This window comes from Canis lupus, chromosome 6 (genome assembly GCF_011100685.1).
Source record: "Canis lupus familiaris isolate Mischka breed German Shepherd chromosome 6, alternate assembly UU_Cfam_GSD_1.0, whole genome shotgun sequence".
In the NCBI taxonomy this organism is placed as follows: Eukaryota; Metazoa; Chordata; class Mammalia; order Carnivora; family Canidae; genus Canis; species Canis lupus.
The window spans coordinates 51,768,299-51,912,477 of NC_049227.1; the positions used below are offsets into that span (position 1 = coordinate 51,768,299).

A 144,179-nucleotide genomic window follows, 5' to 3' on the forward strand; every position below is an offset into this window, starting at 1 on the left:
AGATAGGCCAGGAGGCTAGAACAAGACAAGTGATGACTTATATTTGTGGGAAACTAGAATCTAGGTACAAATGAACAAAATATATAATCAGGGGCTGGCTGGTTATTGTTTTGTTTTGTTTTTCTGCAAATTATGCTAGATGGTAAATATTTGGGGCTTTGAATGTTATATAGTCACTGTTTTAACTACTCCACTTTGCCAGCCAAATAAAGTGTATAAATGAATGGGCATAGCTGTATTCTAATTAAATTTTATTTATAAAAAGAGGTTCCATATACATTTGGCTAGAGGCTATAATTTGTCTATGCATGTTCTAGATGGAAAGGTAGCAATAGATAGATAAAGAGATGAATAGTTATTGATATAAATCTTTTTTCCTCAGATAAGCAACATACCAACCTATTTCTGAGGTTGTCTATAAATACACTCTGAGAATGATGGAGGAGTATAGACTCCTCTTAAAAATAAAGAACACATCTTTGCCCCAAATATACTCCACGCCACATCCAGCAAAACTTAAAAAAAGAAAAATCAGAATCTATGATTAAAACCCTTCTATGATTTCCCATTACAAGTAGAATAAAATTCAAAGTCTGGGACCTGTCTAACTCTGATTTCATACTTTACCATTCTCTCCTTTGTTCACTACCAAACTGGCCTTTTGATTTTTTTTTTTTGAACACTAAAGTTGACACCAAAGTCATTGAACTAGCTGTCCTCTCTGCTGAAACCCACCTTCTCACATACTGATATGATTAGCTTCATTTCAATATTCAGGTCATCAGAGATGCCTTCCATTTCCCCCCTTCTTCATAACATACTCATCAGTGTTAGAATTTACTCATGTACTCGTTTATTTTGTCTCTTAAATGAGAATAAGACTTCTATAAGGAAAAGAAGTATGTCTGTGACAGTCCTCACCATGTTCTAGGATTCACAGGAGTGATTGACACATGGTAGATGATCCTTAGATATTTTTAAATGAATAAATAAATGAATGAAGCCGGTGGAAGTTTTTCATACATTTTCTTTTGTGTTGCTCAGGACAGCCTTGCAATGTATTGTATTACTGCCAGATAATAAAAACAAGCTCTCGTGGAAGTTATAGGATTTGTCCACATTTACTGAGCTATAAAATGTCATAACTATAGCGTTAAGTTCAATGTTTGCCTCTAAACCCAGTTTATTTAACATTTGCTATCTTTTAAAAACTCTACTAAAATTTTACAAATATTCGTTCTTTGTGAAATCTCTGCACCATAAGGACTACTATCATCATCATTTTATAGGTGAGAAAGTGAGGTACAGAGAGGTCATACTGCACAAAGTCTCATGAATAGCAAGTGGCACAGCTTGGATCCAAACCCAGGTATTAGAGCTCTAGAGTCCCTGTTCTTAACCAATATATTATGTTGTATTTAGAAGACATAACCTGTCTGGGAGACTCTTGTATTTGAATAATCATAAATAGTGTACTTGTTTCCTATTGTTGTTATAACAAATTACCTCAAATTAGTGACTTAAAACAGCACCAAGTTATTCTTTTACAGTTCTGGGGACTCAACATTCTAGAATGAATTTTATGGGACTAAAATCAAGGGGTCAGCAAGACTAGTTCTCTTTGGAGTCTCCAGGAAAGAATTCATTCTGTTGTCTTTTCTAGCATATAGAGGCCCAGTGTATTCCTTGGCTTGTGGCTCCTTCATCTTCAAAATCAGTGGATAGTATCTTCTGTCTCTGACTCTGACCCTCCGACATCCCTCTTATAAGGAGCCTCCTGGTTATATTAGGCCCATCTTGATAATCCAGGATAAACTGCTCTTGCCAACATCCTCAACTTACTCAACTTAATAGCATCTGCCAAGTGTCACTTGCCTTCTGAAGTAATATTCATAGGTTCTGGAGATTAGATTGTGAAGATCTCTGGAAGTCTACCACAAATAGTATCTATCCAATTGTTCAATAGTGAATATTTTAACCACGTAATCAAGTGTAAATGTAATGAAGTCAATCAGTGATACTGTTACTGCTAAAGTATCAACTCAGTAAGGTCTACACCTACCCTTGATTCTAAATTGCCACTTCCACACCTATCCCTGCATCTCATTTTCAATCTGCTCTATTTTTCCCCACAGCACTGCCACCATTAACAACTATAAAATTTATTGTCTCTCTTCCACTAGAACATAAACTCTGTGAAGGAAGGGATTTTGATGGGTTTGTTCACAGATATACTCCATTACCCATGCTCTAAAAAAACATCTATTACATAACAGGCACTCAATAATTGTATATTAAATAACAAATCCATGAATAAACATCAGCACACAGATCATTCTCTGAGAAAGCAGGATAAGATGATTGATTAAATAACCACTTTGTTTCAATTAGCTCTTACTTTATTTAAAAAATATCTTATATTGATGATTCCACTACAATTGTATTATCTTATTATTGAATTCTTTGTGATGGCAAAAACATGAAATCTAATGTTATAATATCTCCAAAAGATAGAATAATATATGGCACATAATAGATACTTGATAAAATTTGCTAAAAAAGTGAATGGATCATAGATTCAGGTACACAGAGAGTTAACTCCTTTGCTATACTCATAGCTAAAAATGAATCTTTTAGTATGCTAAAAACAAAAAGATTATGCTTATTGATTATAGCAGAGTTCTAACAGTATATTCTAAATACTGTCTTTAAATACATACGTCCTCCCTGGTTTTCAATGCTAATTGTGTGTTATTGTGTGTAAAAGAGAGAAAACAGAAAAAGAAAGAGACAGAGTTGAAATATCACTGTAATGAAATGAAACTGTTTTTATTAAAAAAAAATTTCAATTAGATTTTAGTCTTTTTTTTTTTTTTTACCAGAACTTCTCAGAGTTATGTTGACAAAAGCATATGAGAGTCTGGAGCCCATCTACTTAATGATAGGACTTGAAACAACCAGTGACTTTGTTACAAGCAAGTATAAGAAAGCTACACTTATTGCTTTGACCACATCATGATCAAGATAAATCTTTAAACTGATGGATAACTGAGATGAGAATTAAGACTGGATTGTATTGTACACTCAAACTATCTAAAAGTCTTAAATGAAGCAGATTTTATTTACTCCAGATCATCTCAAGATTTTTTTTTGTTCCATAGTTTCTAATTCTGTCAGCCATTTTAATATGAACAGATAGCAGAATCAATTTTGACTTATGTCCCTATATCATCCTTATGACCTGAAGATGCACTATCGCTTCCTTTTCTAAGAGCATTCTAGACTATATAGGATGTAGTAGTTTGAGAGTTAACTGATCCATCCTCCTCTACACTAGTTCCCTTTTTGTTACTTGTGTTGTGTGGGTATCTCTGAGTAACTCATATGATGCACTTCTTGTATTTGAGAGTTCTCCTTAGTTCTAACTGAAATGCTTATTCAAATACATCTTGGTTTATTTTCTCTTGCTTTTAAAATGTTAGCTCTTTCTGTGGACAATAGTTCTTCTTCCATTTGAATTTACTAGATCACTTCATAGTTTAACTGTGGTACATAACTCTTTTGAAATTGTCCTTTAAAAAGCAAAGATCCTAACTTTCCAGAAAGCCTTTTACGATTAATGTGAAATGGCTATTTGCCGGTATAGGAGCTTCAAAAGGCTCCCTGTCAGAGTGCCAAACCATAGTTAGAAGTGCCCTGAATACCCCTGTGAATGCAGAATTGAAATTACCTTGCATTATCATTGCATTGATGTGTCTTCGTTTCAAATCAGATAAACTGTCAATTCTATTTAAATAAACCTCACCCTCACAGAGGCTAGAACCGTCCTTCACTCCCCCATTCCTCCTCTTTTTTTAATTGAAACCACCACAAAGCTAGAATTGTGAATGTTTTACTTGAATGTTTTAAAGTAAAAGTTGAGTTGGCAGTGATGTTAAAATTTATTGGCCCACTTCAGTAAAAAAACAAAATCTACAGATGGACTTATAATATTTCATTTTTATTCTTATTCTACATAGCTGGACTCCTGCTTAAGTAGGAGGTGTGGAAATTAATTATTTTCCTCCCATGTGTACCATCCTCTTGTGGCTTCTGTCACAAATCAGTACACTGTGGGGTTTTATAATCAGAATTCTGCCTCCAAGAATGCCTCGTTAAGTGAATAATACCACCAAACCTAACTTGGTAATTGGCTCGTTGAGTCATGTGACTTGCCATCCCTCTCTTCAGTATTGAGGTAGGGTAAGAGCAGTGTATCATTAATTATATTTATAAAGTAGTAGAGTTCAAAACGAAGAAAGTGAACGCAGAAATTTCAAACCTAAGAGACCTGAAAGATGAATTAGTTAATCTCTTAATTTGCAATGAAGAAAATTACTCTGGAGAGTTTGGGAGCATTATCCAGGGTCCCATGGGTACTTTGAGGCAAGACTTTCCCACTATACCATATCATCACCTTCTTTACCATATAAAACAAAAAATCCCATCAGCAACAGTAAAGTAGACCTACTACAAAGAGACTTATGTGTATGCACTAGATGTCAATTCTGAAATCTAACCATGTCATTCTGCATCATAAAATCCTTCTATGACCTCTTCTCATTCTCTCCAGCATAAAATTCAAAGCTGGACATTGATTTTTCTTTACAATCTACCTCTTAACTGACTGGTTTCCTGTGTTAGGACCAGCGCACAGGCACTCTTATTAGCATTTCACAAAATATGCCACATTCTAACATATCTTCTTTCTTGTAAACATTGCTTATTCCTTCCACCTGGAGTTCTCTTCAGTCAGAGGCAATCAGATAAGGACGCTGTCCTTCATGAGTAGAGCAAGCTTTATTTTCTTTGGAAGCATTTCCTAAGCCTCTCCAGGCGATTCAGGGCTGTTTCTCCATGCTTTTCCCATAATACCTATTTTATATCTCTCATAACACTCTACCATTACCATATATTTTCTGGAATCTACAATTAATATGAGCACCATGATCAGAGAGACTTTAACTTTTTCATTTCTGTATTCTCAGTGATTAGCATGGTGTCTGACCCTCGTAGGCATGCAACACGTTTGTTGAATGAACAAATGAAAATAAACACATGTTTAAATGATGATCACACACTTCTCCCCATTTTATCTTCCTTTCCACCTCTATGTTTATGGGCATCAAAATTTAGACCTCTACCATGATTTCTCTTTTAGGCAGATGAGTATGCCATTCCTAATAATAAAATAATTCCCAGCAACTCTTTAATTACTTTCATCTTCAATTGGCCATTAATTGAGTTTGTGTAGATAACCAACTCAATTTAATTCCATAGTAGAGGAGGTATGTGACTTTATCTGGCATTATACTTCATATTTATGTGTCTTTAAGAAACATGAAACATGGGATGCCCAGGTGGCTCAGCAGTTGAGCGTCTGCCTTCAGCTCAGGGCATGATCCTGGAGTCCCGGGATCGTGTCTTACATCGGGCTCCCTGCATGGAGCCTGCTTCTCCCTCTGCCTATGTCTCTGCCTCTCTCTTTCTGTGTCCCTCATGAATAAATAAATAAAATCTTTTTTTTTTTTTAAAAAAGGAAGTGTGGAACATATGGAAATCATGTGGATACTTCAGATTGAGTTCTTTTTCTATGATGTTTGCATAGATCAAATTAATGAGATGTATGTTGAACTTCCATTTTGCTTTTTGTATACTCATTGTCTGAATGGGGAGAGTCTTTTTCCTTAGGTATCATCCCTGGGAAGATGATATAAAATATACCTCAGAGGAAAGGAGTCTTACTGAAAAAAAAAAATGATAAAAAAGCAATTGGATTTTGTACAGACTAATTCTATCCCAAATTATCATGTTACAAGTCATGAAACCACAGATATTAAAACATTCTGCTTAGCTAACTAGATGAATTATGATAAAAGTTTTATATATGTAATATCATGATTTTAAAAAGGGAACAAAATTTTAGGCCATTTTTGAAGTCAATTAATTTCCAGAATTAGAAAACTTGGCTAATGGGAATATAACAGACCTAAATAGAGTGCCTCGTGTGAGTAGCTTTAAATGCATAGTTCTTTTTTAAATGGTCACATAAAAATTAAGTTTAGAATAATATTTTGAGGTAACTGGTTAATGTTGCTAAACTATTCAAAGGTAGTGCTTTGTAAGGATTCATTCCCAGAATGCCATACTCAAAATGACAAATGCTTAGAAAAATAAATACAAAGAAAATTAAAATGTAAACAGATTGATAAAGAAAACTAGAAATTCCTTTCTGCTCAGATGAATCGGATTAAAAAAATGCTTCTGGACAATGAGAACAGACACAGGGATGTATGTGTTTTGTGACTCTGCAGAACCAAGAAAAACTAAAACAAATATATCATGCAAAGTACTTGCATTATTAAGATATACACTCTGTGTGGCTTCTAAGATATACATTTCTTTTTTCTTGATAGCTATTGTGACATATCTTGCAAACTGAAAAGATGGTAGTTTGAGAATACATGATGATGACTTCCTTCCATGTAGGAAATACGGAGACCAACTTACAAAGGGTCTTCTGTGGATTGGGGCATCTAGACAGGAACGCTCCTCTTCATCCTTGAAGTAGTCCTAATGAACCACAAAACTCAAGAACTTGGGTGTCTTAATGCTCTTTTCAGGAGACCCTGGATGATAATCTTGAACTCTCCAGACTAATTTTCTTTATAAGTTTTAGTAGAATGTTTCCCACCTAAAGGTCAATAATTGTTGAAGAATGAATGATATCTGATATTCAAGGTCAAAGGTGTTTACAAACTGTCACCAAATTCAAGCACATTCTTCTACAGCACTTTTTAAATTTGCTCTGCAGCTCACCAACAGAAAACTATGAAAAGAAGAGTACCCCAAGGGGGGCGGGAGTGGAAGGATTTGTGGGGGGAAGTGGAAGGAGTCGGGGTAGGAGAAGACATCACAGTCCAGCATCACAGTTCACTATAAGAATGACATATTATTTTGACTATCAAATGAGATGAAATATAATATTCTTTGTAAATAAAATTTTTTAAAGATTTTACTAATTTATGTGACACAGAGAGAGTGTACAAGAAGGCAGAGAGGCAGGCAGAGGGAGAGGGAGAAGCAGGCTGCTCTGTGAGTGGGACTTCATGAGGAGCTCCATCCCGGGACCCTGGGATCTTGACCTGTGGCAAAGGCAGATGCTTAACTGACTGAGCCACCCAGGTGCCTCTATTCTCTGTAGGCTATTAAGGTGCTAGCTTCGTGTATTAAAATTATTAGTATTTGGGATTGCTCCCATAATTTTATTTCTTGCATATTTCCTGCCACTAATCTTAAAATATATTTAGTTTCTCCAAGAATATCTTGTGAGTATAAAAACTTTACTTTTTCCTTCCTTTAACTTTCTCCATAGTGCCTAGAGAGAATTTTTGTTCACTCAGCATTTCTTGGCAAATGAAAAGCAGTTCTGGGGATCCCTGGGTGGCTCAGTGGTTTAGCACCTGCCTTCAGCCCAGGGTGTGATCCTGGGGCCCCAGGATCGAGTCCCACATCAGGCTCCCTGCATGGAGCCTGCTTCTCCCTCCGTCTGTGTCTCTGCCTCTCTCTCTCTTTCTCTCTCTCTTCTGTGTCTCATGAATAAATAAATAAAATCTTTAAAAAAAGAAAAGCAGTTCAACAAGTATTATGAAAATTCACTGACATTTGGAAGCTATCAGACGCATGCTAATTACATGCTTCCTAGCCTTTTATCAGATGCTGATAGCAAACCTGGCCTGACTGCTCAATGACAATATTTCATTCGATGGATCAATCAGTGACACAATTTTCTCTATGAAAAGAACACATATTTACCGTTATAACAAATATTACAGCTATGAAGTCTTTTAACATCACAGAAATTTCCACAAAATTTATTATTTTTGTATTGTCATTGTTATTTCCAGTATCATCCCAAGACATCAGACTATAATGAGCTATGGGGTTTGTGCTGGATGAAATCATTGCTTTATATTCTGATGGCTGAAGTAGCCCAAGTGTTCCCAATTCTGTGTCTGTACTCGTTCAGCTTTTAGAGAGGTGTCTTTTTCAGCTAGCGATAGCATAAGGCTTTGCCTCTAGAGTAACGACAATAGCATGTCAAGGAGGGAAATAGGCTTCGTTGTACCTGTGGTTTGATGTAATGGTTGTTAGGCACGGATCCATAGAGAGAAATTTCACATAGCTCAGAGATATTCAACATCTGCCATAAGCCTTGACCCTATTCTACAACAGTGTCTATAAGCTATGGGGGGACATGTTATTGAAGGATGTCTGATTCCAAGAACCATCACAGCTGTCACTGGGGTTTATTCTATCCACTGGCTGATATGCTTATCATAAAACCACAAACCTTGTATTGACTCGTGTTCAGATCTTGACTGTTCCCATTATACAAGAAAGAGTTAGAAAATAAACACTTGTAGCAGTTTCAGCTTAATGCTTTTTAGAATTGTGTTGGCTAGACAGCAAATCAAATATTCCCCCTCCCTTCTTCCCTCCTTTTCTACTCTTCCATTAAAACAAACACATAAAAATCAAATAAAGGATCAGATCAGGGATCTTTGTGGTCACACTGCTAATGCCTGGAACTTGAAAATTGGACCTAAGAAACAGATGTGATTCAGCTAGTAGAGATATGTAAATCAGGACAAGTTCTAGGCTAAGAACTAAAGAAAAAAAAAAAGAAAAAGAAAAAGAAAAAAAATCAGGTCAGGTCTGGAAGAAATTATGCTCTTTGAAAGTAAGAGTTTAAGCAACACTGTGCCTCAAAGCATCAGTGCTGTACTACTGGTATTTATGGCTGGCTGGCTATTAGATAAGTTATCATAGAGATGCAGAATGAGAAAGTCTAGAGAGAGAATGGAAGTATTTTTCAACTTATCTACTAGCTAATACCTGAGAAATGGTTTTTGGTAGCTGGTACCTCCATGTCTGAATGGTCATTAGTAGTTCTCATATAATCACTATGATCATTTCACTGCCACAAAGGGCAAAATTGTGATTTTTATGAACACCACCTCTATTTATGTTTAACTAGTAAGAGCAATACCCAGAACCATGTAGAGGTCTTTTTTCACCCTTTTTGAAGTACACTTAGCATGGTGTTATGTAATGGAATTAAATGCAGAGAAAATCTATTTCATAACAGTAAGTTAGGTGAAAGTTGTTAAGCAAGGCAGTCTCTTGTCCTATTGCCTGCACCTGACTGCCAGTAGTTAGGATGTCCCTCACCTCACTCACCATATCTATGCATGAGAGAAATGATCTGTCTTTGAGACGTTTCCCCGAGATTCTTCAACATAGTGCTCTTTGATATTCATACTCCTTATTGTAGGAGTGCTCTAAGTCATCCTAGGCATATATTCCAGTTTTCTCGGCTTTCTGGGGACTTGAAGCTGCCTTAGAATAGCCTTAGCTGTGTCTGCTCTCTTTACTACATGGATCCTGCACATAGTATAGACTTCACAGAGCAAAAGAATGCCTGAACTCCTGCAGTTCATTCTCTTCTTTATGCCAACAGCTTACCTTCTATTGTTTTTTGTTTGTTTGTTTGTTTTGTTTTTTTAGTTGGTTGTTTTTTGCTCTTGGCCAAGCAAGAGATCATTTTTGGCCTCTAACTAGTCTCTCTCTCACACAAAACACCAAACTACACCCCAAAACAAAAAACTAAAACACACCAGATTCCCATTTCTCTGGTATTATTGTATCTTACTGTAGAATCTACACTAATTACTAGTCACCACTGAGCTATCACTTTCCTCTTTTATATCTATTGCTACATCTCAATTTTCTTTGGAAGTACTGTTTGTCATATCTCCTCTGCTTTGATACTGAAGGTTTTCTAACATGTTAACGTAATCAGGCTTAAAAACATTCACTGACATCCCCTGCCACTGGGCAGGTATTCCTGCTTCTCCTAACGCTCCTCTGTGACATCCCTCTGTGTCCTGGGCTGCTAAGTTGCTCCGCAACAGAAATATTGTGATGGTAAGGGCTCCCATATAAAAAGCTTTTTTCACAAACTCCAAGTTGGTCTATAAAAACAATTCTTTATTAATATGGCTATAATAGCCATAGTTTCTTCCCTCCAACCTTTATATACAACATACAAAAATAATGTCTCTTATGGGCCATATCCTAGCACATACCTAGCATTGTTGTTGCAATGGGAGGGGGAACAATTCTCAGACGAGAAAATTGTTAACAATTAAAACATGTTTTAGACAAATTTCCTCTCTACACAGCACAGCTCCTGTCTGCCAATTTGCATGTGAGAACTGCTGTTTAAACTACACTTATTCTGTTTGAAAGAAAAGGAAATTGTGCCGGACAAAATGTCAATCCTTTGGTAAAGTCAAGGTAGCTTATCGCTGAGTTTCCTGTTCATTTTGTAGGACTTCACTCTGTCATGAAAGGATATTTGATATGTTTGGTATGGGTATGGCAGATGGTAATTATACTCATAAATTCATTTTGTGATGATTTTCCTATTATTTTTCTGGTCACAGAAATTAGCAATCTATTTTGGTTTATAAGTATCAGAGGATCATTTATTCAGTATTAAGTGATTATTTGCCAGGAGCTTACTCTATACCAGGCACCCTAAAGGTGTTCTGCTTCTCTGGCTGAACACTGAATGACCCACTCATGTGGATCTTACATCTTACATCTCATGTAAGATTGAGAATTAGTGATACAAGTAAATCCCAAAGCAAAAATAACTGGAATATTTTAATGAAACACACAGAAGTTCTTGATATTATTATCAAACTAGCAAAGTACAAATTTTTAAAATAAAAGATAAAAATAACTTCATACAATAAATACTTCATTGTAACAGTCTATTGCAATTATATGACCCCAGATAAACAGGGTGTGGCCCCCTAGAAAATTCTATAAAGGTTAAGAGCTCACTTCAACAGGGAGAGACACTAATTTTACACAAAAGGAATCAATCACTGACTATACAGAAATTACCTCAGCAGGAAAAGAAAATGACTACTTTTATACAGATACTAAGAACTCACCTATCTATACTTAGGCTAGTGAGCAGAACAAACACTTGCCAGACTGAAGGAGAAATTCCTAAGCCTCCATGCAAAATACTACCTGGTGCCTTGGATGCGATACAACACCTAGGAGGAGTAATACAGCATGGAAGCCTCACTAAAGCTTGGAGGCGAAAGTATTAAAAATGTACTCAGTAAAAATATACTGGAGCATAAAATTATTCACCAGAAAAGAGCAAATGACACCCTCAGAGCCAGAGTTCTACTAGAAAGCATCTCAACAACAGGAGACGGGGTAGTGGACCTGCTGGAATGGCAACACCATCCAGGTAAGAAGGATTATATGGTCCATGCTTGTGCTTTCCAACCTTGCCCAAGTACTCTGTCTTTGAAGCATATTCATAAAATAGTCTGAGATGACTTTAAGCCATAGTTGTCACTTTTTATGTAATCTTTGCAGCTATTTCCCCCTATTCCTTTTCTAAATTTCAGCTTGATAGATTGTTTCTAATATGCTTAAGATTAATAATGGAAGTCAATCTCCTGACTGGTAGAAGGAATGCCTGAACAGGTTTGTATTTAGAGGAGAGATACTGCTAAAAGGTAGCCTCACCTTTAATTTCACCTCTCCAGTACAGTGACTAAAGAAGGCATGGGCTCTATCATGTCATTAGCGTGTCTCTTGGACTCTACAGTTCTATCCTTGATGGCATGCCTGTGTCTCCAGCTCCCATCGGGCCCCTAGAAGAATGCTGAGCACACAGGAGCATAGTATTTTATTCAAACATTCATTTGTAGAATGAACCAATGAAGAAGCTTGGCAGCCTAGAAAGAATACTGAAAATTTTAGATGCTTCAGCCAATGAGAACTATATGTAATTGTCTTAGCCAAATATATTTATCAAGCACTTGGAAGTCTGATTTAATACCTGAGATTCTATTGAGCTCCTGAGGTGCAACAAATTACAAATCAAGAGACTTGGCCTATTGTTTTGGCTGGGTGGTCAAATATTTACCCAAAAAAGCCAGGAAATCACCGTCTTAGTGTTTGGATCCATGAAATGGGAATAATGTTAGCCTCACGTGTTTGTTGTTATGCTTGGCCAAGACACTCTATGTGAAAATGCTATTAAAAGAACTAAGAACTGTATAAATATTAGGGTTGTTGTCTTATTTTACAAATGCCAGATACTGAATTGATTATTTGCTTGTCTGTGTCTCTTAACATTTTTACATGTGTAAATATATGGACAAATAAAAAATGAGGAGAAAAACTACTTAAACAGTAGCCAGACCAAATATTTTTAGTATTCTTTACTATGCTTCTAAATATTTAATAGATTATTAGTAGATGCAAACATAGAAGACACTATTTCACATTTGCATGTTAATGAAAAATCATGAATTATACATTATTTGCTGTGTAGAGTAGTGGAAACAGTATTCATTTTTTATGGCCATAAAAACTTAGATTGTCTCCTGAAACACACATCAAATCCCCTTCTGTAATAGTGCCAGAAAGATCTGCAAGCTTTATAAAACCATCTCCAGCGAAATTAGATAGATTTGTTTGTGCCGCTTTGCAACACGTTACTGTGAAAGTTCATTTTAAACAAAATAGTTTTAATAATGTCATTACTAATGTATATTTGGTCATCACTAAAAAATGGGGTTTTAATATGAATACTTCATTTTAATAAACGACAGAGGAAGCAAGTTGCCCTGAGTCAGCAGGAAGTGGTTATACACCAGAGAACAGCCTGATTGTGTTAGATTCATCCAGAACACTGAACAGCCCAGAGACGGTCCAAGAAAAAACAACTGGCTTTATTCAAATGATTAGGCTTACTGCAGCTCAATAGTGAGATTCACACATTCTCCTATTATTTCTTGACCTTATGCCAAAAACTCCTACTTACAGTAATAATTAGAATTAGTGTTTCCAGTGCATGCCTCCCTCCATCTTCTTAACAAACAGTAAAAAAAAAAAAAAAAAAAAAGATGCTTACGAACTATGCAGTTAATGAAATTTTTCTTTACTTTGTTTCGTTAATACAGCTTAATTTTCCTAACTCTTTACCTTTGTAACAAGTATATATATCTTATGTTGCTAAGTCACTACAAGTGCCATCACCAGTATTGCCAATCCTACAGTTTCGAAGGAACCAGTGTTTTCTTTCTGCTTCTCATTAAATTCTAAAGAAATTCCTTTTATTTTCCTGGTCAGAGCAAGCACATATGTAAAGCTATCTTTGACTGCTGTCATTCTGGGTTGTGTGCATTTTTTGTCAGTAATATGGAAAACTGTAAATACTTCAAATATTGAATCACAAATGCTGGAATTAGCATATAGTATAAATTATTGTGCCTACTATTTTAATGAAAGGCACAGTTTGTGAGAGCAGTTTGCGGTCTGAGCGGGCCAATGAAACCTTCATGGATGTCGATGAAATGGTTCTGTCTACAGACCCATCTGAACTCTTCACAAGGCTTCCTGTTATGCCCAGTCTGTGCTGCCACGAAGGAAATGGTGAAAAGAAAGTCATGTCATATTTATGCATTTAGTGATTCTTGCAGCACTGTGGTTATTACCACTCACAGAAGCCTAACACATACATCCAAGGAGTTTACCCTTAGTTGGCAGGACCTAATGGGAAATCAAATAGAAATCACAAGGTGTGAAAAACAAACAGGATGAAAATAATCAAAACCTAAAAAAAATATTTAATAGAATAAATCTGATTGCTAAGCCAAGCGGGATCTGAATTCCTTATAGGAGATTCAGCTCAAGATTGGAATCCCCAAACCTAAACTGGACCACACAGCTCTGCCAATGATTTTACTCTGCCTTGATGAGGCATCTAGCTGGAGGCAGTGGGGCATTTGGAACCTTCGTTTTCTTATTTCTAAACCGGGAGAATAAAATTTCTACTTCAGTCTCCTCAACTCATTTGTTGTCATGAACAAATGATCAGAGATGAGTCTTGTAAATTCTTTTTTTTTTTAATTTATTTATTTATTTATGATAGTCACAGAGAGAGAGAGAGAGGCAGAGACATAGGCAGAGGGAGAAGCAGGCTCCATGCACTGGGAGCCCGATGTGGGATTCGATCCCGGGTCTCCAGGATCGTGCCCTGGGCCAAAGGCAGGCGCCAAACCGCTGCGCCACCCAGGGATCCCGAGTCTTGTAAATTCTACATGGCTACATGCTGATGGCATCTTTGAGCTCGAGGCAAGAGCCTGTATGGTAAATCCATCATCTCGTTCCTCTGCTTCCCATAGGGGCCTCCCATGGCTTCACACAGACACTTGGTAAGCCAGGCTCTTTGCATGGCCAGCAAGTCTTTCCACAGCCTGGGCTCTGCTGCTCTCTCCAGTATGACTCAGTATGTGCAATAGGTATACTAGGGTGGGAATGGTCCAAGATCATTTCCACTTCAAGGCCTTTTATGTGCAAGACCCTTTGACTAGCATGCTTTTTGCCCAGGTCTTGACATGGCTGGCTCCTCTTCCTTCCAGCCCTGTTAAATTTTACTTCAGCTGGTCTTTTTTAGCCTCCAGCTACGGTGTCCTTGCCCATAGCATTCTCTGCCTATTGTCTTTTCATGATCTGAAATTATCTGCCTCAATTGTTTACCTGTTTGCTGTAAGTGTGCACAGAACAAGAGCTCCCTAAGAGCTTACTGCTTATTCAGTTGCCTGTCATGTTCACTACTTTAAAGTCAGCACCTAGAAAAATGCCCAGTGCACAGAGCTTTCACCAGTACTTGTTTGAATGATGGTGGGACAGTTCACTGGGAGGGACGTAGAATGAGGAGGTCAAAGATCTTGACTGCTTTCCTTTTTGTAAACTGTCCCAAATCTGTCCCCTGTCCTCATCCAATGGCTCCTACCCTCTCCCTATCCCAGCTGTCTTGGATCCCTACTCTATCTATCTTCTCTCCTAAATTAAAAATAATAACAGTAATGATAAGTGAGCACTAACATGTAGCTAAGTATTTCACATACATGATCACATTTAAATCTTTAGACCTTTTTTACTTTAAAGACTTAGAGATATTAAACAACTTTTGAAGATCACAGCCCAAGAATCAGAGCTTATTCTCAAATGCATGTTGGTGGAAAACCCATGCTCTCACCTGCACCATACTGCTTTCTATATAGCAAAGCCCTGCAGACAGTGACTCAAACTCTTGCTTCAACACATCTTGGCTCACTTTTTCTCTACCCTGATACCCCCTATCCTGGGTGATGAATTGATTGAATTATCAGAGAAATGAATCAGGTAGATCATGCTCATGTTTTCCCACGAAGGTATATATCTTATCAGAAGCCTTCTGAATACAAAATAACTGACAAAGGAACACACCAGATTGATGATCATAATAACAGCTTACATTTATGGAACACACACCTAGTGTTAGTCGCTTGAAGCCTCACGACAACTCTGTGAAATGGGGACTGTTTTTATTCTTATTTTTACAAATGAGGAAACTGAGGCATGATGGAGTTTGATTATTTGCCCCAGTCACACAGCTAGCAAGTGGTGGAGCTGCAATCTGTACTCGTGTGACTAGAAAGACAGGATGCTTAATCATTATGTTAAACTAAACCACTATGAGAGAGAGGCAAGGGCTGGTTTATTCAGCCTATATATAAAACTCACCTTTAACAGCAACTCATTTTTCCATGGAACATCTGGTATAAGATGAGCTCTTAAATAAATCACTTTCCATTTCTGGCAATGTTAGTTAGTGTTTTCATCTTGTGATTATATTTAATATTAGAATGATTTTTTTAAAAAAGGAGCAGAGTCTTAGATAAATAATCTATTTTTCATTTGATACAGATGAGCCATCAAGCTAACAATGTCATTAATCACCTTAATATATCTATCACCATCACGTTCTCTAGAATTGTTTCTTTCTCTGTCGAGAAGAAACATAGGAAATAAAACAATTGTGTCATAAGAAATCATGCAAAGAATCCACTATTTCCATTTCAAGGTTTTTTTTTTTTTTCTTGGTTGCTATTTTTAAGATCTCACTTAAACATACAATTTCATTAAGCCACACTAGCTTAAATAAGGAGGATTCTAATAGGAAGTGGAAGTAGTTGTATAAGAACCCCCAAATACTGGTAGTTTCAATGAGAAGTATTTCATTCAAAATGAGACATTCTTGGGGCACCTGGGTGGCTCAATGGTTAAGCGTCTGCCTTCAGCTCAGGTCGTCATGATCCCACAGTCCTGGGATCGAGTCCCACATCAGGCTCCTTGTGGGTAACCTGCTTCTCCCTCTGTCTATGTCTCTGCCCCTCTCTCTGCATCTCTCTTGAATAAATAAAATCTTTAAAAAATAAAAATAAAATGAGACATTCTTTTAAGAAAGTCAACCAAAAAGAAGAAAAAATATGACAGAGGTTTGTGGATCAGACATTTTAGTAATTAACCACCAAATTTCCAGATGCTAAAGCAGAAAGCAAGTTATGTCTTACAGAAACTGCCCTCTGGAGAAAAGGAAAAAAGAAAAGAAGGATTTTGAGTTTGACAGTACAACCTTGCACCGGCACCGGTTTCTTCTCCTGCTGGTTCAAGGAGTTCTAAGCACCCTTCTGTAAATCATCATCTCACATCTATTTATTATCTTCCAGCTCAGTGCACAATACTATCTGTTACACATGGATACCAGCAATAATACACAAGGGGCTCCGGCATAAGAGGCAGCAAGCTCTGTGCTCATCTGCGCTCTGAGTCTCATCCTGCAGTGGAGTTTCTGCTCTTCCTGTAGCCACCATCAGCAGCAATTAAAACAAAGGTATTATGCTTCCAGTGTTTATTCCTCTGTATTTTACCCATGCAATGTGATGTTTTTCATCCAGGGCCATATGAATTGAGAAAGTGTTTGACTGCCTTAAAGTAGCATAGGTTGAAGACTTTTTTTTTCTTTTTCTTTTTCTTTTTTTTTTTTTTTAATTCCATAGGACTTTGGTAACCTATGTTACAAGATGCTTGCACACACAGTAGCACTGTTTCTGTTCAGTGGAGAGCTAAAATACAATGAATCTCACATTCCCTCCAGAACAGTTACCAAAATGTTAGCTATTGCTGCAGAAGAGGAAATCAGGCTGTGTGGAACAAAAGATAACTTTAAATGTATATGTTGCAGTGATTCTCAACCTAGGCCTAAGAATCACCTGGAAAGCTTTAAAAAAAAATACAGACACCCAGGGCTCATCCACCAGGGATGCTGATTCAATTAGTCTGGGGCAGGGCCCAGACGCTTGTATTTTTTTTAAAGCTCTCTGGATAATTCCAATTTGCAGGCAGGAATGAGAACAACTGGTATATGGGAGAAAGAAACTTCAGAGCCCAATTGTTGCTTTGCTGCCAGCACACAGCTAACTAACTTATGAGACTGAACAAGTCTTTCAATTTCTTTGTGGTTTCATCCATCATACGGGGTTGTCATAATGACTAATTAGACTGTGTAAGTGAAACTATTTTGATGAGCATAAAATGTTATAAAAATATATATTTCTAAAATCTCTGAAATCAAAGAATCCTGAGGTCTGTTGAGTTCTAGACCCAGGAAATTTGTCTGCAATCAAGCATATCCTTTTATGTCTCTTAACCTTATTTCCTTACTTGCAAAATGGAAATAATGTTACTAATTTATAGCAGGAGGAAGAGGGAGATAAATGCTGCCATCTTATAAAAGTGAGAGGATTAAAAAATAATGTTTAAGGTGCAATTTCAATCCATTCTGTTTTGGTTTTGTTTTGTTCCCTTTCTTTCAAAGACTCTCTGAGGATCAAATGAGTTCATTTATGTGAGAGCACATTATAACTATAATTTATTATCGTTATGCTGTTATTATTATGTTTTTATTATGCCTCAATTTCTTCAACTGTAAAATGAGAGTATTGAACTAAATCATTCTAAAAATGTCCTCCAAGCACTAAAAATCTGTGATTCTTAAAAAGAGAGAATTGTACAACCTCTCTCTTCATTTGCTTCTTCGTGTGTGTGTGTGTGTGTGTGTGTGTTTCAGGTGGCATTCATGGAAAGAAGGTTCCTGAACTGTCCTAGCCTAGAATTCATCACACTTGGTGGCTGTGTTCCTCTCAGAATAACCTACAGGAGAATTCTGAAGGGTTTACAAATAAGAATTCCTTTCCATTCTAGAAGTATAGGTATACCCTGACTTCTGTGGGTTTCAAGTCATTACACTGGGTGCAGAGATTAAATTTTGTTTCAAGTCAGAAGGCTAAAGGAGCAAGTCCGCTGACTATACTGCTCTCCAGAACAGCCCACAGAGGCCCATGCTGGTCTCCTGTGACTCACTGAGAAACAGAACTTCCAGCCTCCTCAAACAAACACAGTGTCCAAATTTCTGATGCTAGTTTGGAGGAGGGAAACACATTCTGCATTTGGGTCAGAATTCGAGAGAAGTAACAGAAAAATGCTTCATTCTTTTAGTAGATGTAGATCTGTGTGGTTTCCCTGTTTATTGTGGGAATCTTTAAACAGTCCTCTCTGCTGGCTCATTTCCTTCAGGATATAAACATGTTCAGGTTTCTCCAATCTTAAAACAAAAACAAAAGGAAATAGAAATTTAAAATCTTTCCTTCCACCCAATATAATTTTCAAGCGATACCACTTCTTCTTTCTTTCATAACCATCATTCTTAAGAAACTGTCTACACCAGCTGCTTATATTTCATCTCTTCCAATTCCTTCCTCAATCCCCAGTAACCTGGCTTTGTCTCTACTTTTGGCCAAAGTCAGCAATGACCTCCCAGGGGTTAATTTTAAAATGTCATTTCTTTCCTTATTTGAGCACACTGGCAGCCACCATATCTCTAATTTCATTGATGGCTCCTCTTATCTCAGATTTTCTCTTCCCCTGGGTTTAAAACACTGATGGCTCCTACTTCTCTCTCTTTCTCTCTGCCCTGTCCGTAGCTTCCTTCAGGCTCCTTGCATCCTTCTTCTGATCACTCTGCACACACTTTCTAGCTGGCCTCACCTAAATGCCTGGGAGCAGTCACTAGAAAGCAGCCTGGGTTTGGCAAATCCTTACGTACTACTACTTTCTTAGGAAGTGCAACCTCAGAGAAGCATGAATGATCACAAAGGGAAGTGAGTGAGGAGTAAGAATATAAGAATATAGCTGCTTCAGTTTTGTGTAAAACACAGCTGACTTCCCCCTCTCACTGTGGGCTTCAAAAAAAAAAAAACATATAAAATCCTATATGTTTCAGAACAGACTGTGGAGAGCAGGAAAAAGAATGTGTCCACTAGTTCCTTTCCCAGTTGGCCAAAGTTCCTCATGGGCATCAACACCTGCATGTGGAGTTGTGCCATCCAGTCTTTTTGTGTGCTGTCAAACAGCAAAAAGCTACTATAGCTACTGTAGCTGTCTACAGCTACTGTAACAAATTACTATAAACAAGACTTAAAACATACAAATCAGAGGATGCAAAAGAAAACCACAATCCCCACAGGTACATAGAATATGACTGGCTTTCTACCCAAATCCCAAAAACTTCCAAATTTATGCTTACCATTCAGCCCTTCTTCTGGGTCCAAAGTATCTATAGGACATTTTAAACAGATGTCTCATAGGCTTTTTATACTAAACATATGCAACATTAAATTCAGTCTCTTTTCTATCCTTCTACTCCCAAGATCTGCTCCTCCTACAGGATTTCTTTCTTTCTTTTTTTTTAAGATTTATTTATTCATTATAGAGACAGAGAGTGAGAGTGAGAGAGCGAGAGAGAGAATGAGCAGGAAGCGCAGAGCGAGAGGAAGAGAGAATCTCAAGCAGAGTGCAGAGCCCAATGTTGGGGCTCAATCTCATAACCCTGAGATTAGGACCTGAGCTGAAAGCAAGAGTGAGACACCTAACCAACTGCCACACTCAGGTGCTTCTCCTACAGGATTTCTTTCTTTCTTTATGGGATCCCTGGGTGGCGCAGCGGTTTGGCGCCTGCCTTTGGCCCAGGGCGCGATCCTGGAGACCCGGGATCGAATCCCACATCGGGCTCCCGGTGCATGGAGCCTGCTTCTCCCTCTGCCTGTGTCTCTGTGCCTCTCTCTCTCTCTGTGACTATCATAAATAAATAAAAATTAAAAAAAAAAAAAGGATTTCTTTCTTTTTCTCTTTCTTTCTTTCTTTCTTTCTTTCTTTCTTTCTTTCGTGAGTGGCACCTTCATAAATCTAAGAACCCCAAATCAGAAAGCAGTCATTCTTGACTCCTCTCTACCTCACCAGTAACCTTTTCTTAACATGTTGGAGTCACTAGACTCCACCTTTTCTCTTCCATTCTCACCATTCCTTCCTCATATGGTTTTATTTTCTCTAACTTTTCTCCATTCTTCCAATTCATCACTTTTTCCAATTGATGCTTCATTTGACATCTAGAATTACCTTTCTTATGTAAATATCTGATCAAATAAGGTCCATGTCCTTTTGCATACAAATTCCTCAATGACTTATCAATGCCTTCAGGAAAAGATTGGTAGTCCCTAGTATAACATTCAAGACACTCTATGATCTGGACTTGACTTCCATTTGTCATACCTTATTCCATTTCTCCTTTTAAGCTTCAAATTTTAGCCATGTTGAAATACCTGTACTTCTCCCAACATGTGATGTTACGTTATACCATTCTTCCTCTGTACATGTTATCCTCACTACTCAGAATGCCCCCGTCCCCTCACTTCTTCTCCTTGGTTATGCCTACTCATGTTGCAAGGTCTGGATTGTCTTTCCCAAGAAACCTAATCTCACTTTGTCCCCTTCCTGCAATATGGACTCAGTACTTGTACTGCTTGCTCTCATTGTATCCTAACATAGCTCTTGCCACACATTCTGATTGTTTTTCCTTTGGGACTTTATTTCTCTGCAGAATTGTGAATAATTTTGAGAACAGAGATACCACGTTTTATGTACCTTTGATTCTTTGGTAGGTGTTTAATAAATGTTTGCTGAGTGAATAAATGCTCTGGGTGGTAACAATACACACTTCAACTTAATAAAATAAATTTTAATGTTAGAGAGATTAAGTGACTTAATATTTTGTTGTTGTTATTATTATGATCATATTATGACAGACTTCTAGGAAAAATTCTTGTATAGGTAGATGACTCTTGACTAGAGATTTCCTTTCCAGCATTCTCCGCTACTGGTCCAGGACTTCTTCTTCCTAAGAGCTAACAGTTATTGTGCTCCTATGTCAAGCCAGCCACTGAACTAAAACCGTTAATCCTCATATAACCTAATGTGATAGAACTATTTTATTTCTACAATACAATGAAGGCACTATAGCACAGAGAAAGTAAGTAACTTCACCAGGATACTACTTACAAGAATCAGAGCTGGGATTTCATCAGAGAATCCCAGATGCCAGAGCCTGAATACCATTCAACATACCATTCCTGTCACCAGATAATTGGTTTAAAGCACAGGGAAATATAGACACTGGGAAACCTGGATTCTCATTCCTGCTTATTTTAATCAAGCAAGAGAGCTTTGTCTTGGTCACTGCGACTATTTCCCCACCTACAAAATGAAGGATGGTGTTTAATTCTGATGTTCACTATGGTCTCTTCTGATTTTGGTCCTCTCTTCTGACTATGGTCTCTTCAAATTTTGTTGAAGAGACCATAGTCAGAAGGTGTCCAAACGAGCTTTATAAACTCAATGGGAAAAGGAATCATTGTATTTCTGATGCCTAAAAATCCATTTGCAAAAGGTGAACAACAACAACAACAACGAAAAGCCCCATACCACGGAAGTGACCAGGGAAGTGCAAGGCTGCCTTCCACCTACCAGAAATGCAAATGACCCTGTTTATCAGTGTATTTTAAATGAATCCACCATCACTTTCTAAATCAGTTCATTACGGGAGCAATTTATAAAATCACTTTTCATCCTTTGTTTGGCCCTCTTGGGTTTTTATCCTTTACTTCTTTTGCCAGTTAGATAAATAAAGTTACTTTCCAGAGCTGCTCAGCTACATCCTTCAGGTGTCCAAGCAGGCAGAGGGAAGCCACTTTGTAGCTCATTTCTCTGAAGGGGAGCCCCCCCTTCCACCTCAGCTAAGGAAGATACTAAACACATTGTGTCTCAAGGGATGCATTCAGGGACAAATATGACTCCAAGAGAAAGCAGCCTTTGTTACATGGAATGTTTCTTACCAGCCACCATAGGTATAAGATCCTGGTTGTAAATATTACCCAAGCAACCCCCAGAAGTAGGAATGAGGAAGTGTGTGTGCTTGTGTGTGTAAGGGACAGTTAAGTGTATGCAGAAAAGGGTAACTTTCCTCTCTTAAATTTGCAATTAATTAAAGGTCAGGAGCCCTGGCTTCAAACCATGTCTTTAAGTTCAGGTTCTGCTCTTTACTAGCTACACAGCTTCCCATAAGCTCATCTCTCTGAGTCTCTGTTTCATTATCTACAAAAGGAGTAGCTGGAAAAAATAATCTCTTAAATTCCTGTAGTTCTAATATCCTATAACTCTGATTTTTGCTAGAGTTCAGAATTTGCATTTATTCTGCTATCCCAGATATTGCCACAAAGTCTCTTTTGTTAAAGTCAATTTCATATAGCTCAGAATCTCATGCTCAATGAAAACATATGGAAAAAAACCCCAACGTTTATTCCTCTCAATCGAGTTTAAGGATAAGAAACTAGAGTGCAGATGGTTCTCCTGGGTAAACTGCACTGAGCCCACGTTGCCCTGGTTTGGAATCCTCTTCTCTTGGGTCAGAACCAGACCAGTTTTGAGAGGAAGTCAATTGCCTTCCTACATTTCATCTGAGTTATATTTGAATGGAAAAAAAAGTCACAAATAAAACCCAGGAAGAATTTTTTTGTTAGAAGTCAACACATTATTATAAATAAAAGATTGTTTGGGCTCTGAATCAACTTTATTTCTTGTCTTTTTGCTCTTTTGAAAATAAAAAATCTTATTTCCGGCTCATAAAGTAGCATTAGTTCTTATTATTCCATACATTAGAAGTCAACTGGTAATTCATACAAATTAAATTAGTGATTTTGCATTTAATTTACTGATGACAAACTATAGGATTCAGCAGTTTTGCTCTGATAACCTTTAAAATGTATTAATTCCATCAGTGATTTACATAAGGCTTTATTTCCCACTGCTACAGCTTCATTCTCCAAAGCAGAAATGCCCCATGGTTTTTCAATTTGTTACCTAATCAGCACAACATATTCCTCCTTTTCTTCCTTTTATATTGTCTCCTAAATTTGAGACTTCAATATTTGAAGAAATTGCACCAAGAAATCTCACATGGTTTTTCTATTTCTGTGAACCTTTAAGGGAATAAACAGAGAAAAATTATTCCATTGAACTAGGGGTGCTGCTTGCAAACAGAGTGGTCTTAAGATGATTGCATTCAAATGATTTTTTTTCAAATCATGGTACTTGGACATTACAAAAACATTTCCACAAATCCACCTAAAGCTCCTAATATCAATATATCAAAATCTTTGGGAACTATACTAATGGCAAATATTGGAGTTCTGAAAAGAAGTTGCCTAAGGTGATTCTAAGGTGGCATACTGTGTGACAAAAGCTGCTCTCTCTACTCTCTAAATGCCCCCATTCTGGCTCAGGAATGAGGACATATATTCTCATCAGGCTTATCTTTCTTTATTGTTATCTCCAGGCCAGAGGACCCCAGATATAATGGGGGTGATTCATGAGTTTGGAAAGCTGAGCTTTGATTGTTAGAACTCCAGTTTCTTTAAACTAATAAAACCATATATGCTTTTTAATCTAGTTAAAGCTATGGCAAACCAAACAAACAAACCCTCCTGCAAAATTTAAGATGGTTTTGGAAATTTTTGTCTTAACTTAAAGGCAGTGGAATCAAATCATAAATCAAAAGTGCAAACATGCCATTCTTCCACACTCAATTCAATAAAAGTGCTTATCTCACAGAAAGAAAAGATGGCAATGAGGATCTAAAGCACTACCAAAGTACCACCAGGGATTCCTGGTGTTCCCTGTAGGGGGTGTGGGATATTTGGCTGAACTAAGACTGGTGACATGGGACATGGGAGTTTGGTAAGAAATGATTGTGTACAGAAAGCTTTATACTGAGAAAGTAGAAAGAAGTTTGGCCATTTAAGTAGAAATATATATGTATTAATATTCCTTGAAAGTTCAACAAAAAGAATCTTGCAGGGAAACTCTTCTTTGAGGGCTGCACTGGGAAACTCTGTTTTAAATACAAAATGCAAAGATAAATACGGTAACTGTGTTAAGGAGATCTAGTGGTCTATGGGAATGGAACAATATTCATACAAAATCATGCCACTTGAAGTCACCTTATTCTTTTGATTGCATTGTATTCATTATGTCTATACTTTGCCATGTTTGATTTCTTCTGACACTGAATCTGAGTTAAAAATATATGATGTTCTACAGATTTTTCATAATGAAATAAGACATAAAATAATATAACCTATACAATATGACCTATATATTACTAAGTTTATTTTCCTTTAATATGTTTCTTATCAACTATACCTTCTTACGTAAATGTTTACATTTTCTTTGTAAACTGCTTTATAAATAACTCTCTATGAACTATATTTTATATAATTTATATATAATATATATTATATAAATATATATATTTATTTAAAATCTAAAATATATTTGTTTATATAAAATATATATATTTATAAACAATCCTCTGTAAACTGTTTTAGAAACAATTTCCTTAATGTTTATTTTATTTTGAAACAGGTTCAGGTTCTATTTATTTGCTGAAATTGTATGCTATTTAAGACAAACTTAGTTTACTAAACTTTCCCATTTATAGTTCATGTTTTCTGGTTTTGTTGCTATTCTGAATGTATTTAGAAATCATGCCTTTTTAATATCCACATTCCAAATAAACTGTGATTACTACCCTTTTCTCATTTCTTCACTTTGTATCTTGCACTCCCGCAGTTCCATTATGATCAAATGGACAAAGACTGCAGTTAAGAATTCAGTCAACTAGAATCTCTATTTCGTGAGGACAGTGACTTTGTCCCACAGTTCCTCAGTGTCCTCGTTTCTCCAGTTTCTAGGATAGTGCCAGTCACAGAGTAGGCAGTCAAAAAATATTTTTGAACGAATCAATTATTGAAAGCATTCCTAAGATCAGTTGACCACTAGTCTTCCCAAGGTGGACACAGCCCACATGGCCTGTACCAAGGTGAGTCTGTTGGGGTTTTGCCTAGTGGAGATGAAAGCAGTCTAATGAATCCTATCCCAAGTGGGAAGCTGAAGATCAGAGTCAGCATAAACTATAATTTTCCCCAGAGTGTGGATCAAGTGCCAGTTCTCAGCCTCCTCCTATATGTTCCATCCTGCTGTTATTAAATGGGCTTGCCCCATTAATTTGTAAGGAATGGCCATGTAAGAGCTGTATCATATGATTTCACTGATCATAATGTGGATAAAGAGAAAAATCTAAATTGCAAGATCACATCTTATTTTTAAACTGTACAAGTGATTTTTAAAGTATTACTGAGAAAGCAAAAATTACCAGTGCAGTATGGTATTTATTAAAGGAATTAGAGGTAAGCCACTAACACAGGTCATTATTTAAAGATTGCACAGTAAGTTCTCAGCCCAGGTGATCTGGATATTTCACTGAAAAAAAAAAACCATGTGTGTATGAATTGAACCATATAACATCATCTTAAAAATATATATAAGCCTCATGATGAACATTTGAAACATCTCCTTTTTAAAGACATATATTCTAATACAATATCCAGCTACTCAGTGCATGAGGATATACGACACTGAAGTATTTGTATTTTATTGAAACTCTTTTTTTAATGCAGTATGTGTATGTTTTTACTGGAGACTCTTTAGCCCCTGGGGTGTCTAACTTGGTACATTCTGGATATATTTCCATGCAGCTGTATTACTTTATTATGACAATTGAAGCCAAACTTTACATTTAAATTTAATATATGGTAAAGAAACCCACTTCTTCATTAGAGAGATTCAGATAATGGTCTCGTCCTTAAGGAAACTGATTCACAAATGAGAATCCTGTATATTGTTTCAGGCTCTATCTTTGCTATCATGTAGTCTTGGGCAACTATCTCTGCAGTTTGTCTCTAGTGCCTATATTTGGAGAATCTTTTTGCTAAGTAAATTCCACAGGTTGAATCAGGAGAGTTCTATGATAAGATCCTCACTGACACTAGCACAACTAATTCTTGTCAAAATGAAAAAGGTTTTCTAAGACTTAAAAGACTAAATATACTCTGCCAGCTGTTCTAGACATGTCAGGTTATTACTAGCATGTTTATGACTGGGAGCAATGGGAAAAAAAGACCTTCAATATTGGCAATGTGCAATACTCAAATCTCTAAATACTACTGGTTTTTCTTTGATTGTAGTATACAGCTCTGAGTTTAAATAATATATGTTGGAGAAAGACCATAGGCAAAAGAATAGTATAAGCCTACTCGGTACCATGTTTCAGGGTATCCAAAATAACACAAAATATATTTCAAAAGTGTGAGATTAAGTGTTAATGTAGAAAAAAATCAATGATGGAGTCATATTACAGAAATAGAGCAAGTGTAGTTTTTCTGTGTTAAGTACTCCTACTCATTCTTTAAGGCCCAATTGTTGCCCTGGTCCATTTTCTAAAGCAGAGAATTACTTCCTCTTTTGCGATGTCCCTATTCTTTGTATTTTTTCTTAATCATGGCCATTATGCAGCTATTTATCTAATGTCTTTTTCCCCTTTTACATTGGCAATACCTAAAGTTTGGGATTAAGTCATTCATTCATATTCATGGTGACAGTTGCCTAGCACATGGGAGACACACAGTGAATCTGACTGACTTATTGAACACACTAATTTATTATCAAAGCAATTTTTTAAAAAATAGGGGCTGATGCTGTATTGTAGGGGTTAGAAATTTTTTTTGATAAAAGGCTAGATAAGAAATATTTCAGCACTTGTGGACCATATGGTCTCTGTTGCAACCAGTCAGCCCTTCCTTTTTCATCACTAAATACTTTAATGACTCTTAAGACTCAGTTTGATTAGCCATTTCTTTATGAAATATTTCTTCACCCCCTCAAAATGCACTGCCTTTCTGTCCTTTGAGCTCCCACCCAGCTAATGGTTCTGTTATACGATGATGGATCACAATCAATGACACTCATGTAAATTTCTGCCCCTGGTTTTTTTTTTTTTTTTTTTTTTTTGCCCCTGGTTTTAAACTGAATGCCTAGTGATTAGAAACAAATCCTACTCATTTGTGTGTCTTCATTACATAGCACATCCCTGATATGTAGTAGAATTGTCAGAAATCATTGATTCTTACCTGGGATACAAAACACAGACTGTAGATACAGGTTATAAAACATGGATCTGTAACTTCAAATAATATAATTTCACTTTTTTTTTTTCACATTGCTATACCCTCAAAATCAACAACTGGCTCATAATCTAACCAGTTATGTCACGAAGCATCAGCATTTCAGTCTCTTCCATATAAATCTCATTCTTTCATTAAAAAACATGCAACTGGGATATAAGTGAATTCCAAGTATGAGGGGTGGCAATTAGTGAAATCAGCGTCTGGGGCACTGCCTGTATATAATTGGACTCATGGACTATTGCCTGTAACAACCACAATAACGATACCTAACATTTACTGGGTTCAAGCTGCTTTGTGCAAAGTAACCCATTAGAGCAGGCTTAGAGATCCAACAGCAACATACCACACCTCTAAGTCAACTGTGAGTTGTTGACCATGCTGAATTTTATTGCTCCCGATGGGCTGCACTATTCAATATCCTGCATCCCACATCTGTGGCTTCATCTCTAAGAACAGAAAGGATATGCAGTGCTTACTTTCTTATTCAGAAATGTTATTTTCAGTCTAGTCAGACCTAAAAATTTTAGAACCTTTGAGATTGTGAGAAAGTATTGAGCTTTTCTTTTCTATTAGTTTTTTTTTTCTTATGTACTGATGAGAAATTATGGTGTTATTCTGGCTGGGCCTCTGCTATGGAAATGAAATGGATTTTGAAAGCTCTGCTAAGTACTAGCAGCTTGGCACTGTTAAAAGACCTGGAAGAATCTTTCAAGTGTGATTTAAGCCAACACCCACCTCTGAACTCCTTACATAAGTCATTTATTTCTACTACCTCTTGCATTCAGGTGACTCAATCTATGTGTCTAGTCCTAATTACTCTCTAAGCACTAGACTAAATTTGGGCAATACCATAAAGAAACTAATGTAGAACTGATTTAATCTTTTCCCAAAGTCAAACTGCACATCTTTAAGATGTTCCTGGGAAGAAAACCAATTCTGCCTTTCAAATTACAGATTAACTCTGTCACTCACTAGCTAGAAAACACCTCCTATGTCCTTTGAGACTCCCCATTAATGTTAAAACAAGCCCACCATCTTTCTAAGAGGGAGACAGTATAATATTTGTTAAGGGTGGACTCTAGAGCCATTTGGATTGGGTTGGGGTTGCCAGATAAAACACAGGAAAAATGATAATTTTTAGTATAAGTATGTCCAAAATATTGCAAAGGACATATTTACACAAGGAAATTATTCATGTTTTATCTGACATTAAAATTAAAGTAGATGCCCTGTATTTTAATTTGCTAGATTTGGCAATCCTCATTCTACCACCAATATCTAACCGTGGCAAGTTACTCAGTTCTTCTGTTAAAGGGGTATAAAACAGTATTTTCCTAATAGGGCTGTTCACGGACTGAAACCATGTAACATTAGAACAGTGACTGGCATATGGTAATTGTTAGCGAATTATATTTTTTCTGATCATCTAGATCAGGGATCAGCAAACTTTTCTGTAATGGGCAAGATAGTAAATATCTTGGACCCTGCATGCCATATGGTCTCTGCTGCAACTGCTTGACTCTTCCATTGTAGTGCAAAAGCAGTCACAGACAATCCCTAAACAAATGGGTACGATCATGTTCCAGTAAATATTTAGGCAATGGGTAGATTTGACTCGTGGACCTGTGTTTGCTCTAATCTAGATTAAAACCATGTAGTAAATCTTCTACTCTCCCTTATTGCATCCACCACCTTTTATTAAAATATTTATTACTATACTCATCCCCTTTCATTATAACATTTACTTATTTTAAAGAAACTTCTGATGGACCACTATTGCTTACTTCTTAATAATTCTAATACTAGCTAATATTAATACAGCGTGACTCATTTTTAAAGCATTTCATATGAATATATATAGTGATTCTCTCTCTCTCTGTATATATATATATATATGTTATATGAATCTTCACAACAGCATCATAAAGCAGGTTAATAAAAATTTCCCCATGGTATTTTTTGATTCTTTCATAGATTCTACTTTTCTTCTTTGCATTACCTTTCACTTCTTTCAATGGTCCCCTGCAAGTATCCTAGGTTGCAGTTTTCCTGGACAATTTGCTATATCCTGAATATTCCCCCTGCCTTTCCTTTATGGATTTCTGCATGTTCTTTCCTTATCACAATATGCTTTCTATCCCCTATCTTCTTGTCAAGGGATTGTATATGCACAGAATTAGTAGAAACTAAAAGTTCAGGTTGTTAAAAATAAAACCCTCTGTTGTCTCTGCTCATTTTAGAATTGTGTGTGTGTGAATGTATGTGTGTATATGCGTACGTGCATGTGTGCGTGCATACTCCAACTGGTTTGTACCTTTCTCTTTATCTACTTTGAAGTCATATCACTTCTTTGTCCAATACTTGGGAAATAACCACCAATGTGACTAAGACCCAATTTGGCCTCGTGTTTCTTGATTCCACTCTGATTGCTGTTGTCAATGAACGACTTGTGGCTCAGCACACTAATAGCTCTTCAACAAAGCAGACTTAAAACCAAAAGAGAGGGAGGTTCTTTAATGAAAAAAAAATTATAACAGTTGAGAAATTAGAAGCCCTCTCTTATTATTGTATTGCTCTCCTTTCATCTTCGCCTTCTGATGTTTTCTTTTCATTTCTTCCTTGATGCCCTGAATGTATTACAAAACATTTTAATGAGATGTGGCTAGGTCCAGCCCTGGCCAATAATTAACTCCTTCCCCTGCGTCAGACTGCTAGAATTTTATGGTATTTCCAGCCTCTGGGAGTTTAAGCATAAGGTCCTAGTAGGAAAGTGTATATCACCCACACAATTTCTAGGATAAGCTGCTTCTAAATCATCAGTGAAGAATTCTACTTAAGAAGTCAACTTCAGATAGATTCTGGGGATGGGGAAACAAAAAGAGCAAGGAGATAGAGGCTCGAATACAAAGGCAATTTGTAGTCAGCTTGGAAGAAGTACGATGTGACTTAAAGAGAAGATGAGGCCGGGAGAAGATTGCCACAACAATCACCACAAAGAGCGAGAGACATATAGTTCCAAAGTCTCAAGTGAGACAAGGATTGAAAACATTATCTGTAATCCTCCTCATCAGAAAGTAAATTTCACAAAGTGGGATGTGGAGTAGATAAAGTTCAAACTTCCAATATAGAAATCTATTTTTCCTCCAGAAATATAGGTTACACTTTGACAAGTTTTGCCAAATGTGTGCATGTGTTCTGTCTGTATCTCTACACCACTCAGAAAGCATTGATTACATGACATTTTGAAATGGTTCAATTAGGTAGCTCAAAATGTCTGCCACATAAATTATACAACAAATATTGCTCAGAGAGTCTCCATTTTGGTTTTAAAACCTTGCCTGTTATATATTCCTTTCCTATCTTCAAATGGCTGCACTTTCGCATGAACAGCACATTACTCTTCATCCTAAACACACCTTAATGAACTCTTCACAGCATTTTGCCATTACCTACAATTTTTAATAATGGAGTCTGACTACTTTAGCAAAGAGGAGCCCAACTGTCTTCATCCACTCAAGATAAGGATTGGAAGGAGACAAGCCATCATATGATCAGGTATTACTCTTCGTCCACACCCTAGAGCCTTTCTCTGTAAGATGATAGCTGAGGAAGACACCATAGAACACACAGGCTGCTGAGCCAAAAGGCTCAGAGCAATGAGAGGAGAAGGAAGACCAACAGTTCCTAAAGTTCCCAAATCAAAACTGCTCCCACAGGTCACAAGCACTTCCCTGGGACAGCCACTCACCTCAGCAGCAAGAATGGCAGCATTGGAGCATGGTGTCCCTGACGGTTATACAGGCTGGTCTCCTCTCGCCTGCTCTCCCTCTTCAATCCAGTGTGTTAGAACTTTATCAATTGAGTCTCCTGGCTTCCCTCTTTCCTTTTTTATCAGCACTTTCACTGACTTGGTAGGGAGCAGCCTCTTTCCAAGGGATGTATTCCAGTGTGGATGAAATCAGTCACGTCCTAACCTGGAGGCAGCCACTTGACACAAGCTAGGTCTCTCAAATTGCTCTGGTTTAGAAGAAGAACAGGAGGGCAGCCCCGGTGGCACAGTGGTTTAGCGCTGCCTTCAGCCCAGGGTGTGATCCTGGAGACCCAGGATCGAGTCCCACATCGGGCTCCCTGCATGGAGCCTGCTTCTCCCTCTGCCTGTGTCTCTGCATCTGTCTCTCTCTCCTTCTCTCTCTCTCTCTGTGTGTTTCATGAATAAATAAATAAAAAATCTAAAAAAAAAAAATAGAAGGAGAACAGGAGTCCATGCCACATGAGAGAAATGATGGTAGAGTCATTTGTTATATGGTCCCAGCAGCAGGCCTTGGGCCGACAGTTTTGCTGTGAGACCTTTCCCATATTTGCAGCTTCATAGCCCCTGGAAACACTGCAGCACAGATCCATTCCCAAGCCTGGTATCTGGCCTTTTTAAAGATTCTGTGAGCTTCTACTATCCTTCAAGAATATCCCCTTTTCCTGGAAGTTGAACACTGCAGCACAGATCCACTCCCAAGCCTGGTATCTGGCCTTTCTAAAGATTCTGTGAGCTTCTACTATCCCTCAAGAATATCCCCTTTTCCTGGAAGTTGGCCAGAATCAGTTTTCCCTGCTACCAGACGAAAATTGACTGGCAGATGCAAGCTGGTGATTAAACTGCTGAGGAGAATTTACCATACTCAGGGAAATCATGTGTGTATGTATGTGTCTCTACGTGTATGTGTAGGTGATGAGGAAAAAACAGGTACAGTAACACTTTCATCTGATGACTGGGGAGACTATCATATGGAGGTGAGACCTTGTTTTCATGCTCTTTCTATTCAGGCTAGCAACCCTTATACATTTCTATGCTTCCTCATCAAGTTATAAGGAAAAATTCACAGGACTGTGCTCCAGTGTATAAATGTCTCTTCTCTCTTCAAATGCCACCAGGAACTGTTAACAGCATATTCTTGGTACTTAATATGGCATAGAGTAGTAGTAACTTGCAACCAAGTGCTAGCTTTTTGCCTGCCACTAAAGCCAGAGAAGGTGAAATCTTATTAGTGGTTATTGCTGGCCAATATATACCCTCCTTCCTTATGTCTGTCCTCCAAATATCTCCCCAGTGTTGGAGAGTCAGAGTTCCTTCCACTGAGAGTGTTCTCACCAAACCTCCACCTTAGCAGGCCAAACTTACTCTTCAAAGCCCAAGCCCAAAACACAAAAGAAAATGAAATTCCAAACTTAAGCACACTCTATCTCTTCCTGCCTAAGTTTGACTCAAGCAGTCATATTTTATTTTATTTTTTTAAGATTTTATTTATTTATTCATGAGAGACACAGAGAGAGAGAGGCAAAGATACAGGCAGAGGGAGAAGCAGGCTCTATGCAGGGAGCCCGACATGGGACTCGACCCCGGGTCTCCAGGATCAGGCCCTGGGCTGAAGGCCACGCTAAACTGCTGAGCCACCTGGGCTGCCCAAGCAGTCATATTTTAAATGATAAATCAGTATAAATAAATTATTTTTCTTAAAAAGGAATTTTGAGAAGTTTTTTTTCTATCATGTTTCTACTAATTTTTTAAAACATGTTTGGAGGTGTTGAGTACGTAGACTCCAGGGAGTCCTAAACTTTAATCTGCATGAGTTGTGGTAGAAGATGTAATGAATGAGGAAGAAAAAAAGTCACAGAAAATGAAAAGAGGTGACCACAGCCTAGGTCACCTTTCCCTGACCCCAGTTAGTAGCAGGAAACAGGTCCTTATGTTATTGTGAGACTTGTTGCCCCATAAGACAAAAGTACATTGTCTTAGAAGAGCCTCAGTTAGCAACAGTGATTACTATATCAAAGGGAAAAGAAGAAAAATTACACAAGCAAAACATTTTCTATGATGTTCTTATAACAGTGATCAGGGATGAATTTTGAGCATTATTTACTCTCCCACTCAACCATTTTCATTTGAAAGTTCTTAAAAATGAATCTTGCTCCATGTTTACAAATGGTAGAAGCAAATAAGGAACAGCACTTCAGTCTTATTTTGGAAATGTTAGCTTATACACACACACACATGCACACACACACGCACACTGCAGTGCACCAAGGTTCTGACAAATGATAAATGGCAATCAATAGTCCTCTCTCTTAGGGGACAGCCCCAGTGGCTCAGCAGTTTAGCGCCGCCTTCAGCCCAGGGCCTGGTCCTGGAGACCCAGGATCGAGTCCCACATCGGGCTCCCTGCATGGAGCCTGCTGCTTCTCCCTCTGCCTGTGTCTCTGCCTCTCTCTCTCTCTCTCTCTCTCTCTCTCTCTCCGTCTCTAATTAATAAATAGTCCTCTCTCTTGCAGTCCTCCTTCTCTCCACTTCCATCTTGTCCTCCCTCTATGCTAACTAGACTTTAGTTGAGCACTTTTCTCAAACTCCTTTTAAATTAGCATAGCCATGACCACTCCTTCTTCTCTTCCTTCTTTTATTTTCTCCTTCTTTCTCTTACTCTTTGATTCTGCCTCCACACATGAGTGGGGCATAATTAAGAAATAAGTATAGGGCAGCCCGGGTGGCTCAGCGGTTTAGCACTGACTTCAGCCCAGGGCCTGATCCTGGAGACCCTGGGATCTAGTCCCACATCGGGCTCCCTGCATGGAGCCTGCTTCTCCCTCTGCCTGTGTCTCTGCCTCCCTCTCTCTCTCTCTCTCTCTCTCTCTCTCTCTCTCTCTCTCTCTCTCTCTGTGTTTCTCATGAATAAATAAATAAAATCTTTAAAAAAATAAATAAGTATAAAATCAGGAGTATGAATAAAGAAGGAAGGCAACTAATAAAAAATAAAATTGGAGTTCTTGGGGAAAAACAGCAGCGTTCTCACTTATGCCTTGTGAGGAATATCCTGTATACAGTGAGTTCAACACCTTTCATACACAGCATGGTTCTTACATAATCTGTGCAGGGTAGTCTCGGTTGCCAAGTTAAACTGTAAATTAATTATACTAGTAAAACACTACAGAGGCATACTCCGTATTTTTTTAAACATCTAGGAAATTGATTCTAAAAAGCACATGCTGACCATATACTTGTTGGTTGATTGATTGTTGATTGGTCCTATCAATGAAATAGGAGAAAGGCTAATAGATTTATGGATGAACAAAGAAACTATATTATAGAAGGTCAGAGTTCTGGAAGATTGTATTTTAGAAGAATAAGCTTTTTATTCAATCATTCATTCATTTAACAAAGAGCTATTGAATTTATTATATTCCATTTAAAATATTTGATCCTAGAGTAAGATAAGGATGAAGAAGCATTCCTTATCTGTATTAAGGTAAACCCTGGAGATTGACCCTCAGTGGTTATATTAAAAGGGCGCTGGCTTTAGTCACTTCCAAAGACTCTAGGAGCAAGAAGCTGTCATTTTTATTATCAGAGGGTAATCACTAAAGGTGGACCAGGACAGTCAGCTATAGGAGAACCACTGGCCATCTTGAGAATCACAACTGGGGAGGGCACTAAAGATGCCTCCAGTGAAATCACAAAAGCTTCTATAAAAGAGTTAGTATTAAATGTCAGCCAAGTCCAGAGTGCATGAGGTCATCTTAGAATAGCACTTCTCAAAAATGAAGTGGTTTCCTGGTCAGCACGGCAGAACCATGTTGTAGGAGAGAGCAGCTAGTGTGAAGGGCTGAGGAGAGGGAAGAAGTGAGGAGGCCAACCACGCCCTCCTCCTAGAAGGCCTGCAGCTTGGCCAGTCCCCCGGGCAGGGTCAGGGAAAGAGCCTAGAGGTTAAATGTTGATTAATATACTGGAGTAGACATTTAAAATTACTGAATTGAGACTATACTTAAACAACAGGGCTTTTTGTTACCAGGATATTAATGGAAAACTTAAGAAATTGTCTGTGTTTCTTTTTTTTTTTTTAAGATTTTATCTATTTATTCATGAGAGACACACACACACACACACACAGAGAAAGGCAGAGACACAGGCAGAAAGAGAAGCAGGCTGCTCCACAGGGAGCCTGATGTGGGACTTGATCCAGGACCCCAGGATCACAACCTGAGCCAAAGGCAAATGCTCAACCACTGAGCCACCCAGGTGTCCCGAGACTGTCCATGTTTCTATGGCAAGGAGAGGACAGCTCACACTGAGGACGCTGAAAGGGTTACTGATAGAAAAATTAAAAGTGTTTTTCTAATAACTCCCTAGGAATTAGCTTTTCAATATTTAGTACACAAGCATACTGCTTCTTCCTAAGGCATGAGATTTTCTTCTTTCTTGATTTGCTCTGTATACCCTCTCAATTGTACCCATAGCATAGAAAACATGATCATATTTTTCTCCACAATGAAAATTTCATTTTCATGGTATTTTGACTTATTGCAGGTGTTAATTATGAATCTGCACAAAATTACAATCACAAGTTTATACAGTCTCAGAATTGCATAGGACATGGTCCATGTGCTCCATCCTCTACCTGCAGCATGTAAAACTGGCTTAGAACTGTTTCACGAACAAGAACTTTGAGCAATTTTTTGTATGTCTCCTGAGAAAGAACTTTGCTTGACCTTCTCCTAAATGCTCCCATTCAGCTCCATGGGTTAGAATTCTTAAAAGAAAAAGAAAGAGAGGGAAAGGGAAGGGGAAGAGGAGGAACAGCAGCAGAGTTTGTAACTCTAATTACTTTGCTTTAAAAAGCAATTAAAATATTTAACATATACATCTAGGATTGGCTACAGGTTAGGTTGCTCTACTGTGACCAAAATAACTGTGATTTAAGCAAAATGAGTTTGTTTTTCTCATTTAGCAGTCAGAGCTTTAATAGTCCAGGTCTGATTGATGGATGGCTCAATGGAGTTGGGACTAGATTCCTTTTACTCTGCCCTATGCCATCTTTAACACAGGGCTTCCCATCTTATGATATAAGAGAAGTGATCCAGTTCAGTCATCATATTCAAATTCCAGCTAATGAGAAGAGGAAAAAGGAATGAGAAGACAGATTCTTCTTTTTAAGGATGAGAATCAACAGTTATAAGTATCACTTCTGTTCACATTCCATTGGCCAGAACCTTGCCACAAGGCTACTGCCAATTTAAAAGGAGTTTGGGAAATCTGTTCAGCTCAGGTCCTATTAGGATAGAGTGAGTATGGGGAGAACAGACTGATAATGGAGGAACAACTAGCCATCTCCCATTTATATACAAGGACTTTTAAAAAGTCTATTGTAAAATTTCATTTTAAATAACATACCTGTTTTTAGAATACGTCATCCAGAAAGTAAAGCCCAGGGTAAGGATTAAAGTGCCAATGCTTGGATTGGAATGTCCTGACTGAGAGTGTTGAGGGCGAAACAAGAATGGGGAATGAGGCAAGGAAAACGTCAAAGCAATGTTGATTTTATGCATTACTATGGCTCAACATGTATTATTTTTTCATTATGCAGGACTGACAAGGAGAAATTGCATCTCAAAGCAGCGCACAATGGGGAAAGCAAAGAAATATTATCCACCTGTTTCCTGCCCTTTTCTCACTTTCCAATAGTCAAAGTTTAACCCACTGGGAGCTAATGCTCCTGAACTTGGAAATTTTGTCATCTGGCCTCTTGAAAGGGGAGATCCCACTTGGTATGGTTATAGCAATTTTTAAAAAGCTGGGGAAAGAGAGGCAATTGAGGGATTCTAAGAAGGTGCATCTATATAATACATTAAGGCAAGAAATCAAATTCTTAGTCTCCATATCCTGATTCTCCTTTCAGTAGAAGGATTTCCATTAGAATCACAGTTTTTGCCTTTCTCCCAATTTTCTCACTTACTGATACCCATGGAAAGAGGAGTGACTTATCTGATAGGTAAATGTGGATGAAGGGACTGGGCAATATGAGGCTCAGCTACATCTCCACATTTTTTGATGACCTGCCTGTTTGCAGAAAGTTCTCTGGGCAGCTTGGTGCTACACTGGAAAGTTGATGGTAGAGGTCCCACCCCTGAAGATGCTGGAAGGCCTGCGGTTGTCTGGTGTGGACTCTGACCAGGGAGAGTGTCAGCCTCATTCTGAAGTTGAGTGCTGCAAAGTCTATTATTGCCTTGAAATTAAACTACACTCTCCACTACCTGCTTTATCAGTAGGGAAGATGATAATTTTAGTTCCACCTGCCTTCCTCTCTGTTACCTCAGAACCTTTCCTGAATAAAAGAGAGTTGAGCCATTAGTTCACTAAAAATTCAAGAGAAAGAAGAAAGAAAGAAAGAAAGAAAGAAAGAAAGAAAGAAAGAAAGAGAGAGAGAGAAAGAAGAAAGAAAGAAAGAAAGAAAGAAAGAAAGAAAGAAAGAAAGAAAGAAAGAAGACAAAACAACAATCATTTTCTCTATAGGCTCTTTGCTGCTATTTAAAAGCGGAAAAATTATCTACAGTCGTTGTGCTTTTGTTATCACCATAGCTATAATTTATTGAGATCACAGGGTATTCCATGTGGTAAAGCACTTTATGAACCACATTTCATTTCATCTCTATAACAGACTTGAGGGGTTTACAAAGAAGTAAGCTGAGGCTTATTTCTAAGGACTCATCAACTTATTCAACATATATTTATTGCCTACCTACTATGTGCCAGTACTAAATGAAAAAGCAGGCAGGTTTTACCCTCATGTAGTATGGGCTTTCATTGGGAGACATATATTAATTATTCACACGAAGAAATGCAGAATGGCAATAGTGATTAATGGCATCCAAGAGAGGCAAGGTATGCACTACGTGCAATGAAAAAGCCGTAGCAAAACCAGGTTTTGAGGCAAAAGAGTGAGAGCGAATGAAAGGAAGTGTGTGCATGGTGTGGTGGGCTGGGAGATGAATGTGATAGACAGTACAGAACAGGGATAGTGTGTACAAAGGCCCTGTGGTGGAAGAAAGCATGCAGAACACAGAAGACTCTTGAGAATGGCCATTCTGGCTGGGGTAAAGAGAATGAGAGGAAGACTGAGTAGAGACAAGGTCAGAATGTGCAGGGGCCACCTTGTGTCTGTAAGTTCATTAAAGCACTTTTACTTTATTCTAAAAGAAATAAAAAGCCACCGGGTGGTTTACATCTGTGTTGTGACACAGTGATACTCCTCGTGACTCCAATTTGGAGAGTATTATCAGAGTGAAAGTCATAATGAATGCTTTTTATTAAAGAACTTTTGTCAGCATCCAGGTGAGACAAGCTCATGACTATAACAGGAAGACGTGTATAAATTAGAAAACTTATGTGGAGGATAGAAGAGATGACATATGAGGCATGAAGGAAACCAAGGTGTCAAGGATGACACTCAGATGTGAGGATAAGGTAACTAGCCAAGAGTCAAGGACTTGGTGCATCTATTTACAAATGCAAACTCTTTCCATTATAACATAACCATAAACGTTTCTGCTTCAAAATAGAGTTTCACTTAGAGCGAATCCAGCAACCTGCTCAACTAGGCTTACAAGGAGAGATTCTTTCTCTCCTTCTTGTTTGCAATATCTACCTTTTAAAATCAGAACCATTTCCCTTCAAGAATTTTCTAAAACATGGGTTACTGAGACAGAAATCAATACAAAATTGCCCTGAGATACAGTTAAAACCTTGTCAAAATCACGTAATTGTCCTGTATTTGAGATATACTCCTTCCTATGATAATTAAATATTTTTGATAACCAGATATACTTCATGGACTTGAGAGACAGCGCTACTTAATGTGACCACACTTTTCAGTATTTGGTGAGATTTTTCATATTAACCAAAGTTCTAGTAGCTTATTTGTGCCTGTGAAAGGTAAGAAAGAAAGGAAAGGTGTGGTTAGCCAAAGGTTGGTTTGTATTTAGTGGATCCTATTTTTGTATCTTCTTTTCTCACACTGCAGATTCCTAAGACAGATATAACTTTACCAAAATACCTATTGTGCTTTGCAGCTGTGTGATACATGCTTTCCTAGTTATGGATTCACAAATACCATGTCTTAGCTTAGCTAACAAGGTTTTTTTTTTTTCTTAAATGAGGCAGAATAGTTAAGTGAAAGCCCCTTAATTTGAGCAAGAGCGCTTCATTCCAATTAAGCTTGAAGAATCAAAGAAAAGAGAGTTGATTTCATTTTTTTCTGAAGTGAAAAAGTAGGCAGCACACTCAAAGATGAAAACGATACAGTAGCATCTGCAAATCACACATTTTTATTTAGAACTTAGGTCAAATGTGAAAAACTCTGTAAGTATGGTATGAAAAAATGAAACTAATACAAAATATAGTAGTGCATTAACAAGTAAATGGGAAAAAAACACCAGTCAATATATGTGTTATTGGCCTTAAAATTACAAGTGTTCAAAAGCCATCAATGGCACCATTTCACAATTGGCAATAATGTGCTATGCACTGCTATGTAATACTGGAAAGTTGCATACAATTATCATCACTTTTATTAATGTTTCTTCTGACTCTGTTGCTAAAGTCACCATTTCTAGAAACAATTTTACTGCTTGAGAAATGTAGGCCTATAGCCAGTTAATCCGTGCTACCACCTGTATTGTTGGCTTAGTCCTATTGAGTTAATTACTACTGTGTCTAATTAGCCAAGGACATTAGTTAGGGTAGGCTAGGACATGCTGGAGAAATATATTTACTCAGAGATCTTAATCCTTTACACAAAGAGCATATACTTCTCACTCATGCTCCATGTACAGGCCTGGTTGGGGATGGGTGGGCAGTGGACTGCTCAGGGACTCAGGCTGACACTCTTGCCAATATCTGGTGATGCTTCCATCACAACAAGTAGCTCCCAGGGCCTGCCACTAAGTACCTCAGACCCATGTCATTTCTACTGCCAGCCAGAACTCATCATCCAACGTCAAGCTAATTTCAAGGGGTGCTGGGAAAAGCAGGGAGCGCATGGAATATTTAGTAAGCAGTACTGTATTTGTTACACTACATTAGCCAGGTATGTACAATATAAGATTGACCAGATGGCAAACTTTGATTGAAATTTTTTTTAAAAGAATTTGAGCATGATTTCACATGAGGAATGTCATGAAGTTTCAGCATTAAAAAGAGACTCTGTCTAGGCTGACGAGGTAACACAATGGCCATGGTTATTACAGAAGATTGGTGTAAAGTACTGAAGTGGTAGAAGGATGAAAGAATAACAACAATCTGGGACACCTGCGTGGCTCAGCAGTGGAGTGTCTGCCTTTGGCTCAGGGCATGATCCCTGGGTTCTGGGATCGAGTTCCGCATCAGGCTCTCCACATGGAGCCTGCTTCTTCTCCCTCTTCCTATGTCTCTCTCTGTGTGTCTCTCATGAATAAATAAATAAAATCTTAAAGGAAAAAAATGAATAACAACAATCTAAGATTCCACACCCACAGAAGAAGCTAAGTAAACTAATTAACAAAGATGGTGTTGAAAAAAAGAAAAAGAAAAATTGAAAACTGAATAGAAATAACATCTTAGAGCCTTAGCTTCCTCATGAGAAGATCTGACATCACATGATGAATCACTGGGTAATTCTGAATAAAGGAATGATAGATCCGCAGGGAACTGAAGGCAATTCCAACTATGGCATTTTAAACCAAGTAAAATCCAGATAATATCAAGGGGATACAATAATCTGGGAATTTCTTAAGGATTTGAAAATAGAGAAGAAAGTGTATATTAAAAAGATAAAACATAATTTTGGCAATTTAGTGGATGTATACATAATTCAAAGAGCAGAAATGAACAGCGACAGACCTTAAAGCTGTGTTATCACGGCCTTTGGGGGCTTGAGGGAAAAAAGGAGGTAGAATGTTGAATGTAGAGAACATAGGAGAAAAAAGAGTATGAAGGAAAGTGCATTCGCTTCTTATATTTTTAAATTTGGCAGCATGCATCTATGTATGAATGGTGCAATACATTTTTCTCTATTCTACTTTTCATCACAGTAATAGCGAAATAGCAATAATTTAAATTGATTGTAAAACTATAGCAATTACTTAACATACGTTATATAATTTTACATTCACAGTGTATTATGATCCAACTTATTATGACAAATTCTGGCTTATAAATGACAAGTAACTTACCAAGAGCAAACAGCTCATAAACTGGGTTGAGCCTGGGTTTATTGAAACCAGAGATTGTCAATAAAACCTTTCCTCTAGACCTCTCTATTTTCTATTTTTTCTTTTACTCCCATTTCCTTTTTTTTCCCCCAACTTTTCTCCATCCACATATGCCACACTCTACAGGTCTGAAAGTACTTTCCCCCATAAAACATAAAAAATCAGGGTATATTGTACAAATTAAACTTGAGGGAGAAAACCTAGGGATTAAAAGTGCAAGTTCTAATTTTTTCCAACTCAAATCCTATTGCGAAGCTTATTGGGTTTACGAGGGAAATGAAACAAAGAACGATGGAGAACACAAAGACCTCCATATTCGAATAACAGACATCAGACTGTGACTTCACAATTAACTAAACAACTAGTTGGAAAGCAAAATGGCAGCTTATCAATTAAGTAGAAGTGGCTAGGGCTGCACAATCCCTATACTCATTATCAATTCCGGGAAATAGAAAGTAATAGATCATCTGGGGATTGTAATTGCAGAGAAATTACAAGGTACTTTTCTCTTTTCTTCCTAGTCTTGTCCAGGATTTCATATTTTCAGGCATTTGTCTTGTATTTTAAGTTTTCATCTCATAACTTAAGCTCTATGGAATAATATTTCATTTCATTCTGTTGTTTATTATTGCAAAATATAATATTACCCAGAGTATTTCAACTGCCTGATTAATTTCCGCCTCAAGTCTCCTGGATATTACTTTAAAATTACTAAAAATGACTTACAGACTTCAATGAAATCCTACCTCCCTCTCCCCAAACCAATCCCTGCTTTTCTCTTCCTTCATTTATTGAACCTCAAAGTCAATAATAACCTTGACAAATATTATGGCATATGCAGTGGACACAATCTGATAAAGATGGCAGAAACATTGTTGTCAGTGCACTTCATAATACCTGGAAGTACAGCAAATGTTTGGAAACCCCAAAGAGGAAAAGCGATTTTTACAAGTAGGTTACAATTTTTATTGACCTCCATCCTGAGTCCAATATCTTTGTTCTAAAGAGTGGAACTAGCCCTTATGAAAGAAAATCTCTTCATGTTAGAAATCCCAGCTGCCTTGTTTTCCCCAACTAAGTTATGTGTAAAACATAAAGAGAATTCTTAGATCTGCTGGGATATAGGGTTGCTAGGGTGACTGTTAAAGAAAGTGAGCCTGAGACTATCAGAGATCAATAAGAAAGGGAAGGCACTAGGGGCTAAAGTTAGAAATATTAAATCTTTGGACAAGACCTTTTCTCTAAAGCTTAGAGATCTAATTGGTTTTCTTGGTTTTATCTCTCAGCAATGGTTACCTAACACGTGGACACCTCTTTTCAGATCATACACTTGTTATCTCCTTTTTTTTTTTTTTTTGTATTTCTTCAAGACAGACACGAGATAAGTAAAAATTCATAACCAGAAAAGAGGTGCTGTTTTTGGCAGTCATATTCCAAACCTCTCATTACCTCCTCATTGGGTCCTAAAATTTATCTCCTTTGCTTATTTTTTCTCATTGTTCCTTCAAGAAAAGAAAAAGGTCCCTACGCCTCAAACTAAAACCTCCTTGCACTATATTTAGACACCCCCAAGTACATAGCTAATAATGAACTGAAAGTGAAAATATCCTGCTATTGTAAAACTGTATTTGTCACTCTATGCAAGTGGTTCCACGTGGGAAGGAAGAAAAAGAGAAAAAGGAATGAAGAAAAGGCATTGCCTGCCTCTTAAAATCCCTGACTAGAAGTGACACATATAAATTCCATTGATAAGAACTCATCACTTGGCCATACCTGGATACAAGAGGGGCTGGGACTTCTAGTCCCTGGTTGGGCAGCCGCACTGTAGTAACAACTTTATAGCATACAGTCTATAGTGTAGATTCTATAGCATGAACAGGAAACCACAGATTTGGCTATCTACAATATTTTTTAAACTTTAACATAAATAAGTAAATAAACAAATATAATAAATAAACATAAATATAAATAAGTAAATAAATATGTAATTAAATCTATGATGTTATGCTACAGTTTGATTTCTTTTTCTTGGCTGATTAAACCAAAGGTTAGTTATTGTATGCTTATAATGTGACTAGACACTCTTCTAGGTATTGGGGATATAGCAATGAATAAAAGAGACAAAAACTGCATCCTTGGGCAGCCGGGTAGCTCAGCGGTTTAGCGCCGCCTTCAGCCCAGGGCATGATCCTGGAGACCCGGGATCCAGTCCCATGTCAGGCTCCCTGCATGGAGCCTGCTTCTCCCTCTACCTGTGTCTCTGCCTCTCTCTCTCTCTCTCTCATGAATAAATAAATAAAATCTTTTTTAAAAAAAGAAAAGTAAATGCATTATTTTGGCAAACCTGTAAATGTTAGAATACATACAATTAATCATAGTTACATAATTTCTTGGACTTCATTTTACTTAAGGAATTCAGAGTTCTGACAAATTATGACTTTCAGTGAACTTACTATTGATCCTCTTTTTTTTTCTTTTTTTTTTTTTTTTTACTAACAGGGAGTTTGCCAGTACTAGCTTACCACCACAAAAATTGCAAATTTCCACAAAATGGATGCTCTACTACACTGATTTTCTATGATACCATAATCTGGATGAAGAGAGCAGAAAGAGAACAGATTTGCCAGGCAGAGATGCAAACATAACATCACTATCTATAAAATTTAGAGGATTCCAGTCTTAAAACTCCAATCTTGGAGTGCCTGGTTGGCTCAGTAGGATTAACGTCTGCCTTTGGCTTAGGTTGTGATCCTGGGGTCCTAGGATTGAGTCCCACATCAGGCTCCCCACAGGGAGGCTGCTTCTCCCTCTGCCTATGTCTCTGCATCTCTGTCTGTGTCTCTTATGAATAAATAAAATCTTTTTTAAAAAGCTTCCATCTTAAAGAATTCTATTAACTATTCATTTTATGAAATTCTATTTTCCCTTCCTAAATATTACATATTTTTCTATTTTCCTCTATATTTCCAATCCTCAATATCTTCCTTAATGGAATTTTAAGATAATAATACATGGAAAATGCTATAAGCATTAAATCACAAACAAGGATACTCATGATCACTAAATACAAATTTTAAAAGATACTAGGAAAAGTATGTAAATAATAATATCGTAGCTATTACTACTTACATAATGCTTTCTATGTGTTAGGTACTTTTGGGAAGAGTATTTATTATTATTATTATCATCATCATCATACCTAGTACTTACATAATGTTTTCCATATTTGGCCTCTTTCTTAATGTTTTATATATATTTAATACAATCTTATAATAATTCCACAGGCAGGTTTGATCTGTATTTTGCAGATGAAGAAACTGAGGCAAAGGGGTTTAGCAATCTGCCTAAGATTTCACTAACAGTGAGATTTGGACCCAGATAGTCTTGCCCCCAAATACCAGCTTTTATCTACCATGCTATGCTGTCTCGAGACACCATTATTCTCAGGTTTTTCATTATTTCATTTGCTTCCTATTTTTTATTATTATTCTTGACCTAATTCTTTCTACCTGCTAATTAAAACAAAGATTTCCTTGAAAGAGTTCTTGTATTTTTGTCACTGATTGTCATAACAGATGGGTCCCATTGACCATGATTCATTAACTCCATTCACTCATCCAATTTAACAAAAATACCGACTATCCAAAAAAACAAAACACAACACAACCAATTACTGACTATCCAATTTGTGACAGAAATTAAATTAGGTAATAGGCTTCATCAGTCAAAAAAGTGTAAAGGGGTGTTAGGTGTAAATGTGATTGAAATCTAGTTTGACAAGTGATAAACATCTATCTACACTGGATCCTTTGGGATCAAAAAGAGGAGGGACACGAATGAAATTTTCCAATCCTACTTCTAGAGGAGTCAGCCATTTGATGGATGGCGGAAGAGGAAACATAAAATACTGGCAAAGACAATGGAGTCAGCAAAGATAGGGAAGCATAAACAATTACAATGAATTAGAAAAATCCCAGGTAGTTCAGCTTTATTCATATTCATATTCACAATCGAAATTATCAAGTACCACCTAGGTGCCATACACTGTGCTATATATTGAGGATTCAAAGAAGAATAAGACAGAGTCCCTATCCTCAAATTTATAATCAAGTTCTGGGTAGGTAATTCTTTAGAAGGGCATGGTGTCTTTTAGCATAAATTGCTTAAGACCTTTTCAATTGTCCTTGTTTAACTCTAGTTTCTCATGAATAACAAAAGTCAGTATATTACAATGTTTGGGGATGCAGTCCTTGTTTGGAGAATATTCACATTTCCACTTAGAGGTCTTCCCAAGACAAAAAGGAGACAAGGACTTAACTTGAGGGATTCTGTGACCATGACTATGGGGCTTTGATCTCGTCCTAATGGGAAACTTTGAAGGACCTACATCTGGGACTCACATGAGCTAGAAATGCCCCATGCTTTGTGTGTTTTAATGTGCTGCTTCTTTAGCTCTAATGCCCCCTTAAAAAGAATTTAAATTCTGCAAAATGGATATCAGAATCATAAAACAGTAAACTTCATATAGCTATTTACTATAAAACTGAAGCTTAGATGTAAAATGATGAGAGAGAGATAAAGGAGGTAAGTAAGTTACCCTTAACATCTGTGCTGAGTAAAGTTAAAATACTGGAATTTCAGATGCTGAGAATAACGATTGTGTTTGCTAGTCAAGAGCCTGCTTTGGTCCGTTTGAGAAAAGTGTGTCAGTCATTCTTAACGGGCTCTGCAAAACCCTAACCCTGTCTTTGCCAAGACTCTCATATAATAGTTACATGGTAAGCCCCACTGTGCTTCACAGTAAATCAGGGAGTTCTACAGCTAAGTTACACGATAAGCCTTGCTATATTGAACAGTAAATCATGGAATTCCTCAATAAAGTTACACACTAAAACTCCCTAGCTTATTTATTTATTTTTTTCTTTATGGTATTATCTCCCAGTGGTGGATAAAGGTCAGTAATATGGCTTCTGCTCACCTCCTTCCCATTATCCCTTTGGTGTACACATTTCTGAAAAATGCTTCAAGTCCCTCCTATCGCATCTAGAGAAGAGTGAATATTAAAGTTGACAGAAACCCAAAAGATTTCAGAACAGGAGTCCACATTGATGGGGTTTGGTGAGGATAGGAATGGGGGGTGCAGAAAAAGTGTGTGAAGGGAGAACTTCACAGAAGAAGCAGAAACTAGGAGGCCTTAATATACGTTTTGCTCATGGGGAATCTGTGAAATATGAGGAAACAGTAACATCAGTAAACAATCTCTAATGATAATGTAATGTTTAGAAATTATTACATTACCAAGATGAAGTTGTGTTTCCCTAAAGATATCACAGATATCACTTAATGCACACCTGAAGACACCCAGCACTTTATCCACGTGTGACAGGTACTAATGGAGCCTGGGAAAAGGAGTAACGATAGTCTGTCCACTTCCCCCACTTCCTCCCCAAGATACAGAATGATCATAGAAATAACAAACTACACTACGAGGTAACAGGAAACATACAGACCAGTGTGAATTTGTGGGCCAGTAAGGCCTTTTATCACAAGAGTATCTACACTTTGAGGCAGATTTCATTCTGTTTAGTTATGCATAACTCACATCCACCAATATGATAGCATGAAATAAATACAGTATACTGAGATATGAGTATGGAAAACTAGTGTGCACTCAAACCTTACTAAGTCTCAAATATAATTATCAAATTAAAAAATTAGGTATTACATCTAGCTTCTCAGAAAAGATTTGCAAGCAGAGTAATGCATTGCCTGCTCATATTACTAAAACTTCATTACTCTACAAAATAGCCTACAGTACATTTGTAAGTATACTATTATCATAAATAATTAAACCCAAACAATGCTGGTCAAAATAAATAACCAAAGTACATTTTGTACTTTAATAATCTTGTTTTGACTGTGGGTTTTTTGGGAAATTTTTTTTTTTTGGTTTGTTTTGTTTGATTCTTATTTGCTTAAGTGTTAATTCCCTCAAATTGGTAACCCACATTTTTTTCTCAGTTGTCAATTAAATTTAATAAGGACATATTGTGTAGACAAATGATCTTATGTAAAATACTGTTAGTGCAGCAGTACAAGAAAGAAACTTAATAGGAATTTCAATTTTGACAAATTCAATGGTAAGCACATTTTTGCCTCGAATGTATGTGTGTTTTTTTTTTCTATTATTTATAAGCATGCCTCGAAAACAGTCCATTTAAGTGAAGGTCTTAAGGCTTATATGCAAGCTTTATAAAGCTTATGCTGTATTTTTATTCCAGAAGGAAAAAAATTATGTGCTTAATTTCACTGATCCATAAATAGGAAACATAGTAATTAGGAGACATGCAACAAGACAAAGATGCAGCTTTAGTATTACATGTCTTCTGATTTTCTGGATAGATGGAAGGATAGATGGGTGGATAAACAGATGTTCTTAGTCGACAAAAACAAAAATAATCCACAAAAAGAAATAAGTACCATTTGTTGGGCATCTAATAAGTCAAGATCTGACCTATGTGTAATATATATAATTTTTAACCTTCACAACTACACATTAGTCACATTTTGTAGATGGTCAAACAGATTCAGGGAAATTAATTTCTCTAGGCTCACATAGCTCATGACAATCAGAGCCAGGATTTAAATTTGTAAATATCTGGGTACAAAGCCTGTGTCTTTCTCCTATACTACACTTTCTATTAGGCGTGAGAAAGTGGTGCCATGGTCTTCCTCTGAGTAGATCGGATCTCTTAAAGATGGACCAGGGCCTCCCATTAATGGTCAGGCTCCAGAGGCCAGTGGGAAGCCAAGTTCATTCACTCTCCTTTATTTGATGGGCTGGCTGCTATAAATTATGTCAAAAAGGGAAGTTGAGTTGTTATTTGGTGCTCTTATTTAATAGTTTTCCTCTAGCCGGGGTGCTTATGGTACATGGTGAAAACAAACAAAAATAAACAGACAGAAAAGCAAAATAGGGGGAAAAAAGCAACATGTCTTACAAAATTTCCTAATTTGGAGACTTTCTAGCCAGAGAATCTTTTTCTTACATTTCTTCTTTCTTTTTGGTATGTGTTTAGAGCAGTTAGCTTATCTGTACTCAGATGCAGATTGTTTTCTTAACCATGTGGCTTCAGATGAGAATATGGGAGGAAAGGTGAAATATGTAGAAACTGTTTCTTTAGTAATTCAAATTTCTATGTACGGAGTTGTTTACTCATCTACATTCAAAGCAGATTTTTCCTTGCATGCACCACTAGTTCAAAAATAGCCATCATCAGGACACTCCTGGGACTGGCCTAGAATGCAATGGGGTGTTTTTGCAAGGCTCTTAGCCATCTCTGGAATTTGTAAAAGAAGGCTAGTAGATGTCTTTTTTATTTTAAATCTAATTATTTTCCTCATTGCAACCTCATAAGCTTAGTGAAAGTTTCACAGCCTCTGATGATGTCTGGCTACCAGGGAGTCATCACACTGCTTCCAACTCTCAGCAATGAAACAAAAGTCTCTTCTACCTGGAGAGGTAACATGAGGTGAAGAGAGGACTTGATTCTCGTCATCCTTACTTCAGGAATTAGATCCCAGGAGCAGTATTTGGAGGCGTGTGCTTCAAAATGAGCAGTATCTCAAAGAGTAGATTGTTTTATTAAGTTAACTGAAGACTTTTCTCTGACATTCCAAGTTGTATGTCCCTTGTCCCTTGTATTGAAGAATGTGCACCTGCTGCTATCAGAGGAATCTGGGAATGTCACCGCACTTACAGAAAGACCCTTAGCTTCGGTGCAAAAGGCAGAAAGGGAAACCAGTCGGTCCCCGCCCATGTGTCAGGAGAGGGGAGCTGACCTAGAAAAGACCCCCTGGGAATGACAAGAGTAGAGCAGACAAGCACCTTCCTGGCAGTGTGTGTGAATAGTGCAGAATGGCCAGGGATAGCAGGACTTCCCGGTGGAGATGCATTCCCCAGAAGGCTTCCGAAGGACGCTTGCCAGGAAGGACAGAGAGGAGAGACGGCAGGGCCAGATGACAGATCCCACATCTCTGCAAGCCAGTGGCTTCCATCAATTCCACCAGATGTAATTGGCCAAAGGAAGTCAGGTGGGCAAGCCTGATGTCAGTGGGTGGAGAATATAAAGCTCTTTCGAGAGGGATAGCAAATCACTGGAAGCCATAATACAATCCAGTACAATTTATTTATACAGGTTTTATAATGGGATGGATGGGTGCCCCCTTAGGTCCCCTCTCCTGATTCGGTAAGAACCTTTGGTCTCTGAATCCTGATTAGCCTCTTTCCAAGAGGCCCCTCGCTCTGGCTCATCTAACCCTGACCGCTTTAGAACAGCTTTTAGCTTCATAGGTAGAGAGCCTCAGCGCATTGATTTCTTTGTTCTTGCGGCTCGGTGTCCTGTGAGTAGGGGAGCTGCACTGGCTCTTAGCTCAGGCCACCTGGGAAACGTGACTGCCAACTTCTTCCAACAGATTGTCACTCCCAGGAGCCAAGCCCTTTCTTACCCTCTGGTTGCGGACTGCTGCTCGGCCCCAGCAGGCTCCCGGGACACATGCCGTGGTGTCAGCTGGGTTCCAAAAGATATTTTCTCCATCCTGGACTTACTGATTCGTGACTAAAACACCCAGTCATGCCATTTGCACGAACTCCCGGGTTCATTCCTCTCCGACTCTGTGTCCAGATCTACGGTGTTTAGCACACACCCTAACGCAGAGGTTCTGCTGCTGGCCTGTGCATAAGAATCACACTGGAGGCTTTTTTAAAAAGCAGACTCCCCAGATACTCTTATTTAGATGGTTTGGGACTGGGCCCAGGATTCTGCATTTAACAATCTCTGGAGGCATCTGCCACGCTGAGGGAGTTTGTGATGGTTTAAGGTGTAGATGGAGATCCACCACAAGGGCAGGGGCCCAGCGCAGAAGGTGCTTGGTGAGGCTGTGTCCCGACCCCAAACGAGCCGAGCTCAGGGGCTGGCTGTATGGTCAAGAGGCATGTTAGGCAACAGAGTCACTACACTCTCTCCTGATCCTACATGAAGTCTCTACTTCCTTTGCCACTTCCTTTTCTGCTTCCCACACTCCACACAGTCTAGAAATCCACAGGGTCTTTTCTAGGTCAGCTTTTATAAAATCATAATAGATTTTGTCCTTACTGTGAAAGTAATATGACTTACTGTGGAGAATTCAGAAAACGTAGATACGCAAAACTAAGAAATAAAGACCAACCATAACACTACCACCCAAAGTAAGCTATGTGGTATTACCTCTTTTTCTCTGATTATATCGTCATATATTATTAAAAATGAGATCACACTGTATATTGTGGTCTTGTAACTTGCTTTCAGTAGAGTGAACATTTTTCTCTTATATTCTTCTAAAACGTCATTTTTTTTTGTGGCTGTGCTATATTTCATTACATATTCCATTTATTCAACCAATTGTCCATCATGGGACATTGAGTTTCTACCCATTTATTTAACCAATTGCCCATTGTGGGACATTGAGTTTCTACTTGTTTTTAATTATAAACCACATTTCAATAGGCCAAAAAAAAAAAAAAAAAAAAAGAAAAGAAAAGAAAAAAGAAATAGTATATTAGCCAGAAAGTTTTAAATGTTAAAATTTCCCTTCCAATCCGAAATCCTTGCACACAACTGCCATATTACTTGACCAGAAAAATTAGCCTTGTTACGCCACTTTCCTGCCTTAGAAATCTCTAATTCCTCCATGCACATGCTTCAATCTGGTACTCAAAGCATTTCATTCTCAGGACAATCTACACACTCAGCTTTATACGCTACCTGTGCTGGCCAAATGCATCCACTTACTATCACATTCATCTATTCACTGTTCCTTGAAACCAGATTGTTCTCATCTCCATGGCTTTGTTTCTGCCATTTTCCTCTCCTAATTCATTCTTCACCCTCCTCTTTGCTTCCTTCAAGTGTGCAGAGACTCCATAAAGCCTTGTGTGAACTCACCTTCCTTATACTGGTTTCCCCCACTTCTGAGCCTCTGTAGTATTTAATGTAGGGCCCCTCATTTAGTCTTTGCCACTTGCTGCCTTTTATTGTTTATCTTTATGTTAATAGTTCTATTCTTTACTAAGATTTTTATAAGCATTTTTCTACTCAAGACAATAACTTTTCTTTTTTGTTGTTAATTCCCCTGATTCCAGCATCTAGAATAGTTTCCTGCATTCAACAGATACTCAATAATGCTCAGAAGAAATTAATTTTAACATTTTTAGTAATTATTAAGCTTGGTTTGACAACTGCCCTTTCATGTAATTTCCAAAACAGCTCTGAGAGGTATGTAATATTATTGCAATTTTACATGAGGAGTGAAGCTCAGAGATGAAAGGACATGCTAGTATTTACAATCCAAAGGACATTGTATCTGTCTTGTTCACCTTCAGATTTCAAATGCCCAACACATTCCCTTGCACATAAATAATTTCTTTGCAATAAGTTTGTGATAATGTTGGAGTTATGTTCACCTCTAAATCTCAGGATCTGTATTTACGGTATCAAAGAGTTTATGGATTTGGTAGATTCTAACATATTTGTCATGCAGAAGTAACTGAAAGCTGGTTTGCTTCTCATGAAATTTGAAAGAAATGTTAACTGTAAACAACAGGGACATACTAGAAGAATTTTCTGTCCTAACAGAGGATATAAGACAAATATATGTAGTTTCAATATTGAGTTAGGCACTATTTTCCAAAATTCCATCCAAGGAACTTTCCCATGATACCATTAAGTGTCTGTTTCTTCTCTTTCTTTCATTCTTTCCTTCTTGTGTTCGTGGTTGGGGTGTTCTGCAATCAAGTTTGGGAAATGCTGGTTTAAGCAAAGTCTCTTTACTATACCTTTAAATGTGCTAAGATAGATTAGGAGGTCTGTTCCTCCCCAGGGATGGACATAATAAGGATTATTTCTTAACAGAAATTAGCCATAGAACCTTTCTCTCACAACTCCAAGACTAGAAGTCCATTAAACAGGTGTTGGGAAACAGTCTTATGAATAAAATTATATACAAGGTATTTCTTATGGGACCCTGAAGGAAGTACAGGTATGTTGTGATCAATTCTTAAAATTAAGAATATGTCAAAAATAGATTATCTGTATGCTCTTTAGTTAATTGGAGGGATTGGGCAGTATGACCTGGGTTATAGTCCATGATCATGTTTATACTCTCATATCTAAAGGCTTAATATTTTCTGCTTCATTATCAAGTTCTCTTCCATTCATTTGGGAATCCGATTCAAGTGAGACAGCTCAGATGTGTGTTTACTGTGTGCAGTGAATATTGATTGTGCTTTTCTCACCATGGCCCCTCCCCCATTCCTCACGCATCAGCATCCGTTCCTTAATCCTGTGTGATTCTACAGGGTCTACTAAGTACAGCTATGGGCTGAACAAGTGACACAGTCCTGGCAAATCAGAATTTACATTCACCTTGCCAATAATTAGTCTAGTGGAGGGCAGGTGGTCCAAGCCAAGGCAATCAGTGTCCTTCCCAGAGCTCTTTGGATTTGGACCTGGAGAAGAGACCTTTCACCTTATGTTCTAGAAGCTAGAAAATTATGTCTCTGGAGCTAACATTAACCACATACCCCATATGTCAACAAATGAAAAAAAAAAAAAAGATAGCTAACCATAAGAAAAACTAAAGCTGTTCAGAGACAAATAGGGAAGAGAGGAAGGAGAGAACAGGAGGAAGTAAGCATGAGAGAAAGAGTGAGCACATGCGAGAGAGCAAGAGAATGAGGAACATTTTCTGGATTTCTGCTTTTGGTCATGTCTGAAGCTTGTGTTGCCTTGGATTCCCAGTTACATGACTCAATCGTTTTTGTTGTTGTCTTATTTTGTTTTGCTTACTTAGCTTAAGTTAAGCTACTGGTGCTAACAATAAAAACAAAGCTGATCACTACAATATCAGGGCAGTTTTACATAGTGCACCAGGAAAAAATGCATTCTCCTAATTAATTTGGTAGGTGTCTGAATCCTGAGGGTCAGTGTGAATGACAAGACGCCGTTAAGTTTTTAAATTTATAAAATAGTACTATTAAGACAAGACCTTGAGGAAAAAATATAATCCAACCCCCTGATTTTGCCAGTGAAAAAAACCTGAGACACAGAAAGCCAAAGTGACCCGTCTGAAAGTGTAACACAACTGAAGTACCACAACCAGGCCTACACTCAGGTCCATGTTCTTTTCCATTGTAACGTATTTTCCAATTTGGTCCTCATTTTGTTCCTTCCCACAAGAGTGAGTAGGACATGGCATTGTGCTTATGTTTGTAGAAAGAATATTGGACTTAGAGCAGAAAGACTGAGTTTGAATCCCAGGTCTGTCATTTCCTTAGGCAAGTTACTTAACCTCATGGAACCCGAGTTCTCTTACACAGAAAATGAGGTTAATAATATATACCCTGCATACCTCAAATGATGATTTTTGTAAAAGCACTTTTCAAACTCTACAACACTATTCAAGACATATTCTAAAAATTATTCTCTTTCATCATAAATATGCTTTATTTTCCTATTTTGTAAAATGAGGTTTTCATAACTCATTTCAGGGGCAGTTACCCCTTTATCTATATAGGGTAATGACCTTATATTTTGCAGTAACTATTTCATCTTACTCTCACACTGAGAAGTACAACCAACCTAGTAGCCATAGGGTATGCTTAATTCTAGATGTGCCATTTCAAGGTGGTAGTATAAACACATGCTACAATTGATAGGACCTATCCAATTTTTCTGATCCATATTCCCGAGGGCAGGGTCAATTGATAGAATTTTGTTTTCCCAACAACCCTAGCACACTGATTAAGGCTTGATTTTTCTAAATAAAAAATCATTTTTATTGAATTATTTTCTACTATAAAAATCAGCGTGATAATATTCCATTTAAGATTATCAGGGGAAGGATGAGGTGCAAAACCCTCAACCTAAATCGCCCCAAAAAAGTTTCATTCATACATCTCAAATTATATAACCATAGGCAAACTTCAGGATATGTGTAACGTGGAGAGTAGGCAAATTTCATTACTGTTTCTGAAAGTGATTGCCTTTCCTGCCTTCCCAATAACATCAGAATTGACTCTGTGGGGATCCCTGGGTGGCGCAGCGGTTTAGCGCCTGCCTTTGGCCCAGGGCGCGATCCTGGAGACCCGGGATCGAATCCCACATCAGGCTCCCGGTGCATGGAGCCTGCTTCTCCCTCTGCCTGTGTCTCTGTCTCTCTCTCTCTCTCTCTCTGTGACTATCATAAATAAATAAAAATTAAAAAAAAAAAAGAATTGACTCTGTGACTTCCTTTGACCAAAAAAAATTAAGCTTAAGTGATATATGGCAATTTTAAGCAGAAGCTTTAAGAACCATTAAACCTCTCAGTGATTCTGCCCTCTGTCTTTTTCCCAAAATCATGACACTTATAATATCTCAGATTGAAGATGGTCCTTAAGCCCGAGTCCCAGAGTGAAGAGCCAACTTTCAATGAAGATGTAACATGACTAAGAAATATACCTTCATTAATGTGAGCCTTTACATTTTGAGGTTTTTTGTTACTGAAGTATAACTTAGCCTAAGCTCACAGACACCGTGTGTGACGATATGTTAAATAGACTGAGAGCCACCACACATCAGAAATATTTCCCTCGCAGCCCAGATAGAATAACTATAGTATAAGAAAGAAATCCAAACAAGAGGAAAGTAAAGAAACATATTCTAAGGAAAGTACATGTTTGTCAGTAACTTCTTGTTGGTCCTTTTCATACTTCAGTTTATTTTCAAATAGATAAAATTCAAAGACTCTTAATGATGATCCTAAATATTTTACAACTTCCAGTCATGGAATAAAGGTATCCAAGCCCTGCTAAATTGAACACTCTAATACCCATCCGAAGACATTCTTTAAAGTGAAAAAGAAGTCATAATCACTCAGTGGCACTATTGACTTTTATTGTATTTTACCAAAAAGAGTAACTGAAATTGCCCTTGTGAATTCCCCCACCATAAATTCCTTCACTAGGCTGCTTTCCTCTCTCTTGCAAGTACATTTGTACACTGTCATTTAGCCACCAAGAACTTCCTCCAAAGTTTTACTCACCAAACAGCATGCATATTTTAATGGATGGTAGATTTAAAACCCAACTTGAATAGTTATCAATTTCACATAGAAACCCTGGCAATGCATATTTGATCACACTATTATCTGTTCTTTGTCTCTCATTAAAAAGCAAAGGATGAACATGCTTTCCCTGCCCCCAGAAGAAAATTGATTTAAGACATAAAGTACAAAGTTTGCCTCAAATGCCCTTTAAATTGTGTATCTCCAAGAAAATCCTCAAATAGAAATAACGAGAAATATGTGAAACAATTTCCAGTATAACCTAACTTGCTGCTTAATCTCTTTGTCCAGTGTCATAATATCAGCTCACCACAAATTTATGCCTGGTTTATACAGTTTAGGCATATTCCATCCTAATTTGTTTATAGATTAAATCAAGAAAAAAACATGGAATCATTACCGATAAAGAAGCACCAACCCTCTGAGCTCCTTTGTTGTATTTATATCTTAAGAAATTGTGTCTTTAGTTGCGAATTAAAAATGAGTTGTCAGGTTCCTTTAATAATTAATGTTGAAATGAACAACTGTTTCAAGTACAACACATTCTATTTAATGTTAAACAGCGTTATATTTACTGTAATTCCACCTTTCATCCTAATGTCAACTTCTAAATCTTTAATGCTTTAATCACACTTCTTTTTCTGATATCCCTTGTGAGTTCCTCAAACCAATGCCCACTCCTTCGTGATAAGGTGGGCATTTTATGCTGCAAGGGTTAGTCAGCAGCAATTGTTAATTATTAAGGAAAACAAAATGCAGCTGCTGGAAAATTGTGTTTGTTCCCAGCAGGGCATGTTACCTTTAATCTCTACTGACACCAAGGCAAGCAAAGTCATAAAAGGGAGATAATGCATTTCAAGAACATGGCCCCACAGAAAATTAAAGAATTTCCTATAAAATTAATGAGCCTAATTACCAGATAATGTCTGCAGATGCCTTTCAGTAAGTTATCCGCCTTTGTGATAGAGAGCTGGAAAGAAGGGAAGCCATGGGGGTGAGGCCCCAAGGACTGGCTCACGGTTGGGTGGGGTCAGGAGAAACAAAAAGAAAGTCACTCTTTGTACCACAAGGGTTCTATTTCTCCTGAACTGATGAGAGGATGAAGGCCAAGTATGTGGTAAGCATGTGCAGTCCGCGAGGTAACGCACTAGGCGATCCGACTACTGCTCTGTCACTGACCATATGGGGGCCTAGAGCCATTACATCACATACAGGAGCCTTAACTACCTCACCTTTAACATGGGTTATTCTGAGGATCAGCCTGAGATATTTTACATAAAGCACTTAGTACAATGCTTGCAACCAAACTATCATGCACTCAGTCTTATTTGTTTAACTGTCACTTTAATTCTGAGACTGAGCTACTATTCTCTCCACTATCATTACCTCTCAATTCAAACTAGTAGGTAAAGAACACAAAATGTGAACTTGGGTCTGTCAGGCTACAAACCCTAAAATTGTGTCTTAGATATGTAAATTGAAGCATTCCCCCCCCAAAACAGATGAATAATTGAAGAAAGATTTACTCCCCTCTTCAATAGGTAAATTTTGTTTCTAACTTAGTGTTTATAGAAATTCAAGTGGGAAAGATGGCTATATGGCAATTTCAAGAAGGAAGAGCCTCAATGAACAGACCCTCAAAGCAGCTTGAATTTCCATAAGCTTACATGTCTGCTTTGCACTGCCCAAAACCTGCAGCCTCATTCAGGAGTCAAAAGCCACAATTATCATGCAAAAATGAATCCAGAGTAGTAAAACTACAAAGCCTAAAAATGCTTTGTACAAAAATACTCGAAAAGGTTTTTAGACGTAAGTGTCCTTCGTAGTGCTTCTGGGGAGGAGGGAATCATTGGGTCAGACTCTTTAGGACCCAGGAAGTGGTAAGAATCCTCAGAAGAGTCCTAAAATAAAATATTCCTAAACTATTTTGGTTCATAAACCACTCTGAAAATGTATTGAATCCTATGGATATTCTACTGAGAAAAAAAATGTACCTATGTACTCAGGGTAAGAATCTGATACAGATTTTGCTTTTGACCCAGTGAATTTTAAGAGTTTAAAGTCTAAGTTAGATTCTTTGAGACCTGGCTTATAGTTAAGCCAGAGCTTATAGTCTTTTTATACTATCTTCATCTCATGAGACTTCCCAGGGGATTGGGGTTGACCCTGATGTGCTCAGTGGTCCACAGCTAGCTGCTAAGTGATCACTGGGTGGCTGGGGATGCCAAGAGCACAGTATCTGCTCAGAAGTGAATTGGCATTGCCTGCCCTGGGACATCTGGCCCAGCTTAATGGAGAGGACCCCTCAGAAGCTGTATCTCTTCAGCCCTCCAGATATGCTGGTCAGATGAATTACTACTAATAGTAGTTCTTACATGAAAGATGTCTTAATATGAATTTTTTATTCTAATGAGATTAAGGAGATATGTAGGCCTTTTTATAAATTATAAGGTACTATATGCAAGCCATAACTAAAATTCCTCAATCTTTTTATTTTAAGAGAAAGATGGAGAAAAGCAAGGAAATTAACATTTTCAATTATTTCATGTAATACTTATAGCAACCCTCAATAATAATTCTGTTTTACATTTAAGGAAATATGTATCATAAATGTTTAAAAATTCCTCCATGATATCCTAAAAGCGTTTACCTCACTTCTCCATGATGCAAAGATTAAATAAATTGTTGAGGTATGAAACTTGGGCAGAATATTCCTTAATGAAGATATTCCTTACCGACTTTAGATTGATGTTGTGCCAATAAGGGAAAGACTGCATTCAGTAGCTGCACTTTCTCAGTTGTAGAAGAATATTCCATAATGGTCAGAACCTGTGTAACACAATAGGACAACCAATCTTAGTTGTTAAAATCATAATCGTCAGATTCAAACACACCTGGGTTCAAATCCCATTTCCATTTACTAAGTGTGTGACCTTGGAAAATTTACTTAATGTCTCAGAGCCCTATTAGCTTCATTAATAAGAGGGAAACATATTTCTCATTAGGCTGTCATGTAGATTAAGTGAGAGATGCAGGCTAAGTGCTCAGCATAGGTCTGATACATAGTAAGCCATCTGTGCATGTTATCATTTGTTCTGCCATTTATCATGTATTTATTAAATACCCCTTGTGAAGCCCTTTACTGTTAGTGGAAAACTGACATTCCAGGAGGGTTGAAGTAACCCATTATGATAGCCTACTCTGTCTGTCTTTAGTTTTATCTCCTTTTTCTTGAGCTTTATCCCTTGGCTCTACTTCCACCCATATTGCGCCTTTCCTCCTTCCATTTCTCCAAACAGAGCAGTCATTCCCTGTTTTCTTAAGGGGAACAGAGATAAATAAGGCCAAGAACCTGCCCTGCTGACCTCAATATTTAGTGAGACAGAGGAGAATACGCCAGTGATTACCTTCTATGGGGTGCTATTGGGGCCCAGAGGAGGAGAGAGATCATGCCCTTAGCTGGCATGGGTGAGGAACTACAGGCAGTCTGACAAGAGAAGCAAAGTATCATGTCCAGATGTGGTTGCAGGTGAAGCCAGTGAGGTAGCCACAGGGCGAACCATGAAGGCATAATAAACCTCAAGCAACTGGATTTCACTCTAAAGGAGGTGAAGAATTAACAATGTGGAGAGGGAATGTGAGGGAGAGGGAAGTGTAGACTGGTGACTTTCAAAGGTGAGGCTGGATTCACAGAGATGGGGAGCTGCAGGCTCTGAGCTACAGATGCACACCGAAGAACAGAGTTAGGGAAAGAGAATGACTTCGGTTTGGAACACGGATGAAGAGGTTTGTAAGGATATTCAGAAGCTCTTGCTTCCTTTTCTCTATCTAAAACAGGAGTCTGAGGTAGGGAGTGCATTAGTTTCCCAGGCCTACCGGAACAAAGTATAACAAACTGGGGGCTTAAAAATAATAGAAATTTGTTCTCTCACAGTTTTTGAGACTAGAAGTATGAAATCAATGTGTGGGCAGGCCATGCTCCTCTCTGAAGGCTCTAGGGGAGAAATGTTCCTTGCCTTTTCCTAGCTTCTGGTTGTTGTTAGAAGTCCTCAGTGGTCTTAGCCTTGTAGATGCATCACTCCAATCTCTGCCTCCATCTTCAGATGGCTTCTCCCCTCCTATGTCTCTGTGTCCAAATTTCCCTTGTCTTAAAAGGTTACCAGTCATTGGGTAAGGATCCACCTTAATCCAGTATGACTTCATTTAACTTGGTTATATCTACAAAGACCCTATTTCCAAATAAGGTCACATTCATAGGTTCAAATCCACACAAATTTCAGGGGGACACTATTTCATGCAGTAAAACCCTTGCATCCCATTTATGAGGGTTTCATCAGTGGCTGATGAGCACTGAAGACCCAAGGACACCATGCACATCACCTATGCAAGACTAACAGTTGGTAGTAGAGGTCACCAGTAGATACACCAGAATGAGGAAGAGCCTGCCTAGTAGCTTAGGAAAATTTCGGCCTGTCCTATCCATCCTCCTGCCTAAACTGAGTAGACCTTAGGGACAGAGATGTCCCAGAGGTCTTACATAAACCCTTGGAGTAAGAGAGGGAAAGTAAGAGGGCTGACTAAAGCCATCCTCCTCACTTAGATGGTAGAGGAAAGTGCTTTGACTGAAATATGGGATTAAGGTTAGAAATAGATTAAATTTAATAACTGACAGTGACTGAAAAGTTGTGGAATCTTCTCAGATGCCACAAAGGGGCAAAAATTGAGACTTAACATAGTAAAGTGGAAGTTAATTACTGGAAAATAAAGTTCACATGTACACCCTAAGATACTGACAGAAGGCTCCTCTGATTACAGGCATTTGGGAAATATCTAATTAGGCTAAGATGTCACCGTGAAATCATGGTCAAAGACCTTCACTGAACTCATGGGAATAGAAGACACCTGTACAAGGCGATCTAGTGTACCATGTCTGCAAAGCAGGACCTAAACGTAGCCACAGAGAAAATTTCACTCAGAATGAAAATAAGAAAAGTTGTAGTGTTCGGGAAGCCAAAGCAAGCCCCAGAGGACTTGTATTACACTGACCTCCTTTTCTATGTGTGCCTTTTTCTTGTCCTTTTACCATCTGCAAAGGAATTTAAGTTTTACACAATAACATTCACTTTTCCTCCTCAAAGTGTTCTCTTTCTCCAATCTAGTCATGATAGTTCCAGGCAGACACCATTCGTCCTTTTTAAAATACTCAGTGTCATTTTTCAAATAGCTCCCTTATCGCTACCCTTCCTGCCCCCGCCAGTCAACCACATTCTCTGAAGACACTGTATGCAGAACAGGGTACTGAGCCAAACAGGCAAACTGAAAGTGAAAAAGAATACTGGAGTTGATCAAAATGAGGAAACTTTGCTTAGCCATGGTTTCAATCCCCTCTGGTCATCTGAGTAGGTATTTCAAGCATATTGTTTGAACTGGGGTTCACCATGAGCTACATTTTTAAAAGTCTGCTTTTCCAGTATAATCATGCCCAGCTAGAGTTACTTATTTCATTCCAGCTCAGTAGGAATCCACAGGCTGCATAAAAATACATTAAGGAATATTTATAAGATGGCAAACAGGACCAAATGTATGGGAAAGAATAATATTGTGCATTGCTCATTACAAACATGATTATTTTGTGTATGTAACGGATGTGTTGTTAAGGCACAGTGGGTTGTTTGAAGTTTACAAGTTTGTTATGGATTGATTTATTCATGAAATGCTTTGTTTCTATGACAACTTTATTGGTTTGCCTGTGGTCTAAATACATATAGGCATGGCAGGAATTCCACGGTACAAAACAAATTACACACTCCTCCCTGAATCACTTGCTGCCTTTAGGGAGTGTAGCAAAAGGATTTCCAACCAGGGCAGACATCACCATACACAAGGCCAGCATTAGAGAGATCACATAATAAAGGGGAAAAAGGCTTTTTAAAAAGAACAACTTAAAAGTCTCCAACGGCCTCCAACTCTGTAATATAAGGAAAGATGGAAATGAGCAACGAAATGCCCAACATAAGAGAAATACAATCTACCCACAATGCATGAGGTTTCTATTTAAGAAAAACCACTGATCAAAGACCCATATTTCCTGCTATAAATAATACCCCTTGAAGGATACCATTAATATTCACAACAGTTGTGTAACTACAAAAGAAACTGAGAATTGTTGTTTAGAGAAAATAATAATGGGTTTTTGGAAGATAAAAGGAAAAGGTAGAAGAGAAGAAAGGGAGACAAAAAGAAAGATATTTACTGTGGACCAAGGATAATCAAGGAAGGAATGATTCTTAGTTATCCAGTGAAACTTAAGTCAGGGAAATCATGCCTGAGGAGACACAGACATTCTGAAAACTGGAAAAGAGAGTAGAATTGAAATGACATTCCTCATATTACCCCAGACATGCATACCTCTGTATATATCAGAGGAAAAATTAAAACTAGGAAGATCATTTAGAATAAAACTGTTGCTCTTCATAAATTCAAAGAATGCGGTGTTACATAAGGAAATATACTTAGTCTTATATACAGTGAGATAGTGTGAATTTTGATAAAAAGTTACATGAAGCAAGATGCATTTTCCTAATGCATTATTTTATGTTTTTGTAAAAGATACTTCAAGTTTTCTGCTCCTATTTTCATTTCACAGATATTTTTGTGTGTGTGCTGGAGAAGACTGATTTTGAGGTATTTGACTGCCCACACAACCTTCTCTTGGAATCAGTTCCTCTCCCCATTTGCCTGCTAAGGGGCTGGATTAGACAACTTTACATTCATCACTTGACTCTGCCATCATGGCCAGTACAGTGAAGTCAGAGTTGATTATTAGTCAGTGGTAAAAATTCAACCAGTGTGAATGTCATTAATTTTTGTCACAGCAAAACAATACAGTACACATTTTATATATTACACAGGGCATAATAATTTTTATTTATTGCATCTGAGAATGTCTAGGTCAATGAAATTTGGTAGAGGAGACAGCCTAGAAACTATCTCGTTCTAAAAAATTAGAACATACAGGCATTTATATTGTCCTTTACACAAACTGTGTGATTGAATCAGCAATACATTCACATACAATAATTAAATGTTCCATATTTTGATCTTAGGCTTCAGGGTGTTTGCTGTGATACCACAAGGAGCTTGCACAACAGAGCCTTATGAGGCTACTACCCCCACAAAGTATTAAGAATTTGCTACTTACATGCCAACACATTTCTCTTAAATTCAAGCCTTTCTCAAATTTGAAAAGAAATCAGTAAACACACTGACTGCATCCCATCAAAACTGGTTTCACAATTTGATTCAAAACCACAGGAAAAAAAAATGAGTAGACTTCCAGGTGAACTGAATGCTGAATTTTTCTTGGGAAAATAAAATGATGTGATCAATCAGTTATTCATGTATTCTTTTAATAAAGATTGTCTGAGGTCCTACAATATTTACACACTTCCCCCACCTCGTAGATTACCCATCCTTGGATGAGCCAGACAATAAATAAGTAAATAAATCAATAAGATCCTGACAAGTGGTGATAAGTGCTATGTGGGAAACCAATGTGGGGCTGAGACAGGTACAAAGAGAGAGGAGAGAAATTACTTTAGGTAGAATAGTTAGGCGGTGATTTTTAAGGTGGGGTCTGGAGAGTAAAAAGAATTTAGCTACAGAGGGTAAGGGTGTGGAAAGGGGGAGAAACATGCTAAAACAGAGGGAAACTGTAGCTTTAAAAAAAAGTCTTGGAGTAAGAAGGAGCTTCATATGTTCTAGAATAATAATAGTAATATTCAGAGCTAACACTGTTCCAAGTGCTTTACTTCCATGATTTCATTTAACTTAAAGAAGGCCAGTGTGTCTGGCACATGAAAAGTTCTTACTATATATTAATTGAATAAATGGATTTTAAAAATAACTCTCTACATCCTATTGAAGTCTAATTACTTATCCATGTGATGCAAAAGATAGGATTGGAAAGGACCTGGCATGTGAATATTGAAAAAGATATTCAGGATGCTAACTAGACTTACTGCGGTGTTCCTTTTTCAACTTATACAAATAATGAATCATTATATCATACACTGGAAACTAATAGAATATCACATGTCAATCATACCTCAATAGAAAAAAAAAGAGGAAAAAAGGTACTCAGATGACACTGATGTGCACCCTTATTACTTGAACAAATACCACTACTCTAAGTAATGAGTGTATTTTCAAGGTGCTCCTTCTGGAATATGTATCTTTCACTGCGTTTTACAACAAGGAAATTTATCTGGATAAAAGGCCACAGCACCGCACAACTCCAGGGGGCACCATTCACGTCAGCTTCTTTGTGAATGGTGCCCCCTGGAATTTTGTAATGCAGTGGTCTTGCTGATGAAGCTGTATTTCCACAGAGGTCACTGGGATACAAAGTAGATGTGTCGGGCTTACATAATTGCACTTACCTCTGAAGATAAAAAAGAAAAGAGAAGAAAAGTTGAATCTCCTTAGAAGAGGCTCACAGAGAATCCTTCTGGGGAACACATACCATATGAACATTTTATCTCAACACTTTAGTGCCTGAACCATTTTGCTAATTTGACATGGGAAGCGCTAATAAGATAAAAAGCTCAGGCGTCCTTATCCCATTAGCACTTCCTCTATAGTTTTTCTGACCCACATTCTGACCTGATCTCTCCCATATTCCCCATGGCTTGTATTGTACTGATTAAAACCTTCATCCTTTTGAAAAGATGTTGGGGAATTGACTGGATTTAACTAAAATTTCCAGCTTAAATTACTGTGTGATTTTTAGCTGATCAGAATCCATTTAGCATAGGCGGCAGTGGCCAAGTCAGGGGATAGACGACAGAGTAGAGAAAGGATATAAACAGAAGGAGCCAGTTAATAGGCAATTAAAGCTTCACTGCCTTCCCACCACCACAAAGCTTCTTATCTAGACTCACAAACGCAAGGAAGAAAGCCAGCCAGTTGAAATCGCTGTTTATTTTGCTCAGCCCTTTCAGAGTTTTCTTTCTGTTTTGTTTTTGTTTTTGTTTTTCAGATTCATCTGCATTCACTCAGAACTCATTTCAACTCGCTAGCCTCATCTCTCACTAAACTATTTTAGAATTTCCCTTTATTAGAAACATTTAGATTTCTCTGTATTAGAAACATACCAGTGTATTTTACAGAAAAAAAAATAATTAAGGAATATGACTGTATTCATCCTTATCAACTCTAAGTGAGACATCATCTCTTTTTGCTCTTCTCCTGCCAGGATCCATATCCAGGCTTCAATTATTTCCGGTTTTAATTACCATAACCACCTACTTCTTGGCCTTTGTTTCCCATCTTTTCTCCTTCTCCTTCAGTTTAAATCATTCCTGCCAAGTCAATTTTCCTTTCATGCAAGGGACCACGTCCATGTATTCCTTGGATCTTGACCCAAGCTTCTTTGGTATTTATGCCTCAACTTTGGACTCTGCCAGCTTCAAGATGCCATTCTTCTACTAGCACCTTGTTTTCTGCCTCCCCATTCAACTTGGGCAGGATTAGCTCCTTAGCACCCAGTCTTGTCTTTCTTTCTGTTTCCCAATTTGATGGTATATTATGCAGGTAGGAGGCCGGCCCATCCTTATTCTGTTTGTCAAGTAGAGTCCAGTACTATCAAATAGGAGACCTAGAGACCATGTTGCCTGAGTGTTCATTTCACGGAGGACCAAACGCACACAGGAAGCTCAGATAGCTGGCTCACAGTCATCCTGTAGCAGATGTAGCACCCACGTAGCAAAAACCAAGGTAGATCCAGATTTCCTGATTCTTCCTTGTAGTTCTTCCTCTTCATCAGTGGTTCCTAATGTTTCCAAGCAAGAGAACCCTTTCTTGACGTTAAAAATTTTTTAAAGAGACCTCTGGTTAGATATGGTAGCTTGAGAACATTTGTTTATCTCCTTTTCCTGACAAAAGTCCATCTAAAACTATTATAAGACAGAGATGTAAATCCATAATACCTAGTGAAGAAAAAGAAGGTATCAATGAAAGACAGAATTTTACTAAATTCTAGAAAATGGAGAGTGGTTTGAGGAATAATTACTGATAAGGGGCAGAAACAGGACAGTTAGAACAGTTAGCTTTCTAAGCAACTACATAACATACATTGTTTTTTTTTTTTTAAAAACTATATTAAAAGAAAAAGGCACTATTTTTAAATTGAGCAATTCTGTATAATAAAAATCACATTTTAAATTTTGAGTGATTAAATGCTCAAAAGATTAGTTAAAATTCAGGAATATTTTAAAATAAATCTCTAATTTCTTGATCAGATAAGATCTGCATACATGGGAAGCACAGTATACATATACTGGGAAATGTCATTTTGTCAATATATAGATACTGTTTGATATCTGAATGGTTGAATGAACCGCTTGCAATAACTTGTTAGCTATTGCACTTTGTGAACCACAACTCCAACTCTGTGAATCTGTTAGAGAGCTTAATGGCTACTTGAATCCAGTCAGGATTAGAAAACACCAGAAGAGTCCAATTCTTCTTGGCAAACCGTGATACTTCAGTAGAAGAAGACAGTATTTCTTTGTAGGACCCAGTACCAGTAGAAGATTTGGATTATAGGAGATTTGAACATTTGAGGGAGAATATAGAAGCAAAGGATCCAGGGAGTAGAGAGGTATTTACCTATGCAAAGAGTAGAGTTCAATAACAAAACAATGTATTTGAACAATGCAGAAGGCTCATCAAGGTCATATTTAGGAGGTTGGGCTTAATTGGGACCAAGTCAGGCTCTACTTCCTGTTTTTAAATAATTCAAATAACTCAATTTTTGACTTCTATTCATGTATATAATAGTAATTTTATTTAGGTAATTTTAGAAAAAATTTTTTTCCTGAATTGATTAGATAATTGTCTTCATTCTATAATCAGTTATGAGATACAAGCCTATATCAACAGTGAATAGTGCTGTAGGCAGTATCTCCATCTTCTCCTACACTTTCAGCCCGGACCAGCCTTTTTCTATACCTAGTGTATAAAGGACATTTGTCCAGCCAACCAGCTCCGGTTCTATCTTCTTGAATGCATGCTTTAGGAATCTTTGTATATTCACAATCTTTGTCAAATTAGGTCTATCTTGATAGCTTCCAGATCTTGAAAGTTTCTTAGTTTTAAGAGTATTGACCAAAAAGACTTAATTCTGTATTTTTCAAAAAAAAATAAAACATTTTTGAAAAGAGAAAATCTCTCTAATATGGAAAATCTTTATATACCTGATGCAACTCTGAATTACTACTTTATAGTAGTATAGTAGTATAGTATAGTAGTAACTTTATATCTCTGATGCAACTCTGAATTACTACTGTTACTCTCAACTTCCTTGACAGCACATTATTCTCTTTTCCCCATTTTCCTCTCCCTGTCTCATCCTTATTTTTCAACTGTCTTAATTTTTTTGGCTCTCAAATTTCAACAAGAGGTACGAGGACTATGATAATGTTGGAATTTCGAATTTTTTTCCGTAGTGGTGACTATGTCCAACTTAGTCAGTAGCCTTCTAATGAGCAAACAGAGTTCTGTTAAGTATAAACTAACAAGTAAGAAAGTAAGTAACACCCAAACTCCACTTGTTAGATTTTACGAAATAAGTTTTTTGTTTTGTTTTTTTAAGTAGGCTCCATAGAGCACAATGTGGAGCTCAACATGGAGCTTGAACTCATGACCCTGAGGTCAAGATCTGAGCTAAGAATTGGTAAAATAGCCACCTGAGCTATCCAGGTGCACCCAAAATGAGTTGTTTACAGTCAGAGCAATAGATAAATAGAGACCACCTGAAGGACTAGCTCAGTGGGCTGAACTTAAAAAAATAGAACTTTTAGGAAAAGTTACTGTGTTAGCAAATACCTTCTCCTTATACATGACAATTGCCAATGAAAGAATGAAGGTGAGTAGTATGGAGCAGAAGCTCAATTATAGAAACAGCAGTAAGTATTACGCTATTGTAATGGTACAACTTTCTGCGGAAAAAATATTTTGGAAGTACTTTACTATTGTTTTTTTTTTATCAGTCAAGACCAGCTATGGGGTACACCTGGGTGGCTCAGCGGTTGAGCGTTCTGCCTTCAGCTCAGGGCGTGATCCCGCGGACCTGGGATCGAGTCCCACATCAGGCTTCCTGCATGGAGCCTGCATCTCCCTCTGCCTATGTCTCTGCCTCTCTTCTGTGTCTCTCATGAATAAATAAATAAAATCTTTTTTTTTAAAGGCCAGCTATGGTAACAAAAGGGAAAAAAAAAGAAATTAATTCTTTTTCATGCCATAAGTCCAGGGTGGGTCTGGGGATTGGGTTTGGACGGCACACGTTCTCCTCTTTATAGTGACTCGGTGATCCAGGCTGATGAAAGCTCTAACTCAACACATACTTCCATGTTCCCTCAGCAGGGAGGAGGATGCATACTGGCCAGGAAGGTTCTTCCTAGAAATGACACATTACACTCCCACTCAGGAGTATTCTAGAAAATGTTCATCAGCCAGATTTTGAGGAAAGGAAAAACACTAATATGCAGTGTTTGCAAATAACTGACTATAAATACTCCCACAGTGACTGATTTCAAGTTACCAACGTGATCACCATGGAGTAAGGAAGAAACAGACCATCATATAGCATTTTTGCCACATAGACAATAGACAGGAATACTCTCAAAAACATACATGACAGTAAAATGTAATGAAATAATTAGGAAGTGATGCTTTTGGATATTTATCTTTGTTATAAATTATTTCTTGGTTTATATAATTTAATTGTTAATAATATTTTCATCTATAGGTTCACCAAATTTGTGCTGGCAAGAGTCAGTATAAGCTCCAGGACACCACTGGGTCCACTTTATCAGGGAAAGCAAGTACGACCAATCCTATCTTTAAAGGGAGCAGGGAATGCAATCCTGCCTTGCACGTAGAATGAATACTTCAGTTTCCATGGAAGCCTTGACAAGCAATTTTAAATCATATTTATTTTTCAAAATTCTAGTGAGAAATTGAAGACAGGTTAATTAGACTTAGGCAGAAGAGCAGATATTTTAGGATTACTCAGTGAATGGCTCGGTTAGCTAACACTAATCTATCAGCTACTTGAGGACCAGGAGTAGATTTGTTCATCTTTGAACTCTTAGTCTCTAGTGCAATACCTGGCATACACAGGTTCTCAATAAGTATTTGTATGAATGAACTAAAGTTAGCAGGATGTATTATTTTCTGTTTCTGTTTAATCTATTCTATATGCAATAAAGGTGCTAAGATAGCATTATGCAAATGCATTATTAAGTTGCTGAAATATTAGATGCTATGAGTGCTTTACAATGAAGGAATAATTTCTTTGGCTCTTTAGACAATGAGAAGACTAATTTTTATTATTATCAATCTCAGATATTGCAATTAATACGGGCGGGAACGTGTTTTGTCCTCCTGTGACTGTAAATATGAAGGCTCTACCATCCAGTCTAAGCACAGATGTGGTGCGTGCATTTGCTAAAGTAACAATGGAAGTGAGTATAACTGGTTTGCTTCTAACTCATGCTGCATTCATTTTCCCAACATATTGTGTAAAGTTGTCATAGTTTGGTGACAGAAAGATCATTTGACTAAAATCTTGGGGCCTTTTTCATCAGTGATGCCTTTTAAAGCCTTTGAAATTTGACACCGATTCACTGAAATGATATTTTAGTGAAATGGTGTGTTTTTCTTTAATGGTCTGTTTCTCTTCTAAGTTGCAACAATTTCTGCCTGTGGAGTCAACAGGGCTCAAATTGTAATAGTTAGTTAATTGAAAGTGTTTTCTTTTTTTGGAATCTCTAAGATACCTTCTTCCCTAAATAATAATAATAATAATAATAATATAGAAAAAACTTTCCCTCCAAAATATTTTTTAATATTTTACAACTAGTTATTTGTATATTTTAAAATTAGTTATTTATTAAATATGATGCTCTTTTTCAAAATAATCTTTTCCTCCTCTCCTCACTCCTCCCTTCCTCTCTCCTCCCTTTCTTCCTTCTCCTTCCCGTTTCTTTTACTTTTATTCCTATCATTTTGCACAGATTTTGCTAGCATACTAGTACTGCAAAGTTTTCTTAACTTCCAGGAATACAACAGGCCCATGAACCTGGCTTTACTCTGCCCATACCTCTAGTAAGAGCCCAGTTTTCTCTTAAAATCTTTAAAGCATTATTATCATATTTTTTCTACAAATAAAGTGCATTTGTTCCCCTCAACACCCACTAATTTTTTAGTAGGAAAGCAATGTGCTATAAATGAAAACAATTATTTTGTTATATGTGGCAAGCAGTATTCAGTAAGAGAAGCAGAATCATTAGGGGCTATATATACAGATATCTCACATATCTTTACATATAAGGGGGACTGTAATAGAGATTTAACCTCATACATTTGTTAGAGCTGGACAAGTATTCTCTATAAGGCTGCTGTCTTTGTGTCTGATGCTAGGGCTATAAGTCCACAGGGTAGGCAGTCATGAAGGGAAGGTGGGTGTGACATCCAATATCAGGCATAAGCTGGAAACGCTCAGACCATTTCTTGTTACCTTTGATTTTGATGGTATAGGTGACCTGCAGAAGCCAGGGCCCTGTATCGTATTGCTACAGACTTGGCTAAAGAGTTGTAGAAGCTGGAGAAGGATCTATAGGCAAGTTGAGAAGATGCAGGCCCAGCCCCTGCCTCATGCCAAGGAGTTGACTCAGCAGATTAATGATAATGTGTGTGAGTGAGTACAAAATGACTGCTACTTCCTTTCTGCCTTCCGTATCTCACAAGAATTTCTCTGTGGCCTACCCTCGCTAGAGACACCCACAAAGAGGAATCTGGAAACTGAATTTGGCAGAGCCAAGTTGACACATTACAAAGTCATGACAGTTTGTAAAGGAGTCTTTCTTCTCATGGTCCTTTACTCAACCCCATATCTAATCTAACACAGTTATTTTTTTCTTTTTTTTAATCTAACACAGTTGTATCAGTTCTACCTTCAAAGCATATTTTGAATTCATCTTTCCCTTTCCATATCTAGTTCCACTTTCTAGAACAAGCCATCATTTTCTCCCACTGGTGACTCCTACAATTGGTTTTACTGTTCTGCCTTCACTCTTACAGGTCTCCAACTACTCTCTAAAAGGCAGCCAAAGTTGGGCAAGACTCTGCCCTCTTTAAAACCTATCAAATCTTCTTGTTACCCCTAAAATAAAATCCACAATCCATGACAACACAATGTATAACATGTGTTGTCACATGATCCCAAACCAGCTTCATCTCTGATCATTCTCTCTTTGTTCACTAAACTCCACTCACACCGATGTCCTCTTGCTTCATTCATTCCTTAAACTCTTCCTGCTTCAGGCCTTAGCACATACAATTCACTTTGCCTGTAATCGTATTCTCTCAGATTTTCATTACTCTGTCTTCTTTTAGTCCTTCAGAAATGACACATTCCGAGAAAAGTGTTCCCTTAACCCAATTATAAATAAGTACTACCCTCCAATTTTTCAAATGTTTCTTCTCATAGCACTATTTTTTTCACTCAAACATTATTACAATCTGAAATTCTATAGTAATTGGTATTCACTTTTTAAATATATGTCCCTGTCTTCTCCCATAAGACTATATACATTTTTTGTAAAGACAAAAGTCACAATTTTTCTGTTCACTATATACCTACAGTGTAACTCAGTACCTGACAGTAAGTAGTCAATAAATGTGTGCAGCATCCATGAATGAATGTGGCATTCCATAACCAAGTGAATTTGTCCCAAGTAACCAGCTTAATTTCACATGGAAAAAAAAATAGAGAGGAGATATATTTACAATTATAAGAAGAACAGAGAGATTTTAGAGATTTGTGGCATATCTGCTAAATGATTGTTATACAATCATTACAATTATGATTTGTATTTAAAAAATCACATGGAAATAGAGAAACTACTTATGAAATGGTGTTAAAAATAAGGGCAAAAAATAAATAAAATAAAATAAAATAATAAAATAAAAATAAAAACAAGGGCAAAATATATTTAATATGATTTTAGCCAGGTTGTAAAAGATACATGAGAAAGCAAGGGAAAAAAACTGAATCAACATGCTAATATCGCTTTATTGGAATCATAAGATTATGATCCTTTCTCTTGTTTTCTATATATTTTATAAAAATAAAAGGCAAAAATAGAAATGTCTAATATTTTTATGTCATCAGTTTATGGAATAGTTTCACAAATATTATTTTAAATGATATTCAACAATCCTATAGGGTGTCTAGAACTGTATGTGAAATCTCCATTTTATAATCAAGAAACTGAAGAGGAGAGATTGTTAGTTGCCAAAGTCAAGCAATAGCAATGGGAGAGCCCACACCTTAACCAAGCTAGACTCCTAAATCTACAATTCCAAAGACCTTTTTATTTTGTCCCACTGCCTTCTAGACAATGCCATACAATAAGGCAGTGGAACACTGAGGATCGAGGGCTAGGATAGGAAGGCAGTTACGGGGGATCCCTGGGTGGCGCAGCGGTTTAGCGCCTGCCTTTGGCCCGGGGCGCGATCCTGGAGTCCCGGGATCGAGTCCCACGTCGGGCTCCCAGTGCATGGAGCCTGCTTCTCCCTCTGCCTGTGTCTCTGCCTCTCTCTCTCTGTGACTATTATAAATAAATTAAAAAAAAATTAAAAAAAAAAAAGGAAGGCAGTTACAGTGCCACTTTCCACATCTACAAAAGAGAAAAAACGTTGATCCACTGTGGTTCTCTTTCCTGCTGAGCCCGAAGGTAACTTCAGAATCCTTCCTAACAAAGCTCCAGTAATCACTACTGATGTGATACATGATCACTACTGAGAATTCAAACCCATCTAAAAAAGAAGAAAACAAAAGCAGTGCAACTAGATAGAAGAGTATGACCAAGGCCAACACAATGTGGTCAAATTTGTTGGAAATGAAGACAAGTAAACTTAGTGACCAAGAGACTTAAGAAACATCATTTGGGCTCTACCAAGATAATGGGAATAATAATAAAACAGTATTGAAATACTGAAATGTAATGGTTGATATGTACTAAGGTGTGGCCAAGATATTAACAACTATAAATTATGTAAAATGGGAAACATATTGAATATTATATATTATATGTATTAAAGTTGAGACAGGTATTGAAAATCAATGATAAGAAAAATAAGTACTAGGGACGACTGGGTGGCTCAGTAGTGGAGCTCAGTGGTGCCTTTGGCTCAGGTCATGATCCCCAGAGTCCTGGGATTGAGTTCTGCATCGGGCTTCCCACAGGGAGCCTGCTTCTCCCTCTGCCTATGTCTCTGACCCTGTCTGGCTCTCATGAACAAATAAGTAAATTAGTTTAAAAAAGAAAAGAAAGTGCTATAGAATATGGTGAAGTTCAGAAAATGGAGAATTCATTGTGATAACCTGAAATGCTTTCGTATGGGTACACTGGAATGTGAGGCAGACCATGAAAGGGAAACATTATTCAAGTAGGAAATAAGAAAAAAGAAAGACTTTCCAAGTGAAAGAGATGGCATATACTATGTGTAGTGTGAATCTCACTCTGTAAAAGTAGAATAAATAAGATATTCTTAGAATAATGAGAACTCTAGGTCTTGCAACCATCGAATTTAAGACCGTGGAGGAATTCCATGTACTATGACCATTATCCTCAGCATCCCATCGCCCAATATTATGAATAAGTCTGAAAAATCAGAGAGATTGCAGGATTTGACAGTGATTGTATGCCAGTCAGAAACCAAGTAAATACTATCATCCAGTTCCCTTAATTCCCACTCCAGTGCTTCTTCCACTTCCCTATAGGACTTCCAGCTGAGCTGGACATAAAGAATTCCAGAAGGGGCAGTAATTCCTGAAGTAGGTAAAGAGTTTGGTTTTTGCTAACTAATGGAGAACCATTGAATATTTTAGAGCACCACAGTGAACGATGAAATTTTTATTTTAGACAGATTATTCTGAAAGTGGTATTCTGGGCATTTAAGGATTGGAGAGAAATACTTTGAAGATTTTGTAGCTATCCAGGCCTGAAATGGTACCTGCCTTAACTGGGGTGGTAGTTGCAAATGTCAAAAAATAGAGCATTTAAAATACAAGAAATATATCTATGAGCTCTATCTGACTTGGGAATTAGTTGGATATTAGAAATCAACAGAAGGAGGAACTCAAAATAAAGTAAAAAATATGTGTGGTGTGTATGTGTATATATATGTATATATATGTGTATATATACATGTATTATGTATATGTATATATATTTACAGAGTTATGCATATGTAAATATATGTGTATTAGTATGCTATGGGATCAAAAGTAGCAAGGATCAGTTTGGTTACGAAGGATGAAGAGGGTGGTGAATTTGTTTCTGACATATTTTGATTGGTATAAATTTGCCACACTCAGTAAGAAATGTGGGATCTATTAAAAGAATAACAAGGTTGAAGACAGATCTGAGATGAAATCAGATCTTAGCTAAAGTAGAATCTAGAAGACATTATTAGTAGACCACTGGAAAGTGCCTTAGGACAAAAGGACACTGAAAGAGTATGGGGGCTTCTAAAGTAAAAAAGCACAAGTGCTATAAGCATTTGGGAACTCAATAAAAAATTGATTTATTTTTCAGCACCTTAGTGGGGTAGAGAAAACTATATTAGTTTGAGGTAAAATGACAACATTAGAAGGCTCTGCTCTTCATACAGACATTTTACAACTCCAAATGTCTCTTCCATCTGTCACAAAAGTGGGTGGAACATACTGTACCATCTTAGAAATTTGAGGGCATTTATATAAAAAGTACTTGGGCAAATGGCAATTTCTATCACAGCAGAAACATATGTAAAATTGTATAGTATTCTGGGAGGCTCACAAAATTTTTCTTTAGAATATTTTCGCTGGAGCAGAGGTCAAAAATCTGAATGCAGCATAGGAGTTTCTAAGTCATATTTATTTAAAAGATATAAACGCTTTATTGCATTTTGATCCAGAGGAATGGAGAAGGAGTTGGCAGCAAGAAGGAGGGAAAGACCGAGAAAAGCTGTTTCCAGGGTAAAAGTTTTGGAACAGAGGTGGAAAAATTAATTTAGTTTTGCCTCTCTTAGAGGGTGTGTGAGGTAGAGGAAGCTGCAGTTTTAGGCTTAGGGCTCATGGGACCCCACTACTGGGAAACCTGTCTAGTCTCTCTTTACTTTCCGAAGGGACAGAGTGGTTGATAGACTCCTATTCTTTCCTTAGACCTAGAGTTTCCATTCAGTCTTTCACTAATGTTGAATTTACCCTATATTTCCAGTGAAAGGTAGATCAGTATACATGAGGAGAAAATAGAAAAAAGGGAAACATTTGGCTCCTGGTATATATTTCTTTTTGATTCACATTTGGTAAATGGTAATTTACAATTTTAGATATACCTCTGCCCTCTTTGTTTTAATTTCTCCTAAGTTTTAAACGCATTTCTTGTGAGCCATTTTTTAAAATTAATTTAGAAAGTTTGACCCACTTTTAAGTCAACTTCTCCTTTTATTTTTCTCTGGAAACTAAAATGAGATGTTTGGATTTCTGTTTAATAAACACAAATATTCAGGAGTGTGGTTTGTACATGAGCAACAACTTCTGTTTGGTAATTGGCATTCTTCCTCTTTCTGGTGAATCACATTTGTACAGCTGAATTTAGAAACACTTTACTAGAAACATTGCCAACCTTAATATTATACTTTTTAATATTTTAAAAAGCCACTGATTTAAAATAGTAGAAAGAAAAAGTCATAGCAACTAAAAATGACACTGAGGTGAAATAACTGGAATCACTTTTTCTCTTAAACAGATAGTAAAACGACATTTGGATCAGAGAGGCCTCATTCACATTTGATAAGCTCTAGATCTTAAAGGATGTTCTAAATGCATTTCCACTTATTTCTGATGGAATGGTGACTATATCCTAGGAGCTCAATAAATATTTTTAGAACAAAAAAAGAGAGAAGAGAATCGATATATATACATATATATTACAATTTTTAAAGTGGAAATATACAGATTGAGTTTTCTTTTTAAAGACAAGAAACTCAAAAAATTAAATGAAAGCTTTGTCAGGTGTAAACCTCATAATGAAATGTGTAGCTTGATGCCAAGTCCAATGTACTGCCAACTCACTTATCTGTGTTAGCAACTCTGTTTTTTTTTTTTTGTTGTTGTTGTTGTTTAAAAAAAATATACCTTTTTTAATATTTCCTTTTATTTATCCACTTGTCCTGAAAATGAAACCTAGGGGATTGCTGCATGACCGGCAGCTCTGGGGTAAGCTAGAAGGCTAAGACTTCCACTGTGTCCTATTACGTGCCCAAAGCACACAACCTGCCATGTAACCACACAGCCACAGTTGGCCACAGCACAGGATCATTGCTCAGCTCTAGTAGCAGGTGGCTGTTAGCTGAAACCAAAGGTTGACATTATCCTTACAACTGTGCCTTGGTCCTGTGCCTACAAATATAAGACATGGTGATTGTGTCATGGGTTGTGGAAAGGTATTTCTGGGGTTGATATTCACATTTATAGTTCGTGTAGTTTATGTATTTATCAGCACAAGTATGTACAAACTTTGTTATGTGTGTGTATCTATATATAGAGAGATCTAGATATATGTTTTTTTAATTTTTTAACTAAGAAAAAAGGTTTTACACATTTTTTCTCTTTAGGTTACAGCTGTCAATTTGGTTTCGAATGCCAGGTTGGTGTCTATGTCTGTCTGGTGTTTTGCCATTTCACAGCAACAGCCATAAAATGAGCTTTCAGATTCTCACATAGGGAGGGTTGCAGATCTCTGGGGACGTTACGTCCAGGAACCTTTTGTGCTGCCTATAAAATACAGACCTAGTAATTCAGCAACTGTGGAGCTGTCATCAAAAAGAGAGGGAGACCTAGAAGGAAAGGGAATGAATATTCATATAACAAATGCCGCTTAGAGAAGCCGGGAAAATAACTGATAAACCAATATATTTGGCTGAGGTATTTCACAAGATTGAAAGAAAAGATATTAAAATATGGATGGGTGGAAGGCATTTCAGGAGGAACTAGTCACCAGATGGTAAGTAATTCTAAAACTCTTTTCTTTGTATCTATGACTTAGAAAAACGGTCATAGTAAAATGACCTCTGAGAAGGATACTTTTTTAGAGGATTCTCAAATAAAGAGTAAGTTCATGTTGATGCCACTCAAAAGATTAAGCAACACATTTGATTCCTTTTTATCCAAGTTACCAAGTTCTTTGAAAATCAGGACATAGAAAGAGCTATTTCTGTGAAAAAGTCAGCCACATTTATCGTTTATGGAGGGAAATAGCATGATACAAAAAAGACGTAAACTAAGACTTTACCTAGTGATTCTAGAAGCTTGTTTCCCACAGAGAGTTTTGGCCCAGGGCATTTTAAAATTAACTGACTGGGTCAAGGGAAAGAGGTACCTTTATAGCCTGCACTGGCTAAACCTGGTCATAAACATGTCTGTGATGGCATAATAAACTTTCATTCAAAGCCACTAGGCCAAGTAAGTAGATTGTGAAAGTTACATTATACCCAGGTCTAGAGTTCAGAAGCAAACAACACACTGTGGACTTTATTCCCTGAAGAGATTATGAACTTTGGGTTCATATTAATTTGTGGAAAGTATGCATCACAGGATTCAGGTTCATACTATGTCAGTTTGATGGAATCAAACCCTGTTCAGTAATAGGCTGGGAGCCCCTTCTAATAACTGTTAAAGGATTGGGAAATTGCCCCATTGCCCTGATGCCTTTTATACCAAGGGTTGCACAGAGCTTTGATGGCTGTGAATTTTTTGTCTGTGGCCATCAAACTAACATCCATCACATCTTTTTAATCCATCAAACATCTTCTGCTAGGCCTCTAGCTCCTAGAAATCAAATGAAACCATACTAGAAGAGAAGACTGGCTCTTGTTCCTTTTCTCAATCTGGTATTTGCTTTTGGTGTTTTTGCAACCATTCAGGCACCAATGTGAGGCTGAAATCTGCCATCCAACAGAAGCCCAAACGTTGTGCCTGCCCTCCCTCCTCCGGTTGGCCTCCATTGGAGACCATCTCTAGCCTAGAATTTTGTCAAGTTTGCCACTGGCCTTGGGACTGCTGACTTGGACTGTTGGTCCCTACAAAGATTTATACATCTGTTAAGAGTATTTTCTTAAGTTCCTACTGAGACAAGTACCAACTTCCTTCATCCTCTCACTGGGAACTTCCAAAACATTTTGGAGTCAGAGTCAGCCTAGCTATAACAAATTGAAAATCAGTAGAACTGAGTTTTGATCCTGACCCTTGTACCAACTGTTCAATCCAAGACAAGTTCCATCAAATTCTTGGGCTTCAATTTCCTCATCCATGTAAACACTAACTCCCCACTGAGGTTCCTTCCCATTTCCAAAGTTCTTTGATTTTGTGCTTACATACCAATGGTTAAGATTAGTCACAAGAACTGAACTTTTAGAAAAGGGCCTATTTAAGTAGATCTTCCTTACAGGTTAACAGCAACATCAAAGGAGTTTTCCTTTGAGTATGTGCAGTCAAATAAATCCAAGCATGACCTGAAGTTTTCAGAAACATGATTATAGACATCACTGTCCTTTGTATTTGAAGAGAGAGCTACTGACAGTGATTGCTATGTCTCTGGATGGGAAACTGAGCACATCTAAATGTGCTCAATAACCCTTTTCAAACACAGAGGAAGGTTAACCATATTTGCTAAGTTTATCACGGAAGGTAACTTCTGCCAACAGTATGAATCACCTTACCCTTCTATTACTAACCACCAAGTAAATCTGTCTAAAGCTATTGTTTGCAAGCCCAAAGCTACTACGTGATTGGAAATAGTTTTTCAGTATGTCCCAAAGTGATTTAAAACCATTTTTATTAGAGATGTTACATTAATCTTATTATTAGTGGCATTATCACTATTAGTATTCAGTTGTCTTGTTTTGGGTCATTGATAATTTTCAGCCTAACTAAACCAAAAGTTTAGGCCTAAGTAAGAGAATTGCCTCAAATAACCAGCTTCAAAGATACTACTGAAGAAAGCTCTCTATGAAGTCTTTGGACTAATATAGAAAGTTGTCGAAATTTAGGTATTGAGCTTCCAGCGCTTGTAGAATCAGCAACAGTTCTTCCATTTTCAGAGACCCCAAAACATTGAAATAATTTTAACTTTCTCTGTCTTTTAGTCACATCAGTGGGAAATCATATCCATCAATTAAGCCTTACTAACTCACTCATCATATCAACTGTTTTTGGCAATGAGGAAACCGAGTATCTGAAAGAATGAGGAATTTCAACTCACACAGCTAAAAATGCTACTTTATTTTATTTTTAAAAAAGATTTATTTATTTATACATGAGACATAGACTGAGAGAGAGAGAGGCAGAGACACAGGCAGAGGGAGAAGCAGGCTCCTCGCAGGGACCCCGATGCAGGACTCGATCCTGAATCCCAGGATCATGACCTGAGCCAATGGCAGATGCTCAACCACTGAGCCACCCAGCTGTCCCAAAATGCTATTTATTCTAATAGAAACCTAATTAATTCGAAGTTTTAATTTTCAACCTGACTGTAATTTTGTCCTTCATTGTTGTGCTTACTCAGTTAGAGTACTATTCAATTACAGAAACTATCCTAAGTTATGAGACTGTGAAGATAAGCAGGACAGAACCCCTGCCTAGAGGGGGAGATATTCAGTGAGGCCATTTCCATCACAGTCTGGTGGGGGCTATGAAGGAGGGAGCACCATGTGAGGAGGATGTAACTCAGGAGGGATGAAGAATGTACCAACTGTCTTCAAAGATTGAGGAAATAGTAGCATGGAGGAAGAAAAGGTGGAGAAAAAAGAGAGAATGAAGTCAAAGGGGACTTGTGGATCATGGAAAGAGTTCTGTATAAGAGAAGCATTGGGTACAAGTTAGGAAAATGACTTGGAAATCCTGAAGAGTATCTTATACAATGATGATAAATTTTAATGTTATTTGGAGAATGATGAGATACTGATGGATTTTAATCAGTCATGACAGTATGGAAAATAGTTTTCAAGGGAAAGGGCTAAAAACAATATAAGCTAAGAGCCTACAGAAGTCAGACGATTAAATGATTAGATCCTGAAATGAAGGCAAAAGGTCATAGGATTAGGACACATTTCACAGATGTTAAAAAGTTATGACACATTGGATTTGGATACTGAGTGGATATTTATAGAAGAAAAGAAATACCTGGACAGACATTTATGAACATTTAAGGCTTCTGGTTAGGTTAGCTATTGTAGAACAGAGGAAGCAAGTTACTTTTGAGGTACCCCAAAGAGATCTAAATCTTGGTTAGCCTGAGAAACAATTTTACTCAACATATCTGTATGTTAGAATCTGGTAAAGATTCAGCTCTTGGAATTGTTAGGAACAAATAAGAAAAGAAAATCCAGAGAGAACTTATTAGTGAGAAAAGAGCTATATGCATAGTCCTGAGGAACAGGAAGATATGCATTTGTTGGAGAAAAGGGGGCTGCTAATGGCAAGTCATGACAAGACTGCCTGCCTCTAACATTTGCAGGACAAGAGTACAGAATAAGTTGCTATAAGACCTTACGCCCTTCTCTTTCAATCCTTGGCTCCACCTGCTATGTTGCATGAGTGTGGATAGCAGATACCTCAACCTGCAAATCCAAATTCCATCCAAACCTCCTCCCCCATATATGCCACTTTTTGCATATATGGGCATAGAGGGAGTGCATTCTGGTAGGACATCCCTTGGGGAGGACAGACACAGAGAAGAGGCCCAATTTGGTCACAGAAGCAGGCCCAGAGCCATGTGGGAAAAGAAATATGGTAGCCCAAGTAGCCAGAGTATAATAAGTGGATGGGAAAGAAGATATGATAAGAGGATGTGTCCCTTTGGTCCTGACACCCCTCACCCCTGTAGAGAGGAACACATTAAAAGGAAGACACAAAAAGTGGTCTCTAATGTACAAAAACAAAGGCAAGATGTCCCACCTAGCCTGATCTAGGTGTACTGGACAGAACAAGCAGAATGAAAACTTGGAATTTTTAAATAGAGTAACACAAAGAGATTTTAAAATATTAATGTAAATTGCTACAGAGATGTCAAGTGAAAGATAAGGGTTAAAAGATAAGAATGTCATGTGAAAGATGAAGTGTTCATCTGTTATTAGGTTATTTGATAATATTAAGTCTTTATTACATTTTTTAGATGTGGGCAGCCCCAGTGGTGCAGCTGTTTAGCACTGCCTGCAGCCCAGGGTGTGATCCTGGAGACCCGGGATCAAGTCCCATGTCGGGCTCCCTGCATGGAGCCTGCTTCTCCTTCTGCCTGTGTCTCTGCCTCTCTCTCTCTCTCTCTTTCTCTCTCTGTGTCTCTATGAATAAATAAAGTCTTTAAAAAAATAAATAAATATTTTAGATGTGATAATGGTATTATGATTATTCAAAAGTATTTATCTTTTAGGGATTCACACAAAAGTATTAATTATGTACACAGTATGGTGTATTTTGTGATTCTGCTTTACAATAGTCTGATGGGGTAGTACATGAGGTCATAGATGAAGCAGGATTGTCTGTATGTTGATAAAAGTAGTGCATTATATTATTCACTTCACCTCTGAATGTTTTTAAGGTTCTCCATAGTAAAAAATAAAATAAATGTTTGTGGAATTTGACAGCTATTAAGGCATTGATAACATCAACAAGGGAAAATGTTCTGAATGGTACTGAAGGTAAATATGAAGAGTAAAATCAGTTTCAGAAAGATTGAGCGAGGCGAAGTAGAGATGGCAAGGGTAAAACTAAATCTCTTCTGGTAAAAAGAAGGTAGGGTGGTGGATAAATAGGAGCACAGTGTCAAAAGTTGGATGGGCTAACTCTGAATAGATTGATAATGCTGAGGGCAGCCCCTGTGGCTCAGCGGTTTAGTGCTGCCTGCAGCCCGGGGTGTGATCCTGGAGACCCGGGATCCAGTCCCACGTCAGGCTCCCTGCATGGAGCCTGTTTCTTCCTCTGCCTCTCTCTCTCTCTCTCTCTCTCTCTCTCTGTCTCTATGAATAAATAAATTAAAAAAAAATTCTCTTTAAAAAAAAAAAGATTGATATGCTGAAGCAAGAGACTAAAATGAGAGAGGAGTCAAACAACAGGTGACATCTCATGGCCTACCTCTTTTCCTGTGGGCAGAATGCCTATTTTTAGCCATGCTGGCCTCTGCCTTTCCCAAGACCATTCAGCTACCTTTCATTTCCTTATGGGGCAGAGCCAGTCTTCCCTGGGCAAAATCCCTGTTCTCTCACTTGCTTTCACCAATGTCAATCATCTCATTTGAAAAACAGCATTAATAGTAGCTAGCTACCTCATAGAGTTTTCATGAGATTAAATTAGTTAATATATATGAAGCACTAAAAACAGTGTCTAGAACCTGGTAATATGTAAGTACATTATTGTTATTATTGACCACACTGCTCAAGACACTAATAGTTTATCTCAGTCAGGATCATGGGATTAAGAATTAGCCATACTTCACTAATCTTATGGTCCTTTGAAACCTCCACACCAAATTGCTCAGTAAATCATGTTAGCTCAGTACCTATAGTTGTTTTTCTGCCAGATTTTCCCATTTATCAGTCTTTTATCCCCAAAGAACTGGAGCTTGTTCTATACTCCTACCCCTTTTCTGAGGCCCTAACAAGCTCTTAAACTGTAACCCCAGAGGTTTCAATCCTGTTTCTGACACCTGTGGTGCCTGATTCGTTTCTCCACAGAATATAGTTACCCCCCACCCCAAACTGTGACACTGACAGTCTGCCTGTATTAGACAATGTCTGCTGGTTACAGTTTAGTGTCCTGACCTCTCAGGATGTGACAGCAAAATCCAGAATTTGTGACAATCTAAGGTAAAGATTAGTAGAATTTAATTATAAAAAGAAAAAAAATGGATCACTTTAGGATATCTATATCTACATCGGGTAAGAGAGACAGAGAGAGAGATGAAAACTCTCAAGACAAAATCTTATAGTGGGACAGATGGAGAGATCCTTTTCTAGAATGTGTGCCTTTACCCAACTGATATGTATATAACATATGTATATATGTCATATAAAAATATATTAAAAAATCAGAACAGTTCATAGGGTTGACATTTGATATGTTTCTTCTGAAGTGCCTGGAGTAGTGTGTTATACGTATTAATACCCAACATATATCAGTGGTGATATGTAAATCCATGGGGAATACTTTAATAACAGAAGTGCTAGAAGGAATGGGTACCGGGGCACCCAGGTATTGCAGTAGGTTAAGCTCTTGTTTTCAGCTCAGGTCATGAACTCAGGGTTGTGAGATAAGGCCCTACATTGGGCTCCATGCTGAGGGAAGAGTCTGCTTGGGTTTCTCTCTCCCTCTCTCTCTGCCCTTCCCCTGCATGCTCTTTCTCTCTCAAATAAATAAAAAAATATTTGTTTAAAAATAAAAGAAGGATGGAGTGCAGTATTTCTAAGTACGCCATACATGAAGCTATTTCTAGAGTAATCAACAGTTCTGGTTTACCTTTAACTTTACCAGTTTTAGCACTGAAAGTCCTGCATCTGAGGAAACCTCTTAGTCCTGAGCAAACCAAGACAGCTGGTCACCCTATATCTGACCTACATATTACACATATATGTCCAAAAGTATTTTTCTAGTGTCAAGAATCTTTTAGAAAAATGCCAGAATATCCAGATAAATTTATCTTTTCTCTCTCCCAAGACCCAAAATGTGAGGAAGGAAATTTTTAAAAAAAATATTTTAAAAGGCAACATTTCACAGGAATAAAGAAAATCACCAAAGGCAGGAAAAAATATTTTTAAAAGGTTTTAGAAGATAGAAAGTAGATTGAGAAATAATTCCTTCTTTAACAGAGCTGAGGATGCTATAAGGAAATGCCTTGAAAGGATCAGAACTTTGAGGTACCAGGTAAAGCAAGGTGGAATTGGGGTGCTGGGCTTAGAATGGAGAAAGTACTGAAGGTTTATATATTGACAGTAAGCAGTCTTTACCATGCCACCTAGTTAAGTAATAGCATCCCTCCCCACCTTCCAACACATCCCCAGAAAAAAAAATAAGGTATAGTCTTTATATAATTTAAACTGAAGACATTCAGGACTTAGGTACACTAGAGGTGGTGGGCATAAACGAGAAATTTCAGGCTGACAAAAGAATCAAATGAAAGAAAAAAAAAAGAATCAAATGAAGGTCTGCATACCAATGGAAAAGTCCTTAGTATCATTTTCTCGACTACTTCCAGAAAAAAACAACAATCTATCCATTGAATATGAAATGAGTATAAAGATATTTTCTAACATGCAAGGGCTCAGTATGTATACCCCTACATACCTCTCCTTAGAAAACTACTGGAGTGTGTGCCCCAGCAAAATTTCTCTTTCGCCAAGAAAATGGAAAACATGGGGTCCAGGAAGCAGCTGATTCAACATAGGATTAAGGTGAAAGGAAGTTACGATATCAGTTGTTGTAGCAGGCCTAAAAATTAACCAGTACAGATTTTAGTAAAAATATATTTTTTTAAAAAAAGGGAAAAATCGGACTGATAGATTTATGACATGTTTCAACACTTGGAAAAAATAACTCAGTGATAAATGCATGATAGGTCTGATAAAGAAATTTAAAATATTCTAATATATATTTATAGCATAGTACACATGTGGAAAAATAAGTCTTTTAATAATCTTAGGGAACAATTGTAAGGTGTGAAACCTAGTCTTAATACATTACTCTTCTATGCAGTAAACAATATTTACATAGACAAAATAATGTAAACACTATTGGTTTAACTAAAAATTGTTAGAGTACAAACTCTAGAGAAGTGAGTAGGTTGGTGTGTGTAGGAGAATATGAAGTCATCATCTACCATGACAAGAAAAGCACAGATGGTATCTGAAAATAATAAATAAGGTATAATCGTGAGCACAAAGTTCCTTTTGGACCTTATAGTTATGAATCAAAAAAGCCCAAAGAGCCAAAGAAAGCCACACCGTGAGGACTTGATGGAAGGTGGGGCAATGTAGGCACGTGGAACGTTGTGTCAAGCAGAGTGAGCCCTGGCGTCAGGCCCTGGGCCAGAGAGAATGTGGGGTGGAATCTGTGCAGCCTGGTATGAGGTGAAGGTAGAACCGTACAGAGAAGTAAAATCTTGGAGGGTTTTTTCCAAGCGTGTAAAGAATATGATTTTAATCTTGGGAGTAGATCTATTAAATAAGTAATGCACAGCGTGCTGTGAGGACCTCTAAAAGTCCTTGGGGCTCTTTCAGGTGGTTCCAGGGGCCAGAACACTTTTCCTAATAATTCTAAAACACCGCTCACCTGTCACTCAACCTTTCTTTAACAGTGTATATAGTACATATTTCCATAGGCTACTGACTATGAAGTTGTCATTTTTTGGATAGCCATGTGTATTTTTGTGTTTTCTTAAGTTGTAAATATGTATATTCTCAGAGACTAATTCAATTCATTCATTATCAGTATTTCTACTGTGATTTTACATCTATTTTTGGCTACACTGGCTGTGATTCTGTAACCTCATTATCTTTCAACAAATTATTTATTTTGAAATCCTAAAGTTTTATTTATGTGCAGAAACACATAAAGAACTAAGCATATTTTCATGTCTTATTTTACATATGTTTTAAAATTTTCAAACCTTTTCTAATTTGTTGATTTTTCTACCTTTCTATTTTATAAATATTTTATTCTAAAATAAAATAAGTTTTTTTATATTTTTATTATATTTTAGAATGGATCGCTGACTTCAAAAGAGTGTTTAGAAGACTTGCTTGTATAAACTGCAGCTACACCACCTAGGTCTAAAGATGCCAAAAAATGATGAAACTGACATATCAGAGTTCTCTGATTCACAGAAGAGAAAAGTCTGCTCCAAAGAAACTGAACAAAATTGTAAATAAATGAAAATTTGACAAAAGTTACCTTTCTCTTAGCCTTATAGATGTTAAAATTTTACTCTACAGTGTTTTCTGCAACAGAATTTCTGGAATAGTATTATGATGCCAGTAAAATTGTGGCATTATTTTGAGATCAATCATTTAGAGTTTAAAGGAATTAAATATTTTATATATAGGATAAATGAACTTTGAGAGACAAAAATGGCTCACCACTCTACATAACAGAAATGAGCAAGTCACTAAAGCATTTTAAGGTCAAGTTATATTTTGCATTGGATTAAGACATACACAATAGTTAAAAGAACTACAAAGCCTTGTAAAGTTGGCAATGCTGAATACCTGTTGGATGAACAAGGCAATAAAAGAAGTCATGGCACTGACAATATCCAACTACACAGTACTATGTTGAATTAAAGACTTCACTGCAAACATAAAGACTGAGTTTGTATCTGTTCTGTAGAATTGTATTTTTCCCTTATAAGTGAACCAATACACAGGTGTGTTTGGACTGTTGTTTTTTGGGGTGTGTGTGTGGTATCAACACCAGCTAATCATTGAAGAAAATTTATTTTATGTGAATTCTCAACCACAAACACAAGTGGTACTGCTTTATTCCAGACTTGAATACATCTTATGAATTTTATGGTTTATCTGAAACAAGCTGTACTGACATTTATACTGACTGTGAAAAAGCAATGGCAGAAAAAACACTAGTTCTTAGCAGGAATCAAGGCTGTGGCACCAAACTATACTAATATTGTATTTTCCAATGTATTCCCAGGAGAGGAGGGAAGGAAAGCCAGTTTCACTTAATAATATCCTGGTAAAGTAATAAAAAGTATTGGTTCTATTAAATATCAATCTTTAAGTATCCATCTTTCAAATATTCTGTATATGAACTGAGAAGTAAAGAACTTCAGATGCATACCCAAGCATGTTAGTTGTCTCAAGAAAAGGCATTTGCGCAATTATTTGAGTTACAAGCTGAACTAGCTGCTCTTTTCACAGAACACCATTTTTCTTTTCTTTTCTTTTCTTTTCTTTTCTTTTCTTTTCTTTTCTTTTTTTTTTACTTGAAAGAAAGACTTGTGGACAAACCAGGTTTATTCAGATTTGGTATATGGCAATCTTTTTATCAGAAATGAACTAAGTGAACCTATCATTTCAAGCAAAATGCTGATTGTTATAAATGACAGTTAGAGGTCTGAAGTGAATTCTGGAAAATTTATATCTACTACCATGAGCTTCACAGGTTCCTAACACATAAACACATTTGATACATACTGTAGTGATAGTAACAAATGTGATATTTTGATATTGTGTAATGAAATGTGTCAACATTGGGAAGATCTATATAACTCAGTGAACTAATATTTTCCAAATGAATGCATGATGTTTAAAATCATTCATGTGTAAAAGATCCATTCATAATACTAGAAAGACCAATGAATTTTAATGTATCAGAGTACAAAAAGTTCATGGGTGTGTTTTCAGATTCTGCAATGCAACTAACCTTTAAGAACATTTTGGTGTAATAAAAATTCAAAAAGCACATTTTTTCCTTAAAAAAGTAAAATTTTGTTGAACAAAAGTTTGAGTATAGTATCGAAAAGACTATCTGAAAAGACTATTAAGATATTCCTCCCTTTTCAAATTACTTATCTCTCAGATGCAGGATTTTCTTTATGCTTCAATGAAAATGATATATTGTAATAGATTGAATGCAGAAGCAGAATATAAGAACCCACCTACTCTCAATTACTCTAGACCTTAAAACATGAACAAAATGTAAAACAATGCTGCTCTTGCCATTCCTTGTTTTGGAAAATGCAAGAGTATCATAATTGGATTTATCCATTAAGAATAGTTTGTGCAAGATAGAGTAGGGTAAAGGGATACTCAGTTAAGAGCTCCTTGCAGTATCCAGTCTATGCTGGTAAATTAAGCTGGTGTCAGTGGAGACTGAGAGCAGTAAACAGATTTGAGAACTATTACCTGAAAAATCTAAGACTTGGAGAAGGATTGGTTAAGACTTGGAGAAGGATTGGTTATGAGTTGATTAGGGAAGCACAAGGGAGGAAGACACAATATCAAGAAATACTCCCAGGCTTCTGATTCTAGTCAAAGAAGAGATCATCTCCCAATCTATAAAACACAGGAAGATAAGAAAGGGGATTTGAGAGAGATGATGATGTTTTTGTCATGTTGGCTTGCATTTCCCATTATAGTCAGCTAAATTGTATGCAGTTTTCCCCCATAATTTATCTCAAACTACAATTGAATTATCTTGAGTTAACAGGTAGCAATTTGTAATTCTGAAGATCTGTTTAGAAGGCATAAAAATGTTTGAGTAGCAAGGCTAGCAAATGGCAAAATTTGATGGTTGGACTTGCTAACCACAAAACATTCTCTCCTTATTGATGAGGTGATTGCATTTTTCAATGAACCAGTCCCCATCACTGCTGAGACTGTGCCCTTTTAAAATTGCTAAATCGTATTCCAGGTGTACTACCCTGGACTCTGATGCTGAGATACGATGTGGGTGGGATAATCATGATGTTATCTTTAGTAATACATTCTGTTATTTTTTTTAACTTGACAAATTAAAAAGTAGTTGACAAACGCATACTGCTAGCTTTTCTTAAATATTTTTCATAATATATGAACTATTTTAAAATATAAATATATTAATGATATATTATGGTCAATAGCATCCCTTTGCATCAGAAGGATAGCAGAGGAATTGTCACAAAACACCAATGATATTTTAATCTGTAGTGTACATTTTCTAACAACAAATTTAAAATTTATATCAGATAATCCTTTGTTTATTCTGAGAACAACCCCAACTTGGTATTTATCTTATGTGCCTGTATTAGCTCACTGACATTCTGAAAATTATATGCTAATCATTAAAGCATTCCACCTTAGTGAGAGACAAAAAAGAAACTATGCGGGAACTAACAAATAGCCTGCTTAGTACATTCCAGACATTCATGGTGGGCAATTGTATGTGAGAAGAATGAAAAAATAAATAACAAATGCACTCCCCCTTAATTTCCAAGGACTGCTATCCCCATTGAAACCCCCTGTGTGGATGTGTTTGTACACACACATGAGTTATAAGCAAGAACCTTTTTCATTAAGGGTGCGGTGTTTTTCATGCTAGTGCAGCACCTATCTATCTTCTTTCTGGCAGGGCTGTCTGCTTTTCGGTCAGCATCTGACTAAAGATCAATGAGAGAAAGCTTTTTGAAGGTGCTTTCAGGTCCTGCGGCAAGGGAGATGATCAGAAAGCTGCCATAAGCTTCAGACCCACTTGACAAATTAGGAACTATTTTGGTGCTCTATAAACTGCTGTCACATCAGTTACAAACACTAATTAGAGATGCAATACTTTGATAGTGAAAGTGTCCAGTGCATTAAATACCACTTTTGCTTGCTGCAATTAGCTTATACATTGACTTACACTTTGTACTGTAAGACAGTCAGAGATTAAAATGCACCAAACATTATTAGAAAATTTATAAGGTAAATATGAGCTAACTGTCAAATGGCTTTTTTCCTGTTGCCCTTTGACCCTTCCAGTTCTTATTTTTCAATGCTTTTGCACACAATTTTTTTCAACCAGTTTTCATTTGTCTGAACTAAATGTCATGTCTTATGATAGTCAACCATCCAGCATCAATTAATCAAATTCTGCATTCTGAGAATGAGGTGTGTAAGAAATACTACCTCTGGGTTTTATGGGGCAATTAGCCATTGGGCCATTATAGCATCCAGCAGTCCCAAACAAATAGAATTTTATGCTTTTTCAGTGCAGTCTCAGTGATGGGATATTATTGATGAACAAACATTTAAAAATCCATCATGCTGATTTTTGAAAAACTACTTTAAAGTTTTTTTTTAATGGCATTTCCATTTTGGTAGAAGGATAAGTCTGCATTTAAAAAAATATCTAGCAATAACTGACAGAAGTGGTATGTTTTTAACACAAGGAAAGAGTGGGAAAAAATGTCAGGATTTTGGTGCTGATTATCTCTAGAGTTCCAAGAATGCTTTTTTTTTTTTTCTTTAACTTTGTGTGTGTGTGCATGTGTATTTATGTTGGGAAGATATATTTGAAATCTTTTCAAAGATGAAAAAGTATGTGAAATATAAACCTCAACTTATTTATGATGCATTTTTGAGATGGCATATAAAGCATTATTTTAAAGTATACATTGGCTTCAGCTTCCAAAATAAATAAATTAATCATTTTTGCCTTCCCTTACTCACCCAGTGCGGTCCCTAGGGCAGTGTGTGTTGCATGCTGTTGTTCCAACAGTGTTTGTTGAGAAATAGAGGGCTATGAAATAATAATTCAATAACAATCTAAGTATGAAGTAAAGGTAACATAACAAATTGGCTTAAAAGAAAAAATAAGAGAATCATAATAACAGATTTTTCTTAAAAGCAAGAAACCTGACAGTGATAAGTGAAATGGATAGAGTTTAAACAATTGCTTTCAAACTATTTTGTGTAGTACCTTACATACATACACCTTACAAAGAAGAAACTAAGTCATCCATTTTAGATGCCTAAACATCAAATGTTACTTAATTTTATGGAAACAGGCTCTGGGATCCAAATCTCTCTGTTCTCTTCCCACTTCAGTTTATATCAGGGAGACAGCATATGGTAGAGGACAGCCGAAGGCCTGCAAGTCACCCCTGCAGAAATGGTTTCAATGGCAACACTTTGAAATCCAGTCTAGAAAATGGATGCAATAATTCTCATCACTTCTCTACTTCAAAGAGGGCTGAAAGGATTAAAGAGATAGTGCTCCAAATTCAAATTCACATTTTCCTCCAAACCTCAGCAGACTTCCCTGTCATCCCAACAGAGATGATCTGAGTGAGAAGTGCCATTAAGGAAATAGTAGCACACTCAGTAGAGCTCCAGAGGGATTCAGAAGAGCTCCGGCAGAGGTTCCGGGCTAGATAAAAACTCAGCCCAGTGCTCATAAAGCACGTTGAAATTCTCAAGTGATAGGCACTACATGGGAACAAATCATTCTTAATTTAAGAGATAAACATGCCATATCCAGAACTAATAATGAAGGGGCTGGAATAAATATAAGACTATAATGATTATGATCGTTTATCCCTAAATCTGGCTTAGTCTCTCAGTGACAGCTGGAAATATTATGACAATTGCCTGCCCTGTGCTATACAATGCTGACAATGTTCAAGGTCTCCGGTGTTGCTCTCTCTGCCTGTCGCTAAAACAAAACAGACTAAGCAAGATTCATCAGTCTGCAACAGCCCAACCCTCTTTCAGCCCCTATAGAAACATGCCATTCACCAGCTTTAGCAATTAGGAAAAGCTCATATGATTTCCAACCTGTACACCTACTCTATATGTTTCCTTAGCAAGACATTCAAGAGGCAAAATGTATACATGGTATCAGGTCGCCAGTGTTCAATGTCAGCAATCATGCTACCTACACCTTTAAGAATAGTGGAATTTATAAGGAGGAAAGAATTCTAATCTACTTTTTATAATTTGCCATCAAATTTTTTAGGAAAATATTATTTTCTCTTAATACAAGTTGCTGTTTCAGAAGACATGTGCTATAAAAGATTATTTATTCATCATGCTAAAGTTAAAAATATAAAATGTTTTCAGAACAAAATCATCTCTAACCATAAGTTGGACTCACATTATGAATCTTGTAACATCACTCGTGTAAGATAATTTTTTATTTTCTGTACTAATTAGAACAGTGTGGAAGTGTATATGGAATGTGACTACAAAGCAATGGTATTGGTTCTGATTTATATTAATCTGCTAATCAATAGTTTAGATATAGCTCACTTATATGTGTGACCTCACCCATTCTATACTACTATTTCATTGCTACTTACTCTTTTCCATTAGCTTGCCCAGTGACTGGGTGAAATCCAAATACTCTAGGTCTACAGAATTTTTCAATCTACAAGTTTAGTCATCCTAGCTTCAGTGAAATTTGTTGAATGTAATATTGGTTGTTTTCAGTTCTTTAGTTAGGCCATAGTCGTTTTCACTAAATTACTTGCTAAAAAGTTATTCATTCATTCTGGAATCTAGTGGCCATTGATACAACAAATCAAGGTTTGATAATGTGAATGGCCTTTCACCTTTATATGAAATGCTTTATCATTAAACTAATATATCTCATATGTTGTCAATGCAACATATTGAACTAAAATCATATAATCTTTATATCCCAAAGATAATATTAGCTATAGTCCAATCTGAGTATGTTATGTTTCCAAAGTAAAAATAGGGGTTGGAGGGGCTAGATGTCTTCCCATACATCCATACATGTAAAGATGTATGAAAGAAATATATAAAATATATGTAAATATTGGAAATATATGGAAAATATAAAATTGACAAGTTTCATCAGGTGTAATCAAACTCATTTCTGACCAAAGGAAGAGCATGGATGTGGAACTGTCTCGTGGCTCAAATTCTTTCTCTGCCTGTGTCTCTGTTTTTCTCTCTCTGTCTCTTATGAATAAATAAAATCTTAAAAAAAACACAAAATTTAAAATGATAATAAATGCATTTCTATCAATAATGGACTTGAATGTAAATGGACTAAATGCTCTAATCAAAAGATATAGAATGATAGAAAGGATTTAAAAAAATAAGATCCATCTATATATGGCCTGCAAGAGACTCATTTTAGATCTAAAAACATCTACAGATTCAGTGAAAGAATGTAGAAACATCCATCATGTAAATGCACGTCAAAAATAACCAAAGTAGCAATACTGATATCAGACAGAAGATTTTTAAACAAAGACTGGAACAAGAGACAAAGAAGGGCACTATATACTAATAAAGGGGACAACCCAAAAAGAAGATATAACAATTTTAAATATTTATGCACCCAACATTAGGAACATCCAAATATATACAACAATCCATAACAAAAATAAAGGAATTAATTGATGATAATGTAATAATGGTAAGGGATTTAAATATCCCACTTATATCAATGGACAGATCATCTAGGCAAAAAATCAACAAGGAAACAATGGCTTTGAATGGCACACTGGAACAAATGGATTTAACAGATGTATTCAGAACATCCCATCCTAACATAGCAGAATACCCATTCTTTACGAGCACATATAGAACATTCTCCAGAAGAGATCACATATTAGGTCACAAAGCAAGCCTCAACAAATTCAAAACGATTGAAGTCATACCATACAATTTTTCTGACCACAAGACAATGAACCTAGAAGTCAAACACATGAAAAAATCTGGAAAAAACACAAATACAGAGAAATTAAATAACCTGTTACTAAACAGTGAATGGATCAACCAGGAAATCAAAGAAGAACTTAGAATGGAAACATGGAAAGTGAAACAAATGAAAGTGAAAACTCAATGGTCTAAAGTCTTTAGGATGAAGCAAAAGCAGTTCTAAGAGGAAAGTTTATAGCAATATAGGCCTACCTCAAGAAGCAAGAAAAATCTCAAATTAGGTTAGTCCTGAAGAATAACTACTATCAATGAAACAGAATATAAAACCCAGAACTAAACCCACAAATATATGGTTAATTGAGCTTTGACAAAGTAGAAAGAATATCCAAGGGGCAAAAATAATCCCTTCAACAAATGGTGTGGGGGGAAAACTGGAGAGCTACATGCAAACTGAACCACTTTCTTACACCATACACAAAAATAAATTAAAAATGGATTAAAGACCTAAATGTGAGACCTGAAATCATAAAAATTCTATAAGAGAACACAGGCAATAATTTCTCTGACATCAGCTGTAGCAACTTTTTTCTAGATATATCTCCTGACACAAGGGAAACAAAAGAAAAAAAATAAACTAATGGTACTACATCAAAATAAAAAGCTTCTGCACAGCAAAGGAAGCAATTAACAAACTAAAAGACAACCTACAGAATGGGGATATATTTGCAAATGACAATGATCAAGGGTTAATATACAAAGAACTTATAAAACTCAACACCCAAAAAGACAAATAATCCAATTAAAAACTGGGCAGAAAACATGAATGGACATTCCTCCAAAGAAGACATACAGATGGTCAACAGACATATGACACATGAAAAGATGTTCATCATCACTTACCATCAGAGAAATGCAAATCAAAACTACAATGAGCTATCACCTCACACCTGTCAGAATGGGTAAAATCAACAATACAAGAAAGAATAGGTGTTAGTAAGGATGTGGAGAGACAGGAATACTTGTACACTATTGGTGGGAATGCAAACTAGTGCAGCCACTCTGGAAAACAACATAGAGGTTTCTCAAAAATTAAAAATTAAAAATAGAACTACCTATGATCCAGCAACCACACTACTGGGTATGTACTCAAAGAATACAAAAACACTAAATTAAAAGGATACATGCACTCCTGGGTTTACAGCAGCAAAATTTATAATAGCCAAATTATGGAAGCAGCCCAAGTGCCCATCAATTGATGAATGGATAATGAAGATGTGGTGTGTGTGTGTGTGTGTGTGTGTGTGTGTGTATAAATTTATATAAATATATATAATGGAATATCATTCAGCCATAAAAAATAATGAAATCTTGCCATTTTCAATGACATGAGAGTATAATGGCTAGAGAGTATAATGCTAAATGAAATAAGTCAGTCAAAGACAAATACTATATGATATAACTCATGTGGAACTTAATAAACAAAACAAGCAAAGGGAAAAAGAGAGAGGGAGAAAGAGAGAGGGGGTGGGTTAAATAGGTGATGAAAACTAAGGAGTTCACTTGTCATGTTGAACACTGGATAAATACGGACTTGTCGAATCACTACATTGTACCTTAAAACCAATAAAACATTGAATGTTAAGAAAAAGAAAGTCAGAAAGACTTTGAAGGCCATGGAGAGCTATTCTGTGGCTCTGAGATTCAGGCTTCTCCCAACTTTTCACTCTCATGCCCAAATGTCCACGGCTTAGCATGAACTTCAGCTTCTCACTTATGCTTCAAGCTTTTGCATGGAGAACGGAGCTGAGAAGGGACAAATATATATGCAAATGCTCTTTTTCATTAATTTAACAAGTATTTCTTAAGCTCCTACTATGTGATATACCTCATTCCAGATTGTGGAATAGGTAAAAGTATCTGCTTTTATTAAACTTCCTTTACAGGTTTATCCTACATAAGGGAAAACCCAAAAGTTTCCATCTGACACTTTTCCAGCTAAGATTCTACAGAAAGTAAAAGAGAGAAAATATATTTTACCTTTAAAGCTGCTAATCAAAAAAATAAAATAAAATAAAATAAAATAAAATAAAATAAAGCTGCTAATCTATACTCAACCACTCAAGATCCATTTACATAAATAAATGCCGGCAGATTTCTTAAAAAATCCAGAATATTTTAAGGGCACCCAGGTGGCTCAGTCAGCTGAACGTCTGACTCTTAATTTCAGCTCAGGTCCTGACCTCATGTCTTTGTGGGATCGAGCCCCACCAAGGGCTCCATGCTCTGTGAGAGTCTGCTTGGATATTCTCTCTCTCTGCTTTCCCTACTTGTGCTCTCCCTCTCTCTCTCTCAAGTAAATGAATAAATTTTTTGAAAAAATGCAGAATATTTTTTTATATTTTTCCCACCTTTATTGAAGTACAACTGACAAGAAAATTGTCCATATCTAAAGTATACAACATGATGATTTGACATGTCCAGAAATGACTACCACAATCAGGTTAATTAACACATTCATCACCTCACATAGTTATTTATGTGTGTGTAAAAAGCCCAGAATATTTTAATAACATGCTTATATTTTTAAATAATTCGTCAAGATCAAGACAAAAAATTTATTTGAAGTAAAAAAATTATTAACAGGAAAATAATAGGAATTTAAAGCAAGAAAGTATATAGATGAATATCAGGAGAATGAAGACAGATTGGCAATGTCCTAACAAAAGAGAACACACTAAATTAGAAATAAAATTTTAAAAATCCAAAATTATTAAAATATGAATTTTAAAGTAAATATGGCTTGACAGGGCCCTATTGGATGTTTTAGAGGAACCGCTAATGATTTCTGAGGTAAAATATTATACTAAATGTCCATTCCCTAATAATGCTAGGTTTCCTCTTCTTTTCTCCCTTCCTTCCTCCTCCCTCCCCTCTTTCCTTTCTTCCTTCTGTCTCTCATATCTTCTCTCTCTCTCCAAATTTTTAATATAAATTTAAAGCATCTGTCAAATTCAATAGATTCAGGTCTGAGATAAATTCTCACTTCACAAAGTTTAAGTGGCTTGGGTACTCTCTAGTAATTTACCTAACCTTATTTTATACAGGTTTCACCAGAATGGAATGTTATGTACAGAGACACAGAAAACTAAAAAACAATGTTAATAATAATGAAATAATAATTTAAGTTAAAAGTTGACAGCCTGCCTCTAAATTCTGCAGTGTGCTGTGATGGAAAAAGTACTGGACAGGCAGTGAGGGAGATGTTTCAATTTCAGGGAAACTTCTTTCTATCCCTATCACCCTAGGGATATTATTTCACCTCCTTGAACCTCAGTTTCCACATCTCAAAATGAAGGAGTTGAAGATGATGACCATTACTATGGCTTATAATTCTACAATTCTATTATGCTAATTCAATATCTTACTTGGAAATATATTCTTTAATAAGGAACAATTTTTACGTGTTTGAGAGAAAGTGGAGAGATCCTCCTCACATTACTGGATGACATTACATTGAGAGTGACCAGACTCTCCAGACTGTTTATCATAACTCAGTCCTCTTGGAGTATTTTAACAATGAATTAGCCAATCAAGCACAGAAAAGCCAGGCGTGCCTTACTATACAGAAAAGCAGCAATGACATTTATAAATCAGGAAACTGACATGATAGCAGGAGATAGATAATTCACTGTATAAAATTTTCATGTATTATTCTTTTTGTTCTAGAAAATAGTAGACACTCAATGCTATATTTGGAATTATCATCTCTGCTGTTTTTCTCTGCATAAGGAACAAGACCTTCATAATCCAAGTGCAGTATATAAAGAAAACACATTTTAAAGGAAAGCTAGGAGGATTTTTAGTCCAATTCAGTGCAAGTGATGTGGTTTTTGTTTTCTTCTATCTGCTTTTTGATTATTATGCCAAACAAAGTAAGCCTGAGAATTTTCACTATCATTTCACAATTTAGTGTTTTATGTATGTGCTCCTCATAGTGCCTAGCATAGCCTAGCATAGTATGTAACACATAATAAATATTTTGAAACACTTGCTAAAATAATGATTTCCCCAAACCATTACTTGTCCCTTTAAACACATACTATGTTTTGTAACCAACAATCAAAAACAAAAACAAAAACAAAAACAAAAACAAAAACAAAGGAGTCAGTAACTGAGAATGTTCATCAATAACTAACCAAAATTTTCTCTTTAAGTTGATGGACTTAAATTGTTTTAGCATTGAGAGGACACACCAGATATAGTATCTCCTTTGTTAAAGAACAGAGAAAAGAAGACATTTCTATGTTATGCTAGGATCTGGGAAGAGGGACAGAGCAGCAGGTTGATTGGCCATATCTTCAAAATCAAAATTAGAAAATGTGAGCAACCATCAGAAACTTTAATTAACTTATTCCTGTTTTATCAAAAATATTTTGTAGGCTATGAATTGAACATTAATTTCCCAGTATAATGATAAATATTTCAGACCAATAGCTGACATCAATGTAAAAAGAAGTTAGTTATTCAAGAAGGATGCCCGTTATACTACCAATGCTTATGAGTGTTCTAAAATTTCTCAACACTGTGTCATTAAAGGGAAATGTAGATAAAATATAACAGTAGGGAAGAATAAAGTAGAATCATTCTATTTCCAAATGATATTACAGCCTAACTAGAAAAACCATCAGTGTTACCTGAAAAGTAATTGGAAATTAGTCACCAGACACAGAGTAAATATATGAATCAATAGCTTTCTCTTGTTACAATCAATCATAAGAAACAATAAAAAATTAACAGAACAAAAAAAGTAAAAGAATTAAGAAAAATATTAAGATTCAGGGAAATTTTTAGAAATAGTGAGAAAAAAGAGACACAAATAAAACTCGAATAAATACTGAAATATGTTACTTAATGGAAAATTCAATTAATCATGGAAAAATATCAATTCTTCCCCCAAATTAGTTTCAGGTTATGTAATTCCAGTCATAATCTCAATGTTTAATATGGAACCTAACAAAATAATCTTACAGTTTGTCAGGAGAATATGTCTGAGACTAGTCAAGACAAAAAATAATAAACATATGCATGGTTGGAAACCGAAGGGTGCTACCAGATATTGCTTTCAATGCTTGATTTGCTTTCCTCTTTTTTTTTCTTTCTCCCTTCTTTCATAACTAACAAGCTTAATCTAATGGACATATATGAGCGTCCTTGAAAAAACATTTAGGGAATATCTATGCTCTATATTTGAGGCTATATATATTGCGGCCAAGCCTATAGGCTTAGTACTGTTGCATCTTTCTGATGAATTAATTTATATTTCAGTGACCCACTTCTTTATTCCTATTAAAGAGTTGGATTCTCATTCTTTCTGTTTTGTTTATATGGCCACACCTGCTTTGTTCTAATTAACATTTCCCCTATCAATCTTTTTCCATGCTTTTACAGTCTTTCCAGTCACTATATTTTAATTGTATCCCTTGTTAATAACAAATAATTGTATACATGCATGTACAAATACAACCTGCCAGTCTTATTATTTTAACTAGTAGGTTTCGTATTTATCAGGGTGATTGCTGATATTTAGATATAAGTTTATATTATGCTGTGATTTTATTTACAATAGTTTCTCTATGCTTTTTTGTTTCCTTTCCTGAAATTTTTTGGATTAATGACATTTCCTTAATCCTTTCTCCCATTTTACTTTTCATTCTACTTCTAATATTTTTCAGCCATTTATCTTAAATTTTTAACATTATATATTTGATATTGTTGGATATAATATTAATCCTTCACATACTTCCCTAGAATAAAAATCTTCTTCATTGCCATCTTTTATGTAATTGTTGCCTATTATTTAGATCTTTCGCATTTTTTAACTACCTAAATGAGGTATTATCATTATTATTTATACAGTAGATATCAACTTAGATTTGTCTACATGTTTATCAGTACTTTGCTCATCATTGCCCCTTGATTCTTACTCTCTTCCTTGAGGGTTCAAGCTCTTTCTTAGTCAGAACTGTACTTTATAATTTATCTACTAAGTCCTGTGCATGGCGCTTTGTCTTTGTTTCCCTAAAATGTCATTTTGAATTTATTCTTGAAGGGCAGATTATTTAATTTTAGGCTCTATGTTGATAGTTTTTCTCACTTTAGTACTTTGAAGTTGTAACTTTACTATTTTCCAGCCTCTGTGGTTGAGGTTGAAGGCCTATTTTTAGTCTAATTTTTGCACCTTTCTAATTAATTAACATTCTTCCGATATCAAAATTTCTCTTTGTCTTTGATGTTATTCACTTAATTATGATATCTAAGCATGATATACCATTTTATCATCATTGTTATTATTTCTGGAAATTGTGCATTTTAGGCTTGGGGATATATGATGTTTATCATTCTGGAAAATTCTTAGTCATCCTTTTTACTTCTTCTTGGAGTATTATTAACAGATATTGAAAGTATTCTTCCATATTCCCTATCTCTTTGTCCTTCTGTGCTACATTGTGGTATTCCATAACACCCCCTCCCAAAACACACACACACACACATTTCCCTTCCAGTTCACTTATTCTCTCATACTGGAGACATCTGATCTCCTTTTAAGGCCATTCATTAAGTTTTAAACTACAATGACTATGTTTTTCTATTTTTAGAATATGTATTTCAAAACTGCATCTATTTGTTTTAATTCCATTTTCTATCATCTTGTTTTCTATATTTCATCACGTAAGTGTTAAATACAGTTATTCTATAATCTCTTTAATAGTCCTGTTTTATGTTCTCAAGATTTGCAGGTGTTTGTTAATTCTCTTTTTTGTCTAAATCTTATGCTGAAGAATTGTTTCATCTTGTGTGTTGTATTTTTTTTTATATTACCTTATCTTATATAAAGCATGTTGCTATTATGGGAATTCCATGCATCTCAGCTTCTGGAATCTCTCTCCAGAGAGCTCTGTGTTTGCTTCCAACAGACACCAGAGATGTGTCAATGACCAGAGACTAATTTCTATGTTTATTTCTCAGCATGGGGTTTCTTGAAGTACCTGAATAGTGTAAAATTGGGCACCAAGTAATTGGAGACACAGGTTGTAGATTTTGAATTCTCAGAGATTTTTATGTCACCCAAAGTTAAAACAAAGGCTAGCTCAATTATAGTCATTCACAACCAGCCTTGCCACGGGAAGCAGAAGTCAAGGTAGGTGACAATACAGTACCCTGTACACCATCTCCATTACATCTGGCCTGCTATATCATTAGCTGACATGACCACTGCTTGGTCTCTCACCTACTTCTGTGCTCCTAGTGAATGGGGTTTCCCTTTCTTGCATGCTTGATAGGTTCAGCCATTTTATTTGTTTGTTTAATTCTGAATATCAAATGGCAAGTTTATAAAGCTAATATAGTCAATCATTTTGTGAAATATAATTCTGAGACCTTACAAATTAAATAAGGACATAGGAAAAGGGCATTAATGAGTACAAATGACTAACAGTACAAATAATAAATAAAAATAGAAAATTCTATCTTATTATTAACCAAATAAAATGTTATTTGTTCACACTCATCAAAAATAGTAAACACTAAAAAGGATAGTGAAGTATAAAAAACATAGGCACCTTGTATAATGCATAATTTCTGAAGAGCATTTGAGATATTGCTCTTTCTAAAATAAAAACATACTTATAACCAACATTTTCAGTATTCCCACTTCCAGTATTTCTTCTTTTTTTAAATTTTTTTTAAATTTTTATTTATTTATGATAGTCACACAGAGAGAGAGAGAGGCAAGACACAGGCAGAGGGAGAAACAGGCTCCATGCCGGGAGCCCAACGTGGGACTCGATCCTGGGTCTCCAGGATCGTGCCCTGGGCCAAAGGCAGGCGCTAAACTGCTGCGCCACCCGGGGATCCCTCCAGTATTTCTTCTTAAGAAAGTATTCAGATTTATTATAAAATTTTCATCGAAATATTCATATTTATATTAAAAATTCTTAAATAATCAATTGTGAAGAATGGGCAAAAAAGATAAATTATATAGATAAATTATATAGATAATATATATGTAATGGAGGAGTGAAACGTTATTAAAAATAAAATTATAGCATAATAAATACTGAAATGAAAAAATATTTACAGTAGAGTGTTAAGTGAAAAAAATCAATCAGTAAGATGTACCCAAATATGTAAAAACAGTTACAGATTATAACTTTATGTGAATAAGATAAAGCTTATACACAAAAATACTATGTGAATTTCCTAAATAGATATGTAAGTCTATAATCAGAAAACAAAAATGAAGATTGCCTTTTTAAAAATCACATATCCAGTCAGTCCAATAAACTAGTAGCTTGAAGCTACACAAACTATTTAGCAGTCTTTGGTACTGTTCTCTATTACAGTGACCTTCTCTTCACCACACCTACTATGAGTTATCAGAAGCAATCATTGTTTTATTCATTTTTATGGTCTTAATCAAAGCTCAAAATAAATAACCAATAAAAGTCAATAACCAAATAAAATTAATGAGTAAACAAACTTTTAAGTGATGAAGTTATATAGTCAAATTTCTAGAGGACCGTGATAATTTTAAGAACAATGTAATGAATCACTGTTTTAAAATGCATTACTATTGTGACATTCTAAAAAGTGGATCAAATATTTCAGAAATTATGTATTTATAAGACTTAGATTGTACAGGCTATAAATAAAATCAAATAGAAATAAAATTTTTGTCTAAGTTTAAGAAGAATTTCAATTTATCAGTAATATCCCCATAAACCATCCCCCTATAATCCATTTCAACCAAGGAATTTAACTGCATTGCCTCTGCTAATGGCTCTTCAGTTTATGCTTTTTGAAACAACTCATAGGAGAGGAAAGAATGGGAACATTTTCAGTGCATTCAATACTATACTTCCTTTCCCAGACTTACTAAGCTCCATCATAAGTGGGTATCAAAAGAGGCTCTAAATGATCTCTGCTAAAGTGCTGGCTCCATATATAAATACAGTCACAAAAACAACCCAGAAAAAAATCTAAAACAAGACAGAAAAATCCTCAAGAAGCAAATTATATAGTATATATGTGACAGGGAAAGCTTATATACATGTAAAGGAAGTGCCTTCTGCTCTGCTATTTTAGAACATCATCCCACTCTAGAAGTCAGGCAAGTTATGTTGATTAATGCTTGGTACAATATTGCCTTCATATTTTAAAAATTTAAATCAATATTCAACAATGAAGCAGATCATTATAAAGGGTTAGCTTTAGGATTTAAAAGATATAAGTGACCTTGAAGAAAACACTTTATTAGGATTTTATGTTGTTATCCCAAAGCTCTTTTTAGTATCCTAGAGAACAAATCCATACTTCAGCCCAAAATGTTACAATATTATAAAGATAATTATACTATCAGAATCTGGTGTGAAATTCTGTTGCTTGAATGGTGTGTATTTTTAATCAATCCAAAATCTCTGATTTGGGGATTTAATGCCAGTGATAGCTGTTAATTTCTTCAGATTAGTACTCATCATAAAAATCATATTTCCATATGAGTTTTTCTTCCCTTCATAAAATCTTATCCCAAGACAGCTAAAATCCTTCTGAGAACACAAACAGTCAAACCTGGGCTCATAACGCAGAGATAAAACACTCTTTTATGGCAGCATTCATTAAGGTTCTAGACAGAGTACAAAAAGCAGCAACAGGGAGCTTTCCCCTAAAAGCTTTTAATACAACTCTTTCCAAGACCCATTAAATTGGCCCAGGCACTAACGCCTCTGGCCACCCCCATCTATTGATCCCCATTACTATGGAGGCCCCTACTAAAGTCTAAGGTAATTTATCTCTGATGAATAGTCTACAGAAAAGTCACTAGTACAAAAGCAGCAAGTCAGAATTCAAACTCTAAGTGAGGCAATTGTCCAATGTTGTCTATATGTTCCTGAAAAGTCCTTGCTAATATAAATGCTTTGTAAATTTCTTTCCTTTGGTTTCTATTGGACTTACCCAGACAGGTCCTACTATAGGTAACATTTATTGAACACATACTATGTAGCTGCACTAGGGATACATGTTTTGAACATTATTTTCATTTAATCCTACAAGAGCTTGATGGGCCATTTATCTCCATTTTTCAGATGAATAAAATTAGACTGAGGAAGTTTAAGAAATTTCACAAGATTGCAAAGCCAATAGGTGACAGAATTACTGTTTGTAAAAGCCTTATAGTGACTCTTTTTATTCACTTGCCTTATATTTTTATCTGGGGTTATGCTGCTATATACCAGGACCTGTGGTAGATAGAGCTGGCGGTGATAAATGACATGGACATGCTCCCTGTGTTCATGGGGCTTCCTGACCCATGAAAACAAACACGGTGCACAAGCAAATTCATATGAATTACAAATTGTAACAATTACTATGAAGAACAAATTAAATATATTACTTTTTGCAACATTAATAACTCCACAAAGTCTCCTTTTTCCATATTTGGCACATTATATTTTCAATAAGGTATACCCATAAAAGATTTTTCAGTTTTTTTCTAATCAATAGGATGACTCATAGTATCCTTAATTTAGATAAGAAGAAGTTCTTTTGAATTGATTACCCTTTATCTGTAGGATAGCCATATATTCTAGACCACACCATCACAGTTATGCTTTGGGTTCCAATGTCCTTTCCAGTTTAGGAGTTTGTGTTCTCCAAAGTATCATAGTTGGGCAAAAAAAAAAAAAAAAAAAAAACACCATATCTAGAACAGTTCTAAATGTACTTTGGAGAGAACAGTGGTGAGCTAAAGCTAATAATTATGTCCTACAAACAATCTGCTAAGAATCTTTCTATATGCAATTGCATTTCATCTTCTTCAAGAACACCCCACTGAAGTGATGGTTATTATCTTACTTTACTGGTAAGGAATCTGAGAAGCCAAGGGACATGCTTAAGGTCACAAAACTTCAAGACGGTCTTTCAGTCTTTGACCATCACATTGAGCATCACACACACACACACACACACACACACACACACACACACACACACATTACATAGAAATCTTCTCAAGCAGGACACAGAAATAGAAAATGGACTGTTTTTTTACCTTATGATTGATGGCCTTGACTGAGCGAGAAGGAACAGAAATGTCTTAAAGACCTCAAATACAATCTACAAGTTTACATTTCCTAAATGTTTCTCAAACATCCTCCCTTCTCCATCTTATCCACTTATTCTCCAAATACTGATTGAGTCCCTTCATGGGGACTCAATGGTGCCAGAATCTATGATCTATACTAGGATACAACTAAAGACAAAATGAATGTAGTTTGTCCCTAACTATATAAAGTTTGCAGTCTAGTGGAGAAAGCAAACAAAAACAAGTCAATGAAAATAGAATAAAAATACTCCGAATATTAGGAAATTTAAGAATAACAGTTTAATAGCTTTCTCATGGGTTACCTTATACCAATATGCCAATGGGCCACTTCACATGCCATCAGAAACTTCTGAACACAAACTTCAAAATGTTTCTCTATTATTTAAATCTCTTTGATTGCTCCTTAAAAATATTCAGCATAAGTCTATATGATGCAAGTTGCTTTACAATTTATTTCTGCCTACAGGCTTTTGTGTCTGTCCATTTGGCTTTACAGACTAGTGGCCTATGATATTTTTTCATGACTAAAAAACTGTGACCTAAAATATAGGCTCCAAAGTATAAAGTAAATGCTACAAAATAAAAACAATCACATATGATTAGTACTAGGTCTAAAAACGTACCATTATATCATATATATACATATGTATGTTATATATTATGTTATATATAGCATACACTACTATACCTTATAGTACATTTAGAAATATATATTTTACTTACATAGAAAACCCTAAAAATGCTATTCCACTCTCATCTTTTTGGAACTTTTGTTCAAAGATCTCCTTCTCTGATCTTTCCCAAAATTCAGAGCAGAGTCTAATTGGTCTGCACTGAGGCTTCAATTAAGTCTTCTTTGTTTATTCCTCTTGCCTATTGTAGCACTTATCATCTTGTTCTAGGTATTGATATCAACCATTTCTAAAGTTTTTTTATTATTACATATCCCTATCAGCAAAAAAATGTTTCACACATATTTAATATATATGTTGACTTGTATAATTATAAATGACATACATTTATTACTATAGTAGTATTTATGCACATTGTGTACACATTCAAAATAAAACTAAAATCATGTGATAAAGATGAAAGTAAACATTATTATCAAGTAATTATTTTGTTTTACAAAAACCTGAATTTCAATTTCATAAATGTCACAAAAATAGTATTTTTGTGATCATACTGTGATAATACATACTTCATTTTTAAAAAAATTTTGCTTTAAATCCTTGTGATACAGGAATTCAAGAATACAGTTCTGAATTCAATTTTTTTGATAACAGTTTTTAATGGTTGTCATAGCTGGATAGATAGTTGAAAGTAAAAAATCCTGATATTTATTTATATTTTTGGTTTCTTTTTGTCCTTTTCTTTTTGTTGTTTTTTTTTATTTTAAGATTTTTATTTATTTATTCATGAGAGACACAGAGAGAAAGAGAGGCAGAGACACAGGCAGAGGGAGAAGCAGTCTCCATGCAGGGAGCCCGACCTGGGACTCAATCCCTGGTCTCCAGGATCAGGCCCTGGGCTGAAGGCGGCGCTAAACCGCTGAGCCACCTGGGCTGCCCTCTCATTGCTCTTAATGTCAGAAATGGCTTTGCATTCCCAGTTGTGTTTGCTCCTATACCCCGCTGGAGATGGGCTTCATTTCTCAGAATCATTGTGTCAGTCCCAAATAGTGAAGGACTGAGAAGAAGCTTCACAAAAGGCACAAGGTGAACAAAAAACTTCATGGTCACTTTGTGTTTTATTAAAAAGCATTGTAAAAAAATCTTTCTTTAAGAGATTATAACCCACAAATCCACTAATCCCAACACACATAAACTCCAAACAATGGAAATAAACTAAATAGGAATAAACAAGTGAGAATGCAACCCTCAGCCCTTCCATCTCATAGAAGTCCCATTCTTCCTTAAGGAAAACTTGAACTTTAGTGACATGTGACCATCTTCCCCAAAAAACAAGTTATGGCATTAATGACAATTCATATGTTGACTATTGGGAAATAAGTATTTATCTGAATTTTTTAAAAAGTAGGACAAAGATATATATTTTAAAGCACAGTTATGCAGCAAAAGGATTAGCAAGTTTTGCTGTACTCAGTAGGTAAAAAAATTTTTTTTGGTCTGAAAAATAACTGTTACCTTAAGAAAAAAGACACATCTATTTGCATTACACAAACTCTTAAAAAATAAATAATGAGAAAAGGAGATTGCACTCTGCCAACCTGGGAGGCTAAGAAAGAAACTAAGCTGAGGGAATGAGTGTTATGTTAGCTGACAAAATGTGCATTTAGTGTTTACCCACTCCAGGCAAGCCAATGAACCACAGATGCCCTCTTACAATAATCCTTCACCTGCAATGATTATGGTGGGGGTGGCGTGGGCATCTAAGAAATATACAGTGAGCTGTTGATTATGCATGTTGTCCATGTGAATCATGTCACAGATTTATTTAAAAAAATCAATGAAGATCCAACTTTATTGTCTTTGTACGTAAATCTGAATAAATGGGGCCTGAATATTCCATCGGCTTAAAAAAAATAAAACTATATCATCATATCTTAACAGGGAAAGCTGAAATATTGCTGTGCTTTCCCTGCTCAGAACTCTTCCCCCTTTATGCAGATAACAAAGCATCTTCCCTGTAGGTAGTACTCAAACATTTTAGGTTAAAATGTCCAGTCTTCTAGTTTTCCAGTGCCCTCGTCTGCTCTTCTGGGATATGAGTGACATGCACAGCACACAGTGGTGGAAGAGAAGTGATCTGGAGCTCTGTGCCCCACAGTATGCTTTGTAACCTCACTCATGTCAGCCAGGGCAGGCCAGTCTGTGTTTCCACATGGGCTAGATGCCTGCTGTGGCAAACTAGCACTATCACTATCTCAGGACTTCTCCAACTTCTGATGCTACAGCTTGCTGGGGTTGTGTCTGTGATCCATTTTTTCTTTTTGCAGTTAGCTAGGGTCCATCTATCTGTATTCCCTCTTGATATGGTACCTTGGTTCTCGAAGGCTCTGTAGACCACTTGGAATATCTGTCATGGCTTCCATCTATCTCCTTACTGAAACATCTCAACTCAGATCCTTGTAGCTGAATTATGTGCCATATGCCTTACTTTGCACAACGCAAGACCACAAGCCCTTACACTTACATTTTCCTGTAGAAACATCTGAGTTTGGTTCATTCTGTACAAAAACTGAAGACTAAATCTGGCCCTCCTTATGCCTAATCATGAAGCCTGCAAAGTCTACTTTGTTTTCACTGTTCAAGTTAGTCCCAGAAACCTGCAAGGCCATCCGTCCCCAGGACAGGCAGTGAGAACACACATGTCTCACTGCCAGCTCCCTCGATATACACTATCACACTAGCCAGTAGAATGAATCAAGTGGCATGATGATTATCCCTTCCTTATTTTCACCTTCTCAATAGCATGCAAGTGTATCTAATTGGCAAAATCTGATTCACATCCAGAACTTTAGCAGTTAGAAAGTCTGGAAATGATATATTTTAATTTTCTAGCTTCTGCAACGCAGGAAGACAAAATAGAAGGAGAGTGACACTATCACATCCATTTCAAGTAAGCCCTTAATTACTCTGATTCTTAAAACTTTACATAGATTTATGCTTAGCTAAGAAGCCTGCTTACCCTGGGGAATTTTGTGGCCATCCTAATGGAAACTTAAGTTTCATACTACTCCTATCTCTATAAAGAAATTTTCATTTTATAGGAATAAAGGACAATAATAGATATCATTCTTTCCCTAGGAGAGGAGGCCAAAATGCCGACAAGTCTTCTCCATTAAAGTTACCTACAAGCTTATAAGAAAGAAGAATGAACAGCCTAATAGACAAATTCTAGAACTTCTACTCTGGGTTCCCCCTATTGCTTCTCTATCTATTTAGGGAGTAGTTTATCCTTTTATTTAAAAGCCCAATAAGAAAGGCTGGATTTGGACTTTTGCCCAGCAAGTCCTAATGTAATGAAACCCCAGGGGATTTTGAGCCTTCTGACATTTCAATGCACTAGAAACTGAAATGCTACTCTATTTCCTGGATGGAATGGCCCCCGATATTTTTCCAAAAGCTCAACTACGGGAAGCAGGTCTACACTCTCTTTTTTTGTATGTACAATACTGACCTGCAAGCAGGGATCACTTAGAGTCAAAGTTTTCCACATTCAGACAGAGGGCTCAGTGCAATGTGCTTAATAATTTTATCAAAAGATTTAACATAGTATTTAAGAGCACAGGTTCTGGAGTCAGACTGCCTGAGTTTGAATCCTGATTCCTGCACTTATTAGGTTTGTAATCAGGGGTGAATTTCTTAACCTCTTTGTACTCCATTTTCCTCATCTGTATAATAAAGGAAAAGATAACATAGAGGAGTTCTGTGAAGATTAAATTAGTCAATATATGTGAGGTTCTTTGAATGGTGCCTGGCTTTTATCACACTTAGCAAGATAATAAAACTCTTTCTACTACTTTGATTAAAGAGTATCCTGAAGTATCTCTTAGTGTCCCAAACTTTGCATTGTGATATAAATTTCAAGGGACAGAGAAAGGAAGTCTTTTCATTGGCACACATCACTGCCATTTGCTAATTTTTCTCTCAAACCAACATTTATTGAGGAAGATGTATCAAGCTCTGTACAAAGAGCTTTCCCAATGACCTTCTGAGATACCAAGCATTTCCATTTTAGAGGTGACACACAGAGTTAGGTTATTTTCCTGTGAATAAAGTCTAATAAGTAGACGAGGGATTCAAATCTCAATCTGTCTGAGTCCAAATCCAGGGCTTTTCCCACTGTTCTTTTTTTTTTTTTTTAAGATTTTATTTATTTATTCATGAGAGACACAGAAAGACAGAGAGAGAGGCAGAGACACAGGCAGAGGGAGAAGCCTGCTCCATGCAGGGAGCCCGATGTGGGACTCGATCCCGGGTCTCCAGGATCACGCCTTGGGCCAAAGGCAGGCGCTAAACCGCTAAGCCACCCAGGCTGCCCCCCACTCTTCTTTATTACCTCTCTAAATAACAACGGATCTGTAGAGTCATTTACAGTATATAAAGCAACTGCACATACATTATTTTACTTAATTTAATTCTCACAACAACTCTATGATATTAGCTGTTAGGATCATTCAGTTCCAGGTAACATAGAGCCTAGATGGCAGCTGTTTAATCAAGTAGGGGTTTATTCCTTTCTAGGAGTAAGTCCAGAGGTAGTCAGTTGCTGGCATTGCATCCATGGCTCAGTGATGCCATCAAGAGCTTAACTCCTTCCATCTTTTCCCTCCACCATTCCAGGCATGTTCTTACACTTTCATTTTGTATTTGCAAAATGTTTCTCATAGCTCCAGGCAAAACAAAGCAGGAACAGATAGTTGGTATAGATGCTGGGAAGGGAAGGTAGCAAGCAGAGTTTACTTCTTTTAGTAAAGTACTCCTTAAAGGAGAAAAAAATCCTTCCAAGAGACATTCCAGCCACAAAGGAGACTGGAAGGTGAGCAGTTAACTTTTTATAGCATCTGAGGGGGAGGTAAGATAAGGGCAAAGGTTAGAAATAGCTCTTAGGGGTGAGACAACAGCAGCTTCCACTCCTACGTATTATTATAGAAATTTCTCAGGTAAAGTCACAGATCCAGAGAAACCGCAATTTGTCTGGTGTCCTAGAGATAACATCCAGTGTCCCAGTCGTTTTAAATAAGTTTAAATTTCTTTAATTTCTTTCCTCTAAAATTTCCACTGTATCACAATAGCCACATAACTAGGCATTGTTTCTCAATTTTTTGTTTGGATAGTAAAAAGAACGGTCCTTTAATTCACTTTGGGATGTATTATTTATTTCATAATTCATACCACCTTTTTCAAAAATAATATGAAGGATTAAAATTAAAGGTATATATCTAATAATGCTATACAAATTGAAATTAAAAAAAAAAGATGAAGAGAAACAAAGTATGTTAACCACAAGATCAATTATAGGTACTGAGATCTATTTTTAGATGTTGTGTACATCTTCTTGGCACACCTGGAAAGGAAAAAAGAATTAAAATGGGTTTCTACAACTTCCCTTTATATTCTGGAACCTAGATGGAAACAGTCCAAACTTAAAAGACAAATTCTTTTCCACAATTAAATTAAATTTTTTTAATAACTTATGTGCTCCAATTTAACAGAAGGTTTGAACTATGAATTAAAGAAATGGCTAGACAGCATGTTTCTAAGAACATCTTCTGTGGCTAAGAACATCACTTCTCTTAGCCTTCTTTTTGTATAGACATATGAACCTTAATTATAGATGTAACACATGCCCAGTGGGAACACACACACACACACACACACACACAGAAACAAATAAATAAAAAGGTAAATAAACCACCTCTAACCCTACCACCTGGAGATAACTGTTTACACCTTGTTGCATATTTGTAGCTAATACTTTTTATGCATAAAATGCACATTTTTATTTACAAAAATACTATCATATCATATATGCTATTTTTATGTCTGATTTTTCATTTACAAATATATGAAGCACTATCTCTAATCAATTAATAGCATCATACAAAATCTTTAGTTCTCATATTCCACCACATGGGTATATATCACAGTGTTTTAATCGGTTTCTTAATTTTAGATTTTTAGGTTTAAATTTCCCTCTGTTATAGTTAGGTACTTATCATCATTGTACATATATCTTTGCACACACTTATGATAAATTACTAGAAGTGGAATTGCTATGTCAAAGTGTTGGAGCATTTTTAAACCTTTTGTCACATTCTGCCAAATTGATCTCCAGAAATCCATTCTCCTACTATCTCAGCCAGGCTTTTGACAGGAGCTGGATAGCAGACAATTTGAATTATACTGTCTGATGAGTACAACCATGAAGCACTACCATGACATTTGAAACAACCTTCCCCTTTCTCTGACTTCAAGTTTGGAGGTGAGATGGAAAGTCCTACCCTGGGAATCAGGAGACATGGGTTCTGGTTGAGGTATTATTATCTACTCTTCCTATTTAATTGTTGTGAAGATCAAATGAGATAACATGTATGAACATTCTTTATAAATATTATAGAACTTTGCAAATGTAAGGAACTCGATATTCAACAAGGGAACTCTTTCCTAGGGATATTGCAGAAGGAAAAGACATTTGTTTTGTCCATAAATAAAAGAGAAGATAATCTCCCAGAGAATGCTCTTAGGGATAGAACTGTGTGTTCTTAGATCTCTTGTGTCACCTTTGCTTTATCTTTCAGGAAATATTTAAAGATACGTGAACACCTACTCAATTGTATAGGCTTCTTGCTGGGTGTTGGTCTGTTAGCGATTTTCTCATAGAGCCCAAAGGCAACTGGATATTAAAAGACAATACAAGAGAGGCGTGGAGTAGCTCTTTACCCTTTTCTGATATACAGGAGGAAATTGAGCCTGGTATTTATGAACTGCTGCAAGATTCCTGGCAATAGATACTGTGCTTTGTGTTATTTTTAAATGACTTTCTACATTAAGTGAATTAAAAAGTCACTGAATCTGTTTGAATAGGATTATTATTCTCCCCGATTCTACAACTATTCTCAAGTGAAATTACCATTATCATCATTGTCCTCTCTGGATGCTTAGGGTTTTTTTTTTTTCTATTTGTAATACCAAATAGGATACCATGTTAGAATGATTTGTTCCAATATAAATGATGATGAATAGTCAAAATAGCAAAGTACATGCCTGTAACAATGAAGTTTGCTGAACTTTAAACAGGAAAGTCCCATGCCAACAATGATTCTGAATAGCCTTTAGTAAGTTGGTTAGAACATGAATATCACTTAATGTCATTTTTTGGTGTCTCTCCGTTTGGCAGAGAGTGTCAGAGCATATTCTATTTCTGACAAAACTTGACTCTTGGCATCAAAGAATTAATAGCCTGGAGTTCAGGGCAGGAACAATTTATGCACTAATGCTTTTCCAAGGAATTTTCTCTTCCTGTTAAATCAGCTGTTCATATATATACATATATATATATACACATATACATATATATATGTATATGTGTATATATATTGCCTGCACTTGTCACATCACATGATTCTATGCTCAGACAACACCTGAAATTCATAGCATTTTTCCAGTGTCACATACTGTATGTCATGCTGGCTGCAACTTGGTACTTTTTTCCTCCAATATTTTAATGGGCAAACTTGAGTAATATATTTCCCAATTTCAAACCCTTCAGCACTGACAGTCCAAAACTCCTGAGGATATGAACTAATGCAAAAGGTTTCGGCAGTGCTGAGCATCTTCAGCTCTGGTCTATCAGTGTCAAGTCCTCAAGCTCTTGAGAAATAATTTTACTTATTAAAACACATTTTCCCTCAAAAATACTGTGGGAAAGACAAAGCTCTCAGTGACCTCTTAGAAAATTGTTGAATTAAGAAAAGAAGTCTACATAACTCCTCCATTTTAAAGACTAGTGAAAGTATAATTAATGTACTAAGAAAGAGCTCTGCTTTTCGTTCATAGATTTGAATTATTGAACTGAACCTGTACCTTGGGACTATGTTGCAAACACATTGCTTCCCAGCACTTTTCTCTCAAAAATAAAGATAGACAATGCCAACAAGTTGCATTAAAGGATGTGGCATACGGTTGCAAGTTTTGAGCCAATGTCTTAGATTCCTTTAAGATTCTCAATTCCCCTAGGAATTTCATACACCTTAAATTGAGACTGACCCATCAGGGCAGCTGTGATGAGCTCTTCAACAGTGTTTAAAAACCTATTGTGCACAGAGTGTTATATTAATTTGATTTCAAAGAATTGGTCAGCACCATGGCTTGAGATTTCTAACAAGTTATTGTTAATGCACAAGAAAGAGCTATTTGCATTCACTAATTTGGGTCTCTTGGTGATTTATATCATTTTGAAATATTATATATCCTGATGACAGCTCGTCACAAAAATATTTGTTGAAGCAAAAGCCCTTTTTAAAAATGTAAGTCATGTTACTTATTTTTGCATGTGTTTTTCCATCACAGAACATTAGTCTTCCTTTTAAGGTAATAATGATTATTAGAAATTAGCACCATGCCAAATGAAGGGTCAATAGCAGACAAAAATCATTCAATTTCCTGATATATAGCAGCCTCAGATTTTAAAAAGCTTCTGATTGTGAGTACTAGTAAAGATAACATTCTAACTTAAAAGATCTGATGTTGTTTCCTTTTTGGAAATATTGTCTTTATTTGGTAATAACCTTTGGCCATAAGTTGATTACAGTCCAATGGGAGGGTATGGACTAATGACTGTGGAATAGTCAAAAGAACACTAAAAAGAAAGCACTGTCCAGCAGAGTTAGCAAATTTCAACTCTGTACACTACTCTATAAAGGACAAGAAATTCTTTGATAAAACCATCAAAAAGGCAGTTTATCATTCATATCATTTCATATATCTCTGCCAGTGACTCTATTCATTCTAAAGTCCCACCAGGTCTGCCACTCTTCGTAAATTACTATGCCTGACACGAACATTTTGGAGGGTAGCAGAATGGTAGATAATCAATTCTAGTTTATTCTAAAGAAATTGTCATAATATTCAGAGTTAATTATAAGGAACTTAATGCAATGTAGTTTATCATAGCAAAAATAAGGAACAACCTAAATTTCAAAAAGAGGACCTGATTATACATGGAATAGTCAAGAAACAAAATAATATAACATAATACTAAGTGTCACTGCAAGATGTTCAAAATACATTGTTAGGTGAAAAAAATATCAATAATATACAGATAAATGCATATATAAGTTTAGAAAGGTTTACATCAAATATTGAAAATTACTAAGGGCAACAAGATTATTATCTGTTTAGAAGTAGTTTAGCTATCTAAAATAAATTTGTTTAGATTAGAAAATATAATTTTTAAAAGAACTTGCAGTTTCCTTAAGGGCTTACATTCATCGGCCAACACAAATATCAAGGTCTTCCTAGTCAAATATAGTATTATCTGAATGATTGTATAGTTACTTGCATCACTTTTATTTTGACAGAGAATTTTGGAAAACATAATTGCATAAAGTGGAGAAATAAATCTGTAACAGAGATATTTCTGATTCCTTGACCATCATTTGAGGAGAATCTTTGGAAGGAGCTTCCAGGCACTTCTCCAAAGAGCTCTTCTAGCTCAATCTGAGTCACTAGTCTTATCCAATGTTTAAGCTTCATGGAGAAGAAAACTTGAAGCAAAGCTCTGGAAGTGTAATAGGAACATGAGTTGGCCAATGAATGCCGATGGTACAGTTGGGGGCCATTTTCAGATAAGACATATTGCAGACTCAAAATCAGACTCGGTTCTTCTAGCCAGAAAAGATCATTCTGCTTTTTAGTAAGCCCGACAATCTAAATTTTAACAACTCTTTTTTTCCTTTAATTTACTCACTACATAGTGACAATTACAGCAAGAAAAGGAAAGAAATAATTATTTTATTACTAGTGGACATTAGCTCTGTACTTAGGGAAAGACTTGCCATAATTAGGAACACTTTGGTAAAAATGTGGAAGAAAACAATAAAGAAGGAGGAATAGGGATCTGAGGGAATTTAATATTTCATGTGGTGGGATGGTAGCTGGGTTAAGAAGAAATAATTCAATGTACTGCCAGATTTTAAAAGGAAGTCATGTACTCAACTCAGTCTGCAAGCTTTCTGTGAGGTGTGGGGTACAAAGCTTTATAAGCCAGTCGCCCTACCCTCAAAGGGTATCCAGTCATCACAATCTATAATTCAATTTATAAGTTGTTCATCAAATTGCAATGTTACTGGAAATATTAAAAACCTAAGGATGAATGTTTTTCTTGTAGAAAATTAGAAAGCTGTATCATCCGAGAAAGTTTTTTTTACTTTTCTTACATTTAGTAAAACATGCATCTCCTCTGTGGTTGCCATTATGTTGAAGAATAACAGAGCATGAAGCCCAGTGACAAGAATATGCTAAATTCCAGCACCGCAAAGTATAGAAAATCATAGATTCTTCCATGTAGTGTGTAGTGTGTACTGCTCCTAATCAAACAGATTCTCTCTGGGTCCCTGTACGTCAGTAGATTTGGGTCATATTACACAATTTTCAGTCATTTGTTTTGCCACAGATTTTTTTAAATCTATGTGCTACTTGCACTATAAAAATATTTATATTAAAATCAATATAAACAGATTCACATTTTAAAATGTAACTCTATTCTGAGCAATAAAGATCCATGAAATTGTGACTTTGATGTACAAATTGCATTTTTCTAATATAATTAAACATGAATATAAGAGAAAAAAATGTTCATCAGCATGTCATGTAAAAAGCTATATCTCACCCCATCAAGTAACAACATAGCAGAGACACTAAGATGGAGAACCCTTGAGTCACATTGCCTGTGTCCAGATTCCAGCTCCTCCATGATTCACAGCTGTGTGAATGTGAATGATCTGTCTGTGACTCAGTTTCCTCAGTTATACTTACTTTTAAAGTTTTTTGTGAGAAACAAATGATTTCACATATTAAAAGTACTATGATCAAACAAGCCTCTTATGAATGCTAGTTGGTATTAGCTATTATTATACCACAAACTGGGAGTGTTCCAGGGTCTGAGAACAACTAATATCTTCCCTCAGGGGTAATAACTATTTACAACCAAGAAGGTAATGCCCTGAAAATATCAGGGATCTTTGACATATTCAATGAATGTGTTGAGAGTCTGTAATCTGCAGGACCTCGTTCCAGAAAAAAAATGTACTTCAGCACTGCTCCAGGAGGCACAAGACTCGATAGCGAGGTCACTGAGAGTACACATACCTTTGTCTGACTGGATCTAATGAAATGAGAGATGCTTCAAGATGTCCAGGGGTTTGCTTCTTTGCAAGAGGTCACCAAACAGAAAGCTTCCTATTCTCTGACTGATTTAAGAAGGAAAAACACAAAGTTCACAGCTTAACAAAATGACCTATGAGAACTTGCTCATAAGCTGACTTGTACAAAGAAGAAAACCTAAAATGCCAATCCTTTTGTTTATATCACCTTTCTTTGTTTATTTCTCCATTCACAGTTGCAGCTGATGGTGTAAACACAGCATATTTCCTGCCTAAGGCCAAACTCCAATGCGTTTGTGTTTGTAAACATCATTGATTCACTGAGTCGCTTAGACTCCAAAGTATAATTTTCTGAGTTTGAACATCAGGGTCTAGACACAATAAAATGTAATCTCAAATATCATCTGTATTTGAAAGTAATTGTATAGCTATGCATGTAACTATACATTCAAGCCCTCTGAAAAAGAGGCTAACTGGTTAGGTGAAGACTTAGGTGGGAAATTCTATTTCCAGTTTATCATTACTATTTGTTAACAGTATTCCTGATTTGGGATAATCATGAGGGAAAACACACACGCAAAAAACCACAAAGCCACACTTCTCTAGCAAACTAGGGGAAGGGTAGGAGCCGCTGGCCTCTCATTATACAGCTATTTCCCACCAGGCTTTTCAGGCACACGGACGATCTTACTGAATTTGAATGCACTGTGTACCATGTTTTTTTCTTTACTAAATCATTTTGCCTACTCTATAGTCCCTGGTAGCAATCTGCTTTTTAAAACACTATTCCAAATTATTGAATTAAAAGTACTCATTTGACTTTTGGGGATATAGAAGAATGAAGTTTTCCTTCTCTGTGGGAGGCTATGATATAGTTTAATAATAATAAAGTATCATATATATGCATATACATATAATTATACATTGCATATATAATATATAATACTATGAACACCATGCCAGGGCTTAAAAGGCCTTGGAAGATGAGGTATGTTCTGACTCCCCCTATCTCATTTTTGTCTCCTCTCCTCTTTACCCCTGTCTTCCAATCTTTAGGAATTGCTTCAAAAATCATCAATTCTCTTTCTTGCAATTCAAGGACTTCTGTATCTGGAAGACAGTCTTGCCCCATTCTCTACCTGGCTACTTCCAACACATTTTTGTTCAGAACCTATCTTATATAGCAGTTCATTCATTCATTCATAAATTCAGTCATTTATTTATTTATTCCTTCATGCAATAGGTATGTGTTTACTGAGCACATGCCTAGCACAGGCACTGTGTTAAACACAGAGTATGTGAACATAAGAGATAAGGCCTGCACTTTCATGGAGCTTATAATCCAGTGAGTAATAAAAACAATGAATAATTACATATGATCACATATAACACAAATATGACAACTAGTGTGAAGGTATACAGAATTCTACGTGAGAGAAAAATTAAAAAAAAAAAATCTGATTTATATGAGCCTGAGGTGATTTTGGGGAGAAAGTTTAGGAAGTCTTCTGAAAAGTGGCAGTTAGGCCGAGACCTGAAAGTTAAACCGGACAAATGACAGTGGGAAGAACCCTCCCAGTACAGGAAATAGCATAAAGACCTTGACCTCCTTTATAAGACCAGTTCTATATTTTATGTTCTCAGGGTATTCTATTCTCTCTTGTAATATTAATTACAATAGTAATTAAATAATTATTTGTAAAACACTTGCTTCTTCCACTAGACTGCAACATGTCCAAGATCAGCAATAGTACCTGCCTTGTTTTCTGCTCTATCTCAAGCACTAAGCACAGTGATGGCCTGATCCGTGGTAGGTGAGGAACAACTCACTGTCTGCCAACCAATTGTTGGATAAAATAAACGGTGTCCATGGGCTGAGGAGGTCAGGGTGGGAGGTGCTACATTGTTACTTTTATTTTTTTTTTATTTTTTGATATTTATTTATTTATTTATTTATTTATTTATTTAATATGAAAGACAACAGAGAGAGGAAAAGACATAGGTAGAGGGAGAAGGTGGCTCTCTGCAGGGAGCTTGATGCAGGACTCAATTCTAGGACCCCGGGATCATGACCTGAGCCAAAGGCAGACATTCAACCACTGAGCTGCCCAGGCACCCTGCACCATTACTTTCAATTAACATTGAAGCCCTAGTCAAATATGTGCAATGTAATTCGTTCCACTTTGTCAAAAAAAATTAAAATATACATCTTGAGGGTGAGAGTGGGAGTTATACCGAAGGGGTAAGCTCAGAAGTGGAAATACTGACTCATTCTAAATTCATATATCACTCCAGATAACAAAAAACACCATTTGTGTTGTTATTTCCATATAGCACGATATTCTTCTGCACATAGTAGGCACTCAAATATTTGTACAAAAAATGATAATGAATGAATTCATGGAAACACTGTTAAAGTCATGTTCAGTTATTCCACATCATTTATTCAGTGATATTCATTGAAATCTACCATGTACATGGAGTTCTTCTGCGGGGTGCTTGGAATACAAGTAGATCACAAAGAGCTCATAGTACTTAGGAGAAGGAAAATCAAGATTAACAAAAGCAGTGAGGCAAGTGCTAAAAATGCTGTAACTATACCCTACTATGGGAGTTGGGAATGGAAAGAAAAACAGGACAGTTAGCTAAGTCCACAGTGGGTAGCTGACAGTTTTTTCAAGAAGTGGTGACAGTTGCTATGGCTCAATGGACCAGTAGGAGTTACCCAGATATGCAAACAAGAGAAATGGATGCAAACATCCATTTCAGCTATTTAGAAATTTAGCCGTCAATAATAAAGACTAAATCACTTGGCTCTTCAGACTTTCCAACCACATGGGGATTATTTCTCCAAAATGATATGTGCTGTTGAATTTTTCAGGCAAAGTTATTTCATACTGACTTAGATTAATGAACTCCTACATTATAACTAAAGATGAGAGGCTTAAGTCATTTGATACACAATGAAAGGATACGAATTGATAGAAATGTATTCCTTAAAAAGAAGGTAATTTTTTGTTTTTTGTTTACATCTTCAGTGATCTGTGCTTTCTTTTAGACCTGAATGGATTCAGGGAGGAGTTTTTTTTTCATGGAAGAACATTTCCAAGACAACAACAGTAGCTTGAGATTTACTCATGATGTTAAAATTGTGGTGAATGTGGCAGAAATGATTCAATGTGACTGAGACCTGTTTGTTGTGAATTGCTAATTAGTATAATTATTAACATTCAGAGAATTGCAAAGCAGGAAATTTTCAGCCTGGACTGCTTATCATTCACATGATAGAACTAAATTAAAATAAAATAACATGGCCACAGAATAAGTAACAAAATGTTCTATAAAATTTCTCAGAAAAAAATGTATTAGAGAACTATAGAAATTATTCAGCAATGCAAATTGCCATTTTATTCCATTTCTATAAAATATTTTTTTAGAAATTTCAGAGATAGTGCTTTGCAAAAGGGAACATCTACAGAGGCTGTATATTCAATTCCCTCCAAATCCCAGTGCAAGAACATATCTTCAATATATGGCCTTTCTACCAGCCCCCAAATATCCTTTATTAAATGTAATGTTGAATCTCCTTTATTGCTCACACAAAAGCTGAGAATTGTATTCCAAAGGAATCAATACAGATTCTAAGCAGAAGAAAATTCATGGAAATACCCAGCCATGTTGGAGACTATAAAGAATTTTTACGTATGCCTATTGGAAAAGAAAGAAGAAAGCAAAAAGCACAGTCATACAAAAAAAAATCCTCACACAAGTACTTTGAAATTGCTTTCTATCCGAGATTCAATTCAAAATTACTAAAATTAATACATATTCTTGAGCTGGGAGTTGAACCAAACCCAGAACAGAAGTCTGATTTGGAATAGTTTTAATTTAAATCAAAAAGTAAATTCAAATCAGTATTTTTCTATTTTGTTGAAATTCTTTTTGAACTAAATCCAAGAAAAGAATTACTTAGGTTCAAAAAGCAGCAGTTAATGAGGTTGACACCATCCACATCATATCTGTATGGTTATGAGAATAGATACGAGATTTTTGAAAATTATAGCCTTCACAGTATAAGAGATAGTGAGACATATCATAATGAGTCGGTGTGACTCTCTAAAATGCCTTTGACCCAGCAATGTACTATGTATATATTATGAATTTAAATATCTCAGCATTCATTTAGGGCATATTAATAAAAACACAGCTTTTGGAAATTCTGCCTAAAGCTTCATCTTTTGACTATATAGCTTAAAAAACAGCGTATGTAATTATATCAATTATACATTTTAAAGTTGATAAGGCACTACATTTATTTACTCATTTATTCAACATTAATTGAGTAGCTTCTCTATGTGCCACACTGGGCTTAATACCAGAAATACAAAAGAATGAGCTAGAGCAGATCCTTGCCTTTTAGGAGTTTTGATCTAGGAAACACTCAGCATCCATTCTTATGGTAATCAAATGATTTAATGTTCTAGTTAAAACGCTCAGACAATAATAATTTCATGAACTATCTCTATTTTTTCATTCTTGGGTTTCACAACTGTACACCAGCATAAAGGGCATGAAGACTCTTCAGATGATAACTACAATCCAAAAATAGAACTTTCATAAATCATAAAGGATCAAGAAATATCTAGGTTTCAGTAAATAAGTATTATTAATAATAGTCCCAATATAATGAAACAACCATCAGAGAAAATGTCTTTGAGGGATGCTTGGAAGAATTTAGGTACAACCATGAACAAAGAAGACAAATTTAGTTAGAACCAGAATAGAAACAATTCCCTTAGTTACATCTGCCTTAAGGTGTTACCATTTTCAATTCAGAAATGAAAGTTAAAAGCAAATCATTTTGAATTTATTATAAATTGTCATATAGTAATATGTATAGTTCTCTATAGTGTGGCTTCATCCATTCTCAAACATTTCTACTCTTCTTTATAAAATCCCAAATTAAAGAAACATTTCACGGGCTCCTCCAAATGCCTGGCTCCTATTTAATCACTGTTTTCAAGCTTCCTGTGCCTAGAGCAAGCCTTTCTTAGTACAGACTGATGCTATCATGTGGTATTTTTGTCTGGGCACAACAAATTATTTCTAAATGCTTGTGTTACAATTTTGGTAGTATCTTATCCAGTTTTGCTCATGGCTTTCCTTGAAAGACATCTTCTCTGGTCAAAAATTCCATAAATTCCATAACCTACCCACACATGCAGCCCAGACAAAAGAGGCAAACTATGAACACTCCCAAGGATTGCAACAAGTTCACAGATATATTTTAGGCTTTTTTGTGCATTCTTTCTCAATAGCATTGGTATTCAGTTTTGTTCAACCTCTATTCATTTCACTAGTTTTCATATCCATCTTTGTTGAATTTACCAGTCTCTTGGTTGTTATCATGCATAGGTTAATTTAATCTTTCCTTTATTGTGAACCCCATACAACATGGAGACAGCTGCCATCAACTTTCACTTCTTGCACCTAAGAAATGAGATGCTGCAGGGAAATATTGAGATCTGTGAGGGTTGGTTCCTCCTGGATAGTATAGTTAACTGAAAAAAAGAATTGTATATGCACCCTGTGGTGAATTCCTTAATATGTGATTTGGTTTTTTTCCTTATTCTTTTTCATTCTTAGAGTTTTAAAACTTCACTTTTCTGGTGGGAAAAAAACAATCTCTTATACTCTTCACTATTTTTTATATTTTTTGTCTTTCTACCTACATTCTTCATAATTTCTTAACCACTGTCCGTTCAGTAACACTGTCTTTGGCTATACTATGCTACTGCTGAAACTATCCACTGATTTCTTCATTTTGGTTATTGTATTTTTATTTCTGGAATTTCTATTTGATTCTTCTTCAAATTCGATTTTTTAGTCTAAACAGTTTCCATTTCCTACCAAAATTTTCTTTTTTTCTTCCTACCATAATTTTCAAACATGGATTTCTTTTCACTCTCAAATGTTATCATTGATGCTTAATAATTTCAATCTGAGTTTGAAATTCTAATATGTTAAAAATTTATTTTTACATATAGGTGTGTTTTTGGTTTTTTATAGTTTTTGTTTTGTTTTTTGTTTTTTGTTTTGTTTTGTTTTTTGTCTATTTTCTTTTCTGATTTCCATACATGATTCTTCTTAATATGCCTACTCTAATTTGACAAGTGCTAATGCCCATGGTAAATGCAATCTGAGCAGGAAAGACAGCAGATTTCTTTTTGGAAACAATGCAAACCAGAAGGTATGGATCAACATCTTCTAAGTAACTAAAGAAAAAAAGACTATCAAATTAGCAAAAATAGGGACACCTGGGTGGCTCAGCAGTTGAGCATCTGCCTTTGGCTCAGAGCATGATGCTGGAGTTCCAGGATCGAGTCCCACATCCAGCTCCTTGCATGGAGCCTGCTTCTCCCACTGCCTATGTCTCTGCCTCTCTCTTTCTGTGTCTCATGAATAAATAAATAAAATATTTTTAAAATATTAGCAAAAATACCTTCTAAACATTAAATCAAAATAAAAATGCTTTCAGATATACAAAAGCCAAAATAATTAATCATCAATAAACATAAAATATTAAAGTCCTACAGGCAGAATAAAATAAGTATCAGATGGAAATATGAATCTCTACAAAGAAGTGAAGAGCATTAGAAATGGAAATAAGTAACAATAAACTGTGGGGTTTAGAATATCTATAAAAGAAAAATGGATAACATCAACAGAATAAAAATTGGGAGCAGAGACAAAAATTATTATAAAGCCCTTATTTAGAATGTAGTTTTATATGATATTGTGTAAAGGCTGATTATGTACTTAAAGATGTATACTATATACCTTTAAAGAAACTAAAAAATATATTTCTAGCAAATAAGTATAAGAGATCAAATGGATCATAAAAACATTTTAAAAAGTACTCAATCTGGGATCCCTGGGTGGCGCAGCGGTTTAGCGCCTGCCTTTGGCCCAGGGCGCGATCCTGGAGACCCGGGATCGAATCCCACATCGGGCGCCCGGTGCTTGGAGCCTGCTTCTCCCTCTGCCTATGTCTCTGCCTCTCTCTCTCTCTGTGTGACTAACATAAATAAATAAAAATTAAAAAAAAAAAAGTACTCAATCCAAAAGAAAGAAGAGAAGACAAATGTGACAAACAGAAAACAATTAGACGTCAGACTTAAATCTGACCATATTTATAAAAAATATTAAATATAAATGGTCAAAACAATCCAATTAAAATAAAAATTTGCCAGATTGGATTAAAAGAAAGACTTACTTTTATGCTGCCTACAAGAATTCTACATTAGGAGTAAAGAAACAGATAAGGTAAAATGATGGGAAAGATGTATTCTGACAACCATAATCCAAAGAAAGATGGAGTGACAATATTACTATAAAAAAAATTGGTTCCAAAGCAAATGTCTTACTAGGGATAAAAAAAATGATCATTTCATAACCAAGAGGGGACAAATTCTCCAAGAGTGCATAGCAATTCTAAGAATTTATACACCTAATAACAAAGCTTCATAATTCCTAAAGCAAAAACTGATATAACTACCCAAGGAGTAGATGAATCCAATGGAAGCCAAAGATTTCAATATTCTTCTATCAACATCTGATAGATAAAAGTAGACCAAAAATTTGTAAGGATATACAAAATTTGAATAAGTCTATCAACTCATTTGGCCTAACTGGTGTTTACAGAACACAGTGCTAATAATGGCAGAACACCTATTTTTTTCAAAAACACATGGAGCGTTTATCAATAAATAATTTGAGAGTTTAGAAAGTTTTGTGGATATATATGATCAATAGATGAAAATACATCTATATACACCTAGCATACATTTTTTAAAAGAAAATATTTACAAATAAATAGGAATAAATGTAAATGAATAACAAAAGTTTTATAAAAGCTATCCAGAAAAAAAAAATAGGAAATTTGTGAAAAATCACTACAGAATGCATAATAGAGATACCAGCTACATGAATAGGATAATTCAATATTTTAAAATGTCAGTTTTTCTCAAATAGTATAGCTTTAAATCAATTTTATTCACAAGCCAAATATATTTTTTTCAAGGAACTGGACAAACATACTAAAATTTATATTGAGGAGAAATATAAAAAGTTAATGAGGAGAGTCTTGAAGAATAAGGTGAAGATGACTTGCTTTTTCATTTATATAAACTTATTATACAGCCAAAACAATTAAAACTATCTGGTATTGCTAATGCTATAGTAAAAAATTTCACTATTGCTAGAATTTGTAGAGTTCTGAAACAGATCCACACATATAAGCAAACAATATATAAGAAATAAATAAACCTAGACAATAAGATAACCATAAGAAATGACTGAAACAGAATTGCTACTTTGCATCACACATAAAGATCAATTCACAAGGAGTTAAAAACTTAAAAATGAAAGACAAAATTTTTATCAAGATGCAAAAGCATTAAATGAAGAGATATTAATGAATCTGAGAAGTGAAAAATAAATTGATTAGCAAAAACCTTCATAAACAAAGGATGTGAGTAAAGGAAACTTCTTATAATGAAATTCTAAGTTAATGCAACCACCATAAAACAATTTAGGACTGTCACAAAGCTCAACATTCACATAACCTACAATCCAGAAATTCCACTACTAGGAATTTTTGTACATGTGCACTTGGATACATGTACAAAAAATTTCATACTTATGAAACTAGAAACAAGTTAAATGTTCATCCACACAAAGCAGGGAAAAACTTTGCTATATTCCTACCTTACAATATCATACAATCACAAATAGTCATAAACTACAGCTACATGTAATAACATGGATAAATCAAAGAAAACATTGACCATTTGGTAAATCTCCTAAGATTACATACAGTATGACATGATTTTTGTAAGCTCAAAAGAAAGCAAAGCTGCCTGGGTGGCTCCATTAGTTAAGTGTTGGACTCTTGATTTCAGCTCAGGTCATGATCTCAGGGTGGTGAGATCCAGTCCCACATAGGGCTCTGGGCTCAGTACGGAATCTGCTTGATATTCTCTCTCTCTCCCTCTGTCCCTCCCCCTGCTCTCAGTCTCTTTCTCCCTAAAATAAGCTAATTTTTAAAAATGTACCATTCTAATTTTTAAGCAGTGTTCACATATTTTCATGTTATTATCTGCATCATAACCTACATCTGTTTTATATGCATTCTTTTGTATACTTCAAATATTTAAAAAAAATGAAACACGTTAAAACCGACTGTCCTGATTTTAAAAAGATACTCAGCTTCTAAAGAGCTGATTAAGTTTTCCCCTAGCATCATTTTCTGCAGTCAAAATTGTTCAATGTCATCTACCTTCAGTAACCATTCCATTTTTTCTGCTCTTCACTGAACCAACCTCATCCTATTATCATTCCTATTATAGTATAGGCCATGAAAAATAGAAGGTGTGTTCAAGTAGGTGTTGCACACTTGGGGAGGATTACTTTCTAAATATTTCTTGTTATTTTTCTGTTGATATATCCCCAAACCAAGTGACTTGTTTGAATAGGAGTACTCTTGCTGACTCATTTTAAGCACACAGTCAAAGCAATAATGCCTAGCAATTTATTTCCCACATGTATAACTTACTTTTATCACATTATTTAGTACAGAGCACTTATTTCTCTCTTTTGGGGATCAGATAGCTAATTTGTGAAAATCACCTTGAATCACATGCCTATTTCCAAAGTGACTATCAACTTTATTCAAATTAAAGTAAATCTACCTGAACTAAACTATCTGATCAATATAGAGCAAAGAAAGTGTCTGAAATTATAGGTTCTAGTCCTGGCTCTGCCACTAACAAGCAAAAGATTTTTATTCAAATTAATCTCATATTCCAAATCCCAGTGATGTCATCTGTCGATAGATGTGTTAGTATACTTCTCCTTAGGGAAACTACTTAATTCTTTTTCTAAAATAATATAAATTCCTTATTGAATTTTTTTTTTTGCAAAAATGAAATCACCTTTACAAGATACAAAGGGATAGTGTTTGATATTTAGAAATTATTAGCAGGATTGATACTAAATATTTGGGATATTACCTAAAGTCTCCCTGTACTGCTATGTATCCATTATTATCCCTCCTCTCCTAATTTTGAATTCCAGAAATTTCTCTTTCACACACCACACACACACACACACACATGCATGCAGTAAAATAAGAATACATGAAAATGTAAGCTTCTTTCTTTTTTTTTAATTCTGATCAAAGCCAACTTTAATTTTTTATCTTCATACTTAAAAGGTTATTCTATGGCAACCAGTTTTCCAAGCCTATCATTAGTTACTAGCTTACAAATCTTAACATAAACTCTTCCCATTTACCTGATGTTCAATTTCCATCAGTTTTAATACAGACCAGTGTAAATACCATTATTGACTGCATTGTATGAAATTCAGTATTCTACAGATCCCATGTAGTCATGGGATAAAACCAGAAGCCTCCACCTTTTATGTGAACTTCAGTGGTACTGTGGAGACCAAGGCAATTTTGCTTAGATTAAACAAGATCTATTTTCCTTTGTAAGAGAACCTTCTTGCAAGAGGTTTAATCAATTCTCCTAAAAACGGTGGCTTTCTTTGAAACTATTCTTTCAGAACCAATGGTTACATAAGTAGAATATTGGATTCAACCTAAAAATGAGGGCCCTAGTTAACAATATTCTGCATATGATCATGATAAAAGAATAGGATATTCTTCACATTTCCAAACAAAATCCAATTTAAAAAGCTTGTTCTTACCAAATCCCTAAAAACACCCATTTGAGAGTAAACCAGCAGAGCATATTGCCCCAATGAAGCTGTAGGTTTCATTACATGCACCAACAAACCGACATGGCTAGCTCTGCATTCCAGTTTCATAGAATTTATGTTTCACCTATTACACTAAACAGCATTTTAAACACTGACATATGAACTCCCTAGTAAGATAAAGCAAAGACAAAAACATCTCATTAGAAACAAGATACATCCTCACTTATAGTCTTCAAACATTATTATTTAACTTTCATAATTTGACTCATTTTAACAGGCAAAGAACACTTTTAAGCAGACATGACTGTCCTAAATTATTTATTAGGTAAGAATTTTACAAACATTACTTATACCAGCAGAAATGGTGGAGCTAGAGAGTATTGTTGCACAGTTAGAACCCATGCTGCACAGTTAGAACCACCAATAGTGTGGTGGAACTTGTGACCCTTTCCAAGACCACAGCTCCTATGGCCTGCAGATGTCAGCTGTCACAGCTCCCTGTCTTTGTGGACTGGTTTGGTGATCCACTGGGTGTCAGGATTTCTTCTGATAGCCTTATGGAATGGATCCATGAGGATAACTTCAAAGAATCTGTATATGGGAATCTTTGCCAACCCAGTAAGAATTTAAGATTCTCAGAGTGCCACGGGGCACCTACCTTACTCCTCTGCAACAGACTGAAGGCTTTGGGTAAAGTTTGACTGGTTAACACCATGATGGACAGGACTGCATGAGTAGCACCCTTAGGAACTGGGCATTTGCCGCCACCACATTGCATAGGAATCCAATATACGACATAACTTTGCTTGGTCTTGTACCGCAGTCTGCAGGCTTTATCAAGTCAGCATGGGTCAGGGGTACTGGGGAGAACTGAGAGCTGGTGGTACTGCCAGCAGCACATCCTTTGAGCTGATGGCTGCCACCAGACAGAATGGAAAGGGCTAAAAGCTAGTTTTCTTTTCAAAAGAAAGCACATAATCAACAGGATGTGTTGGCAAATGAGACAACTGATAGAGAACAATTATACAAAACATAGATATGCTTTGAGGATCTCAAACTCTGGCCTTCTTATACTTGGTTAAGATGAGATAGAGAGAGGGAAATAGGAATCTCAGTTTAGTTTTATGATCTGGAGCAGAAAAAAACATGTGCTTTTCATCCTACAGAATAGCCAGAGGAGCACAGCAAATATTTTAGCAAAGCCCCACTGCTCCTATGATGCCAGGACAACATACTAGCAATGTTGAATAAGAGGTGTTGGCTAATGGTCTGAGCCTCACCTCAGTCTCTTATAGGTAAAATCTTAAGTAGGCAAATATGATAATGCTAAGGTGGGGGCTGGCAGATATGCAAAGGCCTAGGGAAGCGGAAAGAGTCAGAGTACTTATACCTGAGAGTTCAAGGCTATGGCAGGACTGTGAACAAGAGCACATGCCTGCAAAAGATGATATGGACCAGTTGAAGAAAAATATTTCGCAATCAATTACAGAAAACACCAGAGGGTGGCAGTGAGCCAGACATACCTTCCTTCATCAAGCCATGTACATATACATAGATATTGCTCTAGGGGAAGTGAGGTCAAAGAATTTGATTTCACTGAGTCATCATTTCCTTAAAAAGAAGTTTTAAACTAACAGAGCCTGGATTATATTTATCATAAAGATTAAGATTCCCTGTATAAAGTGGAAACAAGAAGAGACTTGCTAAGTAAATGTCTACTTATCAATGAAGAATAAAGCATTTTTAAAAGATATGTTTACAGAAATTATTATTATTATTATTATCGTTACTATTATTGTCATTACTTTTGCGATCAGATCCCTTTTAATTCTCATGTGTCTTCAACAGTTTCAACTAAAAATTCAGCTATTTAAATCATACGGAATTTGACCTCTATTTAGGATACGAAAATCTGCAAACAACATCATTCTTACACTAACAACAATAAAAAAAAAGCCAGAAAACTATAATATCATAACTGTTTTTGAGTCCATCAGACAGTTGAGGTTTTATAGTGAATGCATTAACTTAGAATCCCACTATAAGAAGTCCCATTTATCTACATACAGGAAACCTGAATTCCAAAGAAAGACCAGACTCATCAAAGGCAGAAAAGGTAAAAGAACTGCCTTACCCAGGGCAGAGAATAGGAGGAAATCACCATATAAATGGATACAAATAAATCATCTAAACTTAAACAAATTGTTAAAAACCAAGTTTGGGCTAACATCTCATTCTGGAACAACCAGAAGCCAGAATAAAAATGTTCTCATTCTGGAGTAAATTCAAAAAACAATCTTGGTCCTAAACTTCTATAATGATACTAGCAAAAGTCTTCTAATTCTAAGGGAGAGTGTGAACTTCTATCCAAGACCACTCACAGGCAAAAGGCAGAATGTGGCTACCAAGGGGTAGGTTAAGGGTCAAGAATGCTCAGAGAATGCTACCCCCAATGTCTGAGTCTAAAATGCCTATCTAAGCTTGGAGGGTGGATTAGGGCATTTAGTAACAAACTACAGCAATCTAATGGTAGAAGAAAAACAGGAGTATATATATTTATATCTGATAAATATCTGAAAACTGCAGGTAGAGCACAAATATTGAGAAATACCACCACCATTAATTACAGTACGCTCTGTGTACAAGGCAGTAAGTAGCAGTATGCTGCTAAATAATTTAGAGACTATGGTGAACAGAATGTAATGGTAGCACAAACAACTCAAACCTAATCCAACTCCTGACTAGATTGATTCAACCCACTATCCCCCAAACTAAAGGCCTGACCAAAAAAAAAGTGTACCTATAGCTATTACCTAACATAAATATTATTTCCCTCTGTATCTTCTGTTATACATGCGATGTCTGAAATTCAATAAAAATTGTGAGGCACAGAAAAGCAAAATCATTGTCAAGAGATAAAGCAGTCATGATAACCAGACTCACATGTTGAATGGTCACTTTTTCCCAGTCAAATAAAACTGAAGATAATTCATTTAAAACTGGAGATAATTCATTTTTGCACTGCAAATTTGTTAAGGAAAGTTTAGGCAGAATAAGTATTATACCACATTGGAAATGGATCTACACAAAGAAATGAACATACTTGTAATTATATAAATAAAGATAAATATAAAAGGCGTCTTTATTTTTAATCAATTTCAAAAATGTTTGTTTAGTGCAAAAATTATAACAATGTATTAAAGGGTTTAAACCACATATAATATTAACATATGTGACAACAATATTATACAGGACAGGAAAAACATTGAAAGTATACTGATGTACAGATTTGATGCTATTTATGAAATAATATATTATTACTTGAAAGCAATCTGCACTAAGATAAAAATGTATAAGCCCTTGGGACAAACCCTAGAAAAGAAAAAAAGCGGTATAACTTATTAGCTATTAGTAGTGATAAGCACTACTTATCACTTAAGTGATAGCTTATAGTAGTGATAAGTGATTTTTTTTAAAGATACGCAACTTAAAAGAAGATGGGAAACAGAAAACAACCAGCAAGATGGTGAGCTTATTCAATGGCATATAAATAATTATGAAAATGTAAACTGATTAGACAACCAACTGTTGAACTACCTAATTAAAAAGCAGAGATTTTAAAAATTAGATAGTAAAGAAAAACCTAAGTAGATGTTGTGTTTAAGGAACTCACTGTGTAAAGATAAGTTAAAAGTAAAAGTCTTAAAAAATACGGCAAACATTAATTTAAAAAAAGCTGGGCTGGTTATATTAATACCAGAAAAAATAAACTTCAGAACAAGATGTGAATTAGTAGAGATAAAACGGGACACTAAATAATGATAAGTGAGTAACGTTTAAAGACAAATCATTCCTAAACATCACTAGATAAAAATCAATATATAAGAGGAAGAAAAATATGTATAATGTATATTATTATATTTATATGGCTTATGTTATATAATAAATATAAATATGGCATTATATAAAATAATACACTTTAGGTATAGTGTTTGTATATAAATAAATACAATAAACATACTAGCATCAAAAATATTAAATACCCAGGTACTTACTGGGATAGTCTGAGAATAAATCTGACAGAGATATAAGATTTATACACTTAAAACTATAAAATATTGACTAGAGAAATCAAAAGCCTAAATAAACGGAGAGGCATAGCACATTATTAAACCTGAAAACTCAGTATTCTTCAGATTTCATTTTCCCATGATTTTTGTCTGGAGATTCAATGCAATTCAAATCAAAGTCCCAAAAAACTTTCTTGGAGGGTGGAAAAGAAAGAAATCAACAAACCTATTCTAAAACAGATGAAAAAATGAAAAATATAGAATAACAGAAGAAATCTGAAAAAGAAAAAAAAAGCCTATACATATATGTCACTGATTTTTGAACAAGTTACCAAGGTAATTCAAAAGATAAAGAATAATTTTTTCAAAGATGGTGCTGAAACTGGATATACATTTGAACAACAACAACAAAAAAGAACCTAGATCATCATAGGTTCTTTGAAGTTAATTTACAAATTAAGTTAAAATGGATCATAGACCTTGATGTAAAACCCAAAACTTTTCAAAGGAGACACGGAAGAAAATCTCTGTGATCTTGGATTAAACAAAGATATTTTAGATAACAGAAAAATCACAATCCATAGAAATTTGATACATTCGACATCTTTAAGATTTGTCTTAAAAAAAAGATTTCTGTCTTCAAAAGGCACTATTAAAACAAAAAGGGAAACTATAGACTCAAAGGAAATATTTACAAAACACATATTTAAAAAATAATTTGTATATATGGTACATCAAGAATTCTCATAAACTAATAATAAGAAAACAACCCTATTTTTTAAAAATTGGTAAAACATTTGGATAGTTAATTAAAGAGATTCCAGTGGCACATAACAACATGAAAGATGCTCAGCATCATTAGTCACATGGAAATGCAAATTAAAATCCATAGTGAGGGGGATGCCTGGGTGGCTCAGAGGTTGAGTATCTGCCTTCAGCTCAGGGCGTGGTCTTGGGGGTTCTGGGATTGAGTCCCACATCAGGCTCCAAGCACGGAGCCTGCTTCTCCCTCTACCTATATCTCTGCCTCTCTCTGTCTCTCATGAATGAATAAATAAAATCTTTAAAAAATGAAATAAAATCCATAGTGAGGTATCAGAATATATTTATTAACTAAAATAAAAAGTTGATACCCTCACGTACTGCCATGGGTGCAGAACAACTGGAACTCTCATACATTGATCATGGGAATGAAAAATAATATAGCCATTTTGGAAAACAGTTGGTAGTCTTATAAATTTAAACATATACTGACCAAATGACTCAGCAATTCTACCCCTAAATATTTATCCAAAAAAAAAAAAAAAAGACAACTTCTGAACATACAAAGATCTATATGGACATATTTACAGAAGCATGAAGTCATGAACTCCACATAGCAGAAACAGTCAGAAATAAACCCAACTTACTGTTAACACTTAATCAATACCTTGTAAGTTCTATTTTTCTACCTCAAAATAAGTATACTAAGAACCTCGAGTCTGAGATTATCTCTTATGGAAAAAGACTAATTCTCCAATGCAACAATTGCATCAGTTTTCATAGGTTTTTTTCCATAAAACTTTAGGTTGGATGAAAAGTCTTTCATAATTCATGCATACTACTACACCTACTGCAATCCCTTAATAAATAAAAAACTTAAAGAACTTGCTATTTTAAGAAACGTGTAGATGGTATCAGCATTGGGAACATGCTGATCAAGAAAGAACTGGGCCAGAAAAAGGAAACAAAAATCTAACTTAACTTATTAGAAAGTAAGTAGAAGATACTCATCAATGATAAAAAAAAAAAATGAACACTTCTTAAGAGTAATAATCACAATCATTTTAATGTCTACTATATAACAATTTTTCAATAAATACTTGAACGAATGCAATCTAGAAGAATGGCACAGTGGGCAATTTTTTTCAAATATATTAAAATATTAGTAGGTGCATGAAAAAAATCATGATGAACTCCTGAGTTGAATATATTTTAAAATACTACTTGAGGAGAATCTTATTTCTCTGATGTGCCATGTTTCAGTCTCTGATGGGTTTGATACAAAGACATTGTGGACAAGGTGAGTGTTTGCTTTTACTTCATTCGGTGACCATTCAAGAAGACAACTAAAGAACTCTTTACCCAGCTGCCCTTATTCAAAGATCTAAACTAGGGCTATCCGGGGATCTCTGGGTGGCTCAGCGGTTTAGCGCCTGCCTTTGGCCCAGGGTGCGATCCTGGAGACACAGGATCGAGTCCCACGTTGGGCTCCTGGCATGGAGCCTGCTTCTCCCTCTGCCTGTGTCTCTGTCTCTCTCTCTCTATTTCTATCATAAATAAATAAATCTTTAAAAAAAAATAAAATAAACTAGAGCTATCCCTGAAAATAAAGTTCTTGCTTCTTCCTCTTTGGTTTCCAAGAGCTGCCTTAGAACTCTAGAAGTGTGCTGATATGGTAGCCAATAACCATATGTGGTTACTTAAATTTGATTAAAGTTAAATAAAATTTAAGAATTACTTTTTCAGTTGCACTAGCCCATATTAGTGCTTGGAAGCCACAAGTAGTAGTGCCTACACTATTGGACAGTGAGATTGTAGACAATTTCCATTATCACGAAAAGTTCTATTGGTCAGCAATGATCTAGAATCAATAACTTCCCATCGAAAAGTACCTACTTAAGGGGCACCTGGATGGCTCAGTTGGTTAAGTGTTGACTCTTGATCTCAGTTCAAGCCCTGCTCAAGCCTCAAGTACCTACTTAAAATAATGATACTCTTCCTCAGCTGTTAACCCTCTCTCTGCTCCTACCTCTAAAATGTCTTTATTTTCACATGAAATTGTTCATCGTGATATTTGGCCTGAAAAGTCAGTGTCTGTGTAAGATGTCTCTACTCTTTCAAAGTTTCTCCTATCCATAACACGTTTAGTTAACATTTAACTATAATAGGCTTTCTAAAATGGATCTTTTTCCTCTCCTACTACACCACTACTTTCTGGAGCATTACTCAAAAAAAAAACAAAACAAAAAAACAAAAGACCCAAAAATTATACTAAATGTGATGGGAGCTTAAAACATCATGAAATCTGCAACTAACAAAATTAATTCCAATTATCCTACGTAAAGTATTGTCAAATGGATTACATACTGGATTCTGTGATTAGGGAAATGATAAATAGTTCTGTTTTCAGCTCAGGTTTGGTGTTTCATAGGCTGCCAAAAGTTCTTTTTTCAGCTTCATTTTATTTAATAACTTTATTAATGATTTGAAAGGAGGATTAAACAACTTCCTAATGAAACACATTGATGAGGCTGACTGGGGAGTGTTACAAATGCACCTGATAACAAATAACTTGCCTAATGAAATGCAGGGTATAGTGAACTATTGACAAAAGCACCCCAAATGATATTCCACTTGGTAAAATTAATGTTTAGTACTAAGGATGCTAATTCAAAACACAAGTGCTCTGTGCAGAAACAAGGAAAATAGTTTCTGGCCTTTGCAATATTAAATTACACAATATACTGACAAAGGAATGGTGGTTTCTGTTCCCTATAACTGAAGCTCTACTATCTGATATAAATATTGACAAAAATAATTATTTTTAGCCAAGGCACTATCATCTTAGGTATGCAATTTGACATTCTTTTACTGAATTGATCTTCAGGTTATGTTTTTGAGTTTGGTTATATGTATCAAGAAACAAATGCATGCAAAATGCAAATATAACAAGAAGTATTATTGTCTATTCTATTCATAGTTCCTTATAAGGAACTCTATCCTGTATTGATAATATATGTATACTTGGTTTACTTTTTGACAAATTGTACTCTCAAATTCAATTGCACTCAAACAATGGTGAATAATAACAAATAAAAACTACTACCTAGTTTTTATTTATGGTTATAAATTAGATATTTAACGTTTTGTAACTCATCATATTCTTCATTGTGGCAAAATATGCATAACAAAATTTACCATTTTGGCCATGTTTAAGTGTAGAATTCAGTGACATTAAGTACATTTACATGGTTGTGATACCATCATCACCAACAACCTCCAGAACTTTTTTATCTTCCCAAACTGAAATTCTGTACTCATTAAACAATAATTCCTCACTTCCCCTCTACTTAGCACCTGGCATGGTACCCACCATTCTATCCTCTGTCTCCATAAATTTTGCTATTCCAATTATCTCATATATAACTAATCACGAAATATTTGTCCTTTTTATGTCTGGTGTAATTCTCTTGCATAATGTCTTCAAGGTTCATCCATGCTGTAGCATGTCAGAATTTCCTTTTTTACAAATTTCTTTTTTTAAGGCTGAATACTATTCCATTGTACATGTATACCATATTTGCGTATCCCTTCATCCATGGATAAATGTTTTGTTTGTTTCCATATTTTGGCTTCTGTGAATGATTCTGCTATGAACATGTGTTTGAATCCCTGCTCTCACTTTTTTAGGGTATACACAATAGTGGATTTGCTGAAGCACACATTACTTGTTTTTGCATTTGTTTTTGAGATATAAGTGACATACATTATATTAGTTCAGCTGTACAACATATTGATTTCATATTGGTATTGTGAAATTATAACCACAATAAGTCGAGTTAACATCCATCATCATACATAGTTACATGATTTTTTTTTCTTATAATGAGAACTTTTAAGATTTACTCTTAGCAACTTCAAATATGCAATACAGTGGGCTAACTATACTGGCTATGCAGTACACTACTTCCCCATGATTTATTTATTTCATAACAGGAAGTTTGTACTTTCTGACTTCCTTTACCCATTTCACTGACCCTTGTCTCCCACCTCTGGCAACCACCAATCTGAACTCTGAGTCAGTGAGCTTGTTGTTGTTGTTTTGTTTTTAAGACTCCACATATAACTGAGATTATACAGTATTTATCTTTTTCAGGCATATTTCTTAGCAAAATACCGAAAACATCCATTTATGTTGTTGAAAATGTTTTAAATAGCTGAATAATATTCTATTATACACACACATACACACACACACACACACACATACAATACCACGAGAAATGAATTCTCCTCTAAATTCTTTAGAAAGGAAAACAGTCTTGTCTGCACCTTGATTTTAGCTGAGTAAGACACATTTCAGACTTCTTTTTTTTTTTAAACAATACTTTTTTTAAATTTTTTTCTTTTATTTATTATTTATGATAGTCACAGAGAGAGAGAGAGAGGCAGAGACACAGGCAGAGGGAGAAGCAGGCTCCAAGCACCGGGAGCCCGATGTGGGATTCGATCCCGGGTCTCCAGGATCGCGCCCTGGGCCAAAGGCAGGTGCCAAACCACTGCGCCACCCAGGGATCCCACATTTCAGACTTCTGACCTCCTTCAAGATAATATACTGCTATCATCTTAAGCCACTATTTCTGTGGTAATGTTACAGAAATAATAGGAAACTAATTCATGTAAGTTTATTATTTTCCTCAAATTTAGAAAATGTTTTCACATATCTTTTTCTCTCTCATTCTTACCTCTTCTTTGGGACTCTAGACATGTGAGATCACTTGATATTATTCCAGGGGTCACTGATGCTATCTATGTTCATCTCTTTTTTCATTCTTTACTCTTCCTGTACTTCATCTTAGTTTCTATTAGTATGCCTTCATGTTTATTAACCTTTACTTCTTCTAATATACTCTGATTCCATCCAGGGTATTTTTATTTTAGATGTTCGAGCCTTTTTAAAATCTTCTAATTCTGCTGATACCATGCTTATATTTTCTTCTACCTCCTGAACAATGAAGAATATTTATAATATCTGTATTAATTTCCTCTTCTGGTAGTTTCATTGTCTCTGCAATCTCTAAACCTGTTTCTATTGGTTGTTTCTTCTCTTGATGGGTTTTATCTTCTGGCTTCTTTCCATTCCTGGTCATTTTTATTGAGTCACAAATATTATCAATTTTACCTTTTCAATTTCTAGATTTTGTTGTATGTCTTAAATGATATCATAGTTCTTCCTGGTGTCCATTAGTTACTTAGACTTAGTTGGATTATTTCAAGATCTGAGAAACTAGTTATTTAGGATTACACTAGCCCCATCACTAAGTCAATATCCTTCAATATTTAATCAAGTCTCTATGTAGTTGTGTTTATAACTTTTTCCACTTTGGTCAGTGAGAACAAAAACCATACTCAATCCAAAATGAGCTCAAGAAATTATTCTCCCTCTTCCTCTGACAGAACCTTGCCAGCCTCAGATAGTTTTTTCTCATATATGTGCCAATTAGTACTTAGGCAAAGACTCAAGACAACCCATATGCAACTCTCTTGATATCACAATCTCTGCAGATTTCTACTCACTATATTCAATCTCAAATTTTAGCTACCTTGACTTCTCTAAATTAAATTTCTGCCATCTCAATTCACTGACAACTTTGAATTCCCTCTCTTTAAGCTACAACCTGGAACTTGCTTAAAAGAAGTAATTTGCGGGGCACCTGGGTGGCTCAGTGGTTGATTATCTGCTTTCGGCTCAAGTCATGATCCTGGGGTCCTAGGATCAAGTACCACATCAGGGGGTTGCTTCTCCCTCTATGTCTCTACCTCTCTCTCTCATGAATAAATAAATAAAATCTTAAAGTAGTCTGTTTCCTGTACAGAGATCAGTTTATATGTTTCCTTTCTCTCAGGTATCATAGTCTGACATTATTTTCCAATGCCTGCAAACTGTTGTTTTATTGATTTTTCTGGTTTCCTAGTTATTTAATTTGAGAAGATAAATTGTGGCCATTTAACCAGAAGTAGCTGTCTGTTCACTTTACATATAATATTTTATATTTACTGCTATAAAATTGTTTATAATACCCTGTTATCTTTTCAGTGTCTGTGTGATATGTAATGTCCCTCTGTCATTCTTGATAATAACTTTTGTGACCTCCATCATTTTTTTCCTCATTAAAAGGAAAAAGATTTTATTTATTTATTCATGAGAGACAAAGAGAGAGAGGCAGAGACGCAGGCAGAGGGAGAAGCAGACTCCATGCAGGGAGCCCAACTTGGGACCCGATCCCGGGTCTCCAGGATTACTCCCTGGACTGAAGGTGGCGCTAAACCACTGAGCGACCAGGGCTGCCCTCTTCATTAATCTTGAAGGGATTTATCAATTTTGGTTATCTGTTAAAAAAAAACAACTAACTTTTCAGTTCACTGACACTCTACTATAAATTTATTTCTATTTTTGTAGTCTCTTCAAATTCTTTTTTTTTTCTTCAAATTCTTTATGTTAAATTTATGGTTCTATTGCCAACTTCTTGAATTTTGTGCTCATATTTTACTCTTCTTTTCTATTTTATAAATTTAAGGCTATATATATTTATTTAACCATAATTTCAGGTGAATTCCCTAAAATTTAATATTTAGCATATGCATTATCATTCAGTTCAAGCTATTTTTATTTTATCATTTTCTTAATCTCTTGAAGGGGATTTTTCCAATAATTTCCTACTATCTATTTCTAGCTTAATTCCATTATACTGTTATATATTCTGTATGTGATTTCAATTTTTTAAAACTACAATTATGGCCCAGTATGTTGTTAGTTTTTGTAAATATTCTATGTATGCTTACAAAGGTTATATTTTGCAACTATTGAGTATAATTATATGCATACATATAATTTATAGAAAATTAAAACATAAAATTTAGCTATTTTATTTGATTTTTTATTACCTTATTGATGAGATATATAGAAAGTTTCCATTTTTAATCATGTTATTAAAATCATATTATACATACCACTAAAAAAAACTTCTGCAATCAACATTTGATTTTTTTGCCTACCTTTTGTTAATTACTGAAAGAGGAGTAAAATTTTTTTCATTACAATTGTGGACTAATCAATTTTCCTTATAATTATGCTATTTTAATTTTTCCTTCATATATTTTGAGGCAACATAATTATGCAATATATGTTCAGAATTACTCTAATTCCCTGCAGTTTAAATTTGTTTATGTTCCTCCTTATAGCTGTTCTCAGTATGAAGGTTGATCCAAATCATATATGCTGCCAGTACACATATAAAAACCACTGAAATTTAGTGAATGCCCATAGATCAAAAGATACTTGAGGAAAGCTTCTTGCATGAGAGTTAGAGGTAAAAGTTACCAAAAGTGGGGAGGAGGACACAAGAACATAGACAGTTCTTCAATTAAATCTTCATAATCTATTTTCTCTGTGACATAAAGAGGTAAGAAGATATTGTGTCCAAATGAAATAGCAAAATACATAAATTGAAGAAAATAGGAGAAGAAGATCTTTGAAATCAAGAACATGGTAATCAAATTAATACAAGGAATATAATGTGAAAAAAATATCAGGAACTCTCATAGAAAGAACAAAAAATAAAAAAACATAGGAGTGGTTCAAAATAGCAGCATAGGATGTTCCTAAACTCATCTCCTCCAACTCTGGACACACCAACTCTGCACCTATATATACAGATCAATTCTCCCTGAAAAAGACCTGGAAACTAACTGAAAAGCTCCTCCACAATAAATAAATGGACCACATCCAAATAGGTAAGAGAGGCTAAAAAGGGTCTTGCCAGAAAAAACAAATAAACAAATAAACAAGCAAACACCACATTCCCAGCATGGTGATCCACAATTAAGAGGGATCTCACAAATACAGTTTTTCCCTGAGGAATGAAGGGTTCATGCCCCTATCAGATACCACAACACTTGGGACCTGCACTGTAGAGATGAGCCTCCAAAATGTCTGGTTCTGAAAAACAGCAGAGATTGCATCCAGGAGATCCAAAAGACTATAGGTAATGAAAAGTCTGCTCTTAAAGGTCTCACATGCAATTTCACTCACCCCAGGACACAGCACAAAAGAAGCAATTTGAAAAGCACCTTGGCTATATGTGAAGGAGACTCATTAGCTAATCTTCCATGATCTGCCTGAGATGCACGTGTGTATTAGGAATTTCTCTAGGGAAGGAGGTGCTGGCAGACACCACTTTGCATTCCTTCTACCTTGCTAGCATTGGCAGGCTTGCCCTGCCCACTCATTCTTCCTCAACTTTAACAATCCCACACTTTCCATGGTCCTACCAAAGCCCCAAGGCTTGCCCTGTCCCTATGTGCCCCTGCTGAACCTAGCAAGCCTGCCCTGGCCTTGAGTTCCCATATGGCCCTGTTGCAGCAAGCAGGCCTGCCCCAAATCTAGGCTCTCCCGAAGCATCGCTGAAGGCGGCAGGTGCAAGCAGTAGGAGAAGCCTTTTGAATGCCTGGCTCTTGTGTCCAGGAGGGCCTGTAACAATTGGAAATACAGTTCCTGGCAGGCTACCAACTCCATGGCACAGCACAGACAGCAGACAAAACAAACTCCCAGTCTTCCTGTGAAAACAGTCTATTTATTCAAACTGGAGCTTAAGCCTAGGAGGTACATTTCAAGATTACTAGAGGCTATGGAAGTGAGCACTCAGAGAATGTAGACCAGGAAACACCAGCTTTGTGCTCTCCTTTGGCCTCAATACAGATTGCCTGCTCCTTCCTAAAAGAAGCTTACATACTCATATGGAGGTCCAATTTTTATAATTGTTGCAAGGGGACACCTCCAAATCACCAGATCTGGAGCCCAGCAGATTCCAGTACTGGAGTTCCACAAGACTGTAAGCATTTTCTTAATTTGAAAGCTGCTGCCTAATGGTCTGGCTTCAAATCAGTCTGAAACTATATTCTGAGTAAGATTCCTCCCTTTCAAATACTGAGATTGGCACAAACTCAACAAGTGGAAACTATCAAGAATAAATCAGACTACTTAGACTACCACAACAATTCAAGAGACAACCAAAAACTAGGGTAAGGATGAATATTAAGATTCATTGCCAAAAAAAAAAAAAAAAAAGATTCATTGCCTATACAAGGCCACTCCTTCAAAATTGGAGAGGTAGCTGGTTCACCTAATACTTGGAAACTGAGAGAAGAGCAAAATAAAGAAACAGAGGAATAGGTTCCAGATGAAAAAATAAAATAAAACCCCAGAGGGAAAAACAACAACAAAAAGAATAATCATAAAAGTATCTTAATGAAATAGAGTTAAGTAATTTACCTGATAGAGAATTCAAAATAATGGCCATAAAGATGCTCACCAAACCCAGGAGAAGAGTGGATGAACAAGTAAGAAATTCAATAAAAAGAAAATTTAAGAGCACCAAACAAAAGTCACAGAAATGAAGAATACCATAACTAAACTGAAAAATATTTAGAGTAGTTCAACAGCACACTACATGAAGTAAAAGAATAGATCAGCAGTTGGGAAGAAAAGGCAGTAGAACTCAAACATACTAGGAAAAAAAAAAAAAGAATTTTAAAAAATGAAGAAAGCTTTAGGGACCTATTCAACAACATGAAATAAATAACATTTACATTATAGAGGTCCCAGAAGGAAAAGAAAAAAAAAAGGCAAAAAATCGATTTGAAGAATAGCTGAAAACCTCTCCAACTTGAGGATAAAAACAGACATCCAAATCCAAAAAGCCCAGAGAATTCTAAACAAGTTGAACCCAAAGAGAACTACACCAAGACATACCACAATTAAAATGTCAAAAATTAAAGAATCTTAAAAGCAGCAAGAGAAAAATAACTTGTTACATACAAAGGAGTCCCCATCACACCACAGGATGATTTTTCCAGCAGAAACTTTGTGGAACAGAAGAGTGATGTAACATACTCAATGGTCTAAAAGGAAAGAAAAATCCAACCAAGAATACTCTACCTGACAAAACTATCATTCAGAACTGAAGGAGAGATAAAGAATTCCCCTGAAAAGCAAAAAACTACAGGAGTTCATCACCACTAAACCAGCCTTACAAGAAATATTGAAGGGACTTCAAGCTGAAAAGAAAACACACTAACTAGTAACAAAGAAATATGAAATTAAAAATGTCACTGGAAAAGGTAAAAACATAATAAAGGTCATGGGTTAGGCACGTATAAGTTAGCATGAAGGTGAAAAGATAAAAGAAGCAAAACTAAGTATAAGTACAATAATTAAAGGATAATTATACAAAATTTAAAAATAAAAAATGAAAAAATATGTAAAAAAAGTTATTAAAACCATAGGGGGAGAATGAACATGTAGTTTTTAGAATGTGTTCAAACTTAACTTAAAATAGACTACTATATGTATATATAAGCTGTGATATGTGAGCCTCATGGTAACTTCAAAGCAAAACTCCATAGAAAACATACTAAAGATAAAGAGAAAGAAATTTAAACATGACATTAAAGAAAGTCACCACACCACAATAGAAGATATGAAGGAAAGAAGAAAGGAACAGAGAGGAACTACAAAAGCAACCAGAAAACAATTAACAAAATGGCAGTAAGTACATATCAATAATTACTTTATTTTTTTTTTTTTTTTTTTTTTTTTTTTTTTTTTTTACTTGCCCCCGCCCCGCCCCCGCAGCCGCCCCGCCGGCCGCGCACCGCGCACCCTCAATAATTACTTTAAATACAAATAGACTAAATTCTTCAGTCAAAAGACATAGAGTGGCTGAAGCAAAAGTCTTTTGTTGATTACAAAAACTCACTTCAGATCTGAAGGTACACAAAGACTGAAAGTGAAGAGATGGAAAAAAATAATTCAAGGAAATGGAAAGAAAAAGAAAGCTGGAATAGCCAGACAAAATAGATTTAAGACAAAGACTCTAATAAAAGGTAAGACTCTAATAAAAGACAAAGATAGGCAATAATGATAAAGGGGTCAATCCAAGAAGAGAATATAACATTTATAAATATTTATGCACCTAACATAGGAGCTCCTAAATGTATAAAGCAAATATTCACAGACCTAAAGAGAGAAATTAACATCAATGGAATAATAATGGATACCTAAATACCTCACTTACACCAATGGATAAATTATCCAGGCAGAAACTGATTAGGAAACATCAGCCTTAAATGACACCTCAGGCTAGATTGATACAGTAGGTACAAAACACTGAATTCAAAAGCAATAGAATACACATTCTTCTCGATTCTATATAGAACATTCTCCAAGACAGATACATGTTAGGCCACCTACAAATCTTTTTTTTTTAATATTTTATTTATTTATTCATGAGAGACACAGAGAGAGAGGCAGAGACACAGGCAGAGGGAGAAGCAGGCTCCATGCAAGGAGCCTGATGTGGGACTCGATCCCAGGACTCCAGGACCACACCCTGGGCTGAAGGTAGCGCTAAAGTGCTGAGCCACCCAGGGATCCCCTGCCACATACAAATCTTAATAAATTTAAGGACACTGAAATTACGCCAAGGATAGTTCTGACTGCAATGGTGTGAAACTATAAATCAATTATAAGAAAAAAACTGGAAAAATCATAAATAAAACTGAAAAATCCAAGAGGAAATCAAAAAGTACTTTGAGACAAAAGAAATGAAAGTATATTATAATATCTATAGGAAGCAGCAAAAGCAGTTCTGAGTGGAATTCATAGAGATACATGCCTACCTCAAGGAATAAGAAAAATCTCACATAAACAAACTTTAAACTTAAAGAAGCTAAAAAAAATAATAATAATAACAACAAATGAAGCCCAAAGTTAGAAGGAAGAAAATAATAAAGATCAGAACAGGAATAAATAAAAGAGACAAAACTTTTAAAAATAAAAGAGATCAATAAAACTAAGAGCTGGCCCTTTAAAAAGATTTAAGGGCATCCTGGGTGGCTCAACGGTTTAGCGCCGCCTTCAGTCCAGGGCCTGATCTGGAGACCCAGGATCGAATCCCACATCGGGCTCCATGCATGCGGCCTGCTTCTCCCTCTGCCTGTGTCTCTGCCTCTCTCTCTCTGTGTCTCTCATGAATAAATAAATAAAATATTTTTATAAAAAATTAAAAATTGACAAACTTCTAGCTAAACTCAGATTATTTTTTAAAAAAATGGAGTTTAAATAAATAAAATTGAAAATAAAAAGAACTTATAACTGATACCACAGAAATATAAAGGATTATAAGAGACTACTGTGAACAAATATACACCAACAAATTGGACAAATTATCCAAAAGAAATGGATAAGATTCTAGAAACAATCTCCTAATACAATCAAAAAGATAAAGAGAATCTGAACAGACAAATTACCAGTAATGAGATTAAGTGGGCAATCAAAAATATCTCAACAGGGGCACCTGGGTGGCTCAGTCAGTGAAGAGTCCAACTCTTGATTTTGGCTCAAGAGTCATGATCTCAGGGTCATGAGATCGAACCCCATGTGCATGTCTATGCTCAATGGAATATCTGCTTAAGATTCTCTTTCTCCCTCTCCCTCTGCCCCT

The 144,179-nt window shown here is 36.0% G+C and overlaps 1 long non-coding RNA gene across 3 annotated transcripts; it reads right to left on the bottom strand.

Moving 5' to 3' along the window:
- Positions 1-16,946: 16,946 nt before the first annotated feature.
- LOC119876383 lies at positions 16,947-77,168 on the bottom strand. 3 transcript variants are annotated; one of them, XR_005361153.1, is made up of 5 exons: positions 77,123-77,168; positions 76,621-76,667; positions 71,437-71,523; positions 58,448-58,541; positions 16,947-18,637 (listed from the first exon to the last, which is right to left on the bottom strand). It is a non-coding gene; the product is annotated as an uncharacterized LOC119876383 (long non-coding RNA). The 3 variants fall into 3 exon arrangements; XR_005361154.1 differs by lacking the exons at positions 71,437-71,523; positions 76,621-76,667 and having other exon boundaries at positions 77,123-77,157; XR_005361155.1 differs by lacking the exons at positions 71,437-71,523; positions 77,123-77,168 and having other exon boundaries at positions 76,621-76,654.
- Between the last annotated feature and the right edge of the window lie 67,011 nt (positions 77,169-144,179).